The 108711-nt window shown below is 45.9% G+C and overlaps 3 protein-coding genes and 2 long non-coding RNA genes across 6 annotated transcripts; 3 read left to right on the top strand and 2 right to left on the bottom strand.

The window, feature by feature from the left end:
* Positions 1-14244: 14244 nt before the first annotated feature.
* On the top strand, positions 14245-41866 carry LOC125631814 (uncharacterized). Its single transcript, XM_075117966.1, has 8 exons — positions 14245-14324; positions 15227-15367; positions 17723-18025; positions 20114-20419; positions 25142-25273; positions 27165-27269; positions 36328-36474; positions 40293-41866. Exons 1-8 carry the CDS (start codon positions 14270-14272, stop codon positions 40829-40831), a joined length of 1728 nt encoding a protein of 575 aa, XP_074974067.1. The 5' UTR covers positions 14245-14269; the 3' UTR covers positions 40832-41866.
* LOC142068549 (uncharacterized) lies at positions 14308-82089 on the bottom strand. Of its 2 annotated transcripts, none has more exons than XR_012664384.1 (3): positions 82026-82089; positions 21843-21993; positions 14308-14655 (listed from the first exon to the last, which is right to left on the bottom strand). It is a non-coding gene; the product is annotated as an uncharacterized LOC142068549 (long non-coding RNA). The 2 variants fall into 2 exon arrangements; XR_012664385.1 differs by lacking the exon at positions 82026-82089 and adding an exon at positions 63347-63455.
* LOC142070591 (uncharacterized) lies at positions 29906-31771 on the top strand. Its single transcript, XR_012666461.1, has 2 exons — positions 29906-30824; positions 31212-31771. It is a non-coding gene; the product is annotated as an uncharacterized LOC142070591 (long non-coding RNA).
* Positions 57998-59830, bottom strand: LOC125644855 (uncharacterized). The gene is made up of 2 exons (XM_048869452.2): positions 58925-59830; positions 57998-58536 (listed from the first exon to the last, which is right to left on the bottom strand). Exons 1-2 carry the CDS (start codon positions 59502-59504, stop codon positions 58022-58024), a joined length of 1095 nt encoding a protein of 364 aa, XP_048725409.2. The 5' UTR covers positions 59505-59830; the 3' UTR covers positions 57998-58021.
* LOC125644842 (uncharacterized) lies at positions 69182-100244 on the top strand. The gene is made up of 6 exons (XM_048869425.2): positions 69182-69357; positions 70418-70696; positions 89204-89458; positions 94171-94308; positions 94938-95057; positions 97377-100244. Exons 1-6 carry the CDS (start codon positions 69303-69305, stop codon positions 97517-97519), a joined length of 990 nt encoding a protein of 329 aa, XP_048725382.2. The 5' UTR covers positions 69182-69302; the 3' UTR covers positions 97520-100244.
* Positions 100245-108711: the final 8467 nt, after the last annotated feature.

Genomic DNA, 108711 nt, shown 5'->3' with positions numbered 1-108711 from the left:
GGGCCATTAGGAAAAAACAATAGGCCTTAGGAAAAGCTTATTTCCTACCTGGGGAGCCTTCCTGAGAATGTTACAGACGGCCTCTGAGTAATGGCTTCCATGACTCTACAAGGAAATGTAATGAGACCACACGTCTCTAGACTCCATCTTGGGATGTCAGTATTTTCCACAGATCGGTCTGGGAACCAAGCTTTGGGAACAAAGGGTTCCCACTATAAGCAAAAGCTATATAAGACAGGGAGTGACATCATCTGGTGTTCTTCACTCCCCACCCAAGAAGACTCCTAGAAACACCTGAGGAACAAAGACTGAACTGGGAGAAGTGCTGGACCCAGGCTAAAGGGATTTTTAGCCCATGAGTAAAACACCTGGGGATTCCAAGCTGTAAAGCAAGTGCAGCTTGCCTCTTAAGAATCTGCAGCCTGCTTGTATCATCTCTTAGGGTGAGAATCTGCTATTCATATCAATCTATCTAGTATATTAAGCTTAGTTTGCATTTTTGTTTATTTGCGAGGTAATCTGCTTTGATTTGTTTGCTATCACTTAAAAGCTATCTTTTGTAGTTAATTTAAACTTGTTTTTACTTTATTTAAACCCGTGACTTGGAGTGAAGCGTGTGAGAATCATAACTCAGGGGCAAAGGCTGTTGCATATTCATCTCCACATGAGGGGGGGGCGAATTTTATGAGCTTACGCTGTACAGTTCCCTGTGCAGCGTAAGATGGTATAATTTTAGGTTTATACTCTAGAGGGGGTGCGTGCTTGAGGAGCTGGGAGTTACCTTAGTTGTAGCCTTCCTATGCAGGGGCTGGTCCAAGAGCCTGTATGTAACTGCAGCTGAGTGTGTCCCTACCTGTATGTGTGCTGGTGAAAGTTCAGACTTTAGGGCTATGCAGCTTGTCACAGCAGTACAGTGTGAGAGGGAGTCCAGGCTGGTGAGTCGGGGGCTTAGTGGTACCCCAGTTCCAAGTGGCACCCAGGGGGGAACCTGTCACACCCGCATCTACCTAGCTATTTAAATGCTTTGTAGCTACCATGCTCTAGGCAAACTTGCTCTAGGCAAACTTCACCCTTGGAAAAAAGTTTAGAACCTGTGAAGGACTATAACAGTTTCCTACCTGTAATTTGTAATTGCAGTTAGTATGATACAAACGTAGCACAAAAATGGATGTTTACATCAGTAGGTATGAGGAATTTATAAAAAGATTGGCCTTTTTAACCACAGAAAGATTTTGGGGGTTAAAGAACTTAAAAAAATTATTATAGCATATTTTTGTGGTGATAATAGTATGTTAAGGCACCACCTGAAACATTTACAAAATGATTTGTCCCCCTCCCCACTTTGGGATACTCATTTGAATTTATTTTTACGAGACATTTAAAGCAGTAGTAAGTGGTGCAAGGAAATGTTCATTTGACTAAGTTATTTAAGAAAATCGCTTTATCAAAACTATATTGACCATATCTGATTCAAAGAAAAAAAATACAATAGGAAAACCTAAGTTTATATAGTTTCATCTGTAAGAAATGGACTTGTTAGCAAATGAGCTTTCAGATGTCTTGCAGTATTACTATGCCTGATGTGACCCATTAAAAAAACCTTGAGGAAAGACTGTTTCACTTCAAAGGTTAAAACACAATGCCAAGTTCAAACTTTATTCTCCTGGAACTGTGAAATTTGACAATAAGCAGTTCTTTAGGACCCTGACCAAGTCGCTATTTTATTTTAACAATGTGAAAACACTTAGAATATTTGTACAGATCTAAAAGTTTTGGAATTATAGAGAGGTTATGTGCAATCTTAGGACTTAATTGGAAAACTGTCTTAGATTTTTTTTTTGAAGTGCTATTGCTAAATGTTCTTGTGCCACTTAGAGGCTGTCACGGAGTCCCTGGGCGATGCTCTGGAACTGCTCCCTACGAAGCCAGGACTCTGGGGTAGTCGCCTTTCTGTGAGCAGCCTGTCTTCAGGACACACAGCTCACACAGCTTCCACCTTCCTGGGTCTGACCTCAGAGCATTCAGCATCCTCTGCCCCTCCGTGCGCTTCCCCACAGCGAGTCCGCTCAGGCGGGGCTCCTGGGGAAGCCAGAGGGTCCTGCACCCCAACTTCGCAGTCAGACGTGACTCTCAGCCAGCCAGTAAAACAGAGGTTTATTAGACGACAGGAACATGGTCTAAAACAGAGCTTGCAGGTGCAGAGAACGGGACCCTTCAGCTGGGTCCATTCTGGGGGGCAGTGAGCCAGACAACCACGTCTGCACTTCACTCCATGTCCCAGCCAGCCCCAAACTGAAACTCCCTCCAGCCCCTCCTCCTCTGGGCTTTGTTCCTTTCCCAGGCCAGGTGGTCACCTGATTCCTTTGTTCTCCAACCCTTTAGCTCTCACCTTGCAGGGGGGGAAGGGCCCAGGCCATCAGTTGCCAGGAAACAGGGTGTTGGCCATTCTCTGTGTCCAGACTCCTGCACACACCTGCCTTCTAGGGCTCTGCAATGATCATACACCCTTACCCCACCCCCTAGATACTTAAGAACTGCCTAGGGGAAACTGAGGCACCCCCACACTATTCAGAGGAAACATTAAGAACAGTCCCACTTCGTCACAGAGGCTATTTTTAAAACACAGTTATGATCGTATGTGAAGCTATGATTTTTTGTAGACTTCCAAGTGTTCTGTACCACAGATGGAATAGCCATAGGAGAAATGTTTCCAGGCTTCTTTTAAATTGAGACTTTTCTTTGTATAACTTCCTGCAGTTACCACATCTACAGTGTTATTTCTGTTTTAGGCACACAAGTTGCCCACTTCTACATATATCTGTTATAGCACTGACAAACTAACAATGTTCCATTTGCAACTGCTGTATGTTACGAATTATTCCAGTTAGGACATGTACAGTTCGTTTCTAGGCTGAGGCAACCAAATAAAGACAGACTGCAGAGTATCTCAAAGTTTGTAGGTTTATTACGCTCGAGCGTGGTACCATTCTATTTGGTTCCTGGAACCAAAGCCGGCCTCCCAAACAATATCTCGAATGGGGACAAGCCCAGGGGCATGTGTGGGGCCCGCCTTACGTGCCACAAGACTATGGGCAAAACCTCTGGCCACTTCAGTCCAGTCTCTTTTCAAAACTTTGCTACCATCGTCTTCAGGGTTCGATTCATGCGCTCCACCTACCCTACCGCCTGGGGGTGGTAAGGGGTGTGGAGTTGTTGCGCAATCCCCAGACACCAGGATAGCTCCTCTAAAATCTTTGCAGTGACGTGTGATCCTCGGTCTGAGTCGATGACTTCAGGGACTCCAAATCTGGGCACAATGTCTTTCAGTAGAAATTTTACCACAGATCTGGCATCTGCTTTTCTGGTTGGTACTGCTTCAGGCCATCCGGAAAGTTGATCCACTATTACAAGGAGGTGGCGAAACTCCGAGCTTTTAGGCATTTCTGCATAGTCCGTCTGTAATCGCTGGAACAGGAAGTTAACCCAAGGTCTCCCCCCCGAGTGTTGGCATCGAGCTGAGACCGAGCAGAGAAGGCCAGGCAAGTAGAGCAGGAGCCAAGAACTCGCTTCACCGCCAGATAGACATGAGGCGCTGCCCAACATTTAAGAATAGCAGCTGCAGTGGCCTGAATGCCGGCACGTCCCAAAGAATGAAAATAGTGGGCGGCCGAGAGCAGATAGCGACGGGGGAGAATAGGTTTGTTCCCGATTCGCCAAACCTTATCTATGCCTTCAGAGCCTTCCCAGCATTTCCAGTCCTGGAGCTCGTCAGGCGGCACATCAGTATACAAGTGCGCCAAGTCCATCGGTGGGAAGGACGTATCCAGAAGAAGAGTTGCTGACACCGGGAGGGGCTGAAGGGCAGCAGTCTTTGCGGCTGCATCAGCCAAGGCATTACCTTGAGAGACAGGATTCTCAGACTGCAGGTGAGCATAACAGTGGACAACAGCCAGTTCGAGAGGACCTTGAACGGCACCCAAAAGTGCAGAGATTAAAGGGCCATTGGCAATCTTAGTGCCTGAGGAGGTTAGAAACTCTCGCTGTTTCCAGAGCTGGCCCATAGCATGGCAAACCCCGAAGGCATATCTAGAGTCTGTAAAAACGGTAACAGATTTCCCAACAGACAACAAGCAAGCCCTAGTAAGAGCATGCAATTCCGCCCCCTGAGCACTAAAGGAAGGTGGAAGGGGGGCTGCTTCTACAACGGTTGTCTGAGTAGTGACAGAATAGCTGGATAACCGCTGGCCCTCCAAATAGAAGGAGGAGCCATCGGTAAAAAGGGACAGGTCTGGGTTTTTCAGAGGGAGGTCGTGTAAATCCGGGCGAGGCTTACCGCTCTCAGCGACGACATCCATACATACTTGGTGAGGTGTGCCATCCTCCGGAAGGGGTGTCAGTGTAGCGGGGTTGAGGACGTTGCAGCGGCAAAGGGTGATGTTGTCAGCAGCCAGCAGAATCAGCTCGTATTTGCGTGCCCGCTGCGGAGACAGCACCTGCGTTGTATGCTGTTTTAAGAGAATCTCAACCTCATGGGGGACCCAGACAGTCAAAGGGTGCCCCAGAACAATAGGGCGTGACCGTTCCACCATAAGGGCTGCAGTGGCAATGGACCGCACACAGGAGACTGATCCCCAAATGACAGGGTCCAATTGTACGGAATAGTAAGCTATGGGGCATGGGCGATCCCCTAGGTACTGCAATAGGACACCGCTGGCCACTCCCCATTGCTTGTGACTGAAGAATAAAAATGGTTTACTGTAATCCAAGAGTCCCAAGGTGGGAGCAGAGATCAGAGCTTTCTTTGTGGACGCGAAAGCAGCTTCCATCTCCAGGGCCCAGAGAACAGGGTTGGGGTTAGAAGTTGTGGTGGCCTGGACTAACGGTTTCACCAATTCACCGAAGGCCACTATCCAGGGTCGGCAGCTCCCAGGAAAGCCCGCAACTGCTTTTTTGTAGTTGGGCGCGGGTAATCCTGGATTGCCTGCACCCTATCAGGGGAGAGTAAACGCTCTCCAGGCCTAATCGCAAAACCTAAATAGATCACCTGGGTTCGGCACAGCTGCAGCTTGGATGGAGATGCACGGTGGCCCTTATTAGCTAATGCAGTAAGCAGAGTAATAGAATCAGCTAAACATGCATTATAATCAGAGCTAGCAATCAACAAATCATCCACATATTGGGCTAGAACAAAGGAGCCAGGCAAAACAATGTCTTTCAAATCATCGGCTAGAATTTGGGAAAAAATAGTGGGGGAGCCTGAGAACCCTTGGGGGAGGCGCGTCCAGGTTAGCTGCTGAGCCCCCCAAGTAAACGCAAACAGATACTGGGAGTCGGGGTGCAAAGGAATACTGAAAAATGCAGCACACAAGTCTACAACCATGAAACAAGTAGCCGACTGGGGAATCAGTGTCAGGATAGTACTCGGATCAGGGACCACTGGGTGGAGGGTTATAGCATAACTATTTATCGCACGCAGACCTTGAACGAACCGATAAACTGGGCGCCCATCTGGGCCCGGTTTTGGCTTTTTCACAGGAAGGATAGGAGTATTACAAGGGGAACTGCACAGAACCAAGACCTCCTGAGATAAGTAGCTAGAGATAAGAAGGGAAATACCTTCCTCCGCCTCCTTCGGCAAGGGATATTGTTTTACGGAGGGAGGCGGCCCATCCCTCCCCTGCAGACTGACTGGAGTGGCTGACTTAAGGAGGCCCATGTCAGTGAAACTCACGCTCCACAAATTGGGTGAAACGCTGGACAATTCTGTGGGGAGATTGGGAATCGGGGTAACCGAGGCCATAAGAGAAGCCACCGCCAAGTCCGGGACAGACATGCGAAGCCCCTCGGGGGCACAATATATGTGGGCTCCCAGCTTGCTAAGCACGTCCCGCCCAAGAAGGTTAGCGGGGCCTTCTGGCATGACAACAAATCTATGTGACAACTTTAAAGAACCCAGCTCCACAGGGACGGGGCAGGAAAGGGGAGCCGGGCATGGGTTGCCATCAATACCCTGCACCCAGACCTTGGTATTAGAAAGAGAGCCCGGAACAAAAGTTAAAGTGGAAAGGGTGGCTCCGGTATCCACCAAAAAGGGTACAAACCATTCCCCAATTTTCAAGTAAATTTGCGACTGCAATCCAAGATCCCATTCCAACTCTCCCACGGCTCCCAAAAATTTCCGCCTCTAGTCACTGGGGATTAGCGAAGTCCTGGGGAGCGTTAGGGGGAAAGGAAGAACCGGTCTCCGGCTGATCCTTCCAAGGAGCCCCTCGTGGAAGCAGGGGGCATTCCCTCTTCCAGTGCCCCAGTTGCTTACAATAATTACAGTTCCCGTTCCTTGTCCCACCCCAGCCTCCTCCCTGTCCTGTCCCGCATCTGCGTCCCCTCCCTCTTGTATTCCCGTGTCCCTGCCAGTGCTGATTCCCCAAGGGAACCTGCAGTGTGGCTGCCAACATACTTACTTCCTCCTTCTTTTGCTTACGTTTTTCCTTAGCTTTCTCCTCGTCCCTACCATTAAACACAAAAGTGGCCAGGTGAACTACTTCACTTAGGGGGTTCCCTGGCCAGTCGGGAACAAGTTTAGTTAAATACTTCTTTATGTCCGGCACCACTTGATCGACAAAGTAAGAGACCATCATCGTGCGGCTAACCTCGGCTTCTGGTTCCACCCCCTCCCCCATACATTCTAACCTGCTTAAACAAGCGGGCCAAAAATGCAGACGGATGCTTGTTTAGGTCTTGCTGGCACTCTCTAATTTTTGACTAATTTGCCGTCTTACTACCCGCCCTACGGATGCTCTCCAGGAGCCCTTCCCGGCTGGCTAAGAGATTGGCCTTGCCCTCCGGCGAGTTGGGCTCCCACCCGGGGTCATGGTCTGGCCAGACAGGTCCCCCTCCTGTGGCCCCTGCCCAATGTCAATTAGCGTCCAAAATGGAATATTTTTCATCGGGGTAAACACAGTTTGTAAAATAGCCTGGACGTCCGCCCAGTTAGGGTTAAATGCCGTAAAGACTGAGCGAATAGTCTGCATGACTCTTTCTGGGTCGTCACGCAACCTCGGCATCTGTGACTGCCGGGTTACCAGGTCTCTGGGGCCAAAAGGGCGATGAACCGTAACCAAGGAAACACTGCCCTCACCCGTCGCAACGGGCTGTGGTATCAGGAGTGCCTGAAGCGCTACATAAGGTAGAGTTAGGGATGGGTACAGAGGGGCAGAAGGAGAAGGAATAGGGGGGAGAGACAGAGGGAAAGCAGCATAGGGCGGAGCGGAACCCTCAAGTGGCATACAAACCTTAGATCTGGTACCAGAGCCCAAAGTCGAGGGGCGCCCCTTATCTCAGGCGTATGCCCAATTATCCCATGCATACCAATAATCCATTTGAGCTGGATGCTTGTCCTCCAGGTGTTGTCTAAGGCAGGTTAATTCATCCTGTCCAAAAGTTCCATCAGGTGGCCATCCAAAGGGAGTCTGAATAGTCAGTGCTGGCCACTCGACTTTACACAAAATTACAGCTCTCCTTTTACCTAGCCCATGGGTGCCAGAAATATTTTTCCAATTCTCGAGAATCTCAGCCAAAGGGGTTCCCCTGCTCACACTCTGCCCAGAGCCCCTTCTAGGGCTACCAAAAGAACGCCTAATGTGCCACCTTATCGCCTAAGCGACGGCCCACACTCCCGTTCCTCGGAGTTCTCAAAGGTGAATTCACCCAGTGCCGGCTGGAGTTGTCCGAGGGAAGGAGTGCGGCTTCGCTTACAAGGGCAAGCCTAGAGTCCCTTTGTGGTCTCCAAAACTGTTATGAATTATTCCAGTTAGGACACATACAGTTTGTTTCTAGGCTGAGGCAACCAAATGAAGACAGACTGCAGAGTATCTCAAAGTTTTAAGGTTTATTACGCTCGAGTGTGGTACCGCTCTGTTAAGCAGAACGGGACCCCAATTACGGGTTACACAAAGATTATATACTTCTGGCAAAACATCCTGCCTGTGTGCCTCGGGGGGCCTAAACCAATAAACAGGCCTTCTCCTTATCACCAATCCCCTGCAGCCACCTTCCCCCTGCAAAAAAGCTGAAGCGGCGGCTATTTCAGGCATGTCGGCTGGTTCCTGTCTCCTTTGTTTCCCTTATCTTGAAACTGTCCAGCTGTCCACCTTGAAGGATACTTCCTGGTACGTGATGTGCTCGCTTCTAGTTAATGGCCGACAGGAAGCCCAAAATGGAGTCACATATGCTAACTAGTTTGATTTCCCCTAACATGTACAAGTTCTGATTAGCTACGCACCCAGTGTTGCACTATACAGCAATTTTCCCAATGAAATTATTTTCTTCAGTAGGATTTTAAAATGTAGGTTTATTAGTTGAAATAGCTTACACATTTCTAGAATGCCTCATCTCAAGAGATCCCAGTGTTTAACAAGCGATAACTTGTTTAACTTGTTTGTGATAAACAAGTTAGTCACTTCAGCCACCTCTAAAACATAGGTGAAAGCCCCTATATCTTTTGAGGCAAAACAACAATTATCAGGAACAATTGTGTATAATTGCCCCAAAACTTCATTAACATTAATGTCATTAAGATTGCCTAACACTGGCTCATTCCCTTACAGGAGAGTTGCAGCTACTTTTAGAAAAACAAAACTCTGTTTCATTATTCAGGAAACGGGAGGTGCCCATGTCATGATTATATTACCCTAATGCAGCTGCTTAGAGTCTATCAACCTCGCCTCTATTTTCCTTGACAATTTTTCAAACATAAAATCAGTGTATGTTGATTTCTGAGCCCTTCGAAATTGTGGCCGTTAAACTAAAAGCTTTATCTCAGGGTAAAGCTTCCAGAAGAAGCACCTCACTTGAAGAACGCAGGCCCACTGTGAGGAATGCACACACAGGGTTCTCAGAGAGCTACCAAGGCACCACTCAGATTCACAGTATATGGGCAGTGCTCAGGTTCTCGGGGTGTCCATGACTATGAGTCACACTGGTACACCCCTGCCTCCAGCAAGAGAGAGATTTGCTTGTGCTTAACAGGGCTGTGTCAGGGTGCAAAGCGGGCCCACCACAGTCCCAGACTGCACACTGGGGGGATCTGCGCTGGTTATGCGCAGCCAGACACCAGGGCGGATAGAAGAGCACAGGAGGGCACGGTGCGCATCAGAGAAGCTTTGAAAACCAGTTTCATGACTGGCCAGGCTACAGTGTGAAAGTTCTGTTTGTTTCTCCTTGATGAACCCCCCCCCCCCAGCCCTTGGTTCACTCTACTTCCCTGTAAGCTAAGGAGGGAAGGGCAAGGCCACACAGCACTTTAAAATGGTCACCTCTGCTGATGAGCTCTGCATGGTCACCTGCAGCTTGCCACGCTGGCCAAACAGGAAATGAGATTCAAAAGTTCACGGTTCTTTTCCTGTCTACCTGGCCAGTGCATCTGAGTTGAGAGTGCTGTCCAGAGCAGTCACAATGGAGCACTCTGGGATAGCTCCCGGAGGCCAATACCGTCGAATTGTGTCCACAGTACACCAAATTAGACCCTGCAAGGCCGATTTACGTGCTAATCCACTTGTCAGGGGTGGAGTAAGGAAATCGATTTTAAGAGCCCTTTAAGTCGAAAAAAAGGGCTTCATCGTGTGGACAGGTGCAGGTTTACATCGATTTAACGCTGCTAAATTTGACCTAAAGTCCTAGTGTAGATCAGGGCTTAGAGACAGCATGAACCGTGTGGCTAGTTGTAGCGGCGAGGTGGGAATGGGGACTCCTGAGCTTTGGTAGAGGATTGGCTAATGAGAGTGGCAAATGAGAGGGGACGCTGAACAGTGGGAGCAAGACAAGTGGTTCATGGCAATTGGGAGGCAGGGATTGCAAACAGCAGGGTGGGTATCAGGTAGGTAGCAGCAGCTGGAAGGCTCCTGAGCTGTGAGGAACAGTCAGACAGACACAGTAGTTGGGAATCAGGCAAGTGGGGTGAGCAGAGTACCTTGAGCAGTATGGGAGGGTCAGGAAAGTGAGTCACCATTGTTGTTGTGATTATTACTATTTATTTGTGTTAATGTAGCTCCTAGGATCCCCAGTTAGGGACCAGGACTCCACTATGGCAAGGCACTATACAAAAACAAAACAAAAAGCGTTTACAATCTACGTATAAGACAAGAGACAACAAATGAATACAGACTGATGGGGGAGTACAAGGAGACTATGAGACAATATTAGTCAGCATGATAGGCAGTGGTCTCAGTGCACCAGCACCCTAACTGTAGTCAAGTTTTTTGTAGGCCTAATGGCAAAGGAGAGTTTTGATGGAGGATAATGAATTAGTTTTGAGGATGTTTATGGGGAGCGTCTGTCAAGTGTGTGAGACAGCATGGGAGAAAGCACAAAGCTGCTTGAAAATTGAACTAGTGCGTGATAGAGACTGATATCATGGGCTGATGGGAGGTGGGAATCAACCTTTTGATGCTGAATGAGAGATGATAGGTCGGGTGCAGGTAGGTTGTGAAGGGCCTTGAAATTGAAGACATGTAGTGAAGAAGTGATCAACCGTGTGTACAATGGATTACAGCTCACAGGAAAGCATTTAGCAATGCTTTGTTTATACGGCTTATAATTAACTCTGTTTAAGTTTTGATAAAGTTTTTTACTTAAAGAAATGCTCTGGTGCATTAAAAGAGGCAGGTGGTTTAGCATCTAACATTTTAATATCTTAGTAATTGTGCATTTGTATACAGAAGAGGGCAGCCTCTCTCTGTTTCTTCCTTCAGAAAGTCAGTGAAAGTAGCATAGAAGTGTAATGATAGTAGATACAGGAACTGAGCTATGTTAACATGATAATTTGCTTATATATATTGCTGGGTAAAACATGGTAATTGATAGTGGCCTGGGGTATCATTGCAGTTTTGTCTGATGTGGGTTAAAGAAACAAGAAGCTAAATTGTATGCCTAAGTTACACTGTAAGTTTCTTGGAACAGCAACCTTATCTTCTTATATGTCTGTAAATTTCCATGCACACCAATGCCGCTCTATTACTTTACAAAACTGACATGATAATTTGCCAGACAAAAACACCCATTTTTATTTGCCAGCACGTTAATATGATGACTGACAATATCACAAATGGTATTCTCTATCCCCATTCAAAATAAAATACTTGCCTTAAGTGAGTGAGGGAACAAAGCCTTGCAAAACTGTGCTATAAAAATAATTTGTCCATTAATTGCTGTGTTTGCAAGATTATTTCTTGGAGCCCCATCAGTAATGACAGAGTATCTCCAGCTGGCAAATGATCAAACATTTGTCTCCTCCCAAAGAGTTTTGCTATATCTTTTTGGTGAGAGGAAGGTTGTCACAGTATCTATTTCAGCCCCATCCAAAACAGGAAAAAATCTTTAATAGTGGGAAGGCAGAAACCATAGTTTCTTCCAGCTGATGCAAAAAAACATCAAAGATGGAACTCCAGTACCCAGCATCTCTGCCCAAATGATCATACCACAATTCGGATTGCACTATCTCTGAGCAAGGCTCAGAAGCACCAGGTCATTCTGCACTAGTGCAGTCATGGTATAAGCAAGTACTGGTGTAACAACTCCATCCATGCAATTAGTCCTTCCACCCCAGTACTACAGTAGACCAGTCACTGCTTAGGTGGCCTTGGGTTTCTGTACTCTACTGATCCAGAGTCAAGATTTCTGTAAACTTCTCACCGCACACATCTGAAATCCCATTGCATGACTTTGTCACCAGCACCCACTTCCTTGCTATTGCTTTGTTACCAAGTTGCTTTTGGAGCATTTCTGAGGAGAAGTCATCATCACAAGAGGTTGCTAATAGCCAGCCTGAGGCAGACATCAGAGCATTTGTAAATATTTGGTACTATGAGGAGATTCAGTCTCAGCTGAACTGTTATTTGGAATAGCCTGAGATCAGTTATTCCTGCTAAATTTTTTTGTAGCCCCTACATCATCTTGTTTTGTGTGTTTGTGTGTGTGTGTGTGTGTGTGTGTGTGTGCATACGTGCATATGCAGGTCTTTGTTTTGTTGTTTTCATTGGTTACTTATTGCAGCTAGCTTGTGTTAAAAAAAGTTTTTGTGTTAAAAAAAGTTAGTTTGCAGTATTTACCTCTTTTCTTAGCGTTTATTAAGCATACCTTTATTAACCTTCAGACAATCACTGCTTCGGTGTTTCATAATCTCCCTCATTCAGACTCACATAACTTCACAAAAGTAAAATGATAAAGAGAGCAGCAAAGCACTCTGCCTCCAGGAATTAAACCCACCACCACCAAAGGGAGCAAGGATAACAATAATAGCAAATGATAACAGTAAATGTAGCAGTTTTCAAGTCTCTGCTGCATCAGCCCTTCACACACCCTGCATTAGCAAGAGGGATGCACAAAGCCTCCCCGATGATGAGGTTCACACATCTTGTGCAGGCACTTCTGACAATGTTAGGTGGTTCTGAATACCTGTGTGGCAGCCTAATTTGCAGCAAGGCCTAAGGCCTCAGTTTACTGCCTGTTAGATACTCCACTCTTATTTTCACAAATGTTGTGTGGAATACAACAAGCAGGTTTTGCGATACCCATGTTGTAGACTGTGCTGTGGCTGAAGTCAACAGACACCTTCAACTTGCTTTAAGCCTCCCAAATGCACACTCGACCACTACCCCAGCCGCTGAGTCTATAGTTAAAACAAAACTAGACAGACAGCAGTTTATCAGGTATAGCTGGGGAGCCATTGGTATGGAAGGGCACAGAGTATCAAGGTGGGGATGGAGAACCTATTAATATCTCTGTGATGTGTGGGGGAAGGGGAGAAGTGTGCACCTCTTTTCCACTTCTGAAAAGTTCAGAGCTTTCCGAAATCTGGTATCATGCACTTTGCCTGGCCACCCAATGTAAATACTCAGCCAAGAATGGCCAAGAACGGCCATAATAATCGAGTGGTACCTTTTCTGATTAAGATACTTGCTAGTTTGATGTGGCAAACACACAGAAGCTGAAAACCTGGTCTGAAGAGGTCATTTAATGTGGAATACACAGAAAATACACAGAAAAAAATGTCCCCACTGCATTCCTGGTCGTCAGCAAACACAGAGGAGAGGAGTCTTGTTTCCGCATTTGGAAGTTCTGCAAATTTCTCAAATTGCTCTGCTCCATGTCTCTGTGGTCATGGTCCTGACCCAAAAGTGGCGCTCCACTCTGAGGAAGAGTGAACACTGATAATTCAGCTTGGCTTCCATTTTGAGAATATGTTGCAGAATGGCATAATTTCTGAGGAATTTATGGGTCCTTTCTCACACAATTCCCTTGGGCTCCCAAAAGGCCTTTCCAAATCTCACACGAGCCACAGCTTCAGGGCACTGTGCTGGGAACTCTACGTAAGGTACCAGAAGGCAAAGCAGTTACAGTATTTGTTTAGAACACTGTGTATGCATGCAGGGCACAACTCAGCCCAAATAGGATACCTAATGTGGATTCACTGCACTATTGTTATTTGCACAGGTGCAGTCCCTCTGGTTCAGTTAGCCACAGTACAGTTCCTTTATTGTAGACACACCCAGGACCTTTGTTTCTAAAACCAATAAGCCTCTACCACTTGAACTAAAGAAGACTCTCTTTTAGTAGTTTATGACTGCCTGTCATGCTTGACCAATATTATCTCATGATTTCCTTGTACTTCCCTGTGTGTTTGTAACCATCTGTTTTCTTATACTTTAGATTGTAAACTCTTTGGGGCAGAGACTGTCATTTAGTTCTGTGTTCAGACAGTGCCTATTCAATAGGGTCCTGGTCCGTGACTGAGGCTCCTAGGAACTATGAAAATATAAACAATACTAATAAAAACAACACAAACATGCATGCACAGCCTTACTTCAGCTCTATCTTCGTTCTGGTGTGTGCTCACACAATAGGGACGAGAAAAGCCTTATTTCCCCAGCTTTATTTTGCTGTGAAATGTCTTATGCCGGGCTGACCTCCACCTGCTGCAGCAGCCACTTGGAAAACAAGGAAGTATATTCACGAGTTCTTACCTCAAGCTTGTCTGACACAGTGGTTGAAGCCACAATGTTTCCCTTCCAAAATATCCACTGTCCCTTTGTGAGAACTCTAGTTCTGAGTCAGTAAGGAAGTAATTGAAAAATAGAAACAGCCTTTAAGCATTTCTGCATGTTCACAATCTTCAAGACACACCACTCAGTATGGATTTAAGTTAGTGGACTGTAGAGGTTTCCTCAAAAAAGTACAGTGTATGTGAAATACTAGAACAAAAATAATTTCTGAAATGTCATCTAGTTTTACCTTCCAGTCTACGTTGTTTGCACTTATTATTCTCCAGGGTAAGCCATCTTTCTTTCTTTCTTTCTTTCTTTCTTTCTTTCTTTCTTTCTTTCTTTCTTTCTTTCTTTCTCAGTAATTCTTTAAGAGTGGAATGTGTTTATACTAAATTCAAATTAGACATGTGATTCTGTTCCAAATTAAATCAAGGGGAGTTTTGCCATTGTGCTCAGTGGTTGCAGAATTGGGGCAATACTGAAGCATGTTTTAGGATGAAGTAGAAGTACTTGCTCAGAGTGTTTCAATCTGTTGATTTCTGTATGTAGCCTTAGCTTATAGGCATGTTGTTCATTGCAAAAGAAATGACCTCAGCGTAAGAGGATTTCAGTGTATCTGTAAAATAACCAAAGACAAGCATAATAAGAAATTAATTTATTATAAGAAAATATATTGTACATTTAGTGTTGGAAAGACTACTGCACTGAATTGTGTTCAGATGATAGTAAGAAGCTGAAAAAACTTTAAGGATGCTAGGTGCGGTATTTCTGAGTTTTTATTTTTTTGTGTTTCCAGAAGGCAAAAACAAATAATTTGACAAGTATCAACTGCTGAAAATTGCCCACACTTGGCATTGGGATATACTGAGAGTGGCATCTTTTCATCAAAGGATCTTAAAGCACTTTAGAAACATTACTTAATTAAGCATCAGAAGGCTGCTAAAAGAGAATAAAAGTTGTAAAACATTTTACAGATGGGGAAATTGTAGCATTAAGAAGCGAAGTGATTTGCCCAAGATCATACAGTTAGGACCCAGGCATCCTGACTTCTAGTTTCCTGCTCTAGCCATGAGGATACATTTCTGTCTTAGAATTTAGAAATCTGCATCATTTATTTCAGTATGGTGCCCAGAAACATATTGTGTTGTTCTGTAACTAAAAATGTTTTGCATGTATTATATTTCCAGTGCACAGTGATGTGACAACTGTAAACGGGATGCTGGGTAGTTTTGTTACACTGCATCATGAGTATCCTGACTTGGAACACCCTGTTCACATCACTCGGAACAAGGGAAGGACTTTGTTAAGTAGCTGGACACATCATACCAGTAAGTTTACTATCTTTTTTAATGGAACTGTAGCATTTTACAATACAGAGAAAAAGGATGAGGGACAATATACAGTGAATGTGTGTAACAGAACTGGAAATCGTGTCTACCAAAGAGTTTTTCAGCTAAACATACATGCTAGGCATAAAAGTAATATCCGAATGTCTTACTCTGTAGGGATGTGTGGTGCAGACCCATCAAAGTTTGTTATGGCATATTATGTTTTTCAACTTGTTATCATATGCTCCTCACTTTAGTGTCTGCTAGTTTTGAATTTGTTTGGTCCCATCAGTGACCCGAGGTTCTGAGATGCACTCAATGATAATATTTATTAGTCATTCATAGCACTCACCCTTGGGCCAAGACTTCCAAAGCCAGAAGCCTAAAATCAGTCTCCTACAAACTTTACTTAGGCTCTGAAATAACCAACCTGATTTTCAGAAGTGCTGAACACCCATCAGCTCCCTTTGAAATCTGCTGGATGCTTAGCCCACTGATTTAGAGCTAAATTAGCTTTTGAAATGTAATTGTAGGCATCTGTTTTTTTAAATCTTGGCCTTACTGTCTCTAGATCGTGTTTTAGAATGTTCCAGCCTATACCATGAGAAGTGTGAAAATAAATGAAAGCTTTAATTTTTTATTTTAAATTGTGGTTTGAATAAACAGCAGTTAGAATGCAAGATGCATTTGCAAACCAAGTCAAGCAAGATTTCTACAAATTTACACTGAAAATTCAAAGTCGGTACTCTGTCCAAGCTCTTCTCGAATGGAGTGGAGAGCTGGGGGGCTGGTTGTGGCTCCCTGATTCTCAGCCACCAGGCCAGTGCAAGCTAGTTTCTCAGGGACCTCGTGCCAGTGGAAGATTGGACATTACTGCACTCTACCCTGCCCTCAAGACAGTCGGCCTTCACTGCACTCCTGATACACCCTCTCCCTCCTCTTTTGCCAGTAGTGATGGGGCTGCAGGCACAGGAGGCAGCTGTACATCCTCTGCCAGAGAGACTTGCACAGGAGAAATTCTCCATTGGCCATCTCAGCTTTAAGGTTGAGTGGCACAAAGTGGCCTTAGCAGACTAGAGAAGCCGACCAAATGACATAACTGTTATTATGACATCCTCCTTCTGTGTTTCAATTACATGAGAATGACCCTTCTCTCTTTAGGGGAGGGAGAAGTCAGAGGAGAAGTTGGTAATTTTTATTATAAAGTGGATGGATGGATGGACAGAAGGACAGATAAATGCGAGACCTTAGTCCCTTACTGCTGTAGCTAGCTGTCCATTTTAAGCCACATTTTGACACACAACCGATCTTACTATAGTCATTATGAAGCTATCTGTGTGAAATCTCATGTGGGTGATTTTATGTTAGGGTAGAATTTGGTATAAATTGGACATGGGTGTTTAGATTATATGAGTGTGCAAAATGAATTGCTTGCACTTTCTGAAAAGTTTCCTAACTTATTTTTATTTTTTGGCTCCTGCTATTGCAGAAATGACTCGGTCTAGAAATTCCAAATTTTTTTGATTGTACTGGCCTCAATGATGCATCCACTAGTTACAGCGAATTTGGTTCAGAAAATGATTAAATGCCAATGATATATTAGGGACTTTGCATACTGGCTTTTATATACTTTACCAAATACCTGTATGGAGCTGTTGTCTTTTCTAAGCATGAATTTGAGCAGGATGTCTGCAGCTGGATTGGAGTTGTTCTCATTCACACATTAGGGCTAACGGCTTCTTAAAGCTCATATCTGTGCCAAGTTCAGCTTAGTGTGCCACAGATTTTTAGAGCTGCTTGTTTCTGACAATAGGGTAGTCAAATTCCAGGAATCCATCCCCCGAACCATGATAATAAACATTAGGACCTTTTTCTGGAAAATGTTTAAATATATTACTCTGTGTCTACATGGCCTAGCACAATGGGGCCCTATTCTCATTTGGTCCTTAGGTGCTGCCATAATAAACATGATAATAATAGTATGGTCCAGGAACGTTTCTTCTGTAAACAGGCTGTGCACATTTCAGTAGGAGTCTCCATTCCCAAAACAAGTCCAAGTAAATCATGCTTTCTTGGCATGACTTTGGTCAAGAAAATAGGCCTTCCCATGATTCCAAGGAAATTATCCATAGACTTACACAACTGCAGTTTCTTTATTAAAAGCAAACGGTTGGTAGGTAGGTTCCATTATCATAACACTGCTAATTAACCTGGGAATCTGTCTGTAAAATGTCTAGTAAAAGATTTTAAAAGCAAATGTATATAATTTCATGTAGTGTGTAATCACCCTGAATGTAAAATGTACATTCTGTAAGCAAACATTCTCATGCACATGTATTCTTTCTTTATTATCAGGGGCCACTGAAGGGATGCGCACTGTCAGAGGAACTGTAGATGACTGTGTTACGCTTGACCTGCACAATTTCACAAACAGGCGTATTCATGTTACCTGGAAGAAAGGCAATAAGCAAGTGGCCAAGATGAAAGGTCACCCTGTACGGGGCTCTGGAACATACAGCGAGAGATTTCGTGCATTCTCCAATGGCAGCTTGAGTGTTTGCCCCATGCAGCCAGGGGATGAGGGCCAGTACACAGCAGAAGTGTTTGATCATGATGGGGCAGGTTTGGGCCATCAAAAAATTCAACTGGAGCATAGCGGTAAGTATCAGCCCACTATGCAATGCCTGTCAGGGCCTGTAGATTATATCAATAACATGCAAATGTGAAAGTGTAGTTTTAGTATGCGTCAGTGTATTGTTCAGGTCAGTGATCTCTATCTGTAGCTGAAAAATTGGTCTGAAAAGGTCATTTAATGAACTCAGTTTTTGTGGAGGATTAAAATACCCAGAAAAATGTTCCCATATTTCTGAACTGCATTCCTGGTCTTCAGCACCACGTGATCTCACAGTGGGTTATTAACCAGAAACAGCATATAGTCGATCTCCTGGTAGAGACGGAAGACCTACTGCAGATAAAATAAGAAACATACACTTTTATAACCAAACTTGAACCAAAACTTTTCAGAGACTCTAATGTATTAGGGTACGTTTAATTTTCCATTTTTGCATAGTGTACTCTTTTCTCTTCTGGGGTCCAGCCCAGACTGGAGCCAGAACTGCTCAGATTCCCATGGGATGGGATGGTCTAATGGTTTACTGACGAGGACTGCAATACAGAAGTGCAGGGCCTTTCAGCAGAGAGCTTTCTAATGAGATTTTCAGACCAGCATTCAGACTACAAAGATTTGGGTAACCTTTGGCTAAGCCTCAAATACAGTAAAATGTCCAAATATGTGGACACTTCTCAGAAACAAACCCAAACTCCAAACCTTCCTTGGGTTTCCAGTACAACAGTGAATCAGAATATGTAGGAGAAGAGTTCAGTTTACACCGGTATTTATTGGTGTGACTATTGGGTTTTGTATTTGCCCAACATCTGCCAATAAGTATTTTAAATGTTGAAACGTGATCCAACTGTACATGGGTTTAAGAAAGTTCTGCCTACTCTAGCTCTCCTTTTATTCCTTGCTCTGCTGTGTTTTGATCTCACAGACTAAACAGTTGCAAGCCACCTTCAAGTCGTCTTATTTGCATAGGAGAGCATCAAGTGCTGCATAAAGCTGTGCTGGTGATTCAACTGGTGGCACTTCCATCTGTATCAGAACTGAACCTAGACCTTGGCCAAGTGCTAGGGGGCATTGTTTTGCAGGAAGTGCTGACTTTTGGATGAGAGATAAAAAACTGAAGCCAAGGCTACTCAGAAACATTAAGATTCCATACCACATTTTGTAAGAGAAGGGGCATTAGTTATAGTAATCTGGTCAAATTGTGCAGTCTGCCTTCTCTAAATTCTCCCAGCCATTTTGATTGGATATTGTTGCCATTTTTTGACCTGAGTAGCTAGTCAAAGTTGGGGCCCTGTGGGTGTTGCAGTTGGGAGTAGAAATTGGTGATGGTCAGGCATTTCTTTGATGCAGTTTTGTTTATTTACACAAGAACGTACAAAGTCTTGTATCTCTGAATGCAGAAGAAATCAAATAGTGGGAAACATCTTCTTTTGCTCACAACACCAAGAGTGCTCTTTTCAGCCTGCATCCCTGACCCAAACACCTCTTCCCAGGTTTCTTCCAGGATCCATTACACACTTTTAGGTGTTCCTTCGGGCTGCCTCTCTCACTCCATCTATTCATGTCTGACCTTAGTTTTCTGAGATCTTTCTTCGCATCTGCCCACACACACACACACACACACACACACACACACACTTGTACTCATGACAATACTCAGCCTAAAGTTCACATACATCTTCTGTCTTAAGTGGGACTTATGTGTATGGTTATGTTAACTGAAGGGTGAGTTCGCACTGACCAATTACAATGGACTTTGAACTCGACCTGTAACTAGGTTTCACCCAGTTTCTAACAATATAGTATTGTTCTTCACTTGCTCTTCTAAACTGTTGTGCAATGTGGCAGTGTGTGGTGTTCCCGTGTTTGCTCTCGATGTAGCGTATAAACTACATTATGATCATTTGGGATGGAAAAGGTATAATAAATATGCAGGAAAGCATTATTTTTATTTTAAGTCCATATGTATGAAACTAGGTTTAACAAACATACTCCCCAGCACTTGACTTCATTCCTCCATTTTGAAAAGATACAACAGAAAAGAGATCACTCACAGTCAAAAGGGAACATAAGGAATGCTCCCTCCCTTAAATTTAGCAGCGATGGCTTTTCCCCCTCAGGAAACAAAACAGCACCTGTTCAAGAAGTAACAGGAATTGTCGGCGGCTCCGTGCTCCTACCTCTAGCAGCGAAGGATTGGAATGACTTGGTCCAGATAATGTGGAAGAAAGACAGCATGTTGGTTGCTGAGTTAAATTACTCCCAGTCGGAGTCCAATGCGGGAAACACCTACAGATCTCAGATCCTATCTGATGGCACGCTCAGACTTGACAGGCTTCAGGAAAGTGATTGTGGACGGTATTCAGTGGAAGTGCGAAACAGAGATGGGAAGATTATATACCAGAGAATGATTGATGTGAAAGTGGGTGAGTATTTCTCAATTTAAAATGTTAGCAAAAATGGGACAGTGTTAATATTCTGTCTACTTTAAAACCTATTTTATTCCCCAGTTAAATACTGCAATAACACTCATTCCAGGTTCAAAGTGTGAGCACAGAAGAACCATGTCAGAGACATTCCATAACTAGTTAACCATTAATTGATTAACACATTCATGAAATAGAGGCTAGAGCTGGGTGAAAATTTTAAGCGGAAACATTTTTGGTGAAAAATGAAGATTGGGCAACACTGAAATATTTTGCGAATTTGTGTTGATTTTGCAGAACTGTTCAAAAAATGTTTAAAACGTTCTGAAAAAATATGAGTTTTTTTTCAATATTTTTGAAAAAAAAGGTTTGATTTTTTTGGTTCAAAACTACTTTTTATTTTGAAATTTCCTTTAGTTTTAATTGTTAAACATTAAAAACATTTTTAAATGCTCATAATTGTAAAAAAATGTTTTGGTTTTGGTCAAACTAAATGTTCAATTTGACCTAAAATATTTTTTGCTGACACTTCAATGCACTGAACATTCTGAAAAATTTTGGTTTGGGGTCAACTCAAAACAAAGCTTTCATTCTGATTTTTTGTAATTGAAACACCTTTATACCAACATAAGACCTTTATGCCGATATAACTGTGCCCACATTAGTGGGGTCTGGACCTTCATACTAGGATAGTTAAAGTTGTACAAATTTTGTGTATGGAAAAGCCCTTAGAGAGGATAGAATTCTGACACTAAACTGGACCAGAGAGAAAGGAAACATTGCTTCAGAGCTCTCCCTTATTATTCTTTCTAAAAAGATTAGCCTTCTTACCTGCCAAGAAACATTAAACTCAGTTTGGGCTGAAATTAATGATTATGAAAAGGAATTCAGATTAGGGTTAGCTTTCTCCCCCATTTGTTTTAATGCCATCAGAACCGATAGTTGCAATCAGCTAAAGCAGTGGTTCCCAACCTTTCCAGACTACTGTGCCCCTTTCAGGAATTTGATTTGTCTTGCGTACCCCCAAGTTTTATCTCACTTAAAAACTACTTGCTTACAAAATCAGACATAAAAAATACAAAAATGTCACAAAAAGAAAAGGAGTACTTGTGGCACCTTAGAGACTAACCAATTTATTTGAGCATGAGCTTTCGTGAGCCACAGCTCACTTGAGCTGTGGCTCACGAAAGCTCATGCTCAAATAAATTGGTTAGTCTCTAAGGTGCCAATTTATTTGAGCATGAGCTTTTGTGAGCCACAGCTCACTTGAGCTGTGGCTCACGAAAGCTCATGCTCAAATAAATTGGTTAGTCTCTAAGGTGCCACAAGTACTCCTTTTCTTTTTGCGAATACAGACTAACACGGCTGTTCCTCTGAAACCTGTCAAAAATGTCACAGAAACTATTACTGAAAAATTGCTTACTTTCTCATTTTGACCATCATCATCATCATCATTATATTCCTATTACGCCTCTGGCGTTTAGGGCAGTGATGAAGCTCCTCCACTCCTGTTTGTTTCTGGCAAGTCTTTCAATGGTTCCCCAGCTGTGCCCCAGGTTTTTCAGGTCAGCTTCCTAAAAACAAATTTGTACCATGTAATTATAAAATAAATCAGTTGGAATATAAAAATTGTACTTACATTTCAGTGTACAGTATATAGAGCAGTATAAACAAGTCATTGTCTATATGAAATTTTAGTTTGTACTGACTTTGCTAGTGCTTTTTATGTACCCTGTTGTAAAACTAGGCAAATATCTAGATGAGTTGATGTACCCCCTGGAAGACCTTCATGTATCTCCAGGGGTATGTGTACTCCTGGTTGAGAACCACTGAGCTAAATCACTTTAGCTAACAGCTCCCTGATTTAAATGGAAGAGAGGGGGCTAAACTGTGCAGGGTCTCAACTGTGCAGCTCACTTCCCTAGTGTCCCTTGTCCAGGGGTGGCAAGTTGTATGGGTCTGTGATGCCCGGGCTCCGGCAAATTCAGGGCCCAGGGGGCCAGGCTCCACCAATGTTCGGGAATGGGTCTCTCCCCTGGCCCTGCCTGCCGCCCCCGCACACCTCCCCCGAGCTTCCCTGCCTGCCCTGGGCAGTGGGCAGCTACCCCCTGCAGCTCCGCTCTGCACTCCCTCTCCAGGCACTGCTGCAGCCGGGTACAAGGGAGTGGTGCCAGGGGCAGGCTGAGGCGGCTACTGTGCCTGCAGAGGGAGGAGGGGAGGAGGCACATGGGAGGCGCCCCCCCTGGCAGGCAACTCCTGAGCAGCAGCCTGGGGGAGCTTGGGTGAGTGTTGGGCCGGGGGAGGAGGGCCGGGGAGGACTCCCCTCCCCTTGATCTCGCTGCTGCTGGCGGGGAGAGGGCTGGGGGGAGTCCTCCTCTCTGGCCCCCAGCCCAGAGCCTGCACCCAGCACCCAAACTCCATCCCAGAGGCCGCATCCCTCCCGCACCCAAACTTCCTCCCAGAGCCTGCACCCCAAACTGCCTCCTGCACCCAAACTCCCTCCCAGAGCCTTAGGCTGGTGTGCGTGTGGGGGGCGGGACTTGGACCCGTTCTGGGTACTACCAAAAATTATACAAACCTGCCGCTCCTGCTCCTGTATTCCTGTATTCTGCGTCTTATGCTGTTATTTTGCTGTGTGGATAAGACCCCCTAACGATGCCAGTATACACACATTGGCCTTTCTCCTCCTTGTTCTCTGTGCAGTAGGACATCCCAGAGTGCATTGCCTCATGAGCTTTTGCTGCCACTCTTTGTGCATGTCCTTCAATTACTCTGTCTCATACTGAGGCGCTATGGGATAGCTGCTCACATTTTCCCAGTATGTGCAATAGGGTGACCAGATAGCAAGTGTGAAAAATCGGGATGGGGGTGGGGGGTAATAGGAGCCTATGTAAGAAAAAGCCCCAAATATCAGGACTGTCCCTATAAGATTGGGACATCTGTTCACCCTAATGTGCGAAGACAGTCAGCATGATAGGTATGGACTCACAAATTCAGTTGGTGTGTGGTTGTGTTGTGAAAATAGTTGCTGTGTAGATGTAGTTCACCAACTGAGCAGAAAAATGATTGTAGTTGTCACTTGATCAAGGCCCTTACTCAGATCCAGAATAGTTTGCTTTTTTGTTGACACTGTCACCTTTCATTTTCAGACAGTAATAACCACAGCAACCAAACAGTTTGATTTCAGGTACTGTACATACAGTTGATACTCAGGCATTCTCAGACTGCACCAAACTTTTACAAAATGCATGATTGCCAGCCTCTAAGTCAGCTGAGTTATATGATAATGACAAAAATCTTTAATGCAGGAGAAAGCTTAGCTAGAAGAACTTCTATCTTTGGACTGAATTCATTCCTGTCATGGCTCCACTGGAGTTACACCAACGTGGAATATGATCCAGACCCCTTTAAAGCAGGGGTGGGCAAACTACGGCCCGCAGGCCGGATCTGGCCCATGAGCTGTTTTAAACTGGCCTGCGAGCCGCACCATGCAGCTCGGCCCTGCTCTGGTGCTCCAGCTGGGGCACTGGGTCGGGGGTGCACAATGTGGCTCAGCCACGCTCCAGCCGGGCTGCTGGGTCAAGGCCACACCACGCGGCTCCCAGAAGCCATGGCATGGCACCACTCTGGCTCTTACGCACTCCAATAGGAGCTGCAGGGGGGTGTCTGAAGATGGGGCAGCGTGCGGAGCCGCTTGGCCGCACCTCCGCATAGGAGCCGGAGATGGGACATGCCACTGCTTCTGGGAGCCGTTTGATCTAAGCACCGCTCGGAGCCTGCATCCCCTCAGCCCCTTGCCCCAGCCTGGATTCCCCTCCCGTTCTCCAAACCCCTTGATATTTTCCCAGAGCACCCTCCTGCACCCCAAACCTCTCATCCCCAGCCCCACCCCAGAGCCCGCACCCGTTCCCGCACCCCAACCCCAATTCCATGAGCATTTGATGATTTAACTGGGAATTGGTCCTGCTTCGAGCAGGGGGTTGGACTAGATGACCTTCTGGGGTCCCTTCCAACCCTGATATTCTATGATTCTATGATTCATGGCCTGCCATACAATTTCTATTCCCCGATGTGGCCCTTGGGCCAAAAAGTTTGCCTACCCCTGCTTTAAAGTAATGTTATGGTCAGACAGACTATGAAAATATCCTCTTCTTGCCCAGTGGTTCAGCTCTCTGTGTGCTTTTACGTCACATGTTGACTTCACACAGACCAAAACAAGGTTGTTTCTCCTTGTAGCTCCTCAAGGGCAAGCCAAGCTACACGACAGAGATCTGGAGCCTATACTGCCTCACAAATCTTCAACAGACTCACCAGCTTGCGTCTGACCACGAACCCTTTATTTCTGGTAATGTTGTATGAGGCAGAAGGAGCACAGCTGGATCATCAGATACCGTGCTGGGTTTGCAATGCCAGCTGTTAGGAAAACTCATTTGTCTTGTAAACTGGGCCACTTTAATTTGCAGACACTGAGAAAAAATACATAGGGAATCCCACAGTTTTGTTTCATCAGGTCACTTTTCTGACTCGACTGAGCTTGAAGGGAAGTCAGAAAAACAGAACAGATAAATAAGGCCTTGTTGTACTGTTGTTTAGTATGTGATCTTTTTATACTGTCTGTATATGAATGGAAATTACAAAAAGAACCATGTGTAACGCTAACAGAATGGGGCAGAAGGCATTTTAAGTCAGTGATTTTTTTTTGCCATTTTATTCTCATTTTAGAACAAGAGACGGTGGCCTCACCAGTTAACCTGCATTTACTGTTATTCACCATAGTGGGAGTGCATGTTGCTGTATTCATTGTTGTGTTGGGTTCACTAATATGGCATTTTAGAAAGTGCAAACACAGAACAGGTAAGGATTCCCTCTTCAACTCTAACAGAATGGGGTAAATCATTGTCACTAAAAATCAGTACATAGGGACAGTCCACCTTACATTTTGGTTCCTAATTTATTTTTTGGCTCGCTCTGTTTACCTGACTAAGGGCCAGATTTTTAAAGGTATTCAGTTGCTTAATTTCCATTGATTTTCTGTGGAAGTTAGGTGCCCCAATAACTAAAAATCTGGCCCTAACACCTTACCTGTACCAGAAAGCTGCTGCCATCTAATAGGCTGTGAAATTTGAATTGCTTCAAAATACAATCTCAGTTGTGAGACTAGGATTTGGAAGAATGGAATATAATGACCTGAGATAGAATTTGGCCATGATATCATGATGATACCATTCTGACTTTTGTTAAAAGGGCCCGGGATTTATAAAGGTCTGAAGTGTCCAGGACCTCAGTTTTATGTCTCATTTAAGAGTTGTATCTCAAGCAGAAGAGTATCCCAGATTCTGTCCTGAAGTGGTTCAGTTCTGACTCCAGGTGCCACCTGGGTCCTGTCTACATTACAGAACATTACCGTGTTTGAACATGGTTATGAAGAGCAGAGTTTGCTGATCTGATGCTGACCAGTGAGTGTAGACGAAGACAAATTACATTCAGTGATGAGTGGAAGGAGGACCAGTCTTTAACCCCGCTGGTTGACACAGGACTGAACAAGATCTGTCCCAGTCTACATTGGCCTCTAAGTCATCGCCAGCATTGTGTCAGCTAACTCTGTCCCTCAGAACCTTGTTCGGCCATTTTAACACTTTGTAACGGGGTCGTAGCCCTACTGAACCTCCAATCCTCTCTGCTGCATCTGAGTTTAGGCTGGAGGTCTCCTGTCCAAGTACCGACAGACCATCTTTTAGCTTGTGAGTTTTGATAAGCGCACAGCCCTGTATGGCATAGTCATGGGCATGACTCTAGGGGATGGGAGTGAGGAGCAAATGCCTCCAAGTCTAGTTGAAGGGAGATAACTTTGTCTTTGTTTCCACACCCTCCTGCCGTAGATGGGAGGAGGAGTTCGGTATGTCCCAGAAAGACCTCAGTTAGGCAAGTCTCCCCATCCCCTAGAAGCCATTAGTCAGCTATTGACTGGATGTGCTTTGCCGCACAGAGACAGAGGGGGCCCTGCACACAGGCAGCATGAGAAGCAACAAGTAGGACATGCCATACCTTTCCTGCCAGCTGTGTGAGGCAGGGAAGAGAGAGGAGACCAATCAGCCCTTTGCTCCCATACCCCACAGGCAAATGGAGAGAGAGAGGGGGCAGCTCACCCCAGCATAGCGTTCAGAAAGGGCAGAGAGGAGGAATAAAAGTAGGAATAGAAGGGGAGAGCAGTATTATTACCATCTGTAACGTCAACACATACACATTTTCAAAATGATGCACCTCTGGGAGGGGCAATGAAGAATAGATGTGGTCCTCCTGCTCCATGAAGGAGGTGAGAAATTAAATGGGATGAATGGACTAGTAGTTTGGGAATCTTTGAAATGTCTCGGGGGGAGAGGGGAGGAGGATGTGAGAGTGAGGGAAAATGAAAGAGCAGAATAAAAAGAGAGTGATCATCCTGAAGGGACAAGTAAACAGGCAGCAACATATGAGATTGAAGAGGGAGGCAAAATGGGGGAAGCAAAATGTCCTGAATGGCAGAGCGGTAAGAAATAATAGGCATAAACTGTGCCGTTCAAGAGGCATTAAAATTATCCACATAACACATTCATCGTTTCAAATTCATCAAGTCTTCACTTTCCCAGGACTCTTAGATACCAGGAGGGGTGATGGGAAGCAGACCTTAGTAGATTATGCTAGTTTTATCTTTCATTGAGAGTCTTTCCCAAACATCTCGTGCTTTTCTTATTTTATTTGGGTTAAGGTCGCATGACAAACCTAAGCTGCCGGCATGTGACTTTGGGCCGAAGCGGCTATGACGAGGACCTTGTAGAATGTGGAGAGGGAGACATGAGCAGCCCTGACCAAGGTGAGTAGTCCGGCTGCCTGAGAATGGTTCTGGGACCAGGAGGGTAAAGACGCTGCTGACAACGTGATGTATTTGATACCGCTGGCCGTGTTTGAAGCAGAGCCCAGACAGGAGAGGAATTCTTAACCGTGGAAGCAACTAGTATCACAGCAGTTACCTAAGACAAGCACTCAGGGATGGTAGCAGGGTATCCACAAAAACACCAATGGGCCTTAGGTGATACCAGCACTGAGCCCTAGTACCACGGAGATTGGCTGGCTCCATGTGCCTCCCCCTGTTCACAGTTCCTCTCTGTGGTCCCGGTGTTATGGCTGCTATAACAGGCCCTTCCTGCCCTTCACATCAAGCTCCCCGTGGGGTAGGATTGCTAATAACAACAGAGTGCTGTAGATTAGTACTGTGACACTTGGTGTAGGCTTTTGGCCCTCCCAGCCCTGTTTTTTCAATATCTTTCCCAGGGTGGGTTGACTCCTACGCCTGATAAGTTTGCAGTGGGTAAGTTTCTTCTGGGCTGTCAAGAGAATTGCTGGCAGTGATACTGCAGCCCTATGCATGTTACATACAGTACTTACCATTGGCAGTGGCCGGGAGGAGCAGTGCTGGCTGCCCCACTGCCAACGCCTGTTTGGAGTGAGTGACATTGTGACCTGGTGCACAGGGGTCACAGTGCCAAACCGGAGCAGCACCGCAACCCCCATGGTCACAACCTGGTCACAACGCCACTTGCTCAGTTTTGGCCCCGCAGCTCCCCGTCACGATGGAAGGTGGGTGGGGCCAAACCTGAGTAGGTGGTGGGGTATCCAGCGCCCCTCCTTCTCACTGCTGCTGTGGGTCTGGCTTCTGTACTAGGGATCCCCTCACGGGCTCTGCCCAGGCTCACCCCACTTCCAGCAGCCTATGTCCCGCCCAGGCTGGAAGCGTGGGGCTGAGCATGGCACAGATTCAGCAGGCAAGGTGCTGGGGCCAGCGGCTTCAGTGGGGATGGCTCCACAAGTACTGATGGTGTATACCATGGGAAAAGTTTCTCTTCTCTTTAGCTCTGTTCGGTCACCCTTTTCTCCTTCCTTTATCCCTCTTCCCCTCCCCACCCCATTAAAAAGACGTATCTTGAAAAGGCTCATTGTACTGATAAGGACCATTCCTCCTTCTGCTTCAGAGCCAAGTCTGCTCTTGACGTATTATGCTGTGTTCCTCACAAACAGCACCTCCATCAACATTGCAAGAGCACTGACAGCTCCCCCAACACCATCAGTAGGAATCAGAGGGACCACAGAGATTTTTCAAAAACAGTTAAAAATGTTATTTCTAATATGTGTCCCTTAGGAGCTATAGGGCCTTCGCTATGGGTGCAACTTAGTTCCAGCAGGTGCAAACTGAACAGTGCAAACCCAAGAGAAACAACACATTCACCCAGGTTACTCAAGTGAAGTAACTGCATTCCACCAGCCCCTCTGCTCACACCCTCTGTAACAGCAGGGATTGCAGAGCACAGTGAACAGAGCCCTGCGGAGCTCAGCTGTTCCACTTCAGAAGAAGTGGCTGAACTGTGGGGTTTGGTTCACATGGGTTCACATGCCCAAGAATTTTGAGATCTACTGAACCCAAATCAGAAAGCAAAACTCAGCCAGAGCTCCAGAAACCTCCTGAATTGTGCTTGGCGTCAAGCTGTAACAATGGGACTGTACTGAGTTTTGCTTGGTTTCCACTCCAAACAATAAATCTCTCCTTGGTGCCTGGAACTTCGTCCAAATTCACTGAAATGCCTAGGAATCTCTGCAAGCCAGGCCTGTGTTTTGAGTCTGTAACAAAACCTTGTCACCAGCTCTAATGGTGGCATCAGGGGAAGTAACCTGCTGAATGGAGTTCTTCAGTAGGCACCATCCGGGATATGCATGGGTCTGAGGTTTTGATACTAGGCTCTGATGTACAGTGTGGGTTTAGTCATATTCAGAAATTGTATATTTTAAACATAGATTGAGATCCTGAAAAATCTCAGAAAAGTGGATAAGGGACCCCATGTGAGAGTTTGGTGAACTCCAGTCTGAGAGAAATATCAATTTCCATTGACTTTATCAAGGGTGAGCCATGTTTTTAGGCCACAGGTGTGTGCAGTAATGTAGAACGTGAACCATGGCTTGGAAAAAATGGAAGGAAATCAAATGCGGCTCTCAGACCTACTCATGTGAAACCCAAGAGAATTAGATGCAGCTACTATTGAATTGGGCTGCCACTAGCATTACTCAGTCTCTGACCTCGTCTGAGTCACTGCCTAGGAAGCCAGTGCCTCAGCATTGCTGGATTCATCCACCAGCCCCAGGAAATGAAATTCTAAAAATACAAGCTTTCCAATGGGGAATAATTTATACAATTTCTTATCACTGTAGTGTGAAAATGCTGTAACTGTATATGACAAAGAGCCTTTCCTGGCCAAAGCCCCTGTCTCTCTTCTTCATGATGCTGTGGCTCAAACCTCAGTTTTAATTTTTTACCTCTGAAAACATCTTTACCCAGCTTGCAGTTGCCACTGAGGCAGACAGGCATCTCAGAACACCAAGGCATTGTCCAGGGAGGAAAGCAACCTCAGAGCATCAAGGCAATATCCAGATAGGAAGGCACTTTGCCCTGGTCTACACTAGGACTTTAGGTCGAATTTAGCAGCGTTAAATCGATTTAAACCTGCACCCGTCCACACAATGAAGCCCTTTATTTCGACTTAAAGGGCTCTTAAAATCGATTTCCTTACTCCACCCCTGACAAGTGGATTAGCGCTTAAATCGACGTTGCCGGCTCGAATTTGGGGTACTGTGGACACAATTCGATGGTATTGGCCTCCGGGAGCTATCCCAGAGTGCTCCATTCTGACCGCTCTGGACAGCGCTCTCAACTCAGATGCACTGGCCAGGTAGACAGGAAAAGAACCGCGAACTTTTGAATCTCATTTCCTGTTTGGCCAGCGTGGCAAGCTGCAGGTGACCATGCAGAGCTCATCAGCACAGGTGACCATGATGGAGTCCCAGAATCGCAAAAGAGCTCCAGCATGGACTGAACGGGAGGTACGGGATCTGATCGCTGTTTGGGGAGAGGAATCCGTGCTATCAGAACTCCGTTCCAGTTTTCGAAATGCCAAAACCTTTGTGAAAATCTCCCAGGGCATGAAGGACAGAGGCCATAACAGGGACCCGAAGCAGTGCCGCGTGAAACTGAAGGAGCTGAGGCAAGCCTACCAGAAAACCAGAGAGGCGAACAGCCGCTCTGGGTCAGAGCCCCAAACATGCCGCTTCTATGATGAGCTGCATGCCATTTTAGGGGGTTCAGCCACCACTACCCCAGCCGTGTTGTTTGACTCCTTCAATGGAGATGGAGGCAATACAGAAGTAGGTTTTGGGGACGAAGAAGATGATGATGAGGAGGTTGTAGATAGCTCACAGCAAGCAAGCGGAGAAACCGGTTTTCCCGACAGCCAGGAACTGTTTCTCACCCTAGACCTGGAGCCAGTACCCCCCGAACCCACCCAAGGCTGCCTCCTGGACTCAGCAGGCGGAGAAGGGACCTCTGGTGAGTGTACCTTTTAAAATGCTATACATGGTTTAAAAGCAAGCATGTGAAAGGATTACTTTGCCCTGGCATTTGCGGTTCTGCCTTTGCAAAAGGTTTCTGGGGAGGGCAGCCTTATTTCGTCCTTCATGGTAGGACACTTTACCACTCCAGGCCAGCAACACGTACTGGGGAATCACTGTAGAACAAAGCACTGCAGTGTATGTTTGCTGGCATTCAACCAAAATCCGTTCACGCGGTGGGAGGAGGCAAAATGCGACCTTGTAACGAAAGCACATGTGCTATGTATGTAATGTTAACAGCAAGGTTTACCCTGAAAGAGTGTAGCGACTGTTTTATAAAATGTGTCTTTTTAAATACTGCTGTCCCTTTTTTTTTCTCCACCAGCTGCATGTGTTTCAATGATCACAGGATCTTCTCCTTCCCAGAGGCTAGTGAAGCTTAGAAAGAAAAAAAAAACGCACTCGCGATGAAATGTTCTCCGAGCTCATGCTGTCCTCCCACACTGACAGAGCACAGACGAATGCGTGGAGGCAAATAATGTCAGAGTGCAGGAAAGCACAAAATGACCGGGAGGAGAGGTGGAGGGCTGAAGAGAGTAAGTGGCGGGCTGAAGAGAGTAAGTGGTGGGCTGAAGACAGGGCTGAAGCTCAAAGGTGGCGGCAGCGTGATGAGAGGAGGCAGGATTCAATGCTGAGGCTGCTGCAGGACCAAACCAGTATGCTCCAGTGTATGGTTGAGCTGCAGCAAAGGCAGCTGGAGCACAGACTGCCACTGCAGCCCCTCTGTAACCAACCGCCCTCCTCCCCAAGTTCCATAGCCTCCACACCCAGACGCCCAAGAACGCGGTGGGGGGGCCTCCGGCCAACCAGCCACTCCACCACAGAGGATTGCCCAAAAAAAAGAAGGCTGTCATTCAATAAATTTTAAAGTTGTAAACTTTTAAAGTGCTGTGCTTAAAGTGCTGTGTGGCATTTTCCTTCCCTCCTCCACCACCCCTCCTGGGCTACCTTGGTAGTCATCCCCCTATTTGTGTGATGAATGAATAACGAATGCATGACTGTGAAGCAGCAATGACTTTATTGGCTCTGCAAGCAATGATTAAAGGGAGGAGGGGAGGGTGGTTAGCTTACAGGGAAGTAGAGTGAACCAAGGGGTGGGGGGGTTCATCAAGGAGAAACAAACAGAACTTTCACACCGTAGCCTGGCCAGTCATGAAACTGTTTTTCAAAGCTTCTCTGATGCGTACCGCGCCCTCCTGTGCTCTTCTAACCGCCCTGGTGTCTGGCTGCGCGTAACCAGCAGCCAGGCGATTTGCCTCAACCTCCCACCCCGCCATAAACGTCTCCCCCTTACTCTCACAGATATTGTGGAGCACACAGCAAGCAGTAATAACAGTGGGAATATTGGTTTCGCTGAGGTCTAAGCGAGTCAGTAAACTGCGCCAGCGCGCCTTTAAACGTCCAAATGCACATTCTACCACCATTCTGCACTTGCTCAGCCTGTAGTTGAACAGCTCCTGACCACTGTCCAGGCTGCCTGTGTATGGCTTCATGAGCCATGGCATTAAGGGGTAGGCTGGGTCCCCAAGGATACATATAGGCATTTCAACATCCCCAACAGTTATTTTCTGGTCTGGGAATAAAGTCCCTTCCTGCAGCTTTTGAAACAGACCAGAGTTCCTGAAGATGCGAGCATCATGCACCTTTCCCGGCCATCCCACGTTGATGTTGGTGAAACGTCCCTTGTGATCCACCAGAGCTTGCAGCACTATCGAAAAGTACCCCTTGCGGTTTATGTACTCGGCGGCTTGGTGCTCCGGTGCCAAGATAGGGATATGGGTTCCGTCTATAGCCCCACCACAGTTAGGGAATCCCATTGCAGCAAAGCCATCCACTATGACCTGCACATTTCCCAGGGTCACTACCCTTGATATCAGCAGATCTTTGATTGCGTGGGCTACTTGCATCACAGCAGCCCCCACAGTAGATTTGCCCACTCCAAATTGATTCCCAACTGACCGGTAGCTGTCTGGCGTTGCAAGCTTCCACAGGGCTATCGCCACTCGCTTCTCAACTGTGAGGGCTGCTCTCATCTTGGTATTCATGCGCTTCAGGGCAGGGGAAAGCAAGTCACAAAGTTCCATGAAAGTGCCCTTACGCATGCGAAAGTTTCGTAGCCACTGGGAATCGTCCCAGACCTGCAACACTATGCGGTCCCACCAGTCTGTGCTTGTTTCCCGAGCCCAGAATCGGCGTTCCACAGCATGAACCTGCCCCATTAGCACCATGATGCATGCATTGTCAGGGCCCATGCTTTCAGAGAAATCTGTGTCCATGTCCTGATCACTCACGGGACCGCGCTGACGTCGCCTCCTCGCCCGGTATCGCGTTGCCATGTTCTGGTGCTGCATATACTGCTGAATAATGCGTGTGGTGGTTAATGTGCTCCTAATTGCCAAAGTGAGCTGAGCGGGCTCCATGCTTGCCGTGGTATGGCGTCCGCACAGAAAAAAGGCGCGGAACGATTGTCTGCCGTTGCTCTGACGGAGGGAGGGGCGACTGACGACACGGCTTACAGGGTTGGCTTCAGGGAGCTAAAATCAACAAAGGGGGTGCCTGTACATCAAGGAGTATTTCAGGCAGGACTGCACGGAGGGTTCCAATAAGAAATGGTGCACCTAAGTTATCGTTGTTATTGGAACAAGGAGGTTAGCCTGGCCTCTGATTGATACATGGCTAGATTTACCTCGCTGCACCTTCTCTGTGAGTGACTGCAGTGTGACCTAGAGGAATGAGTCCCCTAGACAGGGGAGGAGGCAAATGAGTACAAAACAAATCTGGTCTATTTCTTGTTTTGACCCACTCCATCTATCTTTTACATCTTTGGCTGGCAGCAGACGGTGCAGAAGGACTGCATGCCATCCACATCTCATGGCTGCTCGGCAGAAGATGGTACAGTACGACTGCTAGCCATCCCCATCTCTTGCCTGCCTGGCAGAAGATGGTACAGTACGACTGCTAGCAGTCCGTATCGCCTGCCCGCTCACCATAAGACGGTTCAATAGGACTGACTGCAGGACTAAAGAGAATGACCTGGTCAAGTCACTCCAAATTTAGTCCCTGCGCCCATGTCTGCCCAGGCGCTCCCAGCCGACGCGGCCAGGAGCACCTCGGACACGATGAGGACGACTACCAGTCGTATTGCACCGTCTGCTGCCAGAAGGCAAGGGGTTGCTGCTACTGTGCAGCAAAGCCGTACCGCGTCTGCCAGCACCCAGGAGACATAGGGTGACGGTTACCTGAGCGGGCTCCATGCTTGCTGTGGTATGGCGTCTGCACAGGTAACTCAGGAAAAAAGGCGCGAAATGATTGTCTGCCCTTGCTTTCACGGAGGGAGGGAGGGAACGGGGGCCTGACGACACGTACCCAGAACCACCCGCGACAATGTTTTAGCCCCATCAGAGTGCTCCATTGTGACTGCTCTGGACAGCACTCTCAGATGCCCGATTGTTTGCCATTGCTCTGACGCTGGGAGGGGCGCTTACAGGGTTGGCTTCAGGGAGCTAAAATCAACAAAGGGGGTGGCTTTACATCAAGGAGTATTTCAGGCAGGACTTCACGGAGGGTTCCAATAAGAAATGGTGCACCTAAGTTATTGTCCTTATTGGAGCAAGAAGGTTAGCCTGGCCTCTGATTGATACATGGCTAGATTTACCTCGCTGCACCTTCTCTGTAAGTGACTGCAGTGTGATCTAGAAGAATGAGTCCCCTAGACAGGGGAGGGGGGGAAGCAAATGAGTACAAAACAAATCTGGTCTATTTCTTGTTTTGACCCACTCCATCTATCTTTTACATCTTTGGCTGGCAGCAGACGGTGCAGAAGGACTGCATGCCATCCACATCTCATGGCTGCTCGGCAGAAGATGGTACAGTACGACTGCTAGCAGTCCGTATCGCCTGCCCGCTCACCATAAGACGGTTCAATAGGACTGACTGCAGGACTAAAGAGAATGACCTGGTCAAGTCACTCCAAATTTAGTCCCTGTGCCCATGTCTGCCCAGGCGCTCCTGATCGACCTCACAGAGGCGACCAGGAGCACCTCAGACATGACGATGACGGTTACCAGTCGTACTGTACCGTCTGCTGCCACAAGGCAAGGGGTTGCTGCTACTGTGTAGCAATGCCGTACCGCGTCTGCCAGCACCCAGGAGACATAGGGTGAGACATAGCCTGAGCGGGCTCCATGCTTGCCATGGTATGGCGTCTGCACAGGTAACTCAGGAAAAAAGGCGCGAAATGATTGTCTCCCCTTGCTTTCACGGGGGGAGGGAGGGAACGGGGGGCTGACGATATGTACCCAGAACCACCCGCGACAATGTTTTAGCCCCATCAGGCATTGGGATCTCAACCCAGAATTCCAATGGGCAGCGGAGACTGCGGGAACTGTGGGATAGCTACCCACAGTGCAACGCTCCGGAAGTCGACGCTTGCCTCGGTACTGTGGAAGCGCTCCGCCGAGTTAATTCACTTAATGCACTTAGAGCATTTTCTGTGGGGACACACACACTCGAATTTATAAAACCGATTTCTAAAAAACCGACTTCTATAAATTCGACCTTATTCCGTAGTGTAGACATACCCTTTGTGAGCCACTAGCCCGGCACCCAGGCCCTAGGGCACTCTCTGAGCTGCTAGCCCAATGCCCAGGTCTTAGGACACTGTATGAGTCACTAGCCCAGGGATGTCAAACTCACTCTGAAGAGGTCAGATTCCATTTTTAATTATGCTTAGTGAGGTGGGACATAAATATAGGACTACACACTCTTCTCAGTCCAGAGCTGATTTCCCACTGATGTCAATGGGAAACTTGCCCTGAGAACAAGAGGGAGAATATGGCCTTTATGTGATAACTAAAGTTTTAGTTAATATTTTTCTTTATTATTTATCCAGTGCCTTAGTGTTTCATTTGGCATCAATGAGCAAAAAGGGAGCATATGTGTGTCCTTTCTTTCTCTACCTTCCACAGGCTCCTTTCTCTGTTTCTCTCTCTCCCTCTGTCTTTGTGTGCCTCCCATGTTCTTCCCTCTGCATTTCCTTCCCTGCAGTCACTCCCAGGCAGCTCCCACCTTTGCATGGGCTTTGCTCCCATCACCTTTCCCTGTGCTGTAGCAGTGTCCACACACACAGTGAGTTATGACATGGCAAGCTGGTGCACTGTAGATTCACATGCTGGCTTGCCACGCAGTAACTCGCCATGTAGACAAGCCCTGGGTTCATGTTTGGAGGGTTGGGGTTTTTTTCAGTCATGAAAGCTAGAAACTTACCTTTTTTTCTAAATTAAAGATTCTGCCCAATCTTAATATATCATGTGGGCATCATAAATACACATGAGAAGGGTGGAATCAGGTCCACTCGCCATATGTTTGACAATCCTACCCTAGGGCAATGACTACATTCTGTATCTGTTTACATAGATATCTTTTGCTTTCTTGGTTTGAAGAGAATAGAAATCCAGCTTCACAGGAACCAGGGGCTGCAAACTCCACTAAGCAAGAGAATGAAGCTTTCATTAAGGAGACTAAAGGGGCAACAGCTGCAAGCTTTTACACTGAGCAACCTCTGTCTTTAAATATCTCCACTTTTCAAGGTAAGCAGAGACAAAAACAAACACAAACCCTAAACCACATTTCAAACAGGAAAGCAGATTTTTTAACCTAACTGAAGAGTTTCCTGTGATACTAAAGTCCAGGGCTCTCTTCGATGCGATTGCAGCGTAACTGTAATGAGCTCTATTTCAAGTCTTGCGGGAGGCAGAAGCTGCAGATCGTGCGGTGCTGCAGGACGCAGTGCATAGTCTATGCTCCAGGTGACTATATTTGGATAACACACACACATGCTGTGTACAGTTGCTCCAAAATTAATGATACCACAAGCCAAGGGTCTTCTCAGCCAATCAGAGCAGCAGCCAGGTTTGGTCTCTCTGAAATTCTTTGCTGACATCACTAACTGGTGCTGAAGCAGTAAAACTGTGACCAGCACCCTGCTCCCACTAAATAACTGTATAGGAAAGAAGCAGCTTGTAAAGGAAAGCTCTGTGTTTAATAATAGTTATAATTATTATTAATACATATTTCCAGAATCCCCTTCACAGTGGTATCTGGGTGCATTTAAATAGCTTAAATAGAATCACAGATATTCCTAAACAGGAGTAAAACCCACCAGACTCCCCTGCTATCTGTAGCTTTGAGAAAGAGGGTGGACAGGGATTTGGCCACTCCGCCCAGGATTACATAGCACAATGAGTTGGAACCCTGGGAAGGATGCATCTTGTAACTCTTTCTGAATGTGGCTGGCTAGGTTTGTACTTAAGTGTATCGCTCAGCTTGCAACCTCTAGCCTTGCCTTCCACTGGAAGAGCTTAAGGCATTTTGCAAATTTTAATAAATTAAGCTCTGTGAGGCACAGCAGGTGAATATTATCTCTGACTTACAGATAGGGAAATTGAGTGACTTGCTTGAGGTCACTTTGTTCTGTAGTGGAGTCAAGAATAGAACCCTAAATTGCTGGCCAACACCTCTAGCTCACACTCCCTCTTGTAATAGTCATGAAGACAGAAACGAGAACAGTGAAGTTATAAATAGACACAGCGTCACATGTCCTTACTTCCTGTTATTTCTTTTCACCAGGTTTGCTCTTGCTCATCTGTTTTCTCCTTCTCTGCACTACCTTTTTAACCAAAAGTGGCCACTGGGGCTTACAAAACCCAGGGCCACAGGCCCCACCCTGATTTCGGGACCTTATCAGTGCCAGTGCTAAGATCATGTTTAATTAATCAATCAATCAATCAATGCTAAGATCAGGTTTAATATAAAGCAGAAAGTCAGTATCTAGCCCTTCTTCTTGTGGGGAGACCCTGGAAAATGTAACCAATGCAATCTGCTTGCTTGAGTTTGGAAGCTTGTCCCTTGCTTCAGAGCTTCAGCCAGTTACCTCCAGGGGTCAGGAGGAATATTTTTCCCAATGAACAATTGGTTAAATGTATTTTGGGTGGTTTATTTTGCCCTCCTCTGAAGCATCGGTGACTGACCACAGTTGGAGACAGGTTTCAGAGGAACAGCCGTGTTAGTCTGTATTCGCAAAAAGAAAAGGAGTACTTGTGGCACCTTAGAGACTAACCAATTTATTTGAGCATGAGCTTTCGTGAGCTACAGCTCACTTCATCAGATGTTTACCGTGGAAACTGCAGCAGACTTTATATACACACAGAGAATATGAAACAATACCTCCTCCCACCCCACTGTCCTGCTGGTAATAGCTTATCTAAAGTGATCAACAGGTGGGCCATTTCCAGCACAAATCCAGGTTTTCTCACCCTCCACCCCCCACACACAAATTCACTCTCCTGCTGGTGCTAGCCCATCCAAAGTGACAACTCTTTACATAATCAAGTCGGGCTATTTCTTGCATAGATCAAGGTTTTCTCACATCCCCCCCACCCCCATACACACACAAACTCACTCTCCTATGGGGCGGATCAGAGCTCTGAGATGCTACAGAGAATCTTCTGGCTTAGATGTCGGGCTGCTGTGCCTTGTTCATCTGCTCAGGGTCAAACTGATTGCCAGATTTGGGGTTGGTAAGGAATTTTCACTCAGGTCAGATTGGCAGAGATCTGGGGTTTTTGTGTGTGTTTTTTTGCTTTCCTGTGCAGCATGGGGCATGGATCCCCTGCTGGACCATCTGAGCATTTCTCACTTAATCAGTTCCCTGCCATTGCAGAGGCTTCAGGCATTGGTCCTTGATCCTTCCAGTTCTCTGCCTGTGGCACACATCATTTTAGTCTCCTGAAGACTGAAATGCTTTAGTTTACCTAAGTTTAAGGACCTGTAGGAGGTCAGACTAGATGACCTAATTGTCCCTTCTGGCTTTAATAGCTGTGAACACTATACTTTTTCCTGAAACTCTCATGTTATTCACCATCCTCACATACAGCTATCTGAGGCTGGACTATGTGGTGAATGAATCCCACAGCACTTTGAAGCTGTGGGGGATGCTGCTGACAGCTCCAGGGATGCTGTAAGCTCCTTCTGGACTGTCAGTCAGCTGCTTGTAGCTGAGCCACTTCATTGGTGAACAATTCTGGCCACAAAAGATGCTGCCTTACAGTGTGAAAAGCAGTGTGGGATAGTGGAGTAAACATGGGCCAGGGAGCAAGCGACTCCTGTATTCTAACCCTGACTCTACTCCCTCTGTCACCTTGGGCAAGTCTCTCAAACTTTCTGCCTCAATTTTCCCATCTGTAAAACTGGGCTAGCAATACTAACTTCCCTCAAAGTGAGATGGTAGCTAACATTTGTAGAGTGCTATGTAAGTGGCAAGTATTAAGAGTGAGGAGAGTTATGGGAGAACCTTGGGGCATTAGGGAAAGAGACAATGTAACAGTGGAAGGAGTAGAGGGGTGGATAACAGAATGAATATGAAAGAAAAAGGAGAGGAAAGAAGATGGTGCTTTCTAAAGAAAGGAAAGTGGGGTGATTAACAAAGAAGAGAGAAAAACATTACCCAGAAATAAGAGAATTGAACAGAGAAGAAAAGTATGAGGTAGAGAATGAAAGGAACGGGATGAAGGAATAGAAGAGAATGGGCAAGAAATCACATGTATGACTTCTAGCTTAGTGACATTTATGCTTAGTGACATAATACACTTCCATGGAAAAATGTAACTTCTCTGTACATTTGGGGCAGTGGTATTTTAAACCCTTGTTGTTATACTTATATTGCTGGCTCCCCTGGCTTCTATATTTAAATAAAAGGAGCAGGACACAGAGAAAATAACCTAAAATGCACAAAGAAAGCACACAGACCCCTGCAATTCACTGTGCAAATTCTGCAGTGATGTAAAAATATGGTTTAAATGGGCCAGGAAAACAGGGCAAATAAGTGTAAGGGGTAAACCATTGTGTGACCCACTCCTCCAGTGTAAATTACATTAACATAGACTTCGGTGAGGGTGCCAATGAATATCTGGGCCTTGATTTTTAAAACCGCTCAGCTCCCATTTAGGCACCTAAATAGGGGCTAGATTTTGAAAGAGTTCAGCACCCAACGTGCTGTGACCTTCTGAAAATGTGGCCCTAATAGGGGGAGTAGAATGGTGTATAGAAAGAACAGCAAATAACAGGGGTGTATACGATACCAGGAGAGAACTGCTTTTTATTAAACTCTTCTGTTTGAGATTTTTCTTGATACTCTCCCCCATCTTTTCTTCAATGTGTAAATTCCAGTGTACTCATTTTGCACACCCAGAGTGCTAAATTGGAATAAATGACATTCCTTTGGCATTTACACCCATGTCCACCTTTAGGTTACCCAAAACTTCGGCCCACCCTGTACAGTCCATGCTTAAATGGTAGGATAATAATATATAATATGGGGTATGTTATTCATTTACTTTTTTCCTTCAAGGGAAGGAAGGACCTAAATCACAGCCCAGGCCTGTGCATGCTGGAAACGATGTTGCCTCAGTTATTAAAGACTGTGTTCCTCTGAAAAATGGGAACTATATTCCTCAGGATGACAGGGACTGCGTCCCCCCAGCCTTTGACGACTTCGTCCCCCCAGCCTTTGACGACTTCGTCCCCCCAGCCTTTGACGACTGCGTTCCTCCAGCCTTTGACGACTTCGTCCCCCCAGCCTTTGACGACTTCGTCCCCCCAGCCTTTGACGACTGTGTTCCTCCAGCCTTTGACGACTGCGTCCCCCCAGCCTTTGACGACTTCGTCCCCCCAGCCTTTGACGACTGCGTTCCTCCAGCCTTTGACGACTGCGTTCCTCCAGCCTTTGACGACTTCGTCCCCCCAGCCTTTGACGACTTCGTCCCCCCAGCCTTTGACGACTGTGTTCCTCCAGCCTTTGACGACTGTGTCCCTCCAGCCTTTGACAACTGTGATCCCTCAGAATATGATGACTGTGGTCCCCCAGCCTTCAATGACTCTGGTCTATAGATGGCAGGAACTATACTCCTGTGGTCAATGGGGACCATATTCCTCTGGATTTTGGGGATTAAGTCCCTCTGGACATTGAAGACTAAGTAGAAAGATGGAGCTGAATGAAGGGAACAAGCCAGGGTTCTACTGCCAGCAGAGACTGAAACAAAATTTCCAGAGGACATATCTGAAGATCTTCACATTAGATTTTGCCAGGTCATATATAGCATGTGCCTGTTGATGGTATAACTGTAAAATCTGACTGTTGGATCCACATGTTGTCTCTCATCTGGTGATGGGCCAACCTCCAAATTCTGGATTATCCAAACTCTGTAATGCTTATCCATTCCTTATTCAAGTTATCCAAACCTCTTGAGTCTGAAGAATTGGGCTGGTAAGCTTAAGAGAACCCATCATCTATAGCACTTTAGTTTGCAGTCATGGATGTAAACACAGAGAAAGGAGCGTTGCTCGTTATATTTCAGCACTTCCAGTTCTGAGCCCAGTTGCATACCAAACACAGAAAATAAATTCAAATTGTTTGGAATCTCAAAAAAAGGTTTGGTTTCACTTTTGTTTCTAAAAACAAGGGATGGTTTAGAGATGAGAAGGATTTCCTAGTTTTCTGGACCTATGTGCTTAGCCCTCATCTCGACGCCAGTCTTCTTTTCTGCTTAATCCATGGGTGAATGTGGGAAGAGGGGAATATCAAAGTCAAGCTGCCCCATCTCAGTGGATCAGATTGCTTGGTGTTGCTCCTAGCATGGCATTTCGGGCCAAATAGGCTGTAGTTTAATGTAGTGAAGTTAGACAGAGGTTTCTCTCATGCGTTGGCTTGTTTAACTGTATGAACAATATATCTGGTAATTTATTCTGCTAAAGTCACATTAAAAAGGAAGCTACATTGAACTTATGCCTGGCTAGAGGCTGAACACAGGGTTATTTTGACAAAAAGCCATTGAATTGCTAGCAAATTGTCTGAATTTTAAGCATATACTGTTGAACTTGTGATAATTTACATCCTTAATAATTTGATACTGTATTTCTTGAGCTTCTTAGAGTATAAAAACACCTCTGTTAAAGGTGTGTAATTTTTATTATAATAAAGCTTTTCACTTCTATTTTGTAGTGTGGTGTATGTGCCAGCTATTAAAGTGTTAATTTGTTTTTTATATGGCAGCAGAAACAATGTCATGTCCTTTTGGGTAGGACCAGACAGTGAAAATTTGTCTAACATTTGTCTAACTTGTGTTTGATTGATTCATTGTGCTGTCACTAGACTTCCTTCTAGAGAACTTAGGGGTTGGATTCTGTGGAAGCTCAGAGAAGATTCTCTCTAACACATACAGTTCTAATAAACTCTTACTAAACTCAATTGTTATTTTTCTAACTCACCTCCAAACTCTGAAATTCTGTTGCTCCAACCAGGATGTAGAATGTTTTATTGCTAAGGAGGCCAAACTACTTTGGCATGGGTTAAACGTACAATTTAATGAGGTGCTCATTCTCAACAACCAGTAGTTTTATCTGTACTTGCAGTTGATTCAGTCATGACTAACTTAATATCTGAGCTCCCTTTCCTCAGATCTATGTCCTGTAAAAAATACCTTTGACATAATTCATCACCCAAATGTTCACAATTCTCCAAAACACATTAAGAACCAGGATCTGGTATGGGGAGAATGGGAAATTATCTTTATTAAAGAACTAACACTTCAGAACAAAGCAGTAATCTTCAAACTTACTGAATCAATAATTCCTAAATATTGTACAGCTGTGCATATTTATTTTTAGTTTATGGTTTATCTTATGCTTTAGTCAAATTCTGATAAACAGCCTGTGTAATGCATGATAATTGTTGAAGTGTCAACTAACTAACACTTTCCACACAATATCTATCCTGGAATTGCCCCCATCTGGAGAACCTGAAAGGCCATTGAGAAAGCTCTGTGAAATTTGAGGAGAGGAGATGACTCTGGAACCATAGCTGGGTTCTGCTGGATTTAATGATCCAACACTGCCTGGAATTAGATTGGCACTAATTCTGAATATAATCTGAGTAGGAAATGCAAAGACATGTTTCACTGAACAGTGGAAGGAAGAAAGCCACGATGGTTGAAGACCAGCTATGAGGTGGCACAGCATCATCTATCTGAGGGAAAAGTGTATGGAAGCAGGTTGATTATTTTTGCTCTCTGGCATCCATCCTCCCAGGCTCAGGGAGGAAGCATGACCAACAATCTTCTCTGTATAATTACAATATTATAAATAATTTGAAGGAGAAACTGCCAACATTTAATATGTGTCACACTTGTGTTTATCCAAAATGGCTGCCATGATTGCTTTCGAAGCGCTGCTATTGTCTATAGGTCACATGACCCTGTGTGCTAAAACATGCCAACCTTAGGGGCGGGTAACTATATGCAGACTTGCCTAGTGTCAGGCATCACACGTGAGAATATGCAGTGGCCCCTCACACATTTCCTCAGCCAGAGTGAATCTCACCTATTCAGCTGAGCTGCAGGAATGGCCTGCAATTCGCCAGAGGTTGCTATGTCTCCAGCTGAGCAGCCACGTGACCTCTGCCTCCACATTCATCATGCTGGATCTCAGAGGGAGAGTCTCGCTGGGAGCAGTAGGCCAGCAGCTTGAGTGATGGGGAGAGAAGGTGAAGGAACCTGGTATTGGTCCCGGTCTTTCCCAGGTAGCCCCACCCACTGACAGATCTCAGCTGCCCCCAGCCTTCAGTTCCCACATCCAACTAGCCCCATCTTCCACCAGACACCTCAACCCAGCTCCTACAAAGTCACCCTGGCCACGCTTATTTTCATACCTCCCAACAGTTCTGGGTTTCGTAGGACTGTCCTGCTTTGCCCCGCCCCGCCCCCCACATCCTGGTTGAAGTAGGACCTGCAGCTGACCACACGAAATGCACGGTGCATGCCATTGGCAGCGGTAGAGCTAGGGAGGGCAGTGGCTTCAATGGCATCTGGCCATGGTCAGTGGCTGCAGGGGAGCTCAGGGATGGGGACTGACAGTGAACTTGGGGGCACCACGCTGAAAGGCAGGGGCTGAGTGTTGGGTGGGCAAGGTGCTTGGGCTGTCATGACTGAGATGTGGGTGGACTGGCCTAGAGGGTAGGACAGGAGTCAGGCCTACTTGTCAGAGCAGGGGTGGGGCCTGGCGGCTGGAGCAGGAGTCAGGAGCCAGGATCAAGGCAGGAGTTATAGCAAGAGTGAGAAACTAAGAGTCAAGATTCAGCAGTCTAGTCAGAGATTGTAGCCAGAGTCAAGGGTCAGGAATCAAGCCAACGGTCAGGGCCTGAGAGCAGAGCTGGAATCTGAAGCAAGGTGTGCTCTAGCAGCCGGTTGCACAGACAGCTTCCTGCGCCTGGCCCTATCAGAGGTCCCGGGTTGTGTGTGTTGCCAATTGGGTTTTCTGGGGTTGTCACTTCCGGTGGTGCCCCATCTCTCCGGGCATATAGTGCATGGATCGCAGCTGTGCCACAGCTGCTGTGTGGGGGTGGTGAGGAAGCGCTGGTCATCTGTAGCCCTGCAGACTTGGGTTCTAGTTTTCCACTTCCTTACAGTGGGGATGGCTCAACAGGATTGGCAGTGACCAGCTGCCTCTCACTTTAGAGACCTGAAATGTTGGGCGGTATGCAAGCTAAGAGGATGCTGGAGCTGGGAGTCATTGAAGAGTCCCATAGTCACTTATCTTGCCCGGTTGTTCTGGTACTTAAGCCCGATGGTACCACAAGATTCTGCAATGACTTTGGAAAATTAAATGAGGTGTCCCAGTTCAAGGCCTACCTCAGACAGATAAGCTAAATTCCAATTGAGAAAAGCATAATTCTTGTCTACCCTCGACCTGACCAAAGGTTATTGGCAAATCCCTCTGGCAAAAAAAGCCAAGGACAAGTCTGCCTTTTCTACACCAGGAGTCTTATACCAGTACATCATCCTCTCTTTTGGATTATATGGGGCTCCAGCAACTTCCCAGCGACTCATGGAAAGCTATTACCTCCACATACCAAGTATGCTGCCGCTTACCTGGATGATGTGGTCATACACAGCCAAGACTGGGGGATGCACTTACAAAAGACAGAAGTAGTAATGGGTACCCTGGTGAAAGCAGGTTTCATTGCTAATCTATCCAAATGTGCAATAGGGCTAGCAGAAGCCAAATACCTTGGGTACGTTGTGGGGAGAGGTATAGTGAAACCCCAACTGAACAATTTGGCGGCAATACAAAGTTGGCTTAGACCAGTCCAGAAGAAACAGGGTAGAGCATTTCTGAAGATAGTGGGCTATTACAGGTCATTAATTTGCCACTTCACATACCCTTTGATAGACCTGATAAAGGCCCGGGGCCCAAACATAGTGAAGTGGATCAGTGTGGCTGCAGAAGCTTTTGCAGATCTGAGGCCAGCCTTCTGCAGGGCTAGTAACCCCAGACTTTGAGAAAGAATTCATATTGCAAATGGATTCCTCCAAGTTAGGACTGGGAGCTGTACTTTCTCAAATGGTAGGAGAGGAAGAACTCCCAGTCTTGTACCTTAGTAGGAAACTCCTTCCCAGAGAACAAAAGTACGCTGTGGGGGAGAAGGAATGCTGTACAGTAAAATGGGCCCTGGTAACCCTCCGGCACTAGCTGCTCAGATGGTGGTTTACCCTTATTACAGACCATAGCCCACCTGAAGTGGAATCACCAGAACAAAGAAAAAATGCAAGGGTAACAAGATGGTTCCTGTCATTACAATGCTTCCACTTCACAGTGCAACATAGGGTAGGAATCAGGTATGTCAGTGCTGATGGTCTGTCAAGGGTACACCGGTTGTCTGCACAAGTAGCCCAACCCCATAGTGTTGGAGGAAAGGAGGACGGGGTATGTGACAAAGTCAGACCGGACAGCTGTAAGAGCAGAGGAAGGCAGATATATGAGCCCTAGAATGGTAATGGCCCTTTTCCCCATTGGCTGAAAAGAGTTTACTTCAGGTCAACTAGGGACACCTGAGTCCTGTTAAGGGCTGCCTGTGACCTTTAAAAAAACCCTCCTCTGGTGAGAGAGAAGGAGGTGAGACAAGCTGCAGAAGGGTTAGTAGTAACAGACAGAAAAGGTTTCTCCAGGGTGGAAGGCTGCTCTCCTCCCTATAGGGGAAGCAACTAAGCTAACTGCCTGTTTGGGAAAGGACTGGCATCCTGGGGTCTGCATAACAAGGAAACACCCCAGAGAATGGACAGTGAAAGGTAGTCCTTTTTGTGTGTCCTGTTATGAGTTTGTTTCTTTGGTTTGGCTGAAGGGTCTGAGGCCCACCTTCTAAATACTGAAAAATAAAACCTGAATGAGGGAAAAAAAACCTCTCCAGAGTGGGACTAATTTACTCCAGGCCTTCTTCCCCCCCCATTTAGTATTTGTGCAATTGATTGTTCCTTCCTAAGGAATGTATGTTTGTATAGGAAAAGAATCCCTGATATGCTGCACAATTTGGAGGGGGAGTAATGTGAACACCACACGATTGCTAGTTACCTTTTTCTCCAAAACCACACAACCAGCCCCTTTTCCAGCTTTGACTATTGCTCTAGCACATTCGCATATTAGGTGTAAGCAGAGTCAGGATGAGCTCCACCCTGAAATCTGGTGGTGAGGTGTGGCAAGTATGGAAAAGAACTTCAGGGGCTGATCTCATTTGCATAGGCACACCAACCCCGCCTAGAATGAGGCCATAACTGCCCAAATGGTCACTTTGGCTGTTGTGGGATCCCCAGTGTCTCTGTTATTGGGGCGGGAAGAATAAATTGTTATTACCCTGATTATGGGAACTGTACTTGGAACTGTACTTGGCCTTTTGTTATGATGGAGGGACTCACCATCAACTAAGTAGCACTCGCTAGGCAAGGAACATGGTTTCCAAAACTCTGTGAATTGAGAGAGGCTTGAGACAGGTATTAGTACCTGGTGGTGTGGGCCCCTTTGTGAGGGCCTGAAACACCAATTGCACCTCTGTCTCTCTCCACTGTGGAATGTCAGAGCTAATTTTGGGTCTATTAAGAGTCTTGCTACAGGTACTGTGCTGCATTCACTTTGGCCTTATGGTGCACCAGCACTAAGGCTCCCACTACTATGAGCTGAAATCACTGAGAGCTGGAATCAGTGAGCACTGTGTCAAGTAGTGGGGAGCCGGAAGATCTAGAGTGCAGTGAGTCAAGGAAGATCTAGAGTGCTGTTCGTGGATAGGCTGGCAGAGTGTTCGTGAGACGGCGAGGTGAGCTGTGCAGAGCGGAGCCATTCGTGAGACAGCGGAGTGTTCGTGAGACGGCGAGGCGAGCTGAGCAGAGCTGTTCGTGAGATGGCGAGCTGTGCAGAGCGGAGCCAGTTGTGGTGGAGCGGAGCCGTTTGTGAGACGGCGGAGCAGAGCACAGCAGAGCCCTGTGGGGCAGTCAGCTTCAGGACACGTAAGGTGCCCCTTACCTCTTTCCCCCACACACAGGCACATTTTAGCCAGACTGGGGAGTAACACTCTGCAGATGAACTTTTGAACTCTGGGGCTGGACTTTTTGGACTTTGGGTGATTTGTGGATTGCTGGACTCAAGAGATGTTTGGGTTCTGGGACTCAAGAACCCGAGGGAAAGGATGTGGCCCAATTTGCTGGGGTGGGTCTTTGCTCATGGTTTGGTTAATGAACACTAGTTGTGGTGTTTCCCCAATTTAATGCTGATGTCGTTTACCTCATGTTATTAAAGATTCTCTGCTACACCGAGACTCTGTGCTTGCGAGAGGGGAAGTATTGCCTCTTTGAGGCGCCCAAGGGGGGTGTAAGATTTTCCCAGGTCACTGGGTGGGGGCTCGAGCCAGTTTTGCATTTGCTTTGATGAGAGGGAACCCCTGTGTACTGAACCCGGCCCTTGCTGCTATCAACTTGGCCTGGCAGAAGGGTTACATTGGGATATGAAAAGCCTGATTTTGCTGTGAGGCGGCTTATACAGAGCTCACTTCCCACTGCTGCAGCAGTGATGTTGTTGGGAACACTGGGGCATGGCCACTAGGTAACTCGAGGGGATGGAAGACCACGAGTGTCGATGAAGCCCCCTCGCACTAGGCCCCGGTGTCCTTGGCCCCCCTCCTCCTGCCTGGAGGCACTCGCAGCAGCTCTGCGTGCTAGGCCCAAGTGTCCTTGGCCCCCCCGCCTGGAGGCACACACAGCAGTTATGCTGAGAATCTGCAACAGTATGTTGCAGAGTCAGACTGCCTGAAACTAAGCAAGGCCAAACAGGGGAGATATGGAAGAACAATGCTGAATAAAGCAGCTTTATGTATAGTTTAACAAATGATACAGAGAATCAGGGAACTAGCTGGGAACTGGATTGGCTGGCTATATGGATACTTGGAGCAGCTTGCTATTGGATAAGTATGCTGGGAAAAAGGATGTATAAAAGCCTGTGTAACTTCCTGCTCTGTTGTGCAGGATTTGAGATTTTATTCTCCCTGTACCTTTTTGCAGCTGCAAATAAACTTTTCTGCTTCTCCACCCCGTTGTGATTATTGGGTGTAGCACACCGGGTAACGAACCAACTCAAGCTGTTGTTCAGCCTCTCGGCACTGGGTGCCGGCAACAGCTTTTGGCGTCCCTGGGTGGGCGACGAGGCTGCAATTTAGCCTTGCCCGGACCCCTCCTGGAGGTCGAGGATTGCAGCGAGAACCGACGCCCAGCGCGCACCAGTGAGTTCATCGGGGGCCTCGGAGGAGACGCGATTTGATCGACCCCAGAGGGCACAACGGTGCAACGCACTCATATAGTGGAGAAGCTGTTGTGGACGGCGGTGAAGAACCGGTCCCTTAGACGTGGGGGAGGAGCAGCTGCAGGCCACGGTGAAGAACCGGACCCTTGGATAAGGTAGGAACCTATTAAAATCCGGATTATATGCTCTGTTGGAACCTGGGGACGCCCAGAGTTACCCTGTAGGTATGGGACAGGGACAGAGCTCAGAGGTTAGGGCACGGTGTACGCCCCTAGAGTGCATTCTAGCAAACTGGAAGGTATTTGGTGCGGATCCGATGACTAAGAGCCAATTAAAACGATTCTGTACAGTTGACTGGCCTCAATATCAACTAGAGGACCAGGAGTGGTGGCCACCAGGAGGGTCAATTAATTACAACACGATCCTCCAATTAGTTTTGTTTTGTCAGTGAATGGGTAAATGGAATGAACATATGTATGCGCATTTGTTTCTGACTTTATGTACTCGACCAGATATTTTACAGCGCTGTAATCTGACTCCGACTGGTTCGGTAGCAGCTAATGTTAGTCCCCAGACCCCCACCCCCACTGTAATGGCAGAGCCGGTGTCCCCTTCGGCCCCTACACCCACACCCACACCTTGTAAGTCCCCCATGGTTGGCCTATACCCCTTAATCACCGAAACTAAAGTCGCCCGGTCTGGATCAGACAGGCGTCCTGCCACAACTATGCAGGTTTATACTCATGTGCCCTTTAATCCTGTGGATTTGGCTGCTTTCAAAGCACAGGCAGGAGAGTTTTCCACCAACCCAAGCAGGTTTATATCAGTCTTTGAGGGGTGCCTCAGTAGTCACAAGCCGGACTGGGATGATTGTAACGTCCTTCTGCGAACCCTATTGTCTGAGGTTGAAAGACAACAGGTTGTGTCCAAGGCAAGGGAGGAGGCGCAGAGACGGTACGACCGGGATCATATCAATGTCCCTGACCCGGATGCACAAGTCCCCCGAGCAGACCCCAGGTGGGATCCAAATGATCATGGGGATATGACCCGCCTTACCTCCTATAAGGAGTTGCTTTTACATGGACTCCGTCACTCGGCTGTCCGACATAATAATTGGGCAAAGCCATATGAAGTAATGCAGGATTTAAAAGAAAGCCCAGGGGCCTTTCTACAGCGTATTCGGGACACCATTCGACAGAACACTAATGCAGACCCCGATGATCAGGCAACTGAGTCAATTATTAAGGGAATTTTTACGAGCAGAGCAGCCCCTGATATTAAGAGAAAGTTACAAAAAAAGGAGGATTTAATGGGTATGACCATGGCACAAATTTTAGAGACTGCAAACTGAGCTTATAGTCTGAGAGAGACAGAGAAGGAGAGAAAGCAAGTGAGATTGATGGTAACAGCGGTACAGGCCGGCACTAAGAGAAGTGGCCGGGGAGGAAGGGGCCGTGGACGCGACCGTCCGGGCCTGCAGGAGAGACGACTGGGTCGCAACCAGTGTGCCCTGTGTCGACAGGAGGGACACTGGAAAAATGAGTGCCCAAAGAGGAAAGAACAGGGAGGTGCCCCTATGATGGCGATGGTGGAGCAGGAATAGGGGTGTCAGGGGAGACGGACCACCCTACCCCTGGAACCCCGAGTAAAGATGCGGGTGGGAAGCTCAGAAATAGATTTTTTAGTGGACTCTGGAGCGGCCCGAACTGCCGTAAATCAGCCTCTTCAGTTGCCAGTAGCAGATTCCCTTACTGTGGTGGGAGCCACAGGCAGGGACACCAAGTGCCCAGTGTATGCCCCAGCGGAATGTGCTTTGGGAAACAGGACTATATCCCACAAGCTGGTATACCTCCCTGAGTGTCCAACACCTCTGCTGGGACGGGATCTACTTTGTCACCTCGGTGCCACCCTGCATTTTACTGAGGACGAAATAACCCTTAACTTACCCCCTGAGAATGCCTGGATCATGACCCTTGCAGTTGAGCCCTCAGCTATGCAAGCCCCGGAATGGAGTCCGTGGGAAGACCAGGTGTACCCCCTCGTGTGGGCATCAGGGATTCCAGGAAAGGCCACCCACCAGACCCCTATTACTATTCAGCTCATACCAGGGAAAGGCCCAGTACAAGTAAAACAGTATCCAATCAAGAGGGAAGCCAGAGAAGGTTTACAGGAAACTATAGATCGATTCCTAATGTATGGTATTCTCCGGGAATGTCAGTCAGCCTGGAACACTCCCATTCTACCCGTACAGAAGCCTGATGGCACGTATCGGCTGGTACAGGACCTAAGGGCAGTCAATGAACAGGTTAAGACTCTGCACCCTCTTGTCCCTAACCCGTACACCTTATTGGCTTCTATAGGGGGACAGTATACCCATTTTTCAGTCCTTGATCTGAAAGATGCTTTCTTTACCATCCCAGTTGCCACCCCATCACAGGAGATCTTCTCCTTCGAGTGGGAGGACCGAAAAAGGGTTAAAAAGCAACTTTGCTGGACAGTGTTGGCCCAGGGATTTAAAAACTCTCCCACCCTTTTTGGCCAGGCTCTGGCCAGGGACCTACAGGAGTGGGATAATGAGGAGGCTCTCCTTCTGCAGTATGTAGATGATTTGTTAATTGCCACTGTGGGCCAAAAACCCTGCCTTAAAGCCACCGTGAGCCTCCTGAATTTTATTGGACTCCGGGGATATCGTGTAGCACGGAGTAAGGCTCAAATTGCCCGCCCAGAGGTACGGTACCTCGGGTTTCACATACAGCAAGGGGAGCGTCAGCTTTCAAGCGAAAGAAAGGAAGCTATCTGTCAAGTTCCTACCCCAAGTAACCGTAAGCGGCTCAGGGCATTTCTGGGTATGGCAGGCTTTTGCAGGATATGGATCCCAGAGTTTGGACTGTGGGCTAAACCCCTCTATGACTGTGTAAAAGGAGCGGATCATGACCCCTTCTATTGGACCCCAGAGGCTGACAGGGCATTTAAAATTCTGAAAAGAAAATTGATGGAAGCCCCGGCTCTGGGCCTGCCAGATCTCTCTAAGCCGTTTCAGTTGTATGTACATGAACGAAGGGGGGTGGCCCTAGGAGTGCTTACACAGCTGTTAGGAGCATGGAAGCGTCCTGTGGCTTATTTTTCTAAGCAATTGGATCAGGTTGCAAAGGGTTGGCCGGCATGTTTACGGGCGGTCGCAGCTACTGCCCTATTGCTTGAGGAAGCCGAGAAGCTAACATTGGGAGGGGTTATGCAAATCTATACTCCCCATATGGTCCGAGCCTTATTGGATGCAAAGGGAGGGCTTTGGCTCACCCAGGCTCGGATTGCTCGGTACCAGGCTAAGCTGTTAGAGAACTCTGAAGTCACCCTACAGCCTTGCCCCTCCCTTAACCCAGCCACTCTCTTGCCAGAAACAGAGGAACAGAAACATGACTGTTTAGAGATCATAGATGTCCAGTACTCCAGCCGTCCGGATTTAAAGGATGTACCTCTCCCAAATGCAGATCATGAGTGGTACACTGATGGTAGCAGTACTGTAATAGATGGGCAAAGGAGGGCGGGTTATGCTGTTGTGACCCTCCATGACACTGTGGAAGCTGAAGGTTTGCCTGCTGGGACCTCTGCCCAGCTTGCCGAACTAATAGCCCTGACCCGTGCACTTGAACTGTCAAAAGGAAAGCGGGTCAACATTTTTACTGATTCAAAGTATGCTTTTGGTGTGCTGCATGCTCATGCTGGCCTATGGAAGCAAAGGGGAATGCTGACAGCCCAAGGCTCCCCAGTCAAGTACGGGCCCCAAATCCTCCGGCTCCTAGAAGCCATACAACTCCCCTCGGAAGTGGCGGTGGTACACTGTAAAGCCCATCAAAGGGAGGATCAAGATGTGGCCAGAGGTAACGCCCGGGCAGATAGAGAGGCTAAGCATGCTGCCACCCTGCCATCCCCTCAGGCTGAGAACGCCCATATGCATGCCCTTATCCCATCAGAAAGGGAAACTTCCAACCCCTCAGTACTCTGGGGAGGAGAGACAGCTAACTGACAAACTCTGTCTCCGGGAAAAGGAGGGATGGCTCCATTCCCCAGAAGGGAAGGTCCTCTTACCAAAGGGCCTAATCCGGCCAGTGCTGCAGAAACTACATCAAACCACTCATGCTGGCAGGGAAACACTTATCCAGCTAATGGGAAAATACTTTATCACTTCCAGACTCCGACCCCTGGCTGCCCAGGTACAAGCGGACTGCTTAGTCTGCCAAAAGAATAACCCCCGACCGGGACATCCTGTGCCACCAGCTGCCCTAGAACCCACTCCGGGCCCCGGACAAGTGTGGCAAATAGACTTTACTGAGTTTCCCCGGACCCAAGGGTTCAAATATCTCCTTGTTATAGTGGATCGGTTCAGCGGATGGCCAGAAGCCTTCCCATGCCGTAACTGCACTGCCAGGACAGTGGCCCTCAAGTTTGTTAAGGAGCTCATTCCTCGCTTTGGACTCCCCCTGTGGATGGAATCTGACAATGGGACACACTTCACGTCAAAAATCATTCAAAGCATCTCACATGCCTTACAGATCCCCTGGAAACTCCATACGCCCTGGAGACCGCAAGCCAGTGGTGTAGTGGAGCGTACCAATCAGACCCTTAAACGGCATCTCTCAAAAGTGTGCCAAGAAGCCTCACTGCGATGGCCTGATGCTTTGCCCCTCGTCCTACTCCGTATCCGCGTTCTCCCAAAGGGTAGATTAGGGCTCAGTCCCTTTGAAATTATGTTTGGAAGGGCATGGCCTATGAATGGCACCCCGGTTCTGTCAGGGGAATGGGAGTTGGGTAATGTTTTTTTGTCACAGTATATGTGTTCCCTGTCTGCTGTTCTCTTGTCTCTTTACAGGTATACCAAGGATTCCCAGCCTCTCCCCTTGGACTCTCCCATTCACTCCTTACAGCCCGGTGACTCTGTGCTTGTTCGCACCTGGAAAGACGAGCCTCTCCAGGAAAAGTGGAAAGGACCCTATACCGTCCTGCTGATCTCCCATACAGCAGCAAAGATCGAGGGCCACAAGAACTGGATCCATCACTCTCGTCTGAAGGCAGTACCTGCCCCCTCGTCAGCAGAACAGTGGACCGTCCAACCTGCTGACTCCTCATCTAGTGAAGATCTCGGGCTAAAGCTACTGTTTAAAAGACACAAATAGCGGGCACCTTAATGCTAAAATGGGCCCACCCAGGTATTGGAGACCTTGGGTTGGGAAGACTTTGGTAATAATTAATTGGGTAACATTGTTATTCTTTGTATTGGTATTTCCAAACTGTGCATATCGGGAGCATAACTCCTTTGTTTTGCTTGCGCACCATGTTGCTACTTTAACAAACCAGACTGATTGCTGGGTATGTGCTCCAACTCCACTATCCCCCAAGACGGGAATGCCCCTTGACATGCTGCCCTTGACCCTAGCAGAATTAGCCACCACCAAAGAGCAGGAAAGAACGAACTCACCGTTCTGGAACAAGACCTCTTTACAGCAAGCCACCTATCAGGACCAGGAGTATTCAGTTGCAGTACTCACTGAGGGAGTGTTATGTTTTACCCAAAACCAATCTGATCCCTATGGGCATCCTGTGGGAAAGAGCTCCTGTGTTATTACACAGTGGGCTGATGGGTATTGGATAAAGACCAACAGGGGAGGCCAACAGTGTGGGTGTAATGGTTGCTCCCCTTTTAGGGAAACACTTACAAATAATCTTACCACAAAAAAGGGGTTTGGAAATGTAACTTGCCGTCCAGTTAATATCTCCAATGTAGCAAGCCAATGGTGGGTTTGTAGTGGTCCCCATGGCGAGTGTAATTTGAACGGGACAATTAGAAATGCCCCCACTTGTACCCAATCAGGAGGATGGGATGCCCCCCTAGGGGCATATGACCTGTTTGGAAAAGCAGCCTTAAATATCCCAGGAATCCCCTTAAGAAACAGTCCTTACTGGGCCCTACAGGGTCACTATTTTGTATGTGGCCGAAAGGCTTACAAGGTGCTGCCAGCCAACTGGACAGGTAGCTGTTATATAGCTCATGGAGTTCCTCATCTTTCCATAACTGCCACACTGCCCAAAGGAAAGATTAGAAATGCCCGAGACACCTCTGTTGAGTCACGAGAAAAGACCCTGCGGCGACTGACTAAGGCATTGGAGGGCAATATGAAGAATCCCCTCACAACCGAGAAGCTGGTAGGGTGCTCTGTACTGGGAATAGCGCCACTGTTTACCGGGCCAGCCCTGGCATGCATAGGCCGCTATACTGTAAGGCTGCAGATGGTACTTGAGAAAGTGGCCTTAAAGTTAGAGGACTCAGTTAGTGATTTAGGGTCAGCAGTAAAAACATTAAATAAAGAGGTACAGCAGCTCAGGACGTTTTCCCTCCAAAACAGGCTGGCTTTGGACTATCTCTTGGCATCCCAAGGAGGGGTTTGTGCCCTCATCGGGCCCCGATGTTGTGTATATGTAAATGATAGCAGTTATGAGATCTATGAAAAGGTGGTACAGGCTGAGGCCCATGCCCGAGCCGGAGCACAGGTTGCCTATACTGCCCCAGAGAACGATTGGTTGCAAACCTTGTTTTCAGGTTGGGGTTTGTCATCTTGGCTTGGTGGTTTATTTAGCCTGCTATTGAAATTTCTTTTTCCTGTATTGCTTGTATTACTGGTATTATGCTGTGCGGTATCATGTGTTAGGGCCCTTTTGCGAAAGTTAATATGGGTATGTCTACACTACGGAATAAGGTCGAATTTATAGAAGTCGGTTTTTTAGAAATCGGTTTTATAAATTCGAGTGTGTGTGTCCCCACAGAAAATGCTCTAAGTGCATTAACTCGGCGGAGCGCTTCCACAGTACCGAGGCAAGCGTCGACTTCCAGAGCGTTGCACTGTGGGTAGCTATCCCACAGTTCCCGCAGTCTCCGCTGCCCATTGGAATTCTGGGTTGAGATCCCAATGCCTGATGGGGCTAAAACATTGTCGCGGGTGGTTCTGGGTACATATCGTCAGCCCTCCGTTCCCTCCCTCCCCCCGTGAAAGCAAGGGCAGACAATCATTTCGCGCTTTTTTTCCTGAGTTACCTGTGCAGACGCCATACCATGGCAAGCATGGAGCCCGCTCAGGCTATGTCTCACCCTATGTCTCCTGGGTGCTGGCAGACGCGGTACGGCATTGCTACACAGTAGCAGCAACCCCTTGCCTTGTGGCAGCAGATGGTACAGTACGACTGGTAGCCGTCATCGTCATGTCTGAGGTGCTCCTGGTCGCCTCTGTGAGGTCGATCAGGAGCGCCTGGGCAGACATGGGCACAGGGACTAAATTTGGAGTGACTTGACCAGGTCATTCTCTTTAGTCCTGCAGTCAGTCCTATTGAACCGTCTTATGGTGAGCGGGCAGGCGATACGGACTGCTAGCAGTCGTACTGTACCATCTTCTGCCGAGCAGCCATGAGATGTGGATGGCATGCAGTCCTTCTGCACCGTCTGCTGCCAGCCAAAGATGTAAAAGATAGATGGAGTGGATCAAAACAAGAAATAGACCAGATTTGTTTTGTACTCATTTGCTTCCCCCCCTCCCCTGTCTAGGGGACTCATTCTTCTAGATCACACTGCAGTCACTTACAGAGAAGGTGCAGCGAGGTAAATCTAGCCATGTATCAATCAGAGGCCAGGCTAACCTTCTTGCTCCAATAAGGACAATAACTTAGGTGCACCATTTCTTATTGGAACCCTCCGTGCAGTCCTGCCTGAAATACTCCTTGATGTACAGGCACCCCCTTTGTTGATTTTAGCTCCCTGAAGCCAACCCTGTAAGCCGTGTCGTCAGTCGCCCCTCCCTCCGTCAGAGCAACGGCAGACAATCGTTCCGCGCCTTTTTTCTGTGCGGACGCCATACCACGGCAAGCATGGAGCCCGCTCAGCTCACTTTGGCAATTAGGAGCACATTAACCACCACACGCATTATCCAGCAGTATATGCAGCACCAGAACATGGCAACGCGATACCGGGCGAGGAGGCGACGTCAGCGCGGTCCCGTGAGTGATCAGGACATGGACACAGATTTCTCTGAAAGCATGGGCCCTGACAATGCATGCATCATGGTGCTAATGGGGCAGGTTCATGCTGTGGAACGCCGATTCTGGGCTCGGGAAACAAGCACAGACTGGTGGGACCGCATAGTGTTGCAGGTCTGGGACGATTCCCAGTGGCTACGAAACTTTCGCATGCGTAAGGGCACTTTCATGGAACTTTGTGACTTGCTTTCCCCTGCCCTGAAGCGCATGAATACCAAGATGAGAGCAGCCCTCACAGTTGAGAAGCGAGTGGCGATAGCCCTGTGGAAGCTTGCAACGCCAGACAGCTACCGGTCAGTTGGGAATCAATTTGGAGTGGGCAAATCTACTGTGGGGGCTGCTGTGATGCAAGTAGCCCACGCAATCAAAGATCTGCTGATATCAAGGGTAGTGACCCTGGGAAATGTGCAGGTCATAGTGGATGGCTTTGCTGCAATGGGATTCCCTAACTGTGGTGGGGCTATAGACGGAACCCATATCCCTATCTTGGCACCGGAGCACCAAGCCGCCGAGTACATAAACCGCAAGGGGTACTTTTCGATAGTGCTGCAAGCTCTGGTGGATCACAAGGGACGTTTCACCAACATCAACGTGGGATGGCCGGGAAAGGTGCATGATGCTCGCATCTTCAGGAACTCTGGTCTGTTTCAAAAGCTGCAGGAAGGGACTTTATTCCCAGACCAGAAAATAACTGTTGGGGATGTTGAAATGCCTATATGTATCCTTGGGGACCCAGCCTACCCCTTAATGCCATGGCTCATGAAGCCATACACAGGCAGCCTGGACAGTGGTCAGGAGCTGTTCAACTACAGGCTGAGCAAGTGCAGAATGGTGGTAGAATGTGCATTTGGACGTTTAAAGGCGCGCTGGCGCAGTTTACTGACTCGCTTAGACCTCAGCGAAACCAATATTCCCACTGTTATTACTGCTTGCTGTGTGCTCCACAATATCTGTGAGAGTAAGGGGGAGACGTTTATGGCGGGGTGGGAGGTTGAGGCAAATCGCCTGGCTGCTGGTTACGCGCAGCCAGACACCAGGGCGGTTAGAAGAGCACAGGAGGGCGCGGTACGCATCAGAGAAGCTTTGAAAAACAGTTTCATGACTGGCCAGGCTACGGTGTGAAAGTTCTGTTTGTTTCTCCTTGATGAACCCCCCCTACCCCTTGGTTCACTCTACTTCCCTGTAAGCTAACCACCCTCCCCTCCTCCCTTTAATCATTGCTTGCAGAGCCAATAAAGTCATTGTTGCTTCACATTCATGCATTCGTTATTCATTCATCACACAAATAGGGGGATGACTACCAAGGTATCCCAGGAGGGGTGGTGGAGGAGGGAAGGAAAATGCCACACAGCACTTTAAGCACAGCACTTTAAAAGTTTACAACTTTAAAATTTATTGAATGACAGCCTTCTTTTTTTTTGGGCAATCCTCTGTGGTGGAGTGGCTGGTTGGCCGGAGGCCCCCCCACCGCGTTCTTGGGTGTCTGGGTGTGGAGGCTATGGAACTTGGGGAGGAGGGCGGTTGGTTACAGAGGGGCTGCAGTGGCAGTCTGTGCTCCAGCTGCCTTTGCTGCAGCTCAACCATACACTGGAGCATACTGGTTTGGTCCTGCAGCAGCCTCAGCATTGAATCCTGCCTCCTCTCATCACGCTGCCGCCACATTTGAGCTTCAGCCCTGTCTTCAGCCCGCCACTTACTCTCTTCAGCCCTCCACCTCTCCTCCCGGTCATTTTGTGCTTTCCTGCACTCTGACATTATTTGCCTCCACGCATTCGTCTGTGCTCTGTCAGTGTGGGAGGACAGCATGAGCTCGGAGAACATTTCATCGCGAGTGTGTTTTTTTTTCTTTCTAAGCTTCACTAGCCTCTGGGAAGGAGAAGATCCTGTGATCATTGAAACACATGCAGCTGGTGGAGGAAAAAAAAAGGGACAGCGGTATTTAAAAAGACACATTTTATAAAACAGTCGCTACACTCTTTCAGGGTAAACCTTGCTGTTAACATTACATACATAGCACATGTGCTTTCGTTACAAGGTCGCATTTTGCCTCCTCCCACCGCGTGAACGGATTTTGGTTGAATGCCAGCAAACATACACTGCAATGCTTTGTTCTACAGTGATTCCCCAGTACGTGTTGCTGGCCTGGAGTGGTAAAGTGTCCTACCATGAAGGACGAAATAAGGCTGCCTTCCCCAGAAACCTTTTGCAAAGGCAGAACCGCAAATGCCAGGGCAAAGTAATCCTTTCACATGCTTGCTTTTAAACCATGTATAGCATTTTAAAAGGTACACTCACCAGAGGTCCCTTCTCCGCCTGCTGAGTCCAGGAGGCAGCCTTGGGTGGGTTCGGGGGGTACTGGCTCCAGGTCTAGGGTGAGAAACAGTTCCTGGCTGTCGGGAAAACCGGTTTCTCCGCTTGCTTGCTGTGAGCTATCTACAACCTCCTCATCATCATCTTCTTCGTCCCCAAAACCTACTTCCGTATTGCCTCCATCTCCATTGAAGGAGTCAAACAACACGGCTGGGGTAGTGGTGGCTGAACCCCCTAAAATGGCATGCAGCTCATCATAGAAGCGGCATGTTTGGGGCTCTGACCCAGAGCGGCTGTTCGCCTCTCTGGTTTTCTGGTAGGCTTGCCTCAGCTCCTTCAGTTTCACGCGGCACTGCTTCGGGTCCCTGTTATGGCCTCTGTCCTTCATGCCCTGGGAGATTTTCACAAAGGTTTTGGCATTTCGAAAACTGGAACGGAGTTCTGATAGCACGGATTCCTCTCCCCAAACAGCGATCAGATCCCGTACCTCCCGTTCGGTCCATGCTGGAGCTCTTTTGCGATTCTGGGACTCCATCATGGTCACCTCTGCTGATGAGCTCTGCATGGTCACCTGCAGCTTGCCACGCTGGCCAAACAGGAAATGAGATTCAAAAGTTCGCGGTTCTTTTCCTGTCTACCTGGCCAGTGCATCTGAGTTGAGAGCGCTGTCCAGAGCGGTCAGAATGGAGCACTCTGGGATAGCTCCCGGAGGCCAATACCATCGAATTGTGTCCACAGTACCCCAAATTCGAGCCGGCAACATCGATTTAAGCGCTAATCCACTTGTCAGGGGTGGAGTAAGGAAATCGATTTTAAGAGCCCTTTAAGTCGAAATAAAGGGCTTCATTGTGTGGACGGGTGCAGGTTTAAATCGATTTAATGCTGCTAAATTCGACCTAAAGTCCTAGTGTAGACCAGGGCTAAGTCATTCTCTTCAGGGCTATCACAAAGTGCTTATGCAAAGTCATATTGTAAAGAAATAAGTAGCCCAAGTGAGAAAACTCAGAGCCAAGGCTGTTGAGTGTTCTCAAAGGGGGGAGTTGTTGGGAACACTGGGGCATGGCCACTAGGTAACTCGAGGGGATGGAAGACCACGAGTGTCGATGAAGCCCCCTCGCACTAGGCCCCGGTGTCCTTGGCCCCCCTCCTCTTGCCTGGAGGCACTCGCAGCAGCTCTGCGTGCTAGGCCCAAGTGTCCTTGGCCCCCCCGCCTGGAGGCACACACAGCAGTTAGGCTGAGAATCTGCAACAGTATGTTGCAGAGTCAGACTGCCTGAAACTAAGCAAGGCCAAACAGGGGAGATATGGAAGAACAATGCTGAAAAAAGCAGCTTTATGTATAGTTTAACAAATGATACAGAGAATCAGGGAACTAGCTGGGAACTGGATTGGCTGGCTATATAGATACTTGGAGCAGCTTGCTATTGGATAAGTATGCTGGGAAAAAGGATGTATAAAAGCCTGTGTAACTTCCTGCTCTGTTGTGCAGGATTTGAGATTTTATTCTCCCTGTACCTTTTTGCAGCTGCAAATAAACTTTTCTGCTTCTCCACCCCGTTGTGATTATTGGGTGTAGCACACCGGGTAACGAACCAACTCAAGCTGTTGTTCAGCCTCTCGGCACTGGGTGCCGGCAACAATGTGGAAATCATAAACTTTATTAGCATTCTCTTGCCTGATAGATTTGGATGCTGTTTGATATAGTGGTCAAAGGCGTAAGGCATCTGTTTCATTAGAGCCACTGTCGCTTTGTGAGTTTGAGTCAGTAAGGCTTGTAAGAAAATGATTAAACAGCCTTGTCGCTGATTCCTGATATGGGCCTTTGGAGGGTCGCTGCTGCCCTCGCCAAGACCCCCTTAGCTTGCCCCGGTCAGGGCAGGTCTTTGATTCTGATCTTTGAGTCCAGAAGCGTGCCTTGGTCTCTTCGCTGTATTCAGGGAGGCAGCCTGGTGACCCCTTTGCCATCCCAGACCTTTCTGCCTACCCTTCCTTCTCTGCACTCTCTCCTTTTATAGTAGGCCTTGTTTCTTCTATTGGGCAGGGCTGTGAATGCCTGCCTGGATGACTGGCAGTTCTGGCATCTGCATGGGGGTGTGGTCAATCTGCTTGCCTGCAGACAAGAGCGGCTCCCCTCCTGCCTTGTTACAATGTATAAATGTGGGGGAAGAAATTAAGGACGTTATGGACCCCTGGACGGCTGTCCCTGAATTAGGATCTATCACCTAATTGATCTCAGTGCAAATAAGGATAAGGGACGAGAAAAGGTAAACTAAAAAGGTGCTTTATTTAACATAAGGTGAGTATATGGACAAAATATCTCAGTGGCTTGCATGGGCATGAAGCCCAGAACCCTCTCCCTCTACAAATGACAGACAAAGGTATTTATACTTTACAGATCAAAGATCGTCTGATTGTCTGTCTCAGCCTGGAGATGTTGGATCTGGACCTACCACTGGGCTTGGGGATGACAGGCAGTGCAGGAGGGACTCAGACCTCTGATGACTGCTGAACCAGGATTAGGATCAGGATCAGGATTACTTCTCAGGTAAGTAGCTGTGGTGATTTCTCTCAGAGATCTTCTGGTGGTTCTTGATCCAATGACTTGAGCACGGGCTGCCACGAGGGAGGACAGTGTCCTAGAGCCTGTGTGCGGGGCTTTTATATCCTCTAGTCTCTAAGAAGATCAGGGACCACCTGATCAGTCCTTTTCCCACCTTTACACAAAAGAGTGTCAAACTCAAACAAAAGGCGGGTAAAGTTCCAAAGAGAAGGGTAGCCAACATGGATGCCCAACAACTACTAGACACCATTCACAATGGCAATTTTAACACATTTTTGACATTACTATTTCCCAGGTAAATAATACAAGATACCACATAGATATAAATCAGAGCATGCATAGTAAAACATAAATACATGAACAATGTTGTACAGCCTAAATTCAATATTGGGTTTGTAGACCCTATTACAGAGCCTCTAAGCATTTCTGAAGATTCACGATCTTCAAGAACACCAGTAGGTAGTGACTAAAACTATTGTGATGTAGTGGATTCCTGAAAAAGCTCTATAACAAATATCACAGCCTAAATTGTTCTAAAATGCTATCTAGTTTTACTTTCCAGTCTGTGTTGTGTGCACTTATTATTCTTCATGGTAAGACCTTTTTATGTTTATAATTTTCGGTAAAACTTTTACAGTGAAATCTGTTTAAAGTAAACACAGATTAAACATCTGATCCTGCTCCCACTGACATTAATTTGCCATGGAGTTCAGTTGATGTAGGATTGGTCCCATAGTGAGACATGGTGAGGTGGTTGCACAGCATTGCATTTCTAGAAGTACTGAGCCTCTTTGCATAGTGAAGTTGCTCTTTGGGGGGTGAAATGACCTTACCATAACATGGTTTTGGGATATTTGAAAAATTGTCAAAGAAAATTTATGTGGAATACAAGACTAGTAACAAGAGGTGTGATCTATTTATTATAATTCCAATAGTATAGCTTTAATGTTGGAAAGAGGTATGCACTCAGTTTTATGTAGGTGGTGATAATAAACTGAATAGACTTTAAAGTATTAATAGAGAGTTTGTATTTTCTGTATGTTTACAAAAAGTAAAAGCAAGCAATTTAATTAGTAGTTTGGGAATTCCCCAACTACTTCTTTAAAAGAGGCAAATAGTTGCATTCTGTTCTTATTATAGCTACTTTCATCTAAGTCTATCAAAATCCTTTAGAAACAACATTTAATTAAGCCTCTCAAACCTTGAGAAGTAGGTAGATATATCCTCAATCCACTTTACTAGACTAGAGGATATGGAAAAACCGAAGAACAAAAACCATACCTCAAGTCAGTGGAAGAGATGGTCCTAGACACGGCCTCAGGCATGGCTGGGGGCGGCATGGACCCAGCCATGGCTGGATTGGGCCCAGGCCAGCCCCAGCCACGGACCGACCCTAGGGTTGGCCCGGGTGGCCCCCCCATGGCCTGGACCTGTAGGGTTGGGAGAGAGGTGTCTATTCTGCAGCCCCAGAACCAGAGCTCCCGGGGCAAGGACAGGCACCTTTCCCCACCAGCCCAGGTGCTGCTGTGGGGAGAGAGCGCTGGGGGGAGTCCTCTCTCCCTGCAGTAGCCCCGGAGCAGCCTCCTGCACCCCAAACCCCTCATCCGCAGCCCCACCCCAGAGTCCACACCCCCAGCCGGAGCCTTCACAACCCTGCACCCCAACCCTCTGCCCCAGCCCAGAGCCCCTTCCCACAAGAACCCATCGGCCCCACCACATGCATTTTGTTATGTGCACCAATATGGAGGTGATGTCACACATCACCTCCATATTGGTGCACATAACAAAATTAATTCTGCACATGGGTGGGAAAAATTAGACGGAACACTGTCCAGCAGCCCTCTTACCAGTGCACAATGATGTGATTAATATAACTGGAGGGATGGGTGGTTCTGCTACTCTTCACCTGGAGGGTTCCAGACCTGAGACACCTTGTTAATATCGCCTGGAAAAAGGGAAACCTCTTGTTTGGTAACTGGACAGTTCAAACTACTGAATACTGCAAGAACGGATGTACCAACATTTAGCCCTGATACCATGGAGATTGACTTGCTTCTTGTGTCTCCCCCTGTATACATAGGTCCTCTCACGGATCCCAGTGTCAGGGCTTGTACTCACAGGCCCTTCGTACCCTTCACATCAATAGAAGCAGAGGCAGGAGCAAGTGGCCAAAGCAAACACAAAACCTGTAAAGCATTTCCCAAAGGAAAGAAGGTTATTTAACCTCACTGAAGAGTTTCTCGTGACACTAAAGTCTGGAGCCCTTTCTGGTGCGTGTGCAGCCTCATTCAGCCTCGTGGGGGCTGATGCTGCAAGACCATGCAGCATTGTGGTGCTCAGTGCACAGCCCATGCTCCAGGTGACCTTATTTGAACAACGCTCAAGCTCACTGTCTGCAGTGACTACAAAATTAACGACACCACAAACCAAGGCTCTTCTCAGCCAATCAGAGCACAGAGCAGCAGCCGGGTTCCTTCTTGCTGAAATGCTCTGCTGCCTCTGACTGCTGTCGCTAACAGGTGCTGAAGCAGGAGGAAGTAAAACTATGACCAGTGACCTGTCTGTGCTATGTAACTGTGCAGGGGAGAAGTAGCTTGTAAGGGAAAGGCTCCTGAGTTTATTAATAATACACATGAATATTCATTCATCTATTTATTATACATATTCCGACGGTCCCTTGCACAATGGTATGTGGGGGTATTTAAATGACTTAAAATGAGTCATTGTCAGTAAAAAAAGCGGAGAGGGACAGGGATGTGGCCAATCAGCTACATAGATCAGTCAATTGACTGCCTTTGCAAACAGATGTGTTTCATTCATGTGGCAAGGTTAATGCTGAAGTGTACCCCTAACTTTGCATTTCCCTAGCACTTCCTGCCATCCAAACGTTTTAAAGCATTTTGTAAGCATGAGTGTATTAAGCCTCGTGAGATATAGTAGCTATTAGGTCCATCTTGTGCATGAGAACATTGAGCGGGGAAGGCCAACATTTTCAAAGTGACTAGCAATATTGGCGGCCAACTTGTGATGCCATAAAAGGGCCTGATTTTTCAGAAAGTGCTGAGCCCCCACCCTCAGAAAGGTAGCCCTCAAACTGGACACCAAAAACTAAGGGACTCAAAAATGCTAGTCACTTTTGGAAATCTAGGCATGTGATTTGCTCTCAATACTCCGCCTTAACCACCTACCCACACTCCCTCTTCTAATTGTTTCAATTAAGGGAAATAAGGCACTATAGGTTAATGGAGACAATGTCCCAGATACTCGCTGTCATTTCTTCCCATCAGATTTCTTCTCCGTTCACATTCCTCCTCTCTATTTTACTGCCTCAACCGGAAAAGGCTGTTGGGGCTCATGAAACTCCTGGCCTACAGCCTCATCCTGATTTGGGGATGTCATCAACAAGAGTCTCAGTGTCCCCTTGTATGACCCCTTGTGGCTTCCAAGTGCCATGGAACATTGTGGGACCAACATTTTTCAAAATGACAGTTAGTCTTTGAAAGATATGTTTACTATCAAACATAACAGCCCACCCTGGCAGGGGGCAGGGAGGGGTGCGCCTCACTGCGTCTTCCCCAGGGTGTCCCTCATTCCTCTCCTCCCCTTGTACAGCGGCGCTCCTTTTATTTTAAAAAATAAATATCAGATTTCCAACCCTTTCCCAGCTACATTCTAGTGTAGATTTCTTGACTCCATGTTTAGGTACGAGCTGTGCTTGTGCAATGAGTTGAGAGACTTTTCCAAGTACTGTAGATATATTCCCTCTAGATACCATGGTAATCAGATCCTCTGTAAATTCATTGATAGATGGATACTGCTAGTGAGAGAGCGAGTTAGTGTGTACAATATTTTTTTTTTTTGCTATAATTTACTCCCAAAGAAAAGCTACAATCTGCACCCTGATAGATGCAATAAGAAGACACTCCAATGTTAACGCCTCCCTTTTTGTGGCCTGTGCATGTGGTTCTGGAATGTGTTTCCTACAGGCTTCCCATTGGAATATGTGGATCTCCAGGATGTTAGCTGGTGCACTGAGTGCTGCTGGGTCTGTGAGTTTCCTGGATGTACAGGGCATGATTTAGACTTGCTGTAAGTGAAGGTATAACTTCACTGGGCCAAATTCTTAGTGACATGAATGAAGATGTAAGTTGTCTTTCAGGTGTAAGTTGTCTAAAGAAAAGTGGGCCAGTGCACATAAGTGGTGTAGGTTCCATCAGTGTGGTATTCAGTGAGTGTGCAAAGGAATAAAATTTACACTCCAGGTAGTGAGATGGGCTGATGTAAGAGAAAACACAATTTTTGAGAGTGTAAAATAGGGGAAGGGGATCTGCTTTACCTTACACTCCCTTGTTAATTATTTTTCTTGATAGGCTTCCACTTACCCTTTCATCATATACACATTACAGTACACGTCTCTTGCACACCCTCTGATTCCTGAATTGAAGCAAAAAGAAAAGGAGGACTTGTTGCATCTTAGAGACTAACAAATTAATGAGTGAATCTCAGAGGGATCAGAGACCGGGTACCTATCTGAACAGAGAACCAAACTTTAGAATGATCTTTCCACTTATCTTATCAGAGGTGTGAAAATAATGTGCCTTTACAAAATTAGGCTGGAACTTCAGGAGAAGATACCATGTCTGTCACTTCAGCTTCCAGTCATTGAGGTAAACAGCATGAGAGTAGCCTTTGCTCATTGCATTCCAGTTCTGGGCTCAATTGCAAAGTAGACAGAAGAAAAATCTTTGGAATTTTTTCACAATCTTTACTCTCTATAGATAACATTGATGCTCATTCTACTAACGTCACATTCGAAAGGAAGCTACATTGAGCCTTAGCCTGGAGGTTGCACACGGGGCTATTTCAGCAAAAAGCTGATGCATCATTAGCGAATGGGCTGAATTTTAAACATATTAACTTGCAATAATTTCAGATACTGTATTTTCTGAGTTTCTTATGTTAGATGGTGTATAATTGTTGTAATAAAGTATTTTGCTTTCATCTTGTAGTATGTTGTACATGTCAGCTATAAAAGCATTTAATTTGGCTTTCACTTGCTGATAGAAACAATGCCATGTTTGTTGGATATGATCAGCCGATGAGAGGTAGCTTTCATGGTGTAATACTTCTAAACTGTGTTTCACTGCTTCACTGTACCATCACTTGATATCCTGCTGAAGAGTTTCATGGGTTGGGGTTTGTGGAAGCTTATACAAGTTTCTCTAACACACACAGTTCAGTTAAACTCAGTTGTTATTTTTCTAACTCATCTCCAGACTCTAAATTACTGTTGCTATAAGCAGAATGTAGAGCGTGTTTTGTCCTAGGATGCCAAAACTCTTAATGAGCATTAAGTCTCGTGGCATCCCTGTGATGTAGGCAAGTATTACACCCTGTCTTACAGATGGGTTAAACAGGCACAATGTAATGAGGAGCTCATTCTCAGCAACTAGTAGTTTTTTTCAGTGTCAGGAGTGGATTCACTGAGTCATGATGTACCTAATGCCTGAGCTCCATTTCCTCAGATGGGGTTCCACTTTAAAAAAAAAAAAACACCTTTGACAAAGCTCATAACCCAATGTATAAAATTCTCCAAGGGATCTTAACTATGACCTAGAATCTGAAATTGGGAGCATGGGGAATTATTTTTAATAACATTTTAACACTTCAGAATAAAAGCAGCAAGCTTCAAACTGATTGCATTAATAAACCCTAAATACTGTGTAGCATTGTACACTTCTTAATTTATGGTTTACACTAAACACTAGTGAAATGTTGAAAATCAGTCTGTAATGGATGATAATTGTTGGAGACTCAATTCATTAACACTGTCCATGCAACAGATAGCCTGGACATGCACCCAGCTGCAAAGAACCTGAATGGCCATAAAGGGCCGAGTGAAATTTGTGGGGAGTAGCTGACTCTGGAACCACAGATGGTTCTATTGGATTTAATGATCTAACAATGCCTGCAATTAGATCATATTCAGCCTTAAGGCAAGTCTCACTAGAAAAAGCAAGGATGTGCTTCACTGAATGCTGGAGGGAAGAAAAATCACAGTGTTTAAAGATCGGCTATGAGAAAGTACTATCATGTATGTGAGGGAAAAGTGTATGCAAGATGATAACAGTACTTCTTTTGCCCACTGGCATGCATTCCCCCAGAAAGAGGTGTGGCCAACAATCTTCTCAATATAAGCTGAGGGAGAAACTGCCAACATTTAGTATGTTTTACATTTACATTTATCCAAAATGGCTGCCACAGTTGCCTCTGGAGCTAGGACTGTCATTTGCTATGAGGCAAGGGAAGCAGTTACCAAACCCCCAGAATTTTTGTAAATCTTTGCTTCACTCTTTGCCCCCCTGGCCCCAAGACTTTGCCAGTTATAATATAATCACATATAATGTTCTCTATGCTGCCACAACTCTGCCCCTCTCTTTTTCCTCCCCAGTTTTTTTGGAAATGATGCCGTTGACTGGAGTGTAGTTATTGTCTGCCAGTCACAAGAGCCTGTGCACTAATACAGACAGGCCTCAGGAGAGGGTAACTAAAACTATGATTACTTTAAAAGGACATCCTTAAACATATTGACTGAAGAGTTTGGTTTATCGGGGAAACACTTCTCCCTGGGTCATGACAATTGGTAAAATGACCATTTGTGGGGAATCTTTCTTACTGATAGACAACATCAAAAGAGCACGAGTTTTCCTCTTTAATATCAGTCCCCCATCAGTATAGTTTATTCATGATGGCAGAAGCTCTGGAAGAAAAGTTTGCCAGTTATGCTTCCAGTTATGGCTAGGTTAGTCTACTTCAGCAAGTAAACTCAAGGTGCAGTATGCAATTACCCAGATTTAGGTGATCAAATGGATGGGTTCTATAATCAGTTGAACTTGAACCTCAAAAGGTGGGGAGGAGGGTGTACATCATCTTCCTGGAAGAAGAGTCGGTCCAGATTCCTATATCTGTATCTGAGATTGTGGGTGGGTGGGTTTCCTGACCATTTTGTACTTTCTCCTGTGTGTCTGGATCTGTACTTTTCCTGAAATGTTCTGACTCCTTCTCTGTCTGTACTTTAGGCAGAGAAGCAAGGCAAGATTTCTGCTTTTCTATAGGGAGAAAGATCCTGATCATACCTGTCGACTTTGTGAACCCTAAATGTATATGGTATTTGATGGGTCTGGCCATTCATCTGTAAGTATAGGTGTCAAAATGGTGACTCTTATGAATATTGGTCCTTTCTTCTGCGCAATTTGGAGGGTGGGTAGTTTGAGCACTCTGCACCATTGCTATTTACACCACTGCAATCCTAATTGGCAGCCCAATAATTCCCTAGTTTAGCAGAAGCCCCCCTTTGGCTCCAAAACCAAACAAACCAGCACTTTTTCATTTTTGACCTTTGTCTCCATTTTCGCTCGAGTGAGTTCTCTTACATTAGGGATATGAAAAATGTTATTTTCTGCTGTGAAATGGCTTGTGTAGTGCACACTTCTAAGCAGCTGCAATGCTGTGGACAATATGCAAGTTTATTAGCATGCATGTATGTAACAGGTTTGGAATCTGTCTGATAGAATGAGGAAAGCCACAAGCTATTTCGGTAGATCCACTGTCCCTATGTGAGGGCTTTATTGTGGGTCACTGAGGAAATGATTAAAGAGACTCTAAGCATCGTTTCTGAATGTTCACTATCTTCAAGAGACATCAGATAGGAGTCTGAAAAGCTATTGGGATGTAGAGGGTTCCTGATAAAAAGTCCATAAACTTATGTGTATATATAATAGCTGAGCAAAAATCGATCCTGACATGTCATCTAGTTTTGCCTTCCAGTTTACGCTGTGTGCGCTTATTATCCTCCAAGGTAAGGCTTATTTACTTGTAGACTTCTTTTTTTATTTCTCAGTAAATCACTAGCACTGCAATGTGTTTCTATTAAACTCAGAGGAAACATCTGATCCTGCTCCAGCTGAAATCAGCAGGAGTTTTGTCATTGAATTCAAAGTGTGCAGGATCAGCCCATACTGATACATAGTTTAGAGTGAAGTAAAATGAAATTCCCTGATTGTTTCATTACATTGTATTTCTGGCTATACTAACCTTTGGCTTATAGTGAAGTTGTTTTTGAAAAAAATAGACAACCTCGCTACAAAATGGTTTCAATGTTTTTAAGAGTATCAAAGACAATGTTGACTTGAAATACAATAATAATAATAATAAAATGCATGATCTATGTAATACAGTAAGTTGATAGCATTGTTTTCATGCTGAAAAGAGGGCTGCACTGAATTGTGTTCAGATGATGGTGAGAAACTTTAGATACTTCAACAATCAATAGAGGATTTGTATTTTTTTGCATGTTTGCAAAAAGTAACTTGATTAGAATTAGCTGCTGGAACTTGCCCACCTTCTGTCTGAGGATATATTGGTTATTGACATCCTACACCAGTGGTTTTCAACTTTTTTTTTCATTTGTGGACCCCTAAAATTTCAAATGAAAGTGCAGACCTCTTTGGAAATCTTAGATATATTCTGTGGATCCCCGGGGTCCACAAAACACAGGTTGAAAACCACTGTCCTATACTTTATGTCATCCTTCATCTGGGGATGTCAAACAATTTAGAAAAATTACTTCTTTGAGCCTCATAAATATGAAGAGGTAGATATTGACAATATTAGCCCATTTACAAATGGGGAAACTGACGAAGAGAGAAATTAAATGATTTGCCCAGGACCATATAGCAAGTTAGTAGCAGAGCTGGAATAGGACTCAGGAATCCTACCTTCTAGTCTCCTGATCTAGCCATTAGGATACTTAGTGCACATTTCTTAATTTTAATACATCTATCTGTTTGATTAGCATGCCCAGGAACATACTGTGCTGCTCTGTAACTAAAATTATTTTCCATGTGTTATATTTCCAGTGCACGGTGATGTGACAACTGTAAATGGGATCCTGGGTGGTTTTGTTACATTTCACCTCGATTATCCTGACTTCAAATACCCTGCTGAGATCATCTGGAAGAAGAGGAATACTTTGTTATATAAAGGGACATATCATATGACTCGGTTTACTGTCTTTTCTAATGGAACCTCAGCACTTAAGAATACAAAGAAAGAGGATGAAGGACAATACACAGTGAGCGTGAATAACAAAACTGGAAATCTTGTCTACCAAAGAATCTTTCAACTATATGTACATGGTAGGTGTAAAAGTATAATCTCAGTATCTTGCTCATAGATTCATAGATATTTAGGTCAGAAGGGACCATTATGATCATCTAGTCTGACCTCCTGCACAATGCAGGCCACAGAATTTCACCCACCACTCCTGCAAAAAACCTCACACCTATATCTGTGCTATTGAAGTCCTCAAATTGTAGTTTAAAGACTTCAAGGAGCAGAGAATCCTCCAGCAAGTGACCCGTGCCCCATGCTACAGAGGAAGGCAAAAAACCTCCAGGGCCTCTTCCAATCTGCCCTGGAGGAAAATTTCTTCCCGACCCCACATATGGCGATCAGCTAAACCCTGAGCATATGGGCAAGATTCATCAGCCAGATACGACAGAAAATTCTTTCCTGGGTAACTCGGATCCCACCCCATCTAATATCCCATCACAGGCCATTGGGCCTATTTACATGAATATTTAATTACCAAAACCATGTTATCCCATCATACCATCTCCTCCATAAACTTATCGAGTTTAATCTTAAAGCCAGATAGATCTTTTGCCCCCACTGCTTCCCTTGGAAGGCTATTCCAAAACTTCACTCCTCTGATGGTTAGAAACCTTTGTCTAATTTCTAGTCTAAATTTCCTGGTGGCCAGTTTATATCCATTTGTTCTTGTGTCCACATTGGTACTGAGCTTAAATAATTCCTCTCCCTCTCCGGTATTTATCCCTCTGATATATTTATAGAGAGCAATCATATCTCCTCTCAACCTTCTTTTAGTTAGGCTAAACAAGCCAAGCTCCTTGAGTCTCCTTTCATAAGACAAGTTTTCCATTCCTCGGATCATCCTAGTAGCCCTTCTCTGTACCTGTTCCAGTTTGAATTCATCCTTCTTAAACATGGGAGACCAGAACTGCACACAGTATTCCAGGTGAAGTCTCACCAGTGCCTTGTATAACGGTACTAAAACCTCCTTATCCCTACTGGAAATACCTCTCCTGATGCATCCCAAGACCGCATTAGCTTTTTTCACGGCCATATCACATTGGCAGCTCATAGTCATCCTATGATCAACCAGTACTCCAAGGTCCTTTTCCTCCTCCGTTACTTCTAATTGATGCGTCCCTAGCTTATAACTAAAATTCTTGTTATTAATCCTTAAATGCATGACCTTACACTTGTCACTATTAAATTTCATCCTATTACTATTACTCCAGTTTACAAGGTCATCCAGATCCTCCTGTAGGATATCCCTGTCCTTCTCTAAATTGGCAATACCTCCCAGCTTTGTATCATCCGCAAACTTTATTAGCAAAAAGAAAAGGAGTACTTGTGGCACCTTAGAGACTAACCAATTTATTTGAGCATAAGCTTTCGTCGAAAGCTTATGCTCAAATAAATTGGTTAGTCTCTAAGGTGCCACAAGTACTCCTTTTCTTTTTGCGAATACAGACTAACACGGCTGTTACTCTGAAACTTTATTAGCACACTCCCACTTTTTGTGCCAAGGTCAGTAATAAAAAGATTAAATAAGATTGGTCCCAAAACTGATCCTTGAGGAACTCCACTGGTAACCTCCCTCCAGCCTGGCAGTTCACCTTTCAGTAGGACCTGTTGTAGTCTCCCCTTTAACCAATTCCTTATCCACCTTTCAATTTTCTTATTGATCCCCATCTTATCCAATTTAACTAATAATTCCCCATGTGGCACGGTATCAAACGCCTTACTAAAATCTAGGTAAATTAGATCCACTGCATTTCCTTTGTCTAAAAAATCTGTTACTTTCTCAAAGAAGGAGATCAGGTTGGTTTGGCACGATCTACCTTTTGTAAAACCATGTTGTATTTTGTCCCATTACCATTGACTTCAATGTCCTTTACTACCTTCTACTTCAAAATTTTTTCCAAGACCTTGCATACTACAAATGTCAAACTAACAGGCCTATAATTACCCGGATCACTTTTTTTCCCTTTCTTAAAAATAGGAACTATGTTAGCAATTCTCCAATCATACGGTACAACCCCTGAGTTTACAGATTCATTAAAAATTCTTGCTAATGGGCTTGCAATTTCATGTGCCAATTCCTTTAATATTCTTGGATGAAGATTTTATCTGGGCCCCCCAATTTAGTCCCATTAAGCTGTTTGAGTTTCGCTTCTAACTCAAATATGGTAATGTCTACCTGCATATCCTCATTCCCATTTGTCATGCTACCATTATCCCTAAGATCCTGTTTAGTCTTATTAAAGACTGAGGCAAAGTATTTGTTTAGATATTGGGCCATGCCTAGATTATCCTTGACCTCCATTCCATCCTCAGTGTTTAGCGGTCCCACTTTTTCTTTCTTTGTTTTCTTCTTATTTATATGACTATAGAACCTTTTACTATTGGTTTTAATTCCCTTTGCAAGGTCCAACTCTACTTGACTTTTAGCCTGTCTCTCTTTATCCCTACATGTTCTGACCTCAATAAGGTAGCTTTCCTTGCTGATCCCTCCCTTCTTCCACTCCCTGTATACTTTCTGCTTTTTCTTAATCACCTCTCTGAGATGCTTGCTCATGCAGCTTGGTCTACAACTCCTGCCTATGAATTTTTTCCCCTTTGTTGGGATGCAGGCTTCCGATAGCTTCTACAGCTTTGATTTAAAATAATCCCAGGCCTCCTCTGCCTTTAGATCTATAAATTCTTCAGTCCAATCCACTTCCCTAACTAATTTCCTTAATTTTTGAAAGTCAGCCCTTTTGAAATCAAAACCTCTAGTTGCAGATTTATTTTTATTAATCCTTCCGTTCAGTTTGAACTGAATTAGCTCATGATCACTTGAGCCAAGACTATCCCCTACAACCATTTCTTCTATGAGGTCCTCACTACTCACCAAAACCAAATCTAAAATGGCATCCTCTCTAGTCTGTTCAGCAACTACTTGCTGAAGGAATCCATCAGCAATTGCATCTAGGAAAATCTGAGCCCTATTATAATTACTAGCACTCATCCTCCATATATCTGGGAAGTTAAAGTCTCCCATGATCACACAGTTTCCATTAGTATTTACTTTATTAAAAACATTAAAAAGGGCTCTATCCATATCCAACTTAGATCCCGGTGGTCTATAGCACACCCCAAGCACTATCCCAGGGGAGGCTCTAATAGTTTTCTTCCCCAATGTAATTTTTGCCCAGACGGACTCAGTCATATCCATTTCATCGCTTCTTATTTCTTTACATTCTATCTCATCATTGATATACAATGCTACTCCACCACCTTTACCTTTATTTCGGTCTTTCCTAAACAGCACATACCCCTCAATAGCTGTAGTCCAGTCATGACTACTATTCCACCATGTTTCTGTTATCCCTATAATATCTGGTTTCACTTCCTGCACCAGTAGCTCTAGTTCCTCCATTTTGTTACCTAGGCTTCTCGCATTAGTGTACAAACATCTTAATTTTTGCTGTTTGGCCTCACTCACATTCTGTACCCTATTAGGCACGGTCATTCTACAGCCAGTATAACCTATTAGACTGGTATCTACACTGCCCTTCCTCCTACCCATGGCTGTATCCTTTCTTACTTCGTTTTCTTTCCTCTCAATGCTAAAATCCAGCGTGGAGATTACCTGGACATCTCCCAACCATCTCCCCCAAATTCCTAGTTTAAAGCTCTATTTAAGCTCTCTTGCTCTGTAGGTCTGGGTGGAACAGACCCCCCAAAGTTTGTTATAGCCAGTTATGGTTTCTCTACCTATTCTCATATGCTCCTCATTTTATTTTCTGATAGTTTTGAGTGTGTTTGCTCCCTTATTGAGTGATCTAAAGTTCTAAAATGCATTTTATTATTGTATTATTGGTAAATCATAACACCCATCCCGGGCCAAGATTTACAAATATAAGAACCTAAAATTAGGCTCCTAAAACCTTATTTAGGCTCTGAAATAAGCAATCTCAGGAGAAGAGGTGGGGTCCCAGAGGACTCGAAGGGGCAAACATAGTACCTATATTTAACATGGGAAACAAAAAGGACGTAGGGAAGTACAGACCAGCCTAACTTTGATTCCTGGAAAGATACTGGAACAATTTATTAAACAGAACATTTGTAAGCACCTAGAGGACAGTAGGGTTATAGGGAATAGCCAACATGGATTTGTCAAGAACAAATCATGCCAAACCAACCAAATTTCCTTCTAACAAGGTTACTGGCATGGTGGATGGGGGAGTTGTAGATGTGATATATCTTGATGTTAGTAACCTTTGAGATGACCAGGAGAACTGCATGGTAAACTGCCTGCCAGAATTGAAGGTAGCAGATCTCATGAGACATCTAGATAGCCTAATAGGTAGGGCTGGGGAGGAGCCAGTGGTTGTGGTAATGTAGGTGCCAGTGACATAGGGAAAGGTAGGCGAGAGGTCCCAGAGGCCAAATTTAGTCTGCTAGATAAGAGATTAAAGTCCAGGTCCTCCATGGTAGCATTCTATGAAATGCTTCCAGTTCCACACACAGGGTCAGAAAGACAGGCGGAAGTTCAGGTATTGATGCTTGGATGAATGATAGTGTAGGGAGGAGGGATTTAGGTTTATTAGGTACACAGGAGCCTTTTGTGGAAGTAGTGGTCTGTACAGGAGGGCTAGGCTCCATCTAAAACAAAATGAAACCAGACTGCTAGTACGTAAACTCAAAAAGGTTGTAGAGGATATTTTAAACTAAGGGGGGTGCCAATGGGGTGGAGGATTGCGCAGTTCTGGCAGAGACTTAGCAATGAATTTATTAAAGGGGGAACTCTGTATCCTAGTAAAGAGGATAAGGAAGAAGTTGGCAAAGGACAGGTAGGAGCTAGTAAGAAACGCTCAAAAGTAAAAGAATCCCACTTAAAAATAACACATGAAGGCAAGCTACTGAATATTGACAAAAGGTAACAATGTTTATATAGAAATGTTAGAAGTCTTAATACTAAGATGGATGAACTAGAGTGCCTGGCATTAAATGAGAACATAAGTATAATATGCATCACAGAAACTTGGTGGAATGAGGATAATCAATGGGACATGGTAATACCACGGTACAAAATGTATGGGAATGACAGAGCAGGTCACCCTGGTGGGGGAAAGGCACAATATGTGAAAGAAAGCATAGAGCCAAATAAAGTAAAAATCTTAAATGAACTAAACTGTACCACAGAATCTCTATGGATTGAAATTCCATGCTTGAATAATAAGAATACAGCAGTAGGAATATATTACTGACCAGGCTGGTGACAGTGATTGTGAAATGCTAAGAGAAGTTAGAGAGACTACAAAAGTAGAACGAGCAATAATAATGGATGATTTCAATATCCCCATATTGACTGGGTAAATGTCACTTCAGGGCCTGATGCAGATATAAATTTTCTAGACACCATAAAAGACTGCGTTTTGGAGCAGCTAGTCCTGGAACCCACAAGGAGAGAAGCAATTCTTGATTTAGTCCTAAGTGAGCACTGGATCTGGTCCGAGAACTAACTGTAGCTGAACCACTCGGTAATAGTGAGCATAATGTAATTAAATTTAACATCCTCGTAGTGGGGATAATACCAGAAAAACCTACCACAGTAACATTTGAAAAGGGGAACTACACAAAAATGGGAACACTTGTTAGACTGAAATTAAAAGGACTGTCACAAGGGTTAAATGTCTGCAAGCAGCCAGGGGAGTGTTTAAAAAAAGCATAATAGAGGCTCAGACTAATTGTATACCACAAATCAGAAGACACAATAAGAGGACCAAGAGAATGCCACCGTGGCTAAACAGCAGAGTAAAGGAGGCAGTGAGAGGCAAAAAATGTCCCGTAAAATTTGGAAGTTAAATCCTAGTGAGGATAATAGGAAGGCACTCAAACTCTGGCAGGTTAAGTGTAAAAGCATAGTAAGGCAGGCCAGGAACGAATTTGAGAAAAAACTTGCTTAAGATGCAAAAACTAACAGTAAGAATGTTTGTAAGTACAGCAGAAGCAGGAACCACTAGATGACACAGGTGTTAAAGGAGCACTCAGGGAAGACAAGGCCATTGCAAGGAAACTAAATGAATTTTTTGCATCGGTCTTTACTGCAGAGGATGTGGAGGAGATACCCACATCAGAGCTATTCTTTTGGAGTGACAGATCTGCAGTACTGTGCCACACTGATGTGTCAATAGAAGAGGCTTTAGAACAAATTAATAAACAGAAATAAGTCACCAGGACTATTCACTATTTACCCAAGAGTTCTGAAGGAACTCAAATATTAAATTAAAGAACTACTAAATGTAGTATTTAACCTATTGCTGAAACAAACCTTAGCACCAGATGACCGGAAGGTAGCTATTGTAACGGTGATTTTTTAAAAGGATTCCAGAGGTGATCCTGGCAATTACAGTACTGGGCAGATTGTAGAAACTATAGTAAAATACAGAATTATCAGACAATTTGTTGGGAAAGAGTCAACACAGCTTTTGTAAAGGGAAGTCATGCCTCACCAATGTATTAGAATTTTTTGAGAGTACCAAGAAGCATGTGGACAAGGGTTATCCCGTGGATATAGTGTACAGTAACTCCTCACTTAAAGTTGTCCCGGTTAACACTGTTTCGTTGTTACGTTGCTGATCAATCAGGGAACATGCTCATTTAAAGCCCTGCAAAGCTCTCTTATAATGTTGTTTGGCAACCACCTGCTTTGCCCACTGCTTGCAGAAAGAGCAGCCAGTTGGAGCTAGTGGGGGGGGCTTGGAACCAGGATGGACCAGCAGTCCTCCTATCGGCTCCCTGCTCCCCTAAGTTCCCTGTGCAGCAGCCACCCAGCAGGCTATCAGTTGCTGGCAGTTCAGCTGTCCCTCCCCCCACTGCCCTGTGCTGCTCCTGCCCTCTGCCTTGGAGCTGCTCCCAGGAGCTTCCTGCTTGCTGTGCAGGAGGGGCAAGAGGGGGGCTAATGTCAGGGTGTCCCTCTCCTCCCTGCTCCTGCCCCTCTCCCCGCTTACCCCATCTCTATAGAGCAGGGGCAGGACACGACAGGGTTCTGGACAGAGGGAGCTTGCTGGCAGCAGCTGCTGTCTCAACTTGAGGATCTACTTAAAAAGGCAGTGTACTTAGAGTGGTGTTGGCATACTTAAAGGGGCGGTGTGAATCTTTCTCTCTCGCACACGGTGTGTGTCTCTGTTTCTGTCTGCCATCCTGTCTCCCCTCCCTCTATTTGTGCTGCCTTGTAGAGCGTGAGGCTACATTAACAACAATGAGTTAACCCTTGAGGGCTCAGCTAATTGCTAGTTCATCATTTAGCAGTAAGGCATTCCCTGGGAAATATCCCACCCTCTGACTTCACCACCTCAACCAAGCTTCACAATCATCATCGCTGTGTACCAGAATTAAATTGTTTGTCTAAAACTTATACTGTGTATATATATATAAAATATAGTCTTTTGTCTGGTGAAAAAAATTTCCCTGGAACCTAACCCTCCTTATTTGTATGAATTCTTATGGGGAAATTACATTCGCTTAACATCGTTTTGCTTAAAGTTGCATTTTTCAGGAACATAACTACAAGGTTAAGCGAGGAGTTACTGTACTGGGTTTCCAGAAAGCCTTTGACAAGGTCCCTCACCAAAGGCTCTTAAGGAAACTAAGTAGTCATGGGATAAGAGGGAAGGTCCTCTCCTGAATCAGTAATTGGTTAAAAAATAGGAAACAAAGAGTAGGAATAAAAGGTCAGTTTTCACAATGGAGAGAGGTAAACAGTGGGGTCCCCCAGGTTTCTATACTGGCACCTGTGCTGTTCAATATATTCATTAATGATCTGGAAAAGGGGATGAACAGTTAAATGGCAGAATTTGCAGATTATACAAAGTTATTCAAGATAATTAAGTCCGAAGCTGACTGCAAAGAATTATAGGGGGATCTCACAAAACTGGGTGACTGGGCAAGAAAATGGCAGATGAAATTCAGCAATGATAAGTGCAAAGAAACGCACACTGGATGCATGATTTTTAAGTGCATGAGTGTGGCAATACATTGGTAATGGCTCCCTGATTCGGAGTTGCCGTGTCACAATGTAAGTTAGATGTGCTCAGGAACCTGATGCCAGCGGAGGACTGGGCATTAGATTGCTTTGTCCTGCCCCTCATTTCGCCCATATCATGCCCCTGAGGTGCCCCCTTCCAAACCTTCTGACAGGAGTGGTGGGGTTGCCAGTTCAGGAGGCAGCTTTACCTCTTCTTCCAGACCATCCCTGCACTGGGAAAATGCTTCTCTGTCCATCCAGCCCAACCACAGAACTGTTGTTACACCTCCTCCATTTCTGTGTTTCTCTCTTCCCCATCTCAGTCCACCCCAAGTAAATCCTCTATCACATGGCTCATCAGCAATGGTGGTGTAACACATGTAGCTGGGCATGGCAGGCAGGCAGGTGTTCATGGAGCCAGCCATGCAGATCTTTCATCTTTTGGGGTCAGCGTGGGGAAATCACTCACAGATGTTTTACAGAATGAGAGAGAGAAAAAAGAGAACAAATCATCCCCTGGGCATAAAGGCAGTTTCCTGCTGGGCCCTGATCAGTCTTATCAGCATCTAAGTTAGAGGTGCAATGGGAAACTCCCCATATATATGGCTTTATAAAATGGAAGGGCTCTGTAACAATTCAGTGGGCTTCAATCTGAAACAGTGAGGGGTCTTGAGCACCACCTGTTTGTGAGTATAGGGTGGTCCCATGCATTTCTAGGTTCCTGTCTATCTGTACCTGAGAGTGTGTGCACGTGACTGTAGGTTCTGTTCTATCTGTAAGCTGTTTGGGGCTGGGACTGTCTCTTTTTGTTTTGTTTGTACAGCGCCTAGCACAATGGGAGCCCTTGTCCATGACTGGGGCTCCTACATGCTACAATAATATAAATAATAACATCCCTCTATATTGTATCTGAAGGACGTTTTGTCTGGATTCCTATATGTCTGCATTTTATCTGCATTTTATCCTAGGGAGCATGTTCAGGTTCCTGCCTCTGGCAAGGCCCCAATCACACCTCTCAACTTTCTAGACACCACAAAGTGTAGCCAAGATCTCCAAATTGCATAGCAAAAGGACCAAAATGCATAGCAGGCATTTTATTGCCTTCTCCACATGCAGCTCTGTGGCTATAACCCAGAAAAGTGTATATGTTCATGATTCCCTTCCTCCAGGAAGTGTTCAGAATCTGAGTATGTGGCTTTACCTCATTATTTTAAAAATAAAATAAAAAACATGTATTCATTCTCTTCCCCCACTCCACCCTACAGTCAGTTGGCTCTCTGTTGGAATCCTGAATATGCCTTCTTCTTCATTCTCTCACTATATTCTTTCTTTCACCACCTTCACCCCCGCACCATCCACTGCTGCTTTTGTACCTTGGAGAGAAGGAGTCTGACACTGCGCTGGAACAGGCTGCATTGACCACAGCAGGAACAAACATAGAGCAGATGCTTGGGGGAAGGAGAAGGAACACTTACAATTTCCCTGCCAGGATGCAAAGAACTCTATAAAATAGAATCATAGTGACGTAGGGCTGGAAGGGACCTCAAGAGGTCATCTAGCCCAGCCCAGTCATCTTGTCTAGTCCCGAGGCAGGACTAAGTACACCTAGGGCATGTCTCTATTGCCCCGCAGTTCAAACAACAGGGGTGTGAATAACAGTGTACACCAAAGTATTGATGATGTGTATCCCTGTATCGATGATGTGAGCACAAACTTAAAGGTCCCTTTAAGTTTGCACTGACAGCATCCATGAAGGGGGTTACAGCGCAGCACATCCCCATTGTCTGAACTGTGGGGCAGTTTAGACAAGCCCTTAGACCATCCTGACAGGTGTTTGTCTAACCTATTCTTAAAAATTTCCAGTGACAGAGCTTCCATACCCTCCGCTGCTAACTTGGTCCAGTGCTTAACTAGCTTCATAGTTAGTTGTTCCCAATATCTAACCTAAATCTCCCTTACTGCAAACTAAGCCAGTTACCTCTTGTCCTATCCTTGGTAGATATGGAAAACAATTGCTCACCATCCTCTTTATAACAACCTTTTACATATTTGAAGACTGTTATCTTGTTCCCACTCAGCTGTCTCTTCTCAAGACTAAACAGGACCAGTTTTTTAATCTCTTTTGTTGTTGTTGCTCACCTCTGGACTCTCTCCAGGGGTCATTAATGTGTCTGTGGTAAATATTTTGAGGTCTGTGATAATTTTTCAAAAAAATTGAATGACCGAATGACATAACTCCTCCCCTCCCCCCGCCAAGTCTGTCACGAAGTACGGTAATTTTGTCAAGTGTCCTTTGCGCAACATGGTGGTGCTGACCCCTGACTCTCTCCAATTTATATACATCTTTCTGAAAGTGTGGAGCCCAAAATTGGCTCTGGTGCTCCAGCACCAGTGCCAAGTGGAGTGGAACAGTTGCATACTGTGTCTTATTTACAATGCTCCTAGTAATACACCCCAGAATGACATTTGTCTTTTTCAAAGCAGCATCATATATTCAGTTTGCGATCCACTATAACCCCCACATCCTTTTCTGCAATGCGACCACCTAGCCCGCTATTCTCCATTTTGTATTTGTGCACTTCATTCTTTTTCCCTAAGTGTGGTACTTTGCACATCCTGATTGAATTTCATCTTGTTGATTTCAGACCAATTCTCCAATTTATCATTTTTAATTCTAATCCTGTCCTCCAAAGTGTTTGCAACCCCTCCCAGCCTGGTGTCATCTGCAAGTTTTCTAAGTACACTCTCCTGTCATCCAAGTTATTAACAAAATTACTGAATAGCGTCAGACCCAGGACCAACCCTGCAGCACCCCACTTGGTATGTCTTCCCAGTTTGACAGTGAACCACTGATTACTACTCTCTTAATATGGTTTTACAACCAGTTGCTAATGAAGAGCTCTTGAATGACTGGTCCCGATTCCCATCGCTCAAAGGGGGATAATATCCCCATCTAGCAGGGAGGCGGTAGAGGCCTGCAGGCCCATGTCTGTCTGTACTATCTCCAAAGGCAGCTTCTCCTTTTGATTCACTATCCCCACACTCAGCTTCCCTTGGTGCAATCTCTTCTGTTCCACCTATGAACTGGTTGTGCTGCCCCCATGCAGACAGATCTGCTTCTCCCGCAGACCCACCCACTGTTCCTGCCCTCTGGTTTCATGATTAACTTTAGTAGGAGTGGGTTCCAGAGGACTGGTGATTTAAAAATATATCCCACATTAATGGTGATCTGAAATACATTAATAATAATAATCAAAATCAGATCCCAACTCATTAAAGAGAATAGATGTGCAGAGTTAGCATTTGCAAATAAGTACATTTATACATGAAAATATCTGAGCCTTATTTCCTCCTTTTCTTACCTGCTTAGACGTGAATTCAGGCCTCTATCTTTTCCTTGCCCCACCCACTCCTAATGTAGTGAAAGGAACCAAGCTCCTTTCTCTGCTATAGTGGTTAGTGATGCTCATAGCTGTGGAAGGAGAAAATGGAACATTGAAACTTAGGTCTTGGCAGGTAACAGTGTTTCAGTTCATCTTCAAAATGTATATATTTTTCATTTTTACATCTACGTGTGGTTTCTGTTAATGATCTGAAACCCTCAATAGGGTTTTTTTAATACCTATATAAAGGCTTCAGAGCCTTTACACAAAAAGGGGAAGTGCTTTCTCTGAGAAGTTCTAACTTCTGAGGATTTGTTAGTTAATGTCTGAAGATGCAAAGGCCGAGATAATTGCTCATTACGATCATTGTATTGAGAAGAATCTTTCAGGTACTGTGTTCGCCACCTTCTGAAATATTGAAAGTATGACAATGTACAGGTCTTTGGAAACAAAACCAAGCCATTTAATCCAAAAGGAAGTTGTTGGGGGGGGGGAAGACTTGGATTTGAGGGGGCTGGAGATGGTTTATACAACAAATCAAGCTGCTGCCTGTCCTGCCCTGTGTACAGTCGGCAGGCTCTTTACTTCCATTCTAGCTGCAGCAAGAGGCAGAAAGAGCCTACACGCTGGGTGAGGTACGGGGCACTGGCAGTTAGAAATATCACCATTTGGATTCATAAATGGAACTCGTTTGGTCTGGAATCATCGAGACAGACTTAAGACAGGATACTGCAATGTCACACAGTCACAGGGTCTCTTTTCTAACAGTCTAGCTGCAATCGGAAAGCCAAATTTTTCTCTGTAAATCTCTACATGATCTCAGTAGGGTTGCCCTGGTGTGACTGAGAGGATAATGTGGCCCTAAATCTGCATGATACTTTTCCTGACTCCCCAGCATTAGAAGATTTTTGCCTGGGAGGTTTTTTTCTAACATTCTGATCTTTTCAGTATTCCATTTTTAATTCCCCTCCACCCTCCCTCTCTCTTGCCTCTAAAATAGCAAAAAAGACAGCAACCAGGCAGGCAGCCCCAAAACATAAGGGCAAAAACATACCCTGGGGATGGAAAGTGAGCATCTGAGGATGATATGTAGCCCTAAGTCTGCAAGTGACATTTTCCTCAATTAATTTTAGCGGCACAGCAGGAAATGAAAGGGTAGTGCTTACTGTAAATGCCTTTCTCCCCTCTCCCCACCACTGCGGGTGTCTGAAGATGCACATCACTGCTCTTCTCAGAGAGGGCTATTTCTGTCATGTCATAGATCAGTTCAGGTCTGTCCTTTGCTCCTATGATAGTGACAGGATGAAGCTGCTGCGGCCTTGAGCCATTTTGCAGATTTTGGATACAGATAACTGAGAACTGAGTTTAACTGACATTGCTAAGAGGGAAACAAAACAAGAGGCTGGGAGGCCGAGCAGTCAAGCTGAGAGAGTCTAATATGGTAAGAGTTTAAACAATAATTGGGGTGATTTTAAGTGTCTCACTGAAACACACACAAAAAATATCCACAAATCCACACCTCAGAACTGCCTTCAGATTACCCTGACCAAGCCAAATGAGATGTATGTGCTTTGTATGAAGTTAAGCAGTGTTGAGGAGTGCTGTATTCCAGCTGTACTCTGAAGTCATGTCCTAATCTCACTGCAACCCAAGTGCACCTTAAAAATTTGAGTTTCGATATTTTGCCATGATATCCTCCTTCCCCCAAGTGGGTGAGATTTGGCTGATCTTAAATGTTACTAGTGGGCTGTATTTTCAAATGGGATAAATAAGTGTAGCTCTATTTATAGCAATGACATCATCTGAGGATCTGGCCCACCGACACCTAGATTAGGGTTGGGACCAGGGGAGCAGGTCTAAAGCCTTTGCTGTGGCATGTAGACATCTGGTTTATATTACCACTGTTTAGATAATGCATCTTGTTCCTAAAACTCCATCCTGCATACTACAGAATCCAGACAGACTCCTACGTGAGACATCATTGGAGTCCAGACATTATTACACACTGATTCTCTCTCTGTCTCCTCTCTGCCAGTCATATCAAATCAAACATTGCATGACCAAGCGCCAGCCTGGTGGGTCTCTTTATCAACCCACCTCAACTTCCTGTAGCCATCAGTCTCCACTGGGGGTTACGCATGGCCCATTCAGGCATGATATATTTATCTCGTGGCACTGACAAAAGAATCAGTTCCTGAGAGAACATTATGAAGTTCAGGCTCATAATGCTGGCCTGATCTTCAAAGATGGCCTCTCCTGCATCGCCCACTGACTGCAGTGGCAGTTGTTGGTACTCAATACCTCTGAAAAACAGGGTGTGGTTGTACAGATTGCTTTCTTTGACCATAGCCATTCTCTTCTGAGCTGAACTTTAAACCAATCAACCAAAGACTGAAAAAGAGCAAGGGAGTGTAGGAAACAGGTGTTTCCTCCTTTGCTCAAGATAGGCTTTACACTGGCTTTTTCCTAAATCTGATCTGATGGCCGGGAGAGTCCTTTCTCCTCCCTTTCTGACTCCCATTCTGATACACACCCAGCTCCTGGGTGCGGGGCCTTGCAAGCAATTCGTGGCTCATGTCACTGCAGCATGAGTTCAGCCACCTGGAACCTTAAAGATCTATTCTGATACGTTATTCAGCATGGGGTGTGTTGATTTTTTTTTGTTCCTGCTTCTGACATCATTTCCTGAGCAGCAGATTCGTTTAGCCGTGTAGCCAGATCCTGTTCTTAACAGACGATGCAAAAAGCTCTTTAAAATGGATTTCAAATCTCCTTTAACCCTGCAGTGTGTGCTGATGATCATAATCATGATTGATGGTAAGTGTGGGTTTTTCTTTATGAAACTGGCATGGCTTCGCCCAGGTGAGCGGAAACGTTCATTTTGCTCGGATACCTTTGTAAGGTCACCACCGGGCGTTGGGAAGTATCAAGTGTTGTAATTGCTAAAGCATGAAAAGAGGCCATCATACCAAAGTAAGACAGATTTTTTTATAAACTAATAGTAACTAACAATGCGTTATTGCCTTGATGTACTGCAGCCGTGAACGCACCTGAAAATGATAGCCTCGGAGGATTTGTAGGTGGCATGCTGGTTAAAGCAGGAGATGGGAATGTGAGACTCTGAGGTTCTAGTCCCAACTCTTCATATGACCTTGGGCAAGTCCTTGTAGCAGTAGCCACTATGTCCCTCCAATGATAGCGATAGTTACCTATGCAAAGGGACAGTGTGAGTCTTAATTGATTCATGTTTGCAAAAGCCTTTGAGATCCTCAGATGAACAGTGCTATATCGGTGTAAGTTATCTTAATTGCCATACATACTATTAGCCTGCTGAGTGTTGGACTCCCTATACTGTCTCAGCCTCTAAGCTCTGAGGAGGTGGAGCTGTTGGAGGTAGGAACTTAAGAGGAAAAGAAGAGGGGGTATGCTCATGTCTTTGTCTCTGTAGTTCTGGCTGTATGATGTGCCCCTTGCCTTGATCTTTGCAGGATAGCAGAGTTAGCCTTCACTTCAGGTTTAACCCCCTCTCTTCCCACCTTCCCACTGTGATCCGATTTACCATTTTTATGTCTTATCTGGAGTTTTGCCTTTTGTGAGTCAGCCAGATCAGAACCAATGGACGGACACACAGTAAAATCAGTGACTATGTTTTATTATTATTGTTGAGGCCACATTAGTGAGGAAGCAGACACTGTCAGTGGAATCATTGGTGGCTCAGTCAACTTTCCTTTGGGAATTCAAAGCCTAAAAAATCTCTCTAGGGTAACCTGGGCAGATGACCCACGCCTTATGATACTTTGTCTACAGACTGTGACACTTACTGTAACGAGATTGTGTGCTTGCAGAGCAGAAGACTTTGTTGAAGGAGGATGAAGGAAAGTATGAATTTGCTCTTACAAACACAATCAAAGATCTTTCTTACTGAAAGTATCCAGTAAGTGACCTTCATTTGGAATCAATCATTCTTGAATCTGAGAGCTTAAATGAAGGATCAGTTCTTTCCAAGATGTCAGTTTGGCTCTCAGTAGCTGTAGGTGTCTTTGGATTAGCAGACACAGTTTGTAGGTTTTCGGCTCTGCAGAATGCCATAGTGCTGCATGCAAACAAAAGGATATTTTCTGCACCCACATTGCCAACTTCCTATATTCTCTGAGCCCACTGAGAGCATAAAGGTGCTGGGAGAAGATGCTTTCACCCACAACTTCAGAGATAGCAGTGTGGGTTGTGTGTTTCTGGAGAGCAGATTTTAGGCACGGAGTTGTGCATTTTAGTCCATTTCCATAGTGGGACAGGTGGCAGCTGTCACAAAAACTGTCACATTGCCACTGTTGGCACTAATTGACCCCTTGCTGGCAATCTTGCCTGGTAGGCTAAGGACTGACTGGATGATGGTGACTGAACTCTTTTCTCACCCCCAAGAGCTGGTCTCTCCGAGTCAGGTTTGAAATACACCTGGGCTTGTTTCTCAGCTGCTCAGTGCAATGGAGAAGGGGTCTGACAAGGATCTTGTTGCTACTCCCTGATTCTCAGCTGTTGACCCCCAGTGTGCAGATTTAATTTATGCTGATGACATCAGGTCCCTCAGGGGTATTGTGTCACTTAGAAGTTGGTCATAGTGGCCCCTTGCTCCACCATGCCCTCTGTCCCCAACCTTCCCGCTCCCTTTGTTCACTGGATGGCGCAGCTCTGGCATAGGAGACAGCAGAGCTGGTGCGGGAAGTGGCAAAGCCACTTCTGCCAGCTTTATGTCAGTGGTACTTCTCCTCACAAAGGGACAATTCTCCAGGGTGAATCACCCGGCTAATGGAAGCTCACTTAGTCTATTGGAGATTCCAGCCCATCAGTGGGGTAGCGTGGGGAGGCTTGCACTGCCATTGCCCACTTTATACCAGTGCCATAGATAAACTGAGGACTTCAGTCTCCAGGACTGTCATTCTCACACCTTGCACTGCCCCCTCCAGGATTCAGATAGGCTGGTACTTTGCACCACATTCTCTCGGGTCCTGTTCTATGCTGCATTCACTTTACAACGTCCCAGGTTTTTAAGAGAAAATGGAGTTTATGGGATTATAATGAAAATGTCAAAGTGGACTGATCTCAGTGAAGACAAATGAAACTTAATGCCAGCCAAGTGCAGACAAGCTGAACTCCAGCTGAGAGCTGGTCAAAGACAGGGCTCCTTGGCCCAAAGGGCTTAGATGAGAATTGGGCAAATCCTTCAGAAAATGTTCAGGCCTACTTTTTCCTATATTTAAATCCATTTGCTCTGGTGTGTTTACAACCCTTATGTGTTCACTTGCCACACATCTTCTAGTGAAAGAATTTACTGGCAGGAATACTCATAGGTGCAATGTCTTTTAGGTGAATATTGGATAGTATTCAAGGAAAGTGAATTTTGAGCTTGTGAACATGACTATTCACACGAGACACCTATGTGTGAGTTACTCATATAGTCAGGGAACAGAAATACACCATGTGACCTGTATGTCTAGTCCATACTTCACTACCTGCCAAAGCTCAATTATAGAAAATAATCTATTGTCATGGACCAAACTGATGGAGATACAAATGTATTCACTTGGGAAACTTAAAATGATCTGGGATTCATTTATTTAGTGTAAAGAACTCTTTTGATAACCTCAGTTTCATTATTCTTTATTTCTGAAATAAATAATTTTCAACAAGAAAACCAAAGAGACCCCAAATTTGTATGAAATGTAGGTAAATTAAGATGAATGACATCTATCAGAATGAGGGAGATTTGAGAAACATAACCATAACATAACCAACACAGCTCAAATTTTAAATACTCTCAACAAACTGCAAGCTACAGGCCAGAAATTATTCAGAGTTTATGCTACAAATAATTTTGAATACTGAATCTGGAAAATTCAAAAGAATGATCATCTGTTTTCAGGCAATATGTGAACAGAAGAAGAGGTGAGAAATAAATTACTACTTATTGTTTGCTCAGCTCTAGCTTGAGTCAATTCTCCTTCAAGAGTACTATCTCTATATCTCTCTATCTATTTTCTGATGCTGTGAAATTAAAGGCTTGAGATGAGCAAATAAGTAATTTCATAAGAGGTCTCCAAGATCAAGGGCTGTTGGTATGATGGAATTACAATTCTTTTGGAGGGAGTTGCAATCAGTATCTCATGAGGATTCAGGTAAATAGTTAATTGAATTAATCAGCAACAGAAAAATGTGGGTGCACCTGGAAATTAACCAAACCAAACCAGGAGTTTTGATTACATTCATGTGACGGATTTTCTTCTCAGAGGGCAATCAGCCTCTGGAATTATTTGCTCCAGTGCCACGGGAAAAACTCAAATTAATGGCATTCAAGAGAATAATAGCCAATAACTTGGGCATCAGAAGTATTTCAGGGTGTAAATGACATTAGATACTCATCTACTGTACGGTGATGTTTGATCGCACCACAGGGTTGAATTGATCACCGGATATGGGGTGGGGAAAGGATATTCTCCTGTTGCACCTTGGAAGTTTCTGTCTTCTCTTGGAGCATTGTGTACGATTTGACCATTAGGATCAGGTGGGAATATCCCACAAATGATCTCTTGCAGTTGCTGGGGAGCTGATGGGCACTGCTGAGACTGAAGGAGGAGGAACCGGCATTGGAAAGGGAGTGGTTCTCAACCTATTTACCACTGTGGGCTGCATATGCAGCCCTCTATGTGTTTTATATGGGCCACATCTGCACAATATATATACTCCCTATTTGGCCCTGAGGATGTCACATAGGCTGCATGTGTGCTGATTATGCTGCGGGTTGAGAACCACTGCACTATTGGATGGATTGCCTGGGGGTGGGCAGACTCGGGGAGGATTTCAGGACTAGGAGAGACAACTGGGGGCTCGCAGAAGAAAAAAATGGAAATTAGTGGGACTGCAGGATTGCCATAGGCTATTGTGGGATTTCAGAGGCATGGCCAGGTGTTGGTGGGATTGCAGGCATTGATGAACCTCATTCTTTCCCATCTTTTATTTCTGTGTAAACTAACATGTGGCAAATGCCATTGTGGTTTGTGTCCGAATGGAAGAAATATCCACTTTTGTTCATGTTCATTGCCATGTCTGGTTAACTTGTCTCTGTTCTCTCCCCTGTTTTCATAACTCCCATCTTGTGTGACAAGAGCCAACCCAAATCCCAGCTGTTAATGTCTCCAGCCACACTGATGGGGGAAGAGAATTACTTTGTGAGAGCGCTAACCGTTCCCATGTCTGCTTTCATTGGATGCTGAATGGACAGCTTGTGGGTCTGATTGAGATTGAGGATGATGGCAAGAAGATTATTTTGGAGAAAGGGCTGCCTGAAAAGCTTGTCTGTCAAATTCACCATGAAAACAACATCCGTAAGAGTTCCCTCATAGAACTGGAGTGTAAGGAAGGTAGGTGATGTTAGCCACAGTTTATCTTCATTTTTCCCCTCTCAGGATGAGGGTGAGAGGAGTTGTCAGTGTCCGTATCTGCATGCAGAGACAAGTACGTCTTGACTTCCTTGCCTCCCTCTCTCCCCCCTGCAGCTCTGTATCCATGTCCTACAACAGCAGTTCTCAACCAGGGGTCCGAAGCCCCCTGGGGGTCCGTGAGCCCTTTCTGGGGGGCTACAAAGCCCCGTGGCTGAAATCCGGTTCCCTTGAGCCCCAGCACTGAAGCCGGGAGCAGTGCAAGGCTAAAGCTGGGAACCCCAGTGCCCCCCGCCACCCGAAGCTGGGAGCCTCACTGGGAGCCCCCCCGCCCACATACAGCCCCTAGCTACGACCTGCCCGCACCCTGAGCTTCCCCTCTGCCCACACACAGCCACTAGCTATCCCCTCCCTGCACCCTGAGCTACCACCCCCTGCTCACACACAGCCCCTAGCTATCCCCTCCCTGCACCCTGAGCTACCCACCCCTGCCCACACACAGCCCCTAGCTATCTCCTCCCTGCACCCTGAGCTACCACCTCCTGTCACACACAGTCCCTAGCTACCCCCTTCCTACACCCTGAGCTACCCACCCCTGCCCATATACAGCCCCTAGCTATCCTCTCCCTGCTCCCTGAGAGGTTTTCAAACTTTTTGAACTGAGTCCCCCCTTTGAGTTATATTTTTGGCTGCATCCCCCCACAGCCCAGACAGGCTGGGTGGCCTCCTGAGGTGAGTCAGGGGATGGAGGAGGCGCTCCTGCCCTGGACCCTTCTGTGCAGAGTTGGCTTGAACCCCACCAGCCCTTCCCCCCTCCCCCCCCCCGCATAGAAGTAAAATTATGCCTATGCCCAAGGGTGTCTGCCCCCCGTCCCCGGCCTGGAGCCCCGCACTCTCCCCCTCACCCCCACCAGGCCCTGGTGTTTTAATAGCATGTTGAGGGGGGCCTCAACAAGAAAAAGGTTAAGAACCCTGTCCTACAATGTATTTCCCAAGTTGATATGCACCTCCCATACTGACAAGTCAGAGATCTCCTACTCCACAATCAAAAAAGAACCCACGGGTTTCTTCCTATCCTGACATACTTTCCTCACTGAACCTTCCAGCATCTCCACAAATAAACCAGCACCCACTACCCGAATTCTTCAGCTCCTGGGCTCAGCTGCTGTATTGTGCTTTGCTTTATTACCCTCCATGTAGGTCCGCTGTCCAAAATTGTCAAGAAGATTAACCAGCTTATAAATATCGCCTCAGCCTCCCTCACAATTCGTGTTGAGCAAACAATTCACCACAAATAATTTATTTATTTAGATCTAACCTTTTTCCCTGTTTGCAAATTGTCTGTGGACTCTGATTTCATTAATTTGTTTACTGTTCACAGCTGATGTCTCTTTCATGTGAACAAATTTCACCCAATGAATTGATCACAAACTGTTCAGCATGGGCTCGATCAAAAGCCTATTGATATCGTTGGAAACACCCTCATTGACATTAATGGGCTGTGGATCAGGCCTTGTGATAATTCATGCAGGGATCTGATAATCACCCTGCAGTATATGCTCTGTGGGGCCACCTCAGTGACAAAGTGTAATATCTGTTCCCTATTTCCAGTCCACAAACCCATCAAGGAATTTCATGATAGCTGTGTAAGCACTGCTGATGTGAAAAGTTGTATGAACACATATTGGCATGGGTATTAGCACACTTTTGGGAACTGGTGACACTTTTGCTTTCTGTGAACACATACTTACTTCGTTCTAATGTTCACAAACCGTGAGTAAAAGGGGTTTCGAATACCAATGTAGAGAATTCATGGGGTTTAATTCTTTTTAAATGACCAATTATTTTTGCTGTATTCTTTCCCCCTCTCCTTACCATTATAATGATGATGATAATTAGAAAAAGACTGATGATATTCTACTCACTAGTCAGAAAAAATTATTTGCTCCAGGCAAATGGATGAATGCAGTTTTTGTAAGGTTGATAATGAATCTAAATACCCTGGGCATTAGACAACTTGATGGCAGATGAAATTTATCCTGGATAATTGTTACCATAAAACATATTAACCAGAATAATTTAAACTTCTCAGGAATACTGAGAAGGACTATGAACATGTGGGATCTAAAGAAAATGACTTGGTAGTTATAAGTAGCTTGATAAAGATGTCTGTCCAGCATGCAGAAGTTGTTTAAATAAGCAAGAAGATGCATAGGACATTTAAAAGGGTATTTATTATTAGGGCTGTCAAGCGATTAAAAAAGTTAATTGCAATTAATAGTGTGATTAATTGCACTGTTAAACAGTAATAAAATACCATTTATTTAAATATTTTTGAATGTTTTCTATATTTTCAAATATATTTATTTCAGTTACAACACAGAATACAAAGTGTATAGTGCTCACTTTATATTTATTTTTATTACAAATATTTGCACTGTAAAAAACAAAATAAATAGTATATTTCAATTCACCTAATACACCTAATACAAGTACTGTAGTGCAATCTCTTTATCATGAAAGTTGAACTTACAAATGTAGAATTATGTACAAAAAGTAACTGCATTCAAAAATAAAACAATGTAAAACTTTAGAGCCTACAAGTCCACTCAGTCCTACTTCAGCCAATCACTCAGACAAACAAGTTTGGTTACAATTTGCAGGAGATAATGCTGCCCACATCTTGTTTACAAGGTCACCTGAAAGTGAGAACAGGCGTTCGCATGGCACTGTTGTAGCTGGCATCGCAAGGTATTTATGTGCCAGATGCGCTAAAGATTCATATGTCCCTTCATGCTTCAACCACCATTCCAGAAGATACGCTGGTGACAGGTTCTGCTCAATAACGATCCAAAGCAGAGCGGACCGACGCATGTTCATTTTCAACATCTGAGTCAGATGCCACCAGCAGAAAGTTGATTTTCTTTTTTGGTGGTTTGGGTTCTGTAGTTTCCGCATCGGAGTGTTGCTCTTTTAAGACATCTGAAAGCATTCTCCACACCTCGTCCCTCTCAGATTTTGGAAGGCACTTCAGATTCTTAAAGCTTGGGTCGAGTGCTGTATCTATCCTTAGAAATTTCACATCGGTACCTTCTTTGCATGTTGTCAGCTCTGTTGTGAAAGTGTTCTTAAAATGAACATGTGCTGGGTCATCATCTGGGACTGCTATAACATGAAATATATGGCAGAATATGGGTAAAACAGAACAGGAGACATACAATTCTCTGCCAAGGAGTACAGTCACAAATTTAATTACTGGATAATTTTTTTAACATGCATCATCAGCATGGAAGCATGTCCTGTGGAATGATGGCTGAAGCATGAAGGGACATATGAATGTTTAGCATATCTGGCACGTAAATACCTTGCAACGCTGGCTACAAAAGTGTCATGCGAATGCCTGTTCTCACTTTAATGTGACATTGTAAATAAGAAGCAGTCAGCAGTATCTCCCATAAATGTGAACACACCTGTTTGTCTTAGCAATTGGCTGAACAAGAAGTAGGACTGAGTGGACTTGTAGGTTCTAAAGTTTTACATTGTTTTGTTTTTGAGTGCAGTTATGTGACAAAATCTACATTTGTAAGTTACACTTTCATAATAAAGAGATTGCACTAGAGTACCTGTATGAGGTGAATTGAAAAATACTGTTTCTTTTGTTTATCATTTTTACAGTGCAAATATTTGTAATAAAAAATAATAATATAAAGTGAGCACTGTACACTGTATTCTGTGTTGTAATAGAAATCAATATATTTGAAAATGTAGAAAAACATCCAAAATATTTAATAAATTTCAGTTGGTATTCTATTGTTTAACAATGCAATTAATCGTGATTAATTTTTTTAATTGCAGTTAATTTTTTTTTAGTTAATTGCGTGAGTTAACTGTGATTAATTGACAGCCCTAATTATTATTATTTCAGGTATTTTGCACAGTGTATTCAGTTTGGTCCCTGTGGAGAGAGACACTGTCGATAGATAAATTGACTAGATAGACAAGCTAGCTAAACAACCAACTGTAGTTAGCTAGACAAGGTGACTAACTAAACAGACTGACAGGTATACTTAGTTCAAGGTGTGGGAATAGTAGATGAAAAAGGAACCAAGTGATAATAAAATCAATGGTTCAAATCTATCCCTGGTGCAATTCCCTTGACTTCAGTGAATTTATACCGGGTTAAATTTGGCTTCATACATTTATCATATTTGGAAGAAGAGTGTTTTTCTTCTGAATGTCCTATGTTTGAACAAACCATTCTTACATAGGAGGAGTGCTTTGGAGGATCTCTGTCTGTTTGTAAATCTGTTGTACCATCTGCCTGTCTTTCTGTCCATTTCTCTCTACCGCTCTGAAGTAAATTCAGTTCCTACCTAAATCTGCAAAGTTGACAAATCCCCAGTCAATGAGTGAGGTGCTGGATAATGTTCACCAACCTGTGTGTGACCTTCTGACAGGCCATCTGCAGTCCGTGCCCCATGCTGGTAGCTTCACATTAGCTCCAGCTGGGAAGGGGAATAAAGAGAAAATCTGTAACACAGTTAGGAACCACATAGTTCATCCTTTCTTCCTAATTCCCCCAGCCCACCCACATCTTCAATATTCTTCACTGACTTTAATTCAGCTGTAGGGCTTTTCAGCTCAGGAGGACATGCTCTAGTTCCTCTGACTAACATACCTTGTCCTTCGTGCAGGAGACCTGTTGAAGCAACCTTTGTTCCTTTACACCCTGGCAGCATGTGGAGGGGGTGCAATTGTCCTGGCTGTTATAGCATCACTGATAACATTCTGCTGCCTGAAAAGCAAACAGCAGTTCATTCCGGTGCCTTCAGGTGAGCGGGGATTTCTCTGCTTCCTACTGGGTTGAGTACAGTCTGTCCTAGGACAGTCTAAACACAGCTCCATTTCCCAACTTGCTCGGTGCAGCTTCTCCGTAGGTTCTGACTAGAATTTGTGGCTAGTCTTGTCTTCCTTCCATTCCTGCCCTTGTCCCAGTAAAGCTGAGCTTTGTAAAAACCTGCTCGTTGCTGGGGAAAAGTCTCCTGCTGGTGAGTTCCTGAAGGAACATTTTTGTTTTCACCTCAGAATTGCTGGCAGGAGCTATTTGTGCTGAAAACATCAGTGGGGGCACATTAAAGAAGCCCTAGTGCTCTGTTTAGGCTTGATCCTGAAGGGAGCTGAGCACCTGTTCCTCCCACTGAATCTCCTGTCTGGATCAGGCCCTCTGTGCTCTGAGTTCAGACATAGCCAGGCCACCTCAGGTGGCAATCCTGTCAGCTCTCCAAATTTGGAAAGTTTATAGTGTCAATACCCTGTATCAGTCTGCTCTGGGAATGGAGCCAGGGCCATGTGAAATGGAGACAAAGACGAGTGTAAAAAGCCAGGCTTCACACTGAATATATCCAGAGTTTATGGAGGGTGGGTCCTGGTTCCTTGCAGTCTTTCATCTGCTTTTCTACAGAGGAGGAAAAGGAAGAGGGAATGACGATGTCAGTCATCTCCAATGAAGAAACAAAGAGCCCTCCAAATGGAGACCACCATGAGGCGCCATCTGCCCCAGATGACAGCCCTCCAAACCCTGGTTGGTACAGGGACTTGGTTTGTAGCTGCCTGAGAAATAACTCATTTAGGAAATTGGAGGAGGATAAAGTTGACGTATGTTATTGAGGGTTGAAAGAGTTGGCTGGACAGTCTGGAAACTGAACGAGAGAGGATATACTGCATGACCACTGGCAGTGCAAGCTTCCCAGCACTGTCCTGTCAATACCTCATTAAGCCACATCAGTATGTGCATTTGTCAGCTCTTGGTGCATTGTGGCCTCGTGCCTTTAATACCCAATAAGTGCACCAATACCCCACTAATGCACCTCCTCTGTGGGGCAGAGGATGGGCTCATCCATTTTACCTTCTGGGTATTAAATTATCTTTTTACAAATAGCTTTGCAATTTCACTGTAATGTTAGCTCCCCATGCTGCATATCCAGTATATTTGTAAGGTAGAGTCACTAACATTGACTCCAATTCTAGAAATCATTCTTATTCAGCACAGTGCTTAAGAATGTGCTAAGCCAGAAGCACATGCTTAAATCCCATTGAAGTCAGAGGTACTTGAGTACATGCTGTGTTGCTTTCTTGAATCGGGGCCACAATTAGTAATACATTCATATTTAAATCTACCAAAGAAATCGGGAATGGAAAACATGGTATATGTGTAATGCAGCCAGGTTAATGTGGGGATAGAAACTGTTTTTTTAATCTTCTATTTGAGTGCTTGATGCATTAAACTCATTTTTTTGCATTTACTTTCCCTGATTTTTTAAATGAACATTAACAGCAGCATATCCGTTACTAACCTATATTAACCAAAGCTACCTTAACTGGAATACTTTTAAGTGAGCCTTCCTTATCTCCGGCATCTTTAACTGTGGCCTCAACTGTCCTTTACTGAGATGGCCTTAACTGAGTTATCCATAATCTACCATCAGTTCAATCATTCTTAGGCAAAACTGTATGCCCTCAGTTTTCAGCGGTTATTGACAAGGGTGCCACAAAAATAAATCAAGTGTGCTTGATAAACAGAGCACTGGATTGGGACTCAGGAAATACGGACTCTGTTCCTAGCTCTGCCCTTGACCTGTTGGGTGACCTTGAAACTGACCTCTTTGGGAAGGTGCTTTGCACTCTGCTGGTGCAAAGCATTATGTCAGAGGTCCGTATCATTGGTAATGCACATGTGCAATCATTCCAGATTTAATGAGCCAACCTTTTAAAACATTGACCCGATTTTCTTCCAATTTAAAATCCCCCCTCTTCATTATGGAGGTCTATAAAACAAGGTATGTTTAAATTTTCTGGCAGCGTACCAAGAGAAACTGAGGTATGCATGTGCTGCATTTCAATAGGAGCCTGTGTAAGAAGGATGTTTTTAACTTGCTTCTCTGATTCAAAAATGTCTGAAAATCATTTTGCTCTAACTTCATAAATAAATTGCATTTGGGGTTTTTAGGCATGGAAAATCCCAGCACTAAAGAATCTGGTTGAGAAAGTTGAACAAGTGAAAAATGAGGGGTTAGAAAGGAAACTGAAACTCAGCCCTAACTAGGGTGACCAGATGTCCTAATTTTATAGGGACAGTCCAGATTTTGGGGGCTTTTTCTTATATAGGCACCTATTACCTCCCACCCTCGTCCCGGTTTTTCACACTTGCCTTCTGGTCACCCTAGCCCTAACTCTAGCTGCTTCTACCACAGGAGCCATAATAAAATACAGTTTTATCTTGTATTGCATCTTACAAATGTACTGTATCCCTTAAAATGCTTGGCAGAGTTAAAAAAATACAGTTACAGAGCAAGATACTGCAATAACAGTGGGGAGGAGTTAAATGTAGAGATATAGGCAAGGGAGAATTGATATGGTTTGTATCGGAGATTTGAAAATACATGGAACGTTCATAAGGCAGAGAGAGATGACAAGAGCTTGTCTCAAAGCAATAGTTGCCAGATTGTATTGAAGGACAGAGAGGAATCCAGTTCTGGGTGAGAAGAAATTAAACAGAGAGGGGACTAGGGAAAGATGAGCTCTGTGATGTTGTCTGTGGCAAATCCATAGAGGGATTTAAAAACAAGGGAGGTGGTTTTGAACCAGATCCTGAATTGAATGGGGAGTCAGTGGAGCAGTTTGCAGCATGTGCTGATGCAGTTGTGCTTCATTGTGCCTGTCAGAAGGTAAACAACAGCGTCTCAGTGTGCTGGAGACCAGAGAGCTGGGACTGGGGCAGGCCATAGAGAAGGGAGTTGCAATTGTCAAGGCAAAAGAAGATTAAGGCCAGGGTGAAGATTCCAGCAGAGGTGGAGCTAAGACAGTAGCAAATGTTTATAACCATTTCTCACTTGTTTTCCAGAAAGCACAGAGACCTGTCAAGGCCTTGAGGCAGAGCCCAAGATGGAGGCAGAGTCTGAGGTGACACCGGATCCAGAGGTGATTGTTGACATCAACAACGAGGAGCGTGTGTGCGACTCTTTCCCTGATCCTATTGATCCCTGACCAGACACGCTCACTGTACCATCCTGGGGTCTGGGGCGGCATACCCCTGTATTACATAGTCTCACTCCATGTAAGAACTTGCCTGCAAAATAACTGAATTAGAGGGGGAAAGTCCACATGCGCACAGATTACAGGCCTGCAAACCTTATTAAAAACCATGCTTGGGCGCTATCATTAGCAATGGGCAAACAGGTTCAAATATTAATAAGACTCCCCCAACTCCATGAACATTTGCCTATTTATAAGACTGCACCTGAGCTATGAAGCTGTTTAGCATGCTCTGAAATGAGCTGGGTAAGGTAACTCTCCCCCATCCCATTATTTTTCATGTCTTTGCCCCTCTGAGATTCCTGGCTAGGCACCAGGATGGACACAACATTTAATCTGAGACCAAAGCCAGGATTTGTCAGAAATTTCCTGGGAAAGCCTATACTCATGAGATTTCCAGCCACATTTTGCAGACCTGAGGTCAGGGGAAGGCTGAGATAAGCGTTCTTTGTGATGGGTGCTTATCTGAACCACTCCTCCAAACTCTTTGCATTTCACCCATAACTAGTTAGTATGTGATGCTGAGAGATGTGAACCAGCTGCGATGGCTGGACCTATTGGAAGAGGATGACTTTGGGTCTCTCAGTATGTTTGTTGCTCAGTAATGACCAACAGGTGGTTATGTGTTTTCCTTTCACTGATGCTGATTGCATAGGGAGATGAGTGATTTGCAGCTGGTGTGCCACTGGGCTGCTTGCCTTTATCATAAGGGTTTTCATGGTATCCACCTGTGATTCTGAAAAGGTGTCTAGTGTAAAGCTGGGATTGTTGAGTGGTGTAGTCCTTAAGGCACTACTACCTGAAATGTAATGGTCTGGCTACTGCAGGCTGATTAAGCTGGTCCTCGGTGTGTGCTTGGGCTTTATCTCCTCTGTGTTATCTGCACAGACAGCTGTAGTTTAGAGAATTCCTTAAGTGGGCTTGTCCTGGAGCCTACTCAATATTATACCCATTGACTTTGCTTAGAAGAGACTTGGGAGTGGAGTAGCGGGGTTCTGATGGAGACTTGTGAGCAGAGTTATATAGGGGAATCCAGGTAGCAGGGGACCCTGCAGGCCAGGAGAAAGGAGCACTGGTAAACCTGCAGGTGAGTCTATCCTGGGGAACTGCTGGTTTGGGCTTGGCTGGGCTGAGCTGTGTTTGCTGTATGAGGGATGAGGGCTAGAGGAGGTTCAAGAAATCAAGCTTCCCTTGCTTTGAGAGAGCTGTGGAGGCAAGGGTCAGTTTAAAGTCAAAGCAGGTGATGCAGTTCAGGGCTGAGTTGCATTGGCAAAGCTGTGGTGGCCGAGAACATTGCATTTTCTCTTGTGAATGCTGTTATGTCCTCCATTTTGTCACCATTCACACACCCTTCCCCGCCCCCCAAAATCCTATGGAAACAGAACTGAGTGGTGGTTTGTACATGCTCTCTGATGCGGGCTGCAAGCACCTAAGTATAGAAACATTCCCTGTCTCCTGGCCTGGGAGCTGGAGAGACCGGCATACAATACCTGAAGGATCACTTTGCACATTTGGATGGCAAAGCTCTGTATTGGTGATGCCAGAGGGTAGTTTGTTCTGTTTTCTCTGATTTTAGGACTCCATTTATAAGATCTTGCAGGTCTAGTAGCAGGGAGGGGGAGGTTCTTAGATGTCCTGTGCCACAGGTGACTGTTCAACCTATCTCAGCTGCTAGGAAACACCCCATCTGTTAGGCACAGACTTTCCATGATTTGACGGGGCTGGGCCTTTGGCTTTTCTCAAGGCATTAGGCCATCCCCTCTCAGTTGGAATGTTGCTCAGAGCCCACTACATGAATGTGGCCATATGTGGGAGAGTTATATCCCATCCCTCCAGGGAACATCCAGGTGGAAATGTGGGGAGACACATTGATGGTGCACTGTGGGGGAGCTGGAGAGGGGCGGGAGAGTTCAGTAGTGCCAAAGAAGTGCTGGGTGCAGTCAGCTCTGGGCTTTCCAACCTGTCGTCTGCACGTTGTAGCTGATAAAGCTAGAGGCAAACAGGGTGACATTAACCTTAGGATGGTGCTTCAACCCAGGGCTCAGTGATTCTCCTCTTCACAGGCACAGTTCTGAGATGTTTCCGCTACTGACCACATAGTCTCAGTTGAGGTCTGGAGCTGGATTGAGCTTCCCTGTATCCAGGAAATATAGGGGAATGAGGCTTCTGTTGTGGGAACTGGTAACTTAAGGTGCAGGGTCTCCGTAGGAGTCCTCTTCTCCCCCTCCCACCCCTCCTTCCCTGAAGGCAGACACCTACCCACAGATTCTACCATGAGACAGTCTGGTGAGAATGTGCATGAGTAGGGTTCACCCCTTGAATGTGGTGCTGGTCATTGGTGCTGTCAGTTGTGGAGTCCTGTCCTGGCTTATGTGTTGGGACGTGGGAGAAGGTCCAGGGAAAGCTAAGATGGTAGCCAGCTTTGGATGCTCTGCAGGCAGACAGAACACTCCATTTCTCTTCGCTCCCTCCCTGCAGCTGTACAGCAATGGTTAAAGATTTTTATTACTGCGATATAAGGCCAAGAGGTGAATCTTTCAGCTTTTTGCTTTTCCTTTTTGTTTTTAATTGAACATGCTTATGCTCAGTTGCAGATTTGTTTTGATGATTCTGTTCCTAATAAAGAGACTAAACTTTCCACAAGAGGTTATAAAATAAAGTTCTGTTCTTTGGCAAATGCCTTGTGTTCTTGTCATTGGGGTTGCCAGCTGGCAGGTTTTTGACCGGCCTTGTGGATGTTTGTACTACCTTGCTGGTTAAAAGATTGAATGTATAGTTTGTTTGTTTTCCACTGGGGCCAACATTCCCTGTAAGCTGTGTGCATGCATTGCAGTGTGGTGATCTGGTAATGACCGTGCATGTCATGAGTCTGGGAGCCTGGTCAGCACCCAGGTCTGGCTCTGTCGGGCCAGGCCCTACACCTGCTGAAACCACAATGGCTCCTCTTGGTGCCAAGGACCATAAAACAGGACAGACTCAAGGTTCGCCCACTGGGGTGGGTGCAAATGATCCTGGGGGAGAGGGGGCAGTAAGAGGGCTCCCCCAGGGGCTCAGGTGTGGGAAATATCCAGTGCAGGGGTAGGCAAATGTTTTGGCTCGAGGGCCACATTGGGGAATAGAAATTGTATGGTGGGCCATGAATACTTACGAAATTGGGGTTGGGGTGCGGGGTCTGGGGTGGGGTTGGTGATAAGGGGTTTGTGGTGCTGGAGGGTGCTCCGGGCTGGAAGCAAGGGGTTTGGAGAGCAGGAGGGGGATCGGGGCTGGTTGGGGCATGGGCGCTTACCTCAAGCGGCTCCCGGAAGCAGTGACATGTCCCTTCTCTAGCTCCTATGCGGAGGTACGGCCAGGCAGCTCTGCATGCTGCCCCATCTGCAGGCACCTCCCCTGCAGCTCCCATTGGAGCAAGTAGGAGTCAGAGTGGGGCCATGGTGTGGCTTCCGGGATCCATGTGACCCAGCACCCCAGCCAGAGCAGGGCCAAGCCATGTGGTGCGGTTCATGGGCCAGCTGTGGCCCGTGGGCCATAGTTTGCCCACCCCTGGTCCAGTGGCTGGTTCTTCTGCATCTCAGAGGTGGTGGTTCTGCTTGTCACTGGAGGAACTGTCATTTCAAGGCTGACCATCCTTTGCTGGAGATGAGACAAGGAGATTCCAAATTTATACCATTGGGAACTGTCTGACCATGTTCAGGAAGGGTGGTGATAGTCTCATTTTTAAACAACCAAACAGCAAGTTAAAGGGAAGAGGAGGAAATGTGTGAATTTATGACTGACTGGAAGGGCAAGGAAGTCACAGGGCTTGAACTACCAGTAATAATAATCCTAATACTGAATAATATCACAGGTAATGCTAAACTATGGAAGATTGGATAATACCCACATCCACTCACATTGTGAGTGCTCATTTACAGACATGCAGTTTTGCAAAATGACCACTAGGGAGCAGCAAATTAACACCAAAAACCCCAAAGTGCTGCATGGTTCTAGATAGAAATGTAGGTGAGCAAAAGTCTGCTCTTTGCTAGCACACCAAAGGTGGATTGAAAAAGAATGATCCACTATTAAATGGGTATATTAAAGCCAGGGGCCTGGCTGTGGGTGTTTCAGGGAGAGGAGCCTATGCAATTGGGTGGGCCCCTTTGGGATCAAACCTGGAGCTGGGATGTGGGAAGGACAAGCCGTAAAGCAAATCTCCAGCTGAGGTCAGCCACTGGCCTGTGATGAGAGGGGGCATATGCAGTGAGATCAGGCACGGGGTGGAAAACAGGAGGTGCATATTGCATGACTTTTGAGGGGCTTTTCAGCTAAAAGGGTGACTTGTGCAGTCTTTGCTGTGACAAAACCATCATTTTGGCCAGGCCAGCCAATGCATAAGCCAGGCTTAAACAGCACCTTAGCTCCATCCATGCTAAAGCATAGCTAAGAGATAAAACTTTGCTGCCCCTATGAGCTCTGGGCTGTAGAGCAGCTGGGAAGCGCTGCAGTCTGAGAACAGCAGCACGGCCCTGTTGGAAGAGGGTTTGAGGGGCAGCCTGTAATGGAGCCTCGGAGTGGGTGCCTGCAGCACTGTTTCTCTCGGTGCACACTCCAGGCAGAGTGGAATCTGGGGTTTTAACAGCTGATGCATCAGTTTCTTGCCCGCAGCTACGTAATGGGCAGGGTCAGGAGCCTGCTCGGCTGGGGTGATACAACACCCTGAAACGCTGCTGTACTTCTCCAGAGGCATGAAGCATACCTCAGAAAATCTCTAAGCCCTGTAAGGTTTTTGAAAGCAAACTTTCTCAGAAATGCAATGACACTGCACACCAATAAAGGATTCTGATATCGCCAGCTAACAGAAGCAGTGAGGGTAAAATGTTCTGAAAGATGCATGACTTTACTCCTTTATGTTCCACCTCCTATGAAAGGCCAGCCAATTTCTGCTGTGCTTGTAACCTGGGCTTGTGACTGTCTCTGCTAAGCAGGGCCAGGTTTGATGAGTACTTGGAGGGGAGATTTTTAAGAAAAGCTTGGGGTAAGTTCAGGCTGTGGTGTGCAGGTGGCCCTCTCCATTCTGCATCAGAGCTGATGCAGCGCTCCAACATAGGGCTGGAGGCATTGTGCTGCTGGAGGCTTTGACTTTCATAAAACATAAAAACAAGGAACTGACTATTCATGACCCTCCCGCCTCTCCCTGTAGGACCCTCGGCCAGCTCCCTAGGGTGTTAGAGATAGAATCCTGGCCATGTTCCAATATAGATAATTCCATCCTGTTTCGCTAAATGCCCCTGTAGTACTGACTCCATAATCTGCTGTGTCGTGTTACTTTGTGGTGCATTCCAGTTGCTGCTTTCCATTTCAGTGGTGGCCAAGGCGAATCCTATATGGAGACCAGAGTTTGTCAGGTGCCTTGAGCCCCTTTGGTATAAAAGTTGCTAGTGGAATTAATACTATCTATTTGTCTGAGCTGAGACCCAGAATAACTTGGCATTTTCTCCAGAGTTTCTGCCTCCCCTTATAAGAGCTGCCTGCACCTCTCAGTCATGCCCAGCTGTTGACAGGAAAGCAGTGTCCTCCTCTGGTTATTGGATAAATGAGCCGTGTTCTCCTTATTCCAGTGCCGTGAGACGTAATGAGAAATAGGAAAGGCTAGACAGCTCAGGTATGGACCCAGAATGGTTTCACTGAGCCCTGCATCTTGCCTTCTAGCTCCCATCCATCTGCTGCTGCATCCCTGATGATGGCTGACATTGCAGGAGAGATGTGCCAATTAAAAGTGCTGTTCCATGTCAGCAGTGGGGAAAAGATAATCACCCTGCACGTGGCCATACTACCGGTGCAGTTCTCTGTCCTAGCGTCTCACGCTCTGGGCTTGCAAGGACATGAAGGCTGGCTCTAGCCATTATTGCTCTATGCTGCCAGGTGCAAGATTCCAGTTCCATTTTCTGCCCCAGTCTCTCACATCAGGTGGAAGGAGCACTGAGGCTAACAGGCTGTATTTACAAGCTATGGGCCAGATCCAATAGGCCTAGAGCTGGCAGATGGAAGCAGAAGAAGTCAGGGAGATCTGGATGTGGGCAGGCGAAACTGACTTGTAAAGCTAAGGCCAAATTTATAGCAGCAAATAGGGCTCTTAAACCACCAGGCCATTGATCAGTTCCGATTATTACCCCTCTGCCCTAAAAGTAGATGGAGGAGAGAGTCTCTAACATGAGCACTAGCGACAGAATGTGCAGTTGCTGCTCCTTCCAGCTACTGTCAATCAGTACAATCAATCAGCTATGAGAAACGCTCTGGGACCTGCTCTAGTAATCGTTGTGGGGGGAGTGCCATGGTCTGTGTTAGACAAGGGGGCAGATGAGATGATCACAATGGTCCCTTCCGGCCTGGGAATCTGTGAGAAGGTGCTGGGTCTGCAGTGAACTGCTGTGATGTGCCTGGCAGAAGTGGGGAGCATTCAGGCCCCTACACAGTGCTGCCCCTTTCCAGGCCCCCAGATCAGGCCAGGTGTGGCACAACATGCCTGGCTGTTCCCTGTCTGATGGCAGGGCTGCGAAGGCTGGGCCGCTGGTTAATGATCTGCACCGGTGTGTGGGATGTCTGCTTCCGTTCCCAGCTCTGTCACTTGTGTGCATCTCCCTCCCACTCTGTGTCTCCATTGTCTCTGAATCACTTGAAAGACTAACAGCGCTGCATCCTGAGTGTGCTGGCCTGACTGCTCTCAAAACCACAGCTCTCATCTCCTACCCACTCTTGAACCTCACCCTCCTCTGCTGCTGCCCCCGGCCCCTATATTCAGCTTATCCTCGTTATCTAGAGACAGTCAATTCCCCTCATCTCTCCAACTGCCTCACATGGCAAGAGTCCTCCTCAGGCTGCTGAACGCTCTTCTTCACTCAGCTGGGCATGGCTCCCCTCACCCTGCTTGTCAGCCTCACTCTCGGTGCTGTGTTTGACATGATTGCGCACTGCATCCTTCCTGACTGCTCTGCCAGTGTCACTTGCTCCGTCCCGCTCTGGCTTCACACCTTTCCTTTTCAAGCTGCTTGTTCTTCCTCTGAGGTGGTGGCTGTGTGCTGCACCTTAGACCATAAGGGGCGTCTAAGGGGTGCCCCATCACTCTGTTCTTGGCCCCCTGCCTTTCTAGATCTATTCCCTGCTCCCCTCTTTTGATCGCAATATGACCTCAGCGCTTGCTTTTACAGTGATAACAGCCTGCTCTGTCTACTCTGTTACTGACCAGTCCCTCCGCCTGCCTCACGCACCTCACACTACCTTTCTTTCATCGAATACTCTGTTTAGTGCCTGAAGTAGAGGATAAGGTTTTCAAAAGAACCTGGGGCAGTGAAGTACCCAGCTCCCATTGAAAGTCAATGGCAATTGAACGCCTAACTCACAGTGGTGTTATTGAAAGTCCCCCCCCACCCACCATAATCTCTTCTGGTCAGGGACTGGCTGTGTGTGTGTGTGTGTACAGGGCTTAGCGCAATGGAACCCTCAGACATAACAGGGGACCCTGGACACTATTGTACCACAATGCCAAAATAATAATAATAATCCTACCTCATAGCAATTGTTGCATCTACCAGAGCAAATACACAGGCTGGTATCAGAAAATGTTGGGCTAATGTAGTGTGGGAACCCTGGTCCCAGCAATAGCACCTGCTGCAGGCTCAAGTTCCTGGGGCGCTACTAGGGCCAGCAGGGTTGATGCAGCAGCATCAAGGCGGGGGATGGGGCTCACATCCCGTGGGAAGGGGCGGCAGTTGAGGGGGCAAAGCTTGTCAGAGAAGGAGGGAGGAGAAGGATCTGGATGCTGAAGTAGAGGATGAACCAGAGCCGGAGAGATGATTAAGATAAAAGAAGACCAGGAGAAGTAAAGTAGGGGACTGGGCAGTGAGAAGAAGGACAATAGGAAAGGTTTCAGGTCAGGAAAAGCAGAGATAACTGGTGGGAAAAGGGAACTGATCAAAAAGCTGCATTGAATGGTTACGGTGTCCCCTGAGATCGTAAGGGCTGTGGAGAGAGTGAGTAACAAAAGTAGACCCGAGAGCCCAGTTCTTTATGGCTTCTGGTAACAGCTGCAGAGAGACACCAGCTTTGTCAGTTCTGTGAATGCTACATTATACACACCTCTGGCTGACTGTGTCTGACGCCTGAGGTCTCTAGCTGCGAGGTGGATTCATGAGAGATCAGAGAAACCCATCTGTAGCCACCTTCCCCAGGAGTCTCGATAAAGATGCCAGCTGCAGCAGCACACTGTGGCTGCCGGAAGACGGCGCTTTTTCTAGCCTTGTGCTGGTTTCCTGTCTGGGTTGCTGCTGGCCCAAACGTTGTTTATTGTATTTGTGAGGTGCTTTCTCTGTAACAGCTAGGTGAGGGATAGAGGTGCTGGCAGGAAGCAGGGGACAGTGAACCAGTTTGGAAAGAATCAGAATTGCCCTGAACTATAGCCCAGAGTTGAAACAGAATCCTGATCTTCTTCCCAGGGTTGGTTAAATAACGTGCTACCCGCCCCCTGCCCGCCCGCCCTTCCCCCTTTCTGGGCCAGATCCCCAGCTGGTGTAAATCAGTGTAGTGCCACTTAAGTCAGTGGCGCTAGTCTGATTTAAACCAGCTGAGAATTTGGCCCTTTGACTCCAGATCCCTCCTCCCGTCTCTCCTCCAGGTTAGAACACTCTCCTGCCCAAGGGAGTCAGTGCTGGTGGGGGCTGAGAGAGACTCTGCTCCCTGGAAACCTTTGAAGGGAACTATATGAAACATTTTACATATAAATTTTAAAGGAATCAGAGGGCCTCAGGAGGATAAACACAATTTGTGAGGGTGTATCACGGCCTCCAGATGCATTCCAGATTTAGTAATCCAAATCCCTCCCACCTTCTAACGGACACCCACTTTCTAAGAACACCTAGCACACCCCTCAGATAACGCCCAGAATCTCCCTCCTGTAACACCCAGAACTTCTCCTAGCAAGAGACCGAACTCTCACTCCAATGCAGAGGTGACGCGTGGGTGGTGCACACAGGGTCACGGGGCCCCCCCATTAGATTCCTGCCATTCCTTTAGCAACAGCAGACTCCGCCCCACAGGGCAGTGGGGGATGGGCAAGGCCTCAGGCTGCCTCTTGCTAGGATGCCCAGCAGCAAGGAGGCAAAGGTTCTCTTTGGCGACGGCACTCGCCTTGTGTCTGTGCAGCGTCGGGGTTGGGGGGGAGGAAGCAACAGGGTGGCTGGCTGTGGCCTGAGCCCCTCTTCTCTCCCCCCCGCCGGGCCTGAATCCTGCTCCATGGGGCTGTTTCTCCTTCCTTGCTGGTGGAGGCCCAGTGCTTCCCACTGCCTGCTTGGCAGATCGCGAATGCCCCCGTCTGTTGCCAGGGCAGAGGCCGCTCTCCCCCTTCAAAAGCAGGGGCTCTGCCCAGGGGAAACCGCTCCCCTTACGCTGCAGCAGGGGTGGCCCTGCCTTCCATTTAGCAACAGCTTCTACCTTCAGAGGTTTTCAAACTATGGGGTGCACCCCCCTAGGGAGGGTGCAGAGGAACATTTGGGGAGGTGAGTGGCAATGTCGTAGGGCTCAGGGAGCCTCCACCCCCTGACTCACCCCAGTTGGCCACCCAGCCTGTCTGATGGGGTGCGGGGTGCAGCCAAACCAAAAAGGTGCCCTTTTGAGTTAGTTTTTAGTTGTCCCCCCCCCCCGCTCAACCCAGACAGACTGGGTAGCCCACTGAGGTGAGTCAGAGGGTGGAGGTGGCGCTCCCTCCCCAAGCCCCACTCTATGGGGCTGGCCCGAGCCACCTGGCATCACTGGCCCAGGCCACCTGGCATCACCACTCAACCCTCCCAAATGTTACTCCGTGCCCCCTCAAAGAGTGCACCCCACAGTTTGAAACCCTCTGTGAGGTGACACATGGGATGGTCATGTCCCCCGCCCCAGAACCTTTCAGTCGTGCTCCCCCCATCAACAGTTACACGTCCTCTCTGCTCCAACAACATCTGACCCTTCCAACCTGGTAACTTCTAGAGCCCTCCCCCTCAGTAACTCCCAATCTCCCTTACTGTAACACCTGGCACCGAGCCCAGTCTTTGCAAGCTGTCTTAGGGTTTCTAAATACTAATAACTGCCCTTATATTAAATATACTGCAGTAATAACCCCAAATACAGCAGTCTCGCTATAGTAAAGTGCTGTATTTGGGGCCATCCCTGCAGCATGCGACAGTATTGTTTTATAAGGGAGGTACCGCAAGGCCCTTCCCCGACTTACCCTCTGCCAGGAAGCTGAAAGTTAGAAGCCCACATAGCTTTGTTTCCATTGTGTCAGGGAAGGCTTGTTTTTGCAGGTGCCTGTTCCAATGACATATGCAGTTTCCAGTTCTTGTCAGTAACAGAACTTCTAGTTAACTAGTACCGCAATCCTGGCCTATCTCATGGGGCATGTGGGTGGTGTTAGCAGGGCCCCACACAATACAGCCTGGGCTCCCATAGGGAAGAGATTCACTAAGTACGCCTCTACGCCAGGGGTAGGTGCTCATTTGCTTGTTCAATGCCATGTACAGCTGCATTCTTGTTAACCAGAGAAAGCTAAAATTAATCAGTTTTTTACCCAGACTATTTCACGTCATGTGACTATTTCCTGCCACGAGTTCCCACCAAACATCAAAAAGAGTGCCAATGGAGTGATAAAGAAGGGGACAAAGATGGAGGCCAAACAACAACTTAAGCAAAACAAAATGAGGAAACCTCTTTGGTGACTAGATGATTTTTAACTATCATGTTGCCACATTTCTTATTAGTAAGCTTACATGGGTGGCATAACCTTGGCTCCTACTGATGGTAGCCAATTTCTTTCTCACTCAACAAATTGTAGCTATAATAGCAACCACGCTGACCATTTGTACAATGAATATTACTGCAACTGGATGTATTAATATGCACCACACTTCCTTATAACTGGTAGGACTAAAGAATAAACTTTCCCACCAATGTGCAAAAGATGGTTCATGCTGTACTCTCTTTAAGATCTTTTCTATTTTTTTGCGAGGAGTGGTGAACAGTTAGCATCACTCTTTGCTCTGGTGTTCTAACTCCTTTAAGTGCTTCTTTAGGTCTGGGTGTCTCACCAATGGCTTTAACACAGATATAGTAACTCCTAAATTTACTGGCTCTACTTG

This window comes from Caretta caretta, chromosome 1 (assembly GCF_965140235.1).
Source record: "Caretta caretta isolate rCarCar2 chromosome 1, rCarCar1.hap1, whole genome shotgun sequence".
Lineage (NCBI taxonomy): Eukaryota > Metazoa > Chordata > Testudines > Cheloniidae > Caretta > Caretta caretta.
Note: the sequence above shows the minus strand (reverse complement) of the source record. Positions and strands in the feature narration are given on the sequence as shown.

Excerpts from the sequence above, each read along its gene's own strand:
- LOC125631814 (XM_075117966.1), top strand. The coding sequence starts at position 14,270 with ATGTCATCTAGTTTTACCTTCCAGTCTACGTTGTTTGCACTTATTATT. Across the intron at positions 14,325-15,226 it reads TGCACTTATTATTCTCCAGG|TGCACAGTGATGTGACAACT; the intron begins GTAAGCCATCTT and ends TTATATTTCCAG. Across the intron at positions 25,274-27,164 it reads AAAGTGCAAACACAGAACAG|GTCGCATGACAAACCTAAGC; the intron begins GTAAGGATTCCC and ends ATTTGGGTTAAG.
- LOC125644842 (XM_048869425.2), top strand. The coding sequence starts at position 69,303 with ATGTCATCTAGTTTTGCCTTCCAGTTTACGCTGTGTGCGCTTATTATC. Across the intron at positions 70,697-89,203 it reads CTTTCAACTATATGTACATG|AGCCAACCCAAATCCCAGCT; the intron begins GTAGGTGTAAAA and ends TTGTGTGACAAG. Across the intron at positions 89,459-94,170 it reads AGAACTGGAGTGTAAGGAAG|GAGACCTGTTGAAGCAACCT; the intron begins GTAGGTGATGTT and ends TCCTTCGTGCAG.
- LOC125644855 (XM_048869452.2), bottom strand. The coding sequence starts at position 59,504 with ATGCAGAGCTCATCAGCAGAGGTGACCATGATGGAGTCCCAGAATCGC. Across the intron at positions 58,537-58,924 it reads AGGCGGAGAAGGGACCTCTG|CTGCATGTGTTTCAATGATC; the intron begins GTGAGTGTACCT and ends TTCCTCCACCAG.